Source organism: Rattus rattus, chromosome 16, assembly GCF_011064425.1.
Source record: "Rattus rattus isolate New Zealand chromosome 16, Rrattus_CSIRO_v1, whole genome shotgun sequence".
Lineage (NCBI taxonomy): Eukaryota > Metazoa > Chordata > Mammalia > Rodentia > Muridae > Rattus > Rattus rattus.
Window position 1 is genome coordinate 12,663,299 of NC_046169.1, and position 142,768 is coordinate 12,806,066.

At 49.6% G+C, this 142,768-nt stretch overlaps 3 protein-coding genes across 3 annotated transcripts; all 3 read right to left on the minus strand.

Moving 5' to 3' along the window:
• Positions 1-8,288: 8,288 nt before the first annotated feature.
• On the minus strand, positions 8,289-26,949 carry Chst12 (carbohydrate sulfotransferase 12). The gene is made up of 2 exons (XM_032886996.1): positions 26,867-26,949; positions 8,289-9,939 (listed from the first exon to the last, which is right to left on the minus strand). The coding sequence occupies exon 2, from the start codon at positions 9,860-9,862 to the stop codon at positions 8,603-8,605; it is 1,260 nt and encodes a 419-aa protein (XP_032742887.1). The 5' UTR covers positions 9,863-9,939; positions 26,867-26,949; the 3' UTR covers positions 8,289-8,602.
• A 15,869-nt stretch (positions 26,950-42,818) lies between these two features.
• Positions 42,819-89,550, minus strand: LOC116885492 (kinesin-like protein KIF19). The gene is made up of 20 exons (XM_032886782.1): positions 89,385-89,550; positions 88,627-88,707; positions 79,965-80,075; positions 76,111-76,198; positions 74,976-75,112; positions 74,120-74,245; positions 71,498-71,692; positions 69,447-69,599; positions 68,806-68,928; positions 66,227-66,377; positions 63,357-63,531; positions 62,081-62,255; positions 58,071-58,341; positions 55,504-55,625; positions 51,275-51,402; positions 48,888-48,996; positions 48,441-48,773; positions 46,672-46,828; positions 45,164-45,271; positions 42,819-43,217 (listed from the first exon to the last, which is right to left on the minus strand). The coding sequence occupies exons 1-20, from the start codon at positions 89,469-89,471 to the stop codon at positions 43,117-43,119; spliced, it is 2,931 nt and encodes a 976-aa protein (XP_032742673.1). The 5' UTR covers positions 89,472-89,550; the 3' UTR covers positions 42,819-43,116.
• A 2,890-nt stretch (positions 89,551-92,440) lies between these two features.
• On the minus strand, positions 92,441-115,753 carry Eif3b (eukaryotic translation initiation factor 3 subunit B). Its single transcript, XM_032886693.1, has 19 exons — positions 115,243-115,753; positions 109,785-109,977; positions 108,207-108,326; positions 107,909-107,966; positions 107,614-107,742; positions 107,226-107,383; positions 104,708-104,839; positions 104,562-104,628; positions 103,774-103,820; positions 101,561-101,771; positions 99,255-99,327; positions 98,205-98,327; positions 96,829-96,907; positions 96,109-96,247; positions 95,070-95,195; positions 94,446-94,523; positions 93,648-93,756; positions 93,424-93,540; positions 92,441-92,928 (listed from the first exon to the last, which is right to left on the minus strand). The coding sequence occupies exons 1-18, from the start codon at positions 115,688-115,690 to the stop codon at positions 93,437-93,439; spliced, it is 2,394 nt and encodes a 797-aa protein (XP_032742584.1). The 5' UTR covers positions 115,691-115,753; the 3' UTR covers positions 92,441-92,928; positions 93,424-93,436.
• Positions 115,754-142,768: the final 27,015 nt, after the last annotated feature.

Here is a 142,768-nt window from a genome sequence, read left to right on the forward strand (position 1 = left end):
AAATGAGGGGACCTCACTTGTGAAAATGTTTCCATAGTTAGTATCTGGCTATAGGGGATTTTCTTAACTAGTGATTTATGGGGGAGGGACTAGTCCATCGTAGACGGTGCCATTCCTGAGCTGGTGGTCCTGGGTTCTATAAGAAGCAGGCTGAGCAAGCCATGAGGAGCAAGCCAGTAAGCAGCACTCCTCCATGGCCTCTGCATCGGCTCCTGCCTCCAGGTTCCTGCCCGGCGTGAGGTCCTGTCCTCAATCCCTTCAATGATGAACAGTGAGTGCTGAGGAAGTGTAAGCCAAATAAACCCTTTCCCCTCCAACCTGCTTTTTGATAATGGTGTTTCGTCACAGCAATAGAAACCCTGACATTCTACAAGCACAAGGACGTAAGTTCGAATCCCCAGTGCCCATATAGAAAGCCAAGGTCTTGGTGGGGTTGAGGAGGCACAGGAGGCCAAGGGTTCCGAGTGAGGCTGGACAGAGAGATAAGTGAGAGCAGACTTCATGACTGGAGGAAGATGGTAGAGTTGTGTGTGTCCTAGCACTTATAGCCAGGGCCATCACTGCCCTTGAGACTGGATCCACATTAGGGCCAGATGTGAACTGGAAGACAGCATGGACTCAGCTAGGCACCAGGAAGGAGAAGCCCAGGGCACTTCTGAGAAGAGATGGGGTCTACCAAGAAAGGGCTGGCTAGAAATGGTAGTGTTTATACCTACGTGTGTGAACTAAGATTTCCTTCCAGTCTGCACGGGATGGTGGCTTTAGGGGAAGCATGGTCAGCTGCTGGTGCAGAAGAATCTGTGGCTCATGCATATCTGGATCACGTCACGTCTGGCTGTATTTCTCATCCTGAGGGGTAGCACATCCCTACCACAGCCCAGCAAAGGACTCACCCCTGCCTGACTGGAAGTCATGACAGCCAAGACACATGCATCCCTCGGCCCGTCAGAGGACATCCCTCTTCTCTAGACCTCCCTTCCCAGACAGGCGCAGGAGTCCAGCGCACGCAAAAGTTCAGGGGGTGCAGGCACAGAGCCCTAGGATCCAGCCCCATCACTACATAAGCCTGGCATGGTGGTACATGTTTACAGTCAGGAGATCGAGTCCATCCTCTGCCATACAGTGAGTTTGAGGCCAGCCTAGGCTACGTGAGACTTTTTCTTCCAAACAGAGGGGAAAGATAGCTCGATGGGTAAAAGTGCTTACTGTGCCAGCTTCAGGACCTGTGTTCAAGTCCCAGGACCCACATAAAAAGCCAGGCACGGTGCAGCTGTAACCCTCCCATTTTAAGCCCAACTCCAGGGATCTGATGCTTCTGGCCTCTTCCAGCAGTGGCAGTTATGGTACAAGCAGACATTCTCACACACCTACCCGTAACTCAAAATAAAAAAAAGAAGGGTCTTGGATCAACTCTATCATCCTGGCAAGCTCTGTCCCCCAAAGTGAGGGGTCCTAGGCTGTTGAGGTGGCCAGCTTAGATAGCTCTGGGGTCTGGTAGGCAACAGGAGGGAGGCTGGCTGGCTGGGCTCCAGGGACCGCAGCAGTTCACAGCCTAGTGGGTGTGCACCCACCTTCTACCCACATCCAGCTCCATGGGAAAGTCCATACATGTGCATGTGTGCGTGTGAGTGTGCACGAGTGTTTGTGTACCTGTGCCCAGGTGTACAGGAGCGGTTACCTCCACGACTATGCCCCAGGTTGTGAGGCTTGGCAGCAAGTGTTTTTACCCACTGAGCCATGTCTGTCACTGACCCTAACTTTTTTTTTTTTAAGACAGGATTTCATTATGTAACCCTAGCTGGCCTGGAACTCACTATGTAGAACAGGCTGCCCTCAAATTCATAGAGCTCCATTTGCCTCTGCCTCTGCCTCTGCCCCTCCGCCCCTCTACCCCTCTGCCCCTCCGCCCCTCTGCCCCTCTGGCTCTCTGGCTCTCTGGCTCTCTGGCTCTCTGCCTCTGCCTCTACCTCTGCCTCTGCCCCTCTGCCCTTCTGCCCCTCCCTCTTCTACACCTCTAGATGTGTATAAGAGACAGCCCTCTGCCTCTGCCCCTGCCTCTGCCTCTGCCTCCTGCCTCTGCCTCTGCCTCTGCCCCCTCTGCCTCTGCCTCTGCCTCTGCCTCTGCCTCTCCAGTGCTGGGATTAAAGGCATACACCACCACGCCTGGATCCTTGCCTTATTTTTAATGCAGGGTCTCTTACTGAACCTGGAGCTCACAAGCTGACTATCAAGTCTCAGGGATCTGCTGGGGTTATAAAAGCATGCCCTCTATATCTGGTCTTTACTTGGGTGCTGGGGATCTGAACTCAGGTCCTCAAGCTTACGAAGCAAGTATTTTACCCATTCCTAGGCATCTCCCCAGCCTAATTCTTAGCTTTTTCTTAACCTTTTCCCAGCACTAACGCTGCATTTCCTGAGTTACTGCGAGGGGAGGCTCAGCCCTGCAGGACCTAAGTCCTACCAGCAGGGGGCGATGGAGACACCGCTCCAGAGCTGCTCTGTAGACTCCTGGACTCCATCCAATTTCTCACATAGGTAAGATGAGAAGATGAATTATTACGGCCCCCACCTCCTCACCGCGCAACGTTGTTTCAGGACCTTCCTTTGGTTGTGCCTGGGGGAGGTCTGTCCCTGGGAAGTGCGTTAGAAACTATGTCCACGGTTCTGAGAAACGACTGTCCTCAGGGAACGAAGGGCAGGGCCCCAGGCATTTTAGCAGACAAGGGCTGGCAACCCAGATGCAGGCACCTCCAGATCTCCCTCACAGTCCCCACTCCAGGCTGTGTAAGGAATGCTTCAGGAAGTGTTTCTTCCACAATTTCAAGAGCCCTGCTTGCTGCCGAGGGTGGGACTGTGCCCTGTGCTAGGCTGAGGTCAAAGCCAGGGACACTCCCTGAGCTGGGGATGTTTTTCCTAAGCGGCTAGTGTTTTCCTGTTCTCCTCCCTCTGGCTCCGAGCCTCTCTACCAAGCTGGCCAACACCATGGGGCCCATTACCTCCTCCCAAGCACGAGGCCACTTTCAACTACTTGGCCTCCCTACCAGCTCCTGACTGAGCCACCCGGGGGCCTAAGGCTCAGCCTGTGTGCAGCCTCTTTGCCCTGCCGTATCCCATCCTGGCTCTTCCAAAGGTGGGGCTGCGACATGGAGCCCAGAGCCTGCTGGGAACAGGCTGGTCAGTAGTCTGGTTGGATGCCTGGTGGTGGGTGGGGCTCCTGGTACTATGTCTTCAGAACTTCTCGGTTCAGAGCAACAGGGTGGACTCTGTAGGTCATCCCAGCCAGACCCTCGATACCCCGGCTGGAACACAAGGCAGAAATCCACAGAATTCCTTCTGACTTGTCCAGAATTTTCAATAAGCAACAACAATAAACGACCTTCAATAAGCCCTGGTGTCTCCAATCAAACACTATCTTGTGTGGTCCTGTATATGGTCAGCTTCCTTTTGGGGGGAACAATGTCCATTGATAAGGTCACATAAAGGGGGCATCCTTCTTTGGAATGGGGGGACAGTGAGCACACAAATGTTTCTCTCTCTCTCTCTCTGTGCGTGTGTGTGTGTGTGTGCACATGTGTGTGTGTGTGTGTGTGTGTGTGTGTGTGTGTGTGTGTGAGAGAGAGAGAGAGAGAGAGAGAGAGAGAGAGAGAAAGAGAGGACAGTTTTGGTTTTTTTTTTTTTCTTTTTTTTCGGAGCTGGGACCGAACCCAGGGCCTTGTGCTTGCTAGGCAAGTGCTCTAGTGAGCTAAATCCCCAACCCCGAGAGGACAGTTTTTTTTTTTTTTTTTCGGAGCTGGGGACTGAACCCAAGGCCTTGCGTTTGCTAGGCAAGCGCTCTACCACTGAGCTAAATCCCCAACCCCGAGAGGACAGTTTTTAGAAATGATTTTTCTCCTACTATGTGGATCCCAGGGCCTGATTCAGGTAATCTGCCTTGGCCACAAATGCCTTCACTTACTGAACCCTTTTGGGAACATCTGTCTGTCTGTCTGTCTGTCTGTCTGTCTTTCCTTTTGTTTTGAGAGAGAGAGAGAGGGTTTCTGTATAACCCTGGCTGTCCAGGAACTCACTCTGGAGACCAGGCTACACTCAACTGACAGAGCTCTGCCTCCCTCTGCTTCCCAAGTACCGGGACCACTGGGTGGGAACATGTTTCTAAAGACACACCAAGCAGGGCAAACCAAGCCTCTTGCCACCGAACACACTCTATGGAGCCACTGTGTTCCTTCCCCCGTCAAGTGTAACTGCCAGCCTCCCTCCCTCAATTGATGTTGGAGCTCTAGGCTCTGGAAGACGTTTCCAGAACATGTTAGAACCAAAACACATTTTTGGCCCCCAAACACATCTTTTAAGGACTCAGGTTGTTTTCAAAGGTGGCCCAGACTGGAACCTGACACTTCAAAAGTCAAACTTTGCAATTCTTTACCCCAAGGTTTAAAACCCTGAACAGGCAAGGTGCTGTGGAAGGAGAGCAAGTGAGATGGCAGGGGCTTCCATTTCGGGATGGCTTCTCAAACCTCACGCCTGCCCCACGTTTGCACACCACTCTGAAAAGGGTGTGCTTTAATCCAAGCCAAGTTCCCATGGCTGAAGCGGGCTTGACCAAGTGCTGGCACCATGAGGATGCTCACAGATCTATCAGAATCTGGAAACCCTGGCATTTGTGCCACATGAACGTCTCCTACAGACTGTCCCTTCAGCCACCTGTCCCCAGGTGTGCCGTCGAAGGCAGAAGAATCCATTCTAAAACCCGACACAACAGAGTTGGAGAGCCAGCCTGGGAATATGAGGACCCACATCTGATCCCCTGAACACATGGATGAATGCTGGAGCTAACTGGCCAGCCAGCCTCATTAGAGAGTCCAAGGCTAGGGAAGACAACCTCTGTCTTGTTAAATGAGGTGGGATTGGAGAGATGGCTCAGAAGATACTCTGGTGATGCTCAGAACCCATGGGACTCCAGCCTTGGAAGATAAGAGACTGTGGTTCCTCAGAGAAAGCTGGCTAGTGGGACAGACAGACTAACCGGAGCTGAGAGATTGGTCCTTAACTGAGAGACTCTGCAGCAATGAATACAACAGAACAGTGATGCAGGGTGATTCTCCAAATACACAGTGATGCAGGGTGATTCTCCATTCTTGGACATCCAAATACACACACCCATTCACATGTACACATGTGCGTGCACACACAAGTCTGCAAAAATATGCATGCACACGTACATGCACACACCACACACACAAGTAAAAATGGGGGGAAAAGTATGCAAAAGACCCCTTCATTTTCAACAGAGCCTCGTGTATTCCAGGGTAGCTTCAAGCTTAATAGAAGCTAAGGGTGACCCCAAATTCCCGATCCTTCGGCCTCCACTACTGGAGTTCTAGGATTACAGACATGTACTGACATGTTGGTTTATGCAATGCTGGGGGTGAAGACTGGGCTTCCTGTTATGTCAGTCAAGAGCTCTATTGACTGAGCCACATCCCAGTCCTGATGCTGTGTTTCGGTGGTGCCTTTCATGTGAGCATCAAGCCCTGTGTTTCAGGAGAAGGCTGCGGTGCTAGGCGCCCTGGCCCAGAACCACCATTACCCACTGTGAGACACCATGCAGAGGATTTTTCAGGGGTGGTTTCTTTCCAATCAGGAACAGACGTGTCATTTCCCGTCGAGGAGACCCACAGCCGGTGACTAGCACCGAGCCGGTGCCCTCCTGGTGAGCCTTGTACTGAGAGAGCAAGGTCTTGGGTAAGGTGCTGCACCCATTAGCCATCTACCCGCCACACAAGCTCTAGGGTCCAAGCCGGCCGGAGGACGTGAGAGCAGCCATTCAGCTGGGAAGCTGCAGACATACTTCATTCCAGGTCTCTGTGTTAACGAAGAGTCAGTTGAGCAGAGCAGAGCAGTGGCTCAATGTATGCGGTGTTTGCTGTGCGAAAATAAGGACCAGAGTTCAGATCCCCAGAGCCACGTAAACAAACAAACAGGTTTGGCAGTGCGCACCTGCGCACCTGTCATCTCACCACTAGGGGGCAGAGATGAGCGCACCAGCCCCACGTTCTTATGAATTCCACCGACTATCTTACCACAGTGGACAGTCTCAGCCGTGAGTCAAAACAAATCCTCCCCTCTGGGCTGACAAGATGGCTCAGCAGGTAAAGTGCTTGCTAAGTCTGACATGAGCCCGCTGGAGCTCACATGGTGGAAGCAGAGAATCAACTCCTGCTGAATCCGCATGCGGGTGTCTGAATCCACATGCGGGTTCCGGTATGCATACGTGTGCACATACACGCACAGATAAGTAAATGTAATTTAAACCTAAATCTTTGCTTCAGGAGTTTGACCACAACGATGTATGGATAACTGATTATCTCTCTGGGGGGTTTGAATTAAGACTCTCCAGTAGAAATCCTAGGGGTTGGGGATTTAGCTCAGTGGTAAAGCGCTTGCCCAGCAAGCGCAAGGTCCTGGGTTCGGTCCCCAGCTCCAGAAAAAAAAAATCCAGTAGAAATCCTTGATCTCAATGACGGAGTGTTGGCAGAGGAAGGAAATGTCCTGAATATTCATTATTCTTCACGAATATTAATGCTGTTGTTAATATTTTATAACGCTGATAAATAACCGTGCCTGCCTACATAAACACCATCTCAGAAGGTCCTGTGGCATCTCTTTTTCTTAATAGGCCATCTTCAATTAAAGTTTGTCAAATACCAACATATTCATTCAATAGCATAGTCAGGACCCTGTGTGTTAAACACCATATATCCAAATTTTCACTGGAGGACTGTATACAGGTGCTCTACCCCAGCCCCTCACTGGGGGATTCTAGGCAGGGGCTCTGCCACTGAGCCACGCCCCAGCCCCTCACTGGGGGATTCTAGGCAGGGGCTCTACCACTGAGCCACACCCCAGCCCCTCACTGGGGGATTCTAGGCAGGGGCCCTACCACTGAGCCACGCCCCCAGCTCCTCACTGGGGGATTCTAGGCAGGTGCTCTACCACTGAGCCACACCCCAGCCCTTCATTGGAAGCAAGAACTCTACCACTAAGCCGTCTTTTAAGTTCTGAGATAGGATCTCACGCTGTAGTCCCGGCAGGCCTTAAACTTTGATCCTTCTGCCTCAGCATCCCAAGCAACAGGGATAAGAGGCCGATATCGCTAGCTTGGACACTGGGTTAAAGGAAGAGCTAGGGTCGAGAGTTGGCTTTGCTCTACGGTTCTGACCTGAAAGCAATCCCAGCACCCGTTATTAGCAGCTCACAAGAGTTCGACACTCTCTTCTGGTCTCCTCAGCCGACATACGGGCTTTCTCACTCAGAGGATGCATCTGCCTCTCCTTCAAAACAGGCATTCGATCCCCAGCCCCGAAAAAAAGAGGCAAAGGGCCTGAGAGAGCGATGTCTCAGTGGTAAAAAGCACTGCCTGCTCTCCCACAGGACCTGACACTCACGTGGTAGCTCTCAACCCTCGGAAACTCAGTCCTCGGGGATCCAGCGCCCTCTTCTGGCCTCTATGGGTATTCCATACCTGTGGTGCACAGCCATACATGCAAGCCAAACACCCGTACATAGAAACATATTTTTAAAAAATAAATATTTAAAAACAAGTAAATGTTTAAAATAAATAATTATTTAAAAAATAACTTTTAAAAAGCTTGTGATGGCTGGGCTGGAGAGTTTGGGTACGTCCTCTAGGGGTCTAGGTGTTGGCACTTGTTCTCGGGGGACTAGGGAAGTTTGAAGCTGAAGGAGCCCATGCTCTGAGAAGAAGGTGCAGTGTGTGAGACTCAGTCGCACTGGTTCCTGCACGGCGAGATCTCTCCTTGCACACATTCCGGCTGCTGCCACCAGTCTGACGGCCTCACAGAAGCTGATGTTAGCACCAGACCCTTAAAAATGACTGAGTCTCGGGGGCTTTGTTACAGTAACCACCACCTCCTCGACCACGCGCCGCCCGCCCGCCGCCCGCCGCCACCGCCACCGCCACCATCACCACCACCACCTCCATCCCCCCGCCCGCCGCCTTGCCCGCCGCCGCCCGCCGCCACCGCCACACCACCACCACCGCCGCCGCCACCTCCATCACTACCACCACCTCCACCACCATCACCACCTCCACCACCACCTAAAACACCTAAAAATACCACCATCTAAAACAGCCAGCTTCAAACTTAGCCTCTTCTCTAGTTGAAGACACCTTTGAAGATTCCACCTCCAGGGGATATCCCATTAGCCCCCGGCCCCTCTTCCTGTGTGTGCTTTCTGTGACTCAAAGAACCACAGGAGTACAAGGGTGCGGGCTCCACGCTTTACTCCAGCTTCCTCCCACTTTCTTATTAAATATATCTGAAATATATTAATCGTAGAAAACAGTATTAACACAGTGTCCCATGAGTACAGGCTGTGGAGTAAACAAACCCAGATTGCAAAAGGGTGGGGGTGGGGGTGGGGCGCGAAACTCTGGGGAGTGAGGTGCTTGGGTTGTGTCATCCTCTGCCTGTCTACACCAGGGAAGGTACAGGAAGCCAGGAGAGAACCAGGAGGCCACGGGTCCCATTCTCAAAGGACCGTCTCAGTTGCTTGCGGCAGCGTGAGGGCTTATGGGAGCTCAGTCCCTGAGCAGGTTTTCTGGCTTGGGGTAGCCAAAGAGAACAAAGTCGGCCTCGTAGAGTTTATAGAGCTGTTGCCTCCAGGCCAGGGGGATGTTGGCAAACCAGTCTTCCTCCCAGCTGCTGGCGGTCCTGTTCCGGTAACTGGGAGGGAAGTGGAGTTGGGAGTCTACCTTGAGGGACCTCAGGAGCTGGGCAGCATCCTCATCCAGGGTCTCCAGCTTCCCCACGAAGTCGTAGTCTATCTGGCACGGGTGGCAGAGGCGGTACACCTGTCGCCAGTGCTCGTTGAAGGGCGCCAGCTTCTCCGTGTGTGGGTCCAGGAGGTACTGGATGAAGTTGGCGAAGGAGACCTTGAGGCCTGCGCTGAAAGCCTCGCTCACCGAGGCGGGCAGGCTGGTGTGGTTGGCGTACAGTCGGAGCATGGGCACCGCGAACTTGCGGTAAAACTCCTCGTTTTCCAGCTCGAACTTGCTGCGGAAGGCTGAGATAAGGCGCACGAAGGGGTCGCGCACGAACAGGAACTTGGTGTACTTCTTCAGCTTGACCTTCATGAGGTGACGGGAGAACTTCCCGTAGCGGCGCCAGAACTTGTTGAAGGTCAGGTGCGTGCTGGTGTTGTGCACGTGCTCCCGGGGGATGTCCAGGGGGTCTCGGTAGGGGCTGCCCCGGTCCAGCAGGCTCTCGCTCAGCACGATCATCACTCGCTTCCAGTTGGTGCAGGCCACCTTGGGCACGTAGCAGTAGATGACCCCGTGGCGGTCGTCCACGATCAGGTGGTTCAGTTCGTAGTTGGGGATGTCGTCAAAAGAGCGGTCCTTGGTGGGGAATGCCAGGCTGGCGTTGGCACAGAAATCCCTCAGCAGGCTCCTCCTCTCGGCCTGCTGCCTGTCCCGGTCTGGGTTCTGCTGGGCATCATGGGTGGACCAGTCGTAACCTCTCACGTTCTCCTCCATGTGGCTCAAGACTGGCTTGCTGGGGGTGATCACCGGGGGCTGCTCAGTTTTTCTTCTGGAAAGGTCGTTGTGCTTCGCGTCAGAACTAAGGAGCGTGTCCAAAAACTCGTCCACATCGGAAGCGAACACGTTCTCCTCCGCCAGCCCCTGGGTGGGAAGGGGTTCTAGGATGTGTGGCCTGGATAGGGACGTGTGCAGATAGAAGTGGGCAGTGCCCACGTTGTCCCAATATACAATGATCAAAAGAATCATGAGGGCCGACCCTAGTGCCAGCCACAGCCGGAAGAGCCGAGGCTTGGTCATGCTGCCCTGGGCAGGGCCACACCTGGCCCTTCACTTCAGCCTTGTGTACCGCTGGGACATGGTGCTGGAAGAGGGACCTGGAGAGGCCAGAACACACCAGGTTAGAGGTTCAGAACAACACGGACTTTTCTCCCACATGCAGGGCCTTGGGTGGTCCGGTCCCCCTCCTCCACTTCCCTCCAACCAACCCATTTGCATGTCCAGCCTCTAGCCTTCGTGTGTAAATTCTGGTTGGGGCTTCAGTTACTCCACCATGGGGTATCACCAAGGTAAGTAGAGACCTTTTTGTCCCTGCACTGAAAAAGGTTAAGGGGCTAGGCAGATGTCCCAGGGGATAGAGAGCTTCTTGTGCAAACATGAGAACCCAAGCTAGATCCTTAGAATCTGGCTCATCCAGGTGTGGCCAGGCACATTGGTGACAGCCTTAATCCCAACACCAGGGAGGCAGAGGCAGGCAGATCTCTATGAATTGGAGGCCAGCCTGGTCTACATAGTAAGTTCCAAGACGGCCAGGACTATGTAGAGAGAGACCCTGTCCCAAGAAACAGAAAATATGCCTGGTGTGGGTACCCTTTTAATCCCAGCACTTAGGAGGGAGAAGCAGGAGGGCCTCTGACTTTGAGGCCAGCCTGGTCTCTACAGTAAGTTTCAGGACAGCCAGGGCTACACAGAGGAACCCTGTCTACAAACCATTCCCCACCTCACCCCCATGCAAACAAACAAATGGATAGCTAGTTCTTATAATCTCAGCAAAGTGATAGACAGGAGGCTTCCTGGGTTATGCTGGCTAGCCTGGCTAACCTAGTGGGCAAGCCTCATGTCCTAGAGAGACAGTTTCAAAAGAGAGGGCACACGGCCCCAAGGGAATGACGCCTGCGGTTGACCTCTTACCTGCACATACCCTACACACATGTACACCTGTACATATACACACCCACCTACAAAGACTAAGACAGATGGTTCTGAGGACGAAGACTGAGGTTGACCTATGGCTTTGTACACTCCCGCACAGACACACGGACACGTAAAATAAATCTTAAAATAAAAAAATAGAAAGGAAAGGAAAGGGTTTCCTAGAAACTAACCATGTGAGGAGGTGCCAAGGAGGAAGGAGAGGAAGTTGTTATGAAATGTCCCTCACCAGGAGGCTGAAGCTGCCCGAGCCACCCATGTCCTAAGACCCTTCCACTGTGCAGTCTCGGGCTGAGCAAGTGCGGCTGAGTCAGGCCCTACCCAGCATGCAGCGGGACATCAGTCAAGCGACCTGCCTCTGGCACACGCTGGGCCCCATCAGAGTGCCCAGATGGCATGAGCCTAAACCACGGCATGGGTGAGTGATCTGGTTGCCAGGTTCCAAAGCAGGACCAGTGGTCCCCGAAGAACTGCAGCTGTCCCATCAGGGACCAGGGTCGTGCTCACAGTGGCTTAGTGACAGGTCTAGTAACACCCATTCCACTTAAGCTCAGCACCAAAGGGAAAGCACATCAGGGTCTCCTGGGAGATCGTCCCTCACAACAAGCAGCAGGGTCTCCTGGGAGATCACCCCCTCACAGCGCAAAGCAGATGCTACCATTGGCACCCAAGTGCTACCACGGGGTCAAAGCAGGAAGTTGATCTGGAACCCCATCTACTGGTGTGGTAGCCTGGGCCTTGATCCTACCTGGTGTCAACCGCTAGGAGGAGCTGGTTAGACGGTGTGGAGTGGGATAGACAAACTGACTCCCTGCCGCTCTCCCAGCAAGACCCAGAGGGGCCTGGGTACCACCTTTACTCCCAGAGCTGGTTGTCATTCCGCTGTCTTCATTCCTTTCCAACGGGACAGAGGCTATCAGTCAGACAAACACTAGCCAAAAGCAAGCAGAAGCAGTTACACTAAGAGCAGATGAGGAAAACTTCAGAAGAACTCGAGAGAAGGAGAGATGTTGCACCATCACAGAAAATTCAACCCACGAAGAAAACAGAAAGAACCACAGACACATACGTATCACACAATAAAGCGTCAAAATTCAAAAAAATTCAAAGCAAAAAGCGAAACTTCAGACCGGGGTGGGGTAGCTCAGTTAGCAGATACGGAGGCCTGGATTCTATCACCAGAACTGCAAAAAACTCGTTGTGGTGGTAATCCCTGCAACCTGACTACCCGGGAGGTGGTGGCAGGAGGGTCAAGAATTTGGGGTCAGGGGTTGGGGAATTCAGCTCAGTGGTAGAGCGCTTGCCTAGCAAGCGCAAGGCCCTGGGTTTGGTCCCCAGCTCCGAAAAAGAAGAAAAGAAAAAAAAAAAAGATTTTGGGGTCATCCTGGGCTACGTAGTGAGTTCAAGGCTAACCTGGGCTACATAAGACCTTCTCTCCAAAAGAAGTTGGGGTGTCGGGGGGGCTGCACATGTCAGAACACACAGGTGGAGGTTGAAGGACATCTCTGAAGTGGCCCTCCCCTCCTACCATGTTTAGAGGCAGCATCTCCTACTCCAGCCATAGCGCTTATTACCAACACTTCCGGCCAACTCTTCCCTCTCGGCCCCCTGCTTAGGCTTAGGAGCGCTGTATTAGATACACTGTATCTGGCTCTCTATGTGGGTTCCAGAGGGGGGATCCAACTCAGTCATCACCCCTACACAGCAAACACTTTACTACAGAGCCACCTCAGCCCCTTGAAGGAAAGACGTAAAAAGACATGGACTGAATGAACACCGAGAACACAATGCACTGAAACCCACAGACTCCGGGCTAGCAGGGCTCCAGAAAGGAGGAGATCACAGACCAATGGTCTAAACTCGGCCATGTGTGCTGGTGCATGCCTGCCATTCCAGCAGAAGCGAGAGGATCTCCACGAGTTCAAGTCCGGGCTGATGCATACAGTGAGGCCTGAACTAATAAACAAGCAAACCACAACAAGTACTGACCTATTTATACAGATAAACAGATGATATCTGCCATAATATCTATTATCCACTTATATGTTATATATATAAATAGATAATATTTATAGATAATAAATATCTATATAGATTAAAAACTCCCACCTCTCACAACTGGGGAAAGAGTGAGATAAACCAAACCTTTGCAGGGAGAAACAAGAAGGGCTAGCACAGAAACCGCTAAAACAAAATACAGGTAAAATAGAGAAACCAATGAGACAAAAACCTAGTTTTCAGGCAAGAACGGCAATGCCCCGTGTACATCCCACTGTGGTGACTGAGATAAAAGGACTATGAGCTCAGGCTAGACCCGACTCCACAGTCACACCCTGTCTATAAATACTTCAAGTATCAGGCCAGCTACAGAGGCCCATGGAAGAGGGAATTGAGTGGACTGTGGAAGCCACAGCTCCTCTCTCACTGGGACGTCCCATAGGGTCCCAGTGCTGACTGAGTCTGCTTAGTTGAAATGGGGGATGGTGGGCTGGGGGTGTGGCTCAGTGGTTAAGAACATTTGCTGCTCTTGCACAGGACCAGAGTTTGTTTCCCAGCATCTGCAGGACAGCTCACGACTGCCTCGGAACTCCAGTCCCAGGGGATCTGACGCCACCTTCTGGCCTCCATGGGCACCAGGCATATATATGGTGCCCAGATGCACAAGCACACAAAATTCTCATATATGTAAATTGAGTGTTTAAAACAAGCAAACAAAATGTGGAATGAAGGTGTGTATAAAAATAGGTCTGTCGGGGGGTTGGGGATTTAGCTCAGCGGTAGAGTGCTTGCCTAGCGAGCGCAAGGCTCTGGGTTCCGTCCCCAGCTCTGGGGGGAAAAAAATAGGTCTGTCAATAAGTCACATCTGGGTTCTTCTAGGAAGTAAGACATGGTACTAAATCCCAGAGTTTTCCTCTAATGCCACAGTGTAGATGAAACTGGGAGTTTCATAAACAACAGGCAAGCACTCTCTGTCTGAGTCACACCCCAGCCCCTCACTGGGGGATTCTAGGCAGGGGCTCTACCACTGAGCCACACCCCAGCCCCTCACTGGGGGGATTCTAGGCAGGGGATCTACCACTGAGCCATGCCCTCAGTACCCCCCTGGGGAATTCTAGGCAGGGGCTCTACCACTGAGCCACACCCCAGCCCCTCACTGGGGGATTTTAGGCAGGGGCTCTACCACTGAGCCACACCCCAGCCCCTCACTGGGGGATTTTAGGCAGGGGCTCTACCACTGAGCTACCTTCCCTATCTAAAGATTCCCTTTGGACAGTCAAACTCCATCCAGTTTTGGAGTTGTCCTGGTGGAACAAGTCCACACACAGCCAGACCTGGGCCAGTTGCAGTTCCTCTCAAAGGTGACAAACCTGTGGGCTCTGTCCACTGAGACACACTCACCTTCCAGTCCGAGAGGCCAGGGTTCATTTTCAACATCAAGGAGGCCTCTCTTAGCCTGTCTGACCTCAGACAAACCACATAAACAGCAGTTCCAGAACTGAGTCAGCTGCATACAGGAAAGGGTTCTGTGTCAGCGGCCCTTTGAAGGGGCCCACTCTACCACTTAAAAGTCACAACTCCCAGGACTGCAGGGACGGGAGCAAAGGAGAGAAAAGGCCTGTCATGTCGGTACCACCAACAACCAGTTTTATTTTGTTTTTAAGGAGTTTGTGATCTAGGGATGTCTAGCCTTGTTTCCAGACATGTGGGGGTATGTTATGCTGCCTTCTGTGAGGGTTGGGGAGTCAGCAGACAGCAGTGAGGCAGTGAACCACAGCCATGGGCCCTGCCAGCCTCAGAAACAGTCAGGGACCACAAATGACCTCAGAGAGTAATTTTCCATTTAAAAATTAAGTCCAGAATCTCCAACTCTTTCAAAACAGCAGTCAACACAAGGCCCGCTGCTCTGAAGCAATGGGAACAGGGGTAGGGCGGGCTCAGCAAAAGGACTCCGTCAGGTAGACTTGCAACAGCTGTGGGACCAGGGCTCTGCAGTCAGCAGGACACCTCAGACGCTGGGTCTCACCCACATGCTCAACCTGGAGACCTTCCCAGGACTGGGGCCCATGTGCTCCCAAGTGTTCTGATAACCAGGGAAGGTTCAACACCAAACACAACTGCCAGGCAGGAGCAGTTGCCTGCAACACGGCTACCAGACACGTCTCTCACCCACCACATACATAACACAATGCCACAGGCAAGCCAGGCAGCCAGAAGGCAGATGCCATGTTGGGGCCCGATTGTTTCAAATCAGCCTCACATCAACATGAGAAGCTGGGGCCACCTTGGCACGTGCATCCTGTGACCTGGGCCACATTCTGTGTAGTCACCGTAGCCGGGAGTGAGGGCGCGAGGCAGAGCCACACTCCTATAGAGGGTGGGATCTGTTTTTCAGACTCAGGACCATCAGGCAGGAAAGTCAAATAACGCTCGAGGGTTTCTTTTGAGTGTCAACAGGACAAGGCCACTGGAAGCCCAGACGTTTAGCCAAAGGTTATTCTGGGGCTGCGGAGATGGCTCGGTGGGTAAAGTGTGTCAACTCAAAAACACAACTGCCTCTCACAGGGGACAAGATAGTTTATTCTGGGCCTAAATGAGTGACCAGGCCGGGCACGGACTTAGGTTACCCCAGATTCCATCTTCTTTTTTTTTTTTTTTTTTTCTTTTTTTCGGAGCTGGGGACCGAACCCAGGGCCTTGCGCTCGCTAGGCAAGTGCTCTACCGCTGAGCCAAATCCCCAACCCCCAGATTCCATGTTCTAATGCAGTAACAGTTCAAAGTCATTAATAGTAATGGAGCGAAGAAAGGCATGAAGCAGGGTGCTCTTCAAATACAGCGGCAGACACCAGTGTCATGGAGGCGGTCACAGCAAACTGAAGATCTCTGCCCTCGGCCTCAGAGGCTGAGGACAGTCTCAGCTTTTCGGTTGGGGGGAGCTAGACGGCTGTTTGTACACGCCCAAAGGTTTGCCTGCTAGCCCAGAGGATGCCGGGCCAGACAGAGATGGGCAACAAATGGCTATTAAGGCAGTCAAAGACTCTTCAAGATAAACTGTAATTAGGCTGTGGACCTGCAACATCCCAACCTCCCCCGTCACTAACATACAGTTAACACACACACATATATACACAGACATGACACACGTAGTTATTCTGAGTGTGTGTGTGTGTGAAGGTGGGTGACGTGAGTCAAACGGGGAAACTAAGACTGCAGCTGGGGCTGATGGGACACACCTGTTACCCCAGCAGTGACATGAGGAGGAGGCAGGAGTTGGAAGGGTAGCAGGGCATCGCACTGCACGCTTTAATCCCAGTACTCGAGAGGCAGGGGGATCTCAGTGAGTTCTGGGCTAGGCAAAAATCTGTCTTAAAAAAAAAAAAAAGCAGAGTGCTCTGACCAGTGCAGTAGTCCTCTTCCAGCCATCCCACGCCAGAACAGAACAGAAATCTCAACCAAAATCCCAAAGGCTTGCTATAAAATTGACATATTTGTAAAAAAAAAAAAAGTCATTATGAAAGAACTTACAGAGGTCAAAGCAAGAAGACTTGTCCTCCGTGTGGCTGTCTTTAAGCTGGGACACTGTTGTCTGGGCCTGCACTTCTTGGCCTTCATAATCACTGAGGCAATCTCAATCTCCCCTCACCCTTCCCAATCCCCCCACCCCTGCTTCTCTCATTCTCTCTCCTTTTCTCTTTGTTCCAGCCTTTTTTGGAGCATTGGGGACAGAACCCATAGAAAAGCACCCTACCACTGAGCCACGCCCCCAGCCCCTCACTGGGGGGATTCTAGGCAGGGGCTCTACCACTGAGCCACGCCCCTAGCCCCTCACTGAGGGATTCTAGGCAGGGGCTCTACCACTGAGCCACACCCCCAGCCCCTCACTGGGGGATTCCAGGCAGGGGCTCTACCACTGAGTCAGGCCCAGCCTCTCACTGGGGGATTCTAGGCAAAGACTCTACTAAGCTACATTTCCTATTTTGGAGACATGGACTTACTGGGTAACATTTTCGTCCTGGAACTGGCTATGTAGACCAAGCTGTCCTTGAATTTGTAGAGATCATTCTGCCTCTGCTGACATTAAACGTACGTACCACTATGCCCTGGCTCCCAGTGCCCTTTTAGCTTTTTATTCTGAGACAAAATATAAACTTGGCTGAGTTACTCAGGCTGTTCTTGAACTCATTCTTTCCCAGGCAGACTTTATACTTTTGATTCTGTTGCCTCAGCCTCCTAAAACTAGCTGGGGTGACAGGCTTGTGTCAGGCCTGGCCCTGAACAGATCCGGAACTGATCCTGGTAACATATCAGGTAGTGACAGAAAGTACCTTTGACGTGTATTGAATGGACTTAGCTCGTGTAAACGAGTTATCCTTAGATCAGGGAACACAAACTTGAGTATTATACGGAGTGTTGAAGATACATTAGGTATGGTCCTTGTCTTTGGAGAACTCCCAATCTGGTTGGCCTTGTAGTCTGTACTATTTGAAAGCTGCAGACTGAGGACTCAGAGACTGGGGGGTGGGAGGAGTGGGAGGGGGATCTAAGGGCTCATAGCCCGTGCACCTGAGACCCAGCTCTGCAGAAGCAATTTGAGGTCAAAGACCAGATTTAAGCTTGATGTCATGCTCCCCCATGTGTGTGCATGCATGCAATGTATGTGTGTGCACATGCGTGCGTGTGCGTGCATGCATGTGTGTGTGTGCACACTCAGGGAAAATGAGTCGACAGTCTCAGATATCCCTCCACTGGCACCGTCTACCTTGTTTTTGCTACAGGTGATTTTTCTTCATCACTTGCCCAAGGTCGAGGGTTCACATAGGCTAGGCTGCCAAAGCGCTCCCGGTCCTCCTGGCTCAGCTCTCCCAGCTGGGATTACAAAACGTCACCACCGCACCTCTCGGCTTTGCGCATCAATGTTGAGGCTCAAACTGGGGTCCGTGTGCATGCTTCAATTAAGGCTTTTTCTTAGCTCACCCCATCGCTTTTGATGTGGAATCTCAACTCTGTAACCCAGGAGGCTGCCTTTGGATTCCTCATGCCCCTGCCTCAGCCTTAGTGCTGTGAATGCAGGTGTCCCTGCCACACCCTCCACTTTGTTCTCGATTTGCATAAATTAATATCAGCGTGAATGTTTGTTGCACAATTTTACTCGCGCACGCCGTCTGCCTTAATGTGGGGGATTAGCTGGAAAGGAAGGGTTTGGGTATGTGTTCATGTGGATTCGAGTGAACATGGGTTTGCATGCCACAGCACTTATGTCAACATTAGAAGGTAAAGTTAGTGTTGGATGTCGCCTTTTTCCTTATACTTAAAAAAAAATGTGTATGTGTGTTTTGCCTGCGTGCATGGCTAGGCACCATGTGTGCGTGGTGACCAGGGAGGCCAGAAGAGAATGTGGGGCCCCCAGATCCTGGAGTTCCAGATGGTTATGAGTTGCCATGTGGCCTCTGGGGACTGAACCTGGGTCCTCTGAAGAAGCAGCCAATGCTCCACTGAGCACCTCTCTAGACCCAGCATTCTGCCGGTTTTAAACAGGGTGCCATCTGGCTGCATACAGGAAGGTAGCTGACCTTTAACCTTCGGCTGACTCCTGTCCTCACCTCCCAGGAGTGCTTGTGCTACTGTACCTGGCATTACATGGGTTCTTGTCAGTCCTCGGGCTTCTGTGACAAGTCCTTGGTCCCCTGGCTGTCTCCCGTCATCCTAAATGAAGGATTTTGCTAAGCCAGTGAGCCCAAGCCCTGCTGGTCCCAGATGGCTCGCCTCATGGTGGGACTGGTAGTGCAGCCTTGGTATTAGCTGCAGAGGTCTAGTGCCAACGCCAGTCGTAAAAGTTTCCCAAGGCGCTGGAGAGATGGCTCAGCTCTTCCAGAAGACCCGGGTTCGATTCCCAGCACCCACATGGTGGCTCACAGCTGTAACTCCAGGATCTGACACCCTCACACAGACATACATGATATTCAGGCAGGCAGAGCTTCAATGCACATAGAAACCAATCAACCAACCTCAGAACCAGCATACTGAGACAAGCCTACAAACAAGGCCTCTGTACCTATGACTCCATCTACCATGTAGAAAGCAGTGCGGATCACTGTGGCTGAGCGTCAGCGTGTGAGCGTTGGAAGCATCTTACTATTCTTAAGGCTGGGTCTCATGTAACACAAGGTCCTCCTCCTGCTGCCCTCAGCTTCCCAGTGCGGGGAGGACAGACATGTAGCACCACACCCAGCTGGAAATGTTAATTGTAGTATTCATATGCCAAACCTCATCCAGTTACATATTACATTAAATACATTAAACAAGAAGAGGGTGTTTCATTTGCGTGTCAGTCATTTCTCAAGAAGCCTGTTAAGAAAGCTCAGAGGAGCCCGAGTGACTCAACTGGGAAGAAATGCCTTCCCACCGGGGTTCTGGAGCTCCAGAGGAGGTGCAAGAGAGGGTTGTCTTCTGACATACCTGTGTCAGACAGTGGCTGGCTTGGCCTCCGTCCTTCTGTCCTTCATCCCCTCCCAGCAGAGCACATTGCTGTCTGTCCCTTCACACTTTCCTATGAAGCTTCTGACTGTGTGATTAGACAAGGGAACAAACCCCCAGCCCGCATGGTAAATGTCGGTAGTTAGGTAGCATTCTGCAGAGGAACAGCTAACACAGGGAGCGTGTGTGCACAAGGAGGATGAGCACACAGACCTGGCTGAGGTAAGTCCAGCTTGGTGGCTCATGCCAGTAATTCTCAGCTACTTGAGAGACTGAGGCTGGAGGATGGCACATTCCAGCACTGCCTGGCTACATAGCTAGTCCAAAGCCAGTACTGGCAATTTAGAAGACTTTGTATCAAAATGAAAAGGAGAAAGAGGGAGAGCTCAGTGGTGGAGCCCCTGCCTAGAATCCCCCAGTGAGGGGCTGGGGGCGTGGCTCAGTGGTAGAGCCCCTGCCTAGAATCCCCCAGTGAGGGCTGGGGGCGTGGCTCAGTGGTAGAGCCCCTGCCTAGAATCCCCCAGTGAGGGGCTGGGGGCGTGGCTCAGTGGTAGAGCCCCTGCCTAGAGTCCCCCAGTGAGGGGCTGGGGTGTGGCTCAGTGGTAGAGCCCAGGCCTAGAATCCCCCAGTGAGGGGCTGGGGGTATGGCTCAGTGGTAGAGCCCCTGCCTAGAGTCCCCCAGTGAGGGGCTGGGGTGTGGCTCAGTGGTAGAGCCCAGGCCTAGAATCCCCCAGTGAGGGGCTGGGGTGTGGCTCAGTGGTAGAGCCCTGCCTAGAATGCCCCAGTGAGGGGCTGGGGCATGGCTCAGTGGTAGAGCTCCTGCCTAGAATCCCCCAGTGAGAGGCTGGGGGCGTGGCTCAGTGGTAGAGCCCTGCCTAGAATCCCCCAGTGAGGGGCTGGGGTGTGGTTCAGTGGTGGAATATATGTGAGAGCCAAGGTTCTATCTCTAGAACAGAAAACAGCAGTAGACCATAGCCAACTTTATTTGCAGAGTCTGCCCATATCCCCTGTCCCAGACTCCTCTACCCACCCAGGCCTCTCTCAGCTCTCACTGTATTGCTCAATGCCCCAATCCCTCTCCCTGTTTCTACCCTCCTACCTTCTTGCCACATTGCTGTGGTGAAAGCCAATTAGGACACATCTCTGTCCCTAGTCCTCTGATTCATGGTGTCCCCTGGCTTCTGATTCTAACCCTTTCTGTGGTGGCGAACAGACCATCTGTCCTCTTGGTCACTGCAGTATAGCCAAAGAGATTCCCTGTCGTTCATTAGTGGCCCTGGAGGGCAGGTTCTTGCTGCACCGATGTAGGTCCCTCTTGGGCCACTCTCAGGGGCCCTCCTTCCTGATCAGGCCTCAGAGAGTAGGTCCTAGGACCCACAATCCCTCAGCCGCGCAGGCCCCCAACTCTGCCGCTGCTCACCACATAGCCACGGGTGTATTCCATTTCTTTTCTACAGGACCTGTCATATCTCAAACCCATCACTGTGTGAGACTGTCAGAACTCGCACTAAGCAACTCTGGGAGGGAGGACCCATCTTGTTTGCCCAGCAAATCCTCAAGGCTCTGAGTATTGGGCCCACGTGAGGTAGGCATCAGGAAGACTGACACCATTCTCTGCCATCTGAAGGTGGAGAAGGGTCACTGGTATTCTCTCCACTTGTAACCACGTTTAAAAATCCCTTGGGGGGTTGGGGATTTAGCTCAGTGGTAGAGCGCTTGCCTAGCAAGCGCAAGGCCCTGGGTTCGATCCCCAGCTCCGAAAAAAAGAAAAAAGAAGAAGAAAAAAAAAATCCCTTTGCAGGAACCGAGATGGTTCAGTGAGTAAGAGTGCTTCCTGAATAAGCGTGAGGGTGTGAATTTGAATCCTCTCACCCATGTAAAGACCTGGACGTGTGTACACAGGCGCCTGTAATCTCAGGTGACTGGGGGTGAGTGGGAGACAAGTGAGTCCTGAGGCCTTGCTGGCCAGCCAGGCCAGAACAGTAAACGCCAGCAAGACTCTGTCTCAGAAAGAAGGGTGGTGATGGCTGAAGAGTTAAGAGGACCTGGGTTCGATACTCAGCACAAACACACACCAAGCAGCTCACAACCGCCTGTCGCTCCAGGCCCAGGCCTTCCAACACCTCCTTCGGGCTTCTGTGAGCACTTGGACACAAGTGGGTGCACACACACACACACACACACACACACACACACACACACACAGGAATAAAAAAGAAACAAAGACAAAGCTAGGGGCAGCATGAAGTCTTTGACGAATGGCCAAGTGACTTAGCTAAGACCGGATATGGATACCAGCGGATACCAGCGAGAACAATAAGTAAATGCCTTCAGGAAACCCAAGCCAGCCAAGTAGGGGAAGTCTCTTGCCTAAGACATCAATGCCAACGGAGACTGTTTCTGTCTATAATGAGAACAGAGGCCACCAAGTTCCTTAACCAACAGTATTCCTTCCCTCTTTCCCATCCTCATAGCTGCTTCTGCCTCAGTCCCCCCACCCCCACCCCCAGAGATAGGGTCTCACTATGTAGCCCAGGCTGGCCTTGAACTCAGAAATCCACTCACCTCCTGAGTGTTGGTGCCTATGGGACTTTGACTGCCAGCGATCTATCTGCTGCACCTGCTAGCGCTCGCTCGCTCGCCTGGTAGCTGCCCCTTGGCTCTAGCTCTGACTTCCCATCTCAGCAGGTGACATCACAGTGTGTCCCCTCCCCTGCCAGCCCTCTCAGGCATGTCACGACTCCAATTAGAGCAGCAGCCCGTGTTTACATACACTGCCACGCTATGGAGCGACTGTTCGCAGCTGGGACTACCAGGACGCCGTAATTATTTTTTTTCTCTTTCCTCCCGCACAACAGTTTATTTTCCCGGGAACTAATAACGGTCTCGTGTTTTCGTTTGCTTTGTTTGCTGTGTGCTTAGGACTAATCCAGCCTCCACTCTGCCAACTGTGTCAAGTCCCCTGCAGCTGTTCCAGTGCAGAGAGTCTCCTCCAAGCCCGTCTCCTCCCATAGCCCCATGCGCTGCTGGGGTCAGGAGCACCTGTGGCCATGGTACCCTGCCGGTCCCCTCTGCCTGCAAGGCTCTTCTCACCCTTCTCCAGGGCACACCCTGTGCTGTCCCCTTCCCCTCCAACTGTCTTTCTCTTTTTAGGCTCAACATCTTAAAAGGGATACAAGCTGGCCGGTTACCCTCAAGTCCGGGAGGGATAAATCTGGACAGTTTATTAAGCGTCTAGCCTATGCTCTCTTGCCTGAGGATGGAGTTCAAGGGGGACAAGGCTTTCCCTCAGGAATCCTCTACTTACGTATTTATTTGCGTGCCTGGGCACGTGCACGTGACGGCCAGCAGATGAAGGGAGGTGTCTTCCTCGATCCCTCTCTGGTTTATTTTTTGAGACGGAATTTCTCACTGAGCCCGGAATTCACTGATCTTGTCAGAAGGGTTGGCCAGTGAGCCCCAGGGTCCTCCTGTCCCTACTCCCTCTTTCCCGCCAGCGCTGAGCCCGCAGGTAGATGTGGCCACACTTGGCTTTATGTGGATGCGGGGGGATGCAAACTCAGGTCCCTGTGCTTGCCCATCGGGCTATCTACTAAATCTTTTGTTAAGTTTTTGAGACAGGTTCTCACGTAGCTCAGGCTAACCCCAAGCAGCAGATGACTCTGAACTTCTGACCCTCCTATATTCATACTCACCTCCGCCAATCAGCTGTGAGCTACCGGGCCCTTTCTAACCTGCGTTCTTTTTTGAGACAGGGTATCACTACGTAGCAGAGGCTGGCTCTCACCCCCTGCCTCAGCCTCAGAAGCCAGCACGTGCCACCATGCCCCCACCTCGTCCTGTAAAGGATTATTAGTTACTTATGAGGTTTGGTTTTTGTTTGTTTGTTTTTGTTTTTTTTTTCAAGACAGGGTTTCTGTGTGTAGCCCAGGCTCTCTTGGAACTCACTCTGCAGACCAGACTGGCCTCAAACTCAGAGAGATCCACCTGCCTCTGCCTCCAGGGTGTCTCCACTGCCTGGCTCGTTTATGAGTTTCTTTAGAAACTAGCAATTGGGTGTTCCAACTGGAGGCTGGCCACGTTGACTGGTGAGTCCTTTCTCTCTGGCTACTCCAGTTCTGAGAAGATCAGCCATCCTTTTGGCCAATGGGAAAGGCGGGCAGTATGGGTGGGCTGGTCAGGCTTGGGATCTAAAGGCTCCAGGACAGCCCTTCCCTGCCCCCACCGGCAACTGAGTCTGCTGTTTCCCATTTGGAAAGTTTCAGAGTTTCTAAATAGTTTAGCAACCTCGGTGGCTAACAGCAGGAAGTATTAAGTGAGAGGGCGGGCTATTTCCAGCCACATCTGTGGGCCAGTCACAGCCATCAGTGGGGGCTGCACACACTAAAGGGGTGTGAAACTCACAGCTAGGCCTTCTGGCTCCAGCTCCTTCTCCTCCAGATCCTCCGTCTCCTCCTCCTCCTCCCATTCCTCCTCCCACTCCTCCTCCTCCTCCTTTTTCTTCTCTCTCCTCCTCCTCCCCTTCCTCCTCCTCCCCTTCTTCCTCCTCCCCTTCCTCCTCCTCCCCCCCCCCCCCCTCCCTCCATCCCCCTCCCCCCCCCCCTCCCCTCCTCCTCCCCTCCTCCATCTCCACCTCTTTCTCCTGCCTCCACCTCTCCAGGACAGGGTTACAGGCACACCACTTCCTGGCTACTTTTAATAACTGGACAGTGAAGACATACACTGTTTAAAATGGTAGTCCAGGGCGGAGGGTGCGGTTCAGCTGGTAAGGTACCTAGCACGTACAAAGTCTTGGGTTCCACCTCTACCACACATAACCCAGGCATAGTGGCCCATGCCAGGAACCCCAGGACTTGGGGAGTGGAGGCAGTCGATCAGGAAGGAGTGCAGGGTCAGCCTGAGCTACAGAGGTAAATGAGACCAGCCTGGGTTACATGAGACTCTGTTTTAAAAAACTACACAGTGAGCGGGGCATGGTAGCACAGGCTTTTAATCCCAGCCCAGCGCTTGGGAAACAGGCACGTGGATCTTTGAGTTTTCAAAGCCATCCTGGTGTACAGAACAAGCTCCTAGACAGCCAATCAAAAATGTGTGTGTGTGTGTGTATATGTGAATTTGTGTGTATGTGAGTGTGTGTGTGAGTGTGTGTGTGTAAATGTGTGTATATGTGTGTATATATGTGAATGTGTGTGTGCGTGTGTGCATGTGTGTGTATGTGTAAATGTGTGTATATATATATGTGAATGTGTGTGTATGTGAGTGTGTGTGTATGTGCGTGTGTGTGTGCGTGCGTGTGAGTGTGTGTGGTGTTTTCCCACCTGATTTATTTCAGTCCTATGAGTAACCAGGCTGTTTTCACTCACAGTACTTTCTGGCCTGGCCTTCCTAGAGCAGAATCACCGCCCCACCCAGCCCTGGTGATCATGTGGTAATGACCATGAGCTGTCAGTCCACAGTCAGCTAAGTGTTAGCACTTACAAATCACACTTTCCCACGCCTCCCCCAGTACCCAGCATGGTGGGGACCGGCAGGACTTGTATTGCTTCTTTCTTCTGCCCAGTTCTTATAGAGATCCTCACTGCCCAGAGAAGCCCCGGGGGACTTCAGGCTCTGCACCCCCTCCCCCAGCCACTGTACCACACCCACAATGACACCACTGCATCTCCCTAAACCCCAAATTTACCTGCCCTTCCCTCTAGGATCATGGGTTTACCTCTAACAGACCTGGTCTTGGCTCAAACCTCAACTGCAATTTCCAGCCACGGAGCCTGGGTATCCAGGCTCTTCTCAAGCAGAAATACGTTCTCCCAGAGCTGGGAGGATGGCTGAGTTAGTACAGCGCTCGTCACGCAAGCACGGGGAATCCAGATCCGCAGAACCTGCGGTGTAAAAATGTCTCACACAGTACTGTGTGCCTGAAAGCCCGGGGCAGCCAGCCTTGCCAAATTGGTGAGCTCTAGTCCAGTCTGTCTCAGAGGAGGGTATGGCCGCCCTGAGGACGACACCCAAAGAGGTCCTCTGGCCTCCAAGGCACCTGCACACACACATGGACTCCCATACAACCCCCTGCCCGCCCACCAGAAACTAGTCTTTTCTCCCCACAGGCCCCTGGTGAGCACAGCCACTCAGTGTCTCCTGAATTGGCTGCTTCTAGTCTTCATGCTTAGTGTTTCTTTTGCTTGGTTAGCTTCTTTGAGACAGGGTTTTTATGTAGCCCAGGCTAGCCTTCAACTGTATTCCCTCGTGCCTCCACCTCGAGTGCCAGGAGTACAGGTATGTGCCGCCTTTCCTGGTGTCCTCTTTGCACACTGCGAATGTCTTTCGTACAGTGGCACTCCAACCGTACGATATATCACCAAACCAAATGGACCCGAAGCACGCCGACCTGAGCTACCCAGGGTCCATGGTTTCCAGCATGCCACCTAATTTGGTGGTTTGCCCATATAACAGGAACTGAAGATGCAGACCCACAAATACAAGATGGCAATAAACAGTCACCACCTGCATGCAAGCAAGCTCAGCCCCAAATCCTAGCGGCTCATCTGCAAGGAAATTAAACATGAAGATGCAGGCAGGCCCTTTTGTGATTTTTGTTTTAAGTCAGAATCTTACCCTGTAACCCAGGCGGGCCGAACCTCGCTATGCAGCCCAGGCTGCCCTCAAACTCACAGCAATCCTCTTGCCTCACAAGAGGATTGCTCACAAGAACTGGCACCACACTCTGCCTCAGGCAACTCCCGAAGTTGCAGTATCATACCGTGCACACAGCAGTTTCCCAACAACATTTTTCCTCTCCTTCACACCCAGAAACAGGACCCTAACTCATGTCACCAAGCCTGGAGTCACACTGTGCGGGGTCCCAGCAATCGAAGGCTCACAGCACCGTTCTACCCCAAGGGTCACATTCCCATTCAACTCCGGGGCTCCCAGCGCAGCGTGGGATTATAAAATAAATAATTTAAGAAGGGTGCAAACATTACAGCTCTCTGTGCGACAGCCAGGCGGATGCGCGGTGCCCAGGGTCTGCCAGCGATGTCTTCGTGGCCAGAAGCCCAAATAGAAGATAGGTCCTACTGTTAGCCACTAATGCTCCGCTTCCTGTGGCCCACCAGGCATGAGGCTGCTGCTGGGGTTACCCGCAGCAACGCACAGGAGAGGAGGATGCTCAGTTGACTGGGGTGAGACCTGGGGCCAGTGCTTGCTCTGTGCAAAAACTGGCTTCAGAGACAGCCTCCTGCAAGGTCTTGCTGGGACACTGCAGCACAACAGTCTCTGAACAATTGCTTTCTCGCCTGGACACCCAAATAGCTAGAGGCAAAACTGAGGTGTCCCCTTCCAAGCCAGGCGCTACTACTGCAAAGGAGATCGGCCAAGTGGCCACACCTTCTTCCACGCATTCTGCAGGGCTGCACAAGAAGATGGCTCAGAGAAGACACGCGCTTGGCTAAGGTCACACAGCCAGCTGGATAGAAATGGGATTCGAACCCGGGACCACGTGAGAGCTGCATAGCCAGGCAGAATGAGGTACGAATCTGCATCGCCAAACCGTGGATGATCGCCCCACCCTAGGACCCGGGACTCCCACGCACCCCTCACTCCGCTCCAGCCTGCGATTCTCACCTAGCGCCCGCTACAGTCACCACCGCTGCTGCTGCTGCTGTTGCTGAGGCTGCTGATTCTGCAGCCGAAGTCGCCTCCCCCGCTACAGCCCGCCCGAGGCGCGGCCCCGCCCCCAGCCAGACCCCCCCTTCATCTTCTCGCGAGAGCTAGCAAGCGAGACTACGCCCGTCCTTGATGCGCCTGCGCACTTCTCCCCGTTCCTGCCCTCGCAAGCCAGTGCCATGTGGCATCTTATTTACGGCCAGAGATTGGTCCCACCCTGAGCAGCCCACCCCTTCTGCAGCAACCAATCCGAAGTGGGGGCGTGGCTGATCTCAAGGGGGCGTTGCCTGCCTCGCAGTTTGAACTTGCAGCGTGGGCCATGCAGGCTGCCAATCCTGTCAGATTTTATGGGGCTTAAGAGAGACCATGCAGGTAAAGCTCTTAGTGAGAGCCAGGCACGGTGCAGGCCACTCACCCCAGCTGCTTGGCAGTGGGAAAGGGAAGAAGGGAAAGGACTGAGGCGGTAGGATGGCAAGTTCCAGGTTAGCCTTACTTAATGAGATCCTGTCTCGAAACAAAAACAAATAAGGTATGGGGAGAGGACGGAGTAGGTAAATAGAGGTGCTTGCCCACGAATGTCAGAACCTGTGATCAGATCCCTACAGCCCACGCGCAGGAGCCAGACTCCGTGGTGCCTCCCTGTAATGCCAGGTGTGACAAGATGGGAAGCAGAGATAGAACCAGCCCTGGAGTTTGCCGCCTCCCTAGCCACTCTATATGGTGAAGTTTCAGACCAATGAGAGGCTCTGTCTCAAACAGAAGTTGGAAGATGCCTGGGTTGTCCTCGGAGCTCCACACATCACACATGAGGTGCACCCATGTGCCTGCAACAGAAAGCTAGCAAGGTGACACTTAGAATCCCAGCACGGGGCTGCGTTCTCAAAGCAGGGACTCGTTCCGTGCCAGTGCCAGTGGGCTCTCCCATACCCTAGGGTTAGAAGCTTCTTTCTATAGCAACATGACGCAGGAGGGCAGAGGGCAGAACCTTGGAAGACTTATTATATTTCTGTGGCAGACGATCCATCTTACATTAGGACTCGAAGCTTACAGCTGAATCCCTGGGTTGCTATGTGTGCGCAGGACCTGCCCAGGCTGCTGCGACTGTAACACAGACCGAGCCTCGACTACAGATAGCTCTTTTCCTAGGGTTCTGCAGGCCAGATGCCGGGAATTGGGTAGCAAGCAGGTTGGTTCTAGCAGAGAGCTCTGCAGGAGCGTCTTCCAGCCCTTCTTTTTATGTGTGCTGCAGCCTGGATTTCCATTTTCATAAGGGCACAGGCAGGCAGGATCAGCAGTATCCCATGACCTCATTTTGTCATCACTCGACGGACTCTGTCTCCAAATAAGGTCACTTCCAAGGCACTGGGAGCCTCTCTTTCCTTTTGGGGTTGAAAGATAGAACACAGTTCAACCTACAACTGTAACTTCAGGGCTCGGGTGTGGCTTCACTGGGTAGAAGGCTTGCTTAGCCCTGGGCTCCATCCCTATCAACTAATAAACAAGGCATGATGGCACACATCTGCAAGCCCAGCATTCAGGAATTGGAGGCAGGAGGGTCAGGCGTTCAAAATCATCTTAGGATATGCAGTGAGCTTGAAGGTAGCCTGGGCTATAAGACACAGTGTCTCCTCCTCCTCCTCCACCACCACCACCACCACCACCAAAAACTCACACAAACATCCAAAGCATACATATCATATACTAAGGTTTTTGAGTCAGGGTCTCTCTATATAGCTGGGGCTGTCCTGGAACCAAGCTGGCCTAGAATTTACAGAGATCCACTTGCCTGTGTTTCTCTGCCTCTCCTCTGCCTCTCTGCCTCTCTGCCTCTCTGCCCCTCTGCCCCTCTGCCCCTCTGCCCCTCTGCCCCTCTGCCCCTCTGCCCCTCTGCCCCTCTGCCCCTCTGCCCCTCTGCCCCTCTCCCCTCCCCCTCTGCCCCTCTGCCCCTCTGCCCCTCTGCCCCTCTGCCCCTCTGCCCCTCTGCCCCTCTGCCCCCTGCCCCTCTGCCCCTCTGCCCCCTCTGCCTCTCTGCCTCTCTGCCTCTCTGCCTCTCTGCCCCTCTGCCTCTCTGCCCCTCTGCCCCTCTGCCTCTACCTCTGCTTCTGCCTCTGTGCCCCTCAGCTTCTCTCTCTGCCTCTCTCTGCCTCTCTGCCCCTCTCCTCTGCCTCTGTCTCTGCCTCTGCCTCTGCCTGTCTCTCTGCCTCTGCCTCTGCCTCTCTCTGCCTCTGTCTCTGTCTCTCTCTCTCTTCTCTGTCTCTGTCTCTCTCTCTCTCCCTCTCCCTCTGCCTCTGCCTCTGCCTCTCTGCCTCCTAAGTGTTGGAGTTAAAGAGGTGCACAATATGACTGGCCAGTAAACCCTATTGCATTTGATTTAAGCAGGTATTGTGGTACTCGGCTGTAACGCCAACACTTGGGCAGTGGAGACAGGATTGCAAGTCTGAGGCCAGCCTGGGCTACCTAGATGTTATTTTCTATTACATATCTGCTGGAATGGCTCAGGTCAACGTAAATACCGACAACTCCAAATTCAACTGAAGTTTCAGAGCAACTGCAGGTGGAACGGCAGTGTTGTGCTGCCTCTTTAAGAAGCCACCTGACATGCAATATAGAAAGTGCCCTTTTCTGGACTGGGCAGAGGGCCCAGTGGGGAAGAATGCTTGCTGAGAAAGCATCAGGACCTGAGATCAAACCCCCAATAACCATGGAAAAGGCTGCACTTAGCCCATGCATGCCTGTGTCATCAGCGCTGGGGAGGGAAGAGGAGTGACACAGGAAGCCTGATGTAGCTCCCTGGCTACCGGCCTGGCTCCAGATTCAGATGGAGACACCTTTCTGAAGGGACTAAGATAGAGTGTGACCCAGCCTGTGGCACACAAAAGGTGCTGTTCTAGCTTGCTTCCTGTTGCTGGGATAAACAACGGCCAAAGCAATCTGGAAAACGAGGAGGAGAGTGTTTCAGCGTACGGGTTACAGTCCATCACCCAGGGAGATCAAGGCAGCAGCTTGAAGGCAGGAACTCGAGCAGAACAAAAGAGGAACTCGCTGGCTGGGCCAGCATTGACACGGCCCACATCAGCGGCAATGTCACCACAGATAGTCTCTGGCCAGTCTAATGGAGGTATCTCTCAATTGAGGTTTCCTCTTCCCAAGTGTGTCTAGGGGTGTGTCAGTTGACAGTAACTATGACAGGCACACGCATACACACACACACACACACACACACATACACACACACACACACACCCCTTCTTAGTGACCCTACAAATCTTCTCCTGCCTAAAGAAAGTCTGTAAATTAGCACCCTCATGCTTTTCTTCCTGGGATGCCCAAAGCCAGTCTCCATAGTCTAGTGATCATACTTGTCTAACACATAGGTGACTCGTGTGGAAATCAACCAGAATTATCTGCTCCTTTGAAATTGGTTATTGCATTTATTTGTATGTGTGTGTGTGTGTGTGTGTGTGTGTGTGTGTGTGCGCACACTCAAGTGTATTGTGCATATGAAGACAACGGACAATTTGTTGGTTTCCCCACAATGTGGGTTCTGAACATCAAACTAAGGTCCTCAGGTTTTGCCAGCAAGTGCCCTGAACTGCAAGCCATCTCTGTGACTCCTGAAATAGTTAATCTATATTCTGTTCATTTCTCCTCTATTTCCCAACCCACTTCCTATAGTAACACCATGCAGAAACATTCTTACTCTACGAAACAGCTTCCTGGTATCAAGCCATTTACAGATAAAGAAACAGTGGTTAGGGGCCAGTAAATATCTTCAACGACCTTATAGAAGAAAACTTCTCTAACCTAAAAAAAGAGATGCCCATAAAAATACAAGAAGCCTACAGAACTCCAAATAGATTGGACCAGAAAAGAAATTCCTCCCATCACATAATAACAAATGCACAAAACAAAGAAGGAGTATTAAAAGTGGTAAGGGGGGTTGGGATTTAGCTCAGTGGTAGAGCGCTTGCCTAGCAAGCACAAGGCCCTGGGTTCGGTCCCCAGCTCGAAAAAAAAAAAAAAGCAGTAAGGGAAAAAGGTCAAGTAACATATAAAGGAAGACCTATCAGAATTACACCAGACTTCTCACCAGAGACTATGAAATCTAGAAGATCCTGGACAGATGTCATACAGACCCTAAGAGAACACAAATGCCAGCCCTGGCTACCATATCCAGCAAAACTCTTAACATAGATGGAGAAACCAAGATATTCCATGACAAAACCAAATTTACACAATATCTTTCCACGAATCCAGCCCTACGAAGGATAGTAGAAAACTCTAACACAAGAGGGAAACTAAACCCTAGAAAAAGCAAGAAAACAATCTTCTTTCAACCAACCCAAAAGTAGAAAAGTTAAGCCACAAACATAATTACACATTGAACAACAAAATAACAGGAAACAACAATAATTGGTTCTCAATATCTCTCAATATCAAGGGACTCAATTCACCAATAAAAAGACATAGACTAACAGACTGGATATGTAAACAGGACCCAGCATTTTGCTGCACACAGAAAACATACCTGCATGACAAGGACAGACACTACCTCAGAGTAAAAGGCTGGAAAAAAATTACCAAGTAAATGGTCACAAGAAACAAGCTGGAATTAGCCATTCTAATATCAAATAAAATCAACTTTCAACCAAAAGTTATCAAAAAAGATAAGGAAGGATACTTCATCCTTGTCAAAGAAAAAATCCATCAAGATGAACTCTCAATTCTGAATATCTACGCTCCAAATACAAGGGCACATACATACATAAAATAAACTTTACTGAAGCTCAAAATACACATCGCACCTCACACAATAATAGTGGGAGATTTCAACACCCCACTCTCATCAATGGACAGATCATGAAAACAGAAATTAAACAGAGACGTAGAGAAACTAACAGAAGTTATGAACCAAATGGATTTAACAGATATCTGTAGAACATTTCATCCTAAAACAAAAAAATATACCTTCTTCTCAGCACCTCATGGTACCTTCTCCAAAACTGAATCGGTCACAAAGCAGGCCTCAACAGATACAGAAAGATAGAAATAATCCCATGCATCCTACCAGATCACCATGCACTAAGGCTGGTCTTCAGTAACAAAAAGGAGAGAAAGCCCATATATACATGGAAGCTGAACAATGCTCTACTCAATGACAACTTGGTCAAGGAAGAATAAAGAAAGAAATTAAAGACTTCTTAGAATTTAATGAAAATGAAGACACACAATGAAAACAGTGTTAGGAGGAAAACTCATAGCTCTGAGTGCCTCCAAAAAGAAACTGGAGAGAGCATACACTAGCAGCTTGACAGCACACCTAAAAGCTCAAGAACAAGAAGAAGAAAATACACCCAAGAGGAGTAGAAGGCAGGAAATAATCAAACTCAGGGCTGAAATCAACCAAGTAGAAACAAAAAGAACTATACAAAGAATCAACAAAACCAGGAGGTAGTTCTTGAGGAAATCAACAAAATAGATAAACCTTAGCCAGAGTAACCAGAGGGCACAGAGAGTGTGTACAAATTAATAAAATTAGAAATGAAAAGGGAGATATAACAAGAGAAACTGAGGAAATTAAAAAAAAATCATCAGATCCTACTACAAAAGCCTATACTCAACAAAACTGGAGGAAATGGACAATTTTCTAGACAGATACCAGGTACCAAAGTTAAATCAGGCTCAGATAAACCATCTAAACAGTCCCATAACCCCTAAGAAATAGAAGCAGTCATTAAAGGTCTCCCAACCAAAAAGAGCCCAGGACCAGATGGGTTCAGTGCAGAATTTTATCAGACATTCATAGAAGACCTAATACCAATACTTTCCAAACTATTCCACAAAATAGAAACAGAAGGAACACTACTCAATTCGTCTTATGAAGTCACAATTATGATTATACCTACACCACACAAAGATTCAACAAAGAAAGAGAACTTCAGACCAATTTCCCTTATGAATATCAATGCCAAAATACTCAATAAGATTCTTGCAAATCTAATCCAAGAACACATCAAAACGATCACTCATCATGATCAAGTAGGCTTCATCCCAGAGATGCAGGGATGGTTTAATATATGGAAAACCATCAATGTAATCCACTATATAAACAAATTCAAAGAAAAAAACCCACATGCTCATTTCATTAGATGCCGAGAAAGCATTTGACAAAATTCAAAACCCCTTCATACTAAAAGTCTTGGAAAGATCAGGAATTCAAAGAATAGTAAAAGCTATATACAGCAAACTAGTAGCCAACATCAAACTAAATGGAGAGAAACTTGAAGCAATCTCACTAAAATCAGGGACTAGATAAGGTTGCCCACTCTCTCCCTACCTATTCAATAAAGTACTTGAAGTCCTAGCCAGAGCAATTAGACAACAAAAGGAGGTCAAAGTTATACAAATTGTAAAGAAAGAAGTCAAAAATATCACTACTTGCAGATGATATGATAGTATGCTTAAGTGCTCCTAAAAAATTCCACCAGAGAACTCCTAAACCTGATAAACAACTTCAGCAAAGTGGATGGATATAAAATTAACTCAAACAAATCAGTAGCCTTCCTCTACTCAAAGGAGAAACAGGCTGAGAAAGAAATTAGGAAAACAACACCCTTGACAATAGCCACAAATAATATAAAATACCTTGGTGTGACTCTAACCAAGCAAGTGAGATCTGTATGACAAGAACTTCAAGTCTCTGAAGAAGAAATTGAGTAAGATCTCAGAAGATGGAAAGATTTCCCATGCTCATTGATTGGCAGGATTAATATAATAAAATGGCCATCTTACCAAAAGCAATCTACAGATTCAATGCAATTCCCATCAAAATTCCAACTCAATTCTTCATAGAGTTAGAAAGAGCAATTTGTAAATACACTAGGAATAACAAAAAACCCAGGATAGCGAAAACTATTCTCAACAATAAAAGAACTTCTGGGGGAATCACCATCCCTTACCTCCAGGTGTATTACAGAGCAATAGTGATAAAAACTGTATGGTATTGGTACAGAGACAGGCAGGTAGATCAATGGAATAGAATTGAAGACCCAGAAATGAACCCACACACTTGTGGTCACTTGATCTTTGACAAAAGAACTAAATCCATCAAGTGGAAAAAAAGACAGCATTTTCAACAAATGGTACTGGTTCAACTGGAGGTCAGCATGTAGAAGAATGCATATTGATCCATTCTTATCACCCTGTACAAAGCTCAAGTCCAAGTGGATCAAGGACCTCCACATCAAACCAGATAGACTCAAACTAATAGAAGAAAAAGTGGGGAAGATTCTGGAACATATGGGCACTGGAGAAAATTTCCCGAACAAAACACCAATGGCTTATGCTCTAAGATCAAGAATCGCCAAATGGAACTTCATAAAATTGCAAAGCTTCTGTAAGGCAAAGGACACTGTCATTTTGTCATTAGGACAAAACAGCAACCAACCGATTAGGAAAAGATCTTTACCAATCCTACATCCGGTAGAGGGCTAATATCCAATATATACAAAGCACTCAAGAAGTTAGACTTCAGAGAATCAAATAACCCTGTTTAAAATGGGGTACAGAGCTAAAAAACAAAAGAAGAAGAAAAAGAATTCTCAACTGAGGAATATTGAATGGCTGAGAAGTGCATAAAGAAATGTTTAACATCCTTAGTCATCAGGGAAATGCCAATCAAAACAACTCTGAAATTCCACCTCACACCAGTCAGAATGGCTAAGATCAAAAACTCAAGTGACGGCAGATCCTGGCGAGGATGTGGAATAAGAGGAACACTCATCCATTGTCGGTGGGATTGCAAGCTGGTACAACCACTGTGAAAATCAGTTTGGCAGTTCATCATAAAACTAGACAGAATACTACCTGAGGACCCAGCTATACCACTCCCAGACACACACCCAAAAGATGCTCCAACATAGAACAAAGACACATGCTCCACTATGTTCATAGCAGCCTTACTTATAATAGCCAGAAGCTGGAAAGAACCCAGATGTCCTTCAACAGAAGAATGGATACATAAAATGTGGTACATTTACTCAATGGAGTACTACTCAGCTATTAAAAATAATCACTTCATGAAATTCTTAGGCAAATGGATGGAACTAGAAAATATCATCCTGAGTGAGGTAACCCAATCACAAAAGAACACACATGGTATGCACTCACTGATAAGTGGATATTAGCCGAAAAGCTCAGAATACCTAAGATATAATTCACAGACCACATGATGTTCAAGAAGAAGGAAGACCAAAGTGTGGATGCTTCAGTCCTTCTTAGAAGGGGGAACAAAAATATTCATAGGAGGAAATACGGAAAAAAGTATGGAGCGAAGACTGAAGGAAAGGCCATCCAGAGACTGTCCCTCCTGGGGGATCCATCCCATACACAGACACCAAACCCAGACAATATGGCAGATGCCAAGAAGTGCTTGCTCACAAGAACTTGATATAGCTGTCTCCTCAGAGGCTCTGCCAGAGCCTGACAAATACAGAGGAAAATGCTCTCAGCCAACCATTGAACTGAGAACAGGGTCCCCAATGGAGGAGTTAGAGAAAAGACTGAAGGAGCTGAAGGGTTTGCAACCCCATAAGAAGAACAACAATATCAACCAACCAGACTCTCCAGAGCTCCCAGGGACTAAACCACCATCCAAAGAGTACACGGGAGTGGACCTATGGCTCCAGCTGCATATGTAGCAGAGGATGGTCTCGTCGGGTATCAATGGGAGGGGAGGCCCTTGGTCCTGTCAAGGCTGGACCCCCCATTGTAGGGGAATGTTGGGCACGGAGGCGGTAGGGAGTAGGTGGGTGGGTGGGTGAGGGAGCACCCTCATAGAAGCAGGGGGAGGGGGGATGAGATAGCGGGTTTCTGGAAGGGAAACCAGGAAAGGGGATAACATTTGAAATGTAAATTAAAAAATAGCCAATAAAAGAAAGAGAAAAAAGTAAACAGCAGAGAGAAGAACCTGTCTAGCTAATGGAAGGCACATAGTCCTGCAAGTGTCAGAATTTTATCCCAATCCAAATTTTGGGCCCCAGAGCATGAGCTACACAACTGTCCAGTGGTTTCTACAAAGGCAATGAGCCAGCCAGTAGAGGTTACTAGGGGCTAGCTGTGTCCTGGATCATGAAAACATGATACAGACTGCCTTTTTATATGGTGTGTGTGTGTGTGTGTGTGTGTGTGTGTGTGTGTTGGGTGGGAGGTATTTAGTTTCAGTGATATGGATGAATGGCTCTGGGCTGGAACATAGCTACCACTGAGCCACACCCCAGCCCCTCACTGGGGGATTCTAGGCAGGGGCTCTACCACTGAGCCACACCCCAGCCCCTCACTGGGGGATTCTAGGCAGGGGCTCTACCACTGAGCCACACCCCAGCCCCTCACTGGGGGATTCTAGGCAGAGGCTCTACCACTGAGCCACGCCCCCAGCCCCTCACTGGGGGATTCTAGGCAGGGGCTCTACCACTGAGCCATGCTCCAGCCCCTCACTGGGGGATTCTAGGCAGGGGCTCTACCACTGAGTCATAACCCAGCCCCTCACTGGGGGATTCTAGGCAGGGCTCTACCACTGAGTCACAACCCAGCCCCTCACTGGGGGATTCTAGGCAGGGGCTCTACCACTGAGTCACGCCCCAGCCCCTCACTGGGGGATTCTAGGCAGGGGCTCTACCACTGAGTCACAGCGCAGCCCCTCACTGGGGGATTCTAGGCAGGGGCTCTACCACTGAGCCACGCCCCCAGCCCCTTACTGGGGGATTCTAGGCAGGGGCTTTACCACTGAGCCACGCCCCAGCCCCTCACTGGGGGATTCTAGGCAGGGGCTCTACCACTGAGTCATAACCCAGCCCCTCACTGGGGGATTCTAGGCAGGGGCTCTACCACTGAGCCATACTCCAGCCCCTCACTGGGGGATTCTAGGCAGGGGCTCTACCACTGAGCCACGCCCCAGCCCCTCACTGGGGGATTCCCGACAGGCATCTCTTACCAGGTCACATGCCCAGCCCCATGTCATGTTATTTTCCTAGACTCTAAGTTCCTTCACAGAGGTGGACCTCCCAGCCTCTTCTTCTGCAGGCCTCATTCAAGGGCTTTGCGTTCTCTAGGACCCAGAGTGTGTCTTAGACAGAGGATGTGTCCCCCTACTGGTTTCATAATCAGGGTTGCAACAGAGGATAGACGTAAGTAACTGTGAGTCTTGCAAGAATGAAGCAGATAATGTCAGTTGGCAGCAAAGGGGCCACCAGGAGGCTCTGGGTGCTATGAGGATCCAGAGAACAAGAACTAAACCATTAGGCTGTTCAGTGGTGGCTCACACATTTAACTCCGGCACTTGGAAGTCAAAGGCAGGCAGATGGTTGTAAGTTCAAGGACAGCCTGGTCTACAGAGTGAGTTCCATTCAAGGATACACAGAAAAACCCTGTCTTGATAGGAAAAAAAAAAAAGATAAATCAATAAGTATTTTTTAAAAAGGAAAGGAAAGGGGTTGGGGATTTAGCTCAGTGGTAGAGCACTTGCCTAGCAAGCAAAAAGGCCCTAAGGTTCAGTCCCCAGCTCGAAAAAAAAAAAAAAAAAAAAAAAAAAAAGGAGAAAAAAGAAAGGAACTATCAATAGATGGGGTCATGTGACATTATTGTTTCCTCACAACTAAAGAAACTGTAGAACACATAAATACCCATGCAATGGGAAGTCTGCGGCTGTGCCTCATACAGAGACTAATAACTAGAAGTTACACAGACCTGCAGAAATAAGTAGTAGGGAAATACAACTGCCTATTAAAACATGGCTAATGAATAGGAAGTGCTCAATAGAAAAACATAACTATTTTTAAAATGGCCTAACATGCCGAGTCATCGTGAAACTGCTAATTGACAGGACTCTGAGATGCTGTCTCACCCTAGTCGGAATGGCTGTCATTAAGAAATCTGAACTGGGGATTGGAGAGATGGCTCAGTGGTAAGAGTATTGGTTGCTCTTCCAGAGGTCCTGAGTTCAATTCCCAGCAACCTCATGGTGGCTCACAGCCATCAGTAATAGGATCTGATGCCCTCTTCCGGTGAGTCTGAAGAGAGTGACAGTGTATTCATATAAATAAAGTAAATCTTTAAAAATAAAATAAAGAAAAAAAAAAGAAATCTGAACTGGGACCAGGTAGAATGGCACAAATCTTTTTTTTTTTTTCTTTTTTTCCGGAGCTGGGAACCGAACCCATGGCACAAATCTTTAATCCCAGCACTCGGGACGCAGAGGCAGGTGAATCTCTGTGAGTTCAAGGCCAGTCTGGTCTACAAAGCAAGTTCCAGGACAGTCGGGGGTACACAGAACACCTCCACCCCCCACATCTGAAAAAGGAGAAGTAGGAAAGAGAAGAGGATGAGGAAGAGGAAGAAAGGGCTGGAGAGATGGCTCAGCGGTTAAGAGCACCCAACTGCTCTTCCAGAGGTCCTGAGTTCAATTCCCAGCAACCACATGGTGGCTCACAACCATCTGTAATGGGATCTGATGCCCTCTTCTGGTGTGTCTGAAGACAGCGACAATGTACTTATATATAGTAAATAAATAAATCTTTAAAAAAATAAAAGAAAGGGCTGGAGAGATGGCTCAGCGGTTAAGAGCACCCGACTGCTCCTCCAGAGGTCCTGAGTTCAAATCCCAGCAACCACATGGTGGCTCACAACCATCTTAATGGGATCTGATGCCCTCTTCTGGTGTGTCTGAAGACAGCTACAGTGTACTTATATATAATAAATAAATAAATCTTTAAAAAAAATAAAAGAAAGGAGGAGGAAGAGGAGGAGAAGGAAAAGAAAAAAGGATGAGGAAGAAGAGGAGGAGGAAAAGGAGGAGGAGAAATCTGATAACATGGGCCTAGAAGGATGGCTCAGCAGTTGCGAGCACTGGCTGCTCTTGCAGAAGACCCAGGCTTGTTCCGGGAACTTACACAGCAGCGTACACCCTCAGTTCCGTGGGATCTGAGCCTCCATCTGGCCTCCGTTGGCACCACACACTCACAAGCACGCATGCAGGAAAATGCTCAAATTTGTTCTGGTAATTTTATTTTCTTTTTAATTTTATGTGGTTGGGTGTTTTGCCTGTGTGTATGGCTGTGTACCAGGTACACGCAGAGAGAACCTTTGGAGGCCAGAAGAGGGCACTGGATCCCCTAGGACTGGAGGTACAGATGGTTGTGAGCGACCATGTGGTTGCTAGGAATTGGTCCCAGGTCCTCTGGAAGAGCAAACAGTGCTCTTAACCGATTCTTCAGCCCAATGCCCACAAATTTTAAAAATCTCAAAATATTAAATCTTAAGGAAAGAACTGGCAACAAAATGCTGGGGAGGATTGGGGAAAAGGGGACTGGCGAGTTTTGGTCTGTTGCTCCATGCTGGAATGCTAAATCCTGTACCCAAAGGTCTAACCCTGTGAGTGAATTCTCACCATTACATGCTTTTGTTGTGCAAACCTTGTTCCTTGATTTAAAACTATCGGTGAAGGGCTGGAGAGATGGCTTAGCAGTTAAGAGCACTGATTGCTCTTCCAGAGATCCTGAGTTCAATTCCCAGCAACCACAATCCTACCCCTAACCCACCACCATTTGTAATGGGTCCCAATGCCCTCTCTGGTGTGTCTGAAAACAGTGGGGGTGTGCTCTCATACATAAATAAGTATCTTTTTTAAAAAAAGCATTGGTTAAATAAAATCGGCTACAGCCAAGTATTGGAAGGATTAGAGGTAGGTAGGATTTGAGTTAGCTGGTTAGGGGAGGAGGAGAGGCAAAGGCGCCCATCTTCAGGTTTGAACTACAGCTGCCGATTTGTGCCTGGTGTCTGTCTACAGAAAGGATTGGTCTGCAGCTGACAGTTCTTGTGGTATTTCCCTGCCTAGAGGACTGGACTGCAGCTGCCGAGTGGTCTTTGGTGTTTGCTATGGGACTGAACTGGTGCTAAAGAAGATGAGCTCACCTTCAAAGAACTATTGCTGAACAGGTCCACTTCCCCAATATCCTGATATCTTTTCTCTTCCACTACCTCTGCTGGGTGGTGGGCTAGGGAAGAGGTTATTCAAGGTGGATTACAAAAACAATTATGCCTACAATGTGGGTTCTGGGAACTGAACCTCGGTCCTCTGGAAGAGCAGTCCATGCTCTGCACCACCCAGGCATCTCTTCAGCCCACTATTGTTATTCTTATTTGGAGATGCTGGGGTCAACCTAGAGCCTCATGTGTGCACGACATCAACTGAGCCAGCACTCCCACACCTATCATCGCCATCGTCATCATCATCACCATCAATCATCATCAATCATCATTGTCAATCATCACCATCATCACCATCATCATCAATCATCATCAACAACATTATCATCAATCTTCATCATCATCATCAATCTTCTTCACCATCATCAGTCATTGTCAATCATCATCGTCATTGTTATCATCATCATCAATCATCATGGTCAATCATCATCATCAACAACATTATCATCAATCTTCATCATCATCAATCTTCTTCACCATCATCGTCGTCAATCATCATCATTGTCATCGTTATCATCATTCATCATCAATCATTATCAATCATCATCATCTTTATTATTATTTTGTTTTTTTGAGACAGCGTTTCTCTGTGTAGCCCTGGCTGTCCTGGAACTCACTCCGTAGACCAGGCCGGCCTCCAACTCAGGGATCCCCCTGCCTCTGCCTCCAGAATAGAAGGATTAAAGGTGTGCACTACCATGCTGACCATTTATTATTTTTTTTTACTTCATGAGTGTCTACTGTAGACACGCATGTGCTACAGCAGGTGTATGGGTCAGAGGTCAAGCTCCAGTGTCAGGTCCTTGCCTTTCCCTTGGAGGCAGGGTTTCCCATTCACTTCTGTATATGCCAGCCAACTGGCCTACACTTTTCCAGAAATTCTGTGTCCACCTCGTAGCCCCTGTTGGAGCACTGAGATCATGGACACACATTGTGTCATGTTGCCAGCTTTTACATGTGCTCTGGGGATTTGAACTCAGGACCTCACCATTGAACAGCGAGCACTTTATACACTGAGCTGTATCTCCGCCCCATGGTCTTTTTGAGGTCAGCCATGACTGATGAACCCAAGCCTCTAATGTGCTAGTGACATGTTTCCTAATATACATTAGGAAAGATCTTCACAATCAAAACGTTTGCCAGAACCAGGCAGTGGTGGGCACACCTTTTTTTTTTTTTTGGTTCTTTTTTTCGGAGCTGGGGTCCGAACCCAGGGCCTTGTGCTTCCTAGGCAAGTGCTCTACCACTGAGCTAAATCCCCAGCCCCGGTGGGCACACCTTTAATCCCAGCACTCGGGAGGCAGAGTCAGGTGAATCTCTGAGTTCAAGGCCAGCCTGGTCTACAGAATGAGTTCCAGGAAGTCAGGTGTACACAGAGAACCCTGTCTCAAAAACAAAACAAAACAAACAAAAATGGTTTTCCCATGACCGTACAGTTATAAAGTCATCTTATACCCTATGTAAAGAGTTCTTAGTGTGATGTTGGGCCCAAGGGCATACAGTGCCTGAGACTCCAGCTGGCTTCAAAGTCAAAGACTACAGACTTCCAACCACCTCACCACAGTCGAGGTAGATATCAACAGGGCTCACAGAAGTCACAGCAAAGTCCCTGGATATAGAAACCACCACCCAAGCACCGAATGGGCAATGGCTTTGAGGAAGCCCTGAGCTGGCTTCCCAGGCGGCATGTGTCACCAGGGGAATGACCTCAGCATCCATCCGATTGCAACTTCTGCCCAACATTCCTGGGCTGGGTGTGCACTGAGACCTACTTCCTAGTCAGTTAAGGAAGGGGATGCCACCCACCTCCCCCTCTCCATCCTAAGGCGGCAAAGCCCCAATCCACCCAGTCTCCCTGAAAGTCCCCAACCCAACACATAAAGGGAGATGCCCTATTCTGCTTTCCAGTGCTGGGATAGACACTGTGGTGAAAGCAATTTGCAGAGAGAGGGTTCACTTCAGAGCCCGGCTGTCAGTCCATCGCTGAGGGAAGCCAGGGCAGGAGCTCAATGAGAAGTAAAGGCAGGAAGCACTGAGGAAAGCCACTCACTGCCCTGCCTCCTGGCTTGTTCAGCTTGATCGCCTCGCCTCAGCCCCTTACCCCCATGCCCATATCTCAGAAACCAAACACAGAGCCACACAAGGCAATGTCTTGCCGAGCATGGAACTCAATTTGTGTCCTCTTCCTCCCCCTTGCCCCTCAGTTAAAAAAAAAAAAAAAAAAAAAAAAAAGACAGAGTCCAGGTAATGGTGGGGCACGCCTTTAATGACAGCACTCAGGAGGCAGAAGCAGGCAGATCTCTGTGAATTTGAAGCCAGCCTGGTCTACAGAGTGAGATTCAAGATAGGCAGAGCTACACAGAGAAACCCTGTCTTGAGAAAACAGGAAAAGGGGGGGGTGGGCGCAGACAGAAGCCTTTGGGAGTGTGGCAGGTGTTAGGGCGCTGGCCTAGCAAGCCCCAGGTCCTGGGTTCCATCCCCAGCACCACATGACAGGTGTGGTGGCCCATGCCTGTAATCTCAGAAGGTAAGAGAGGAAGGCAGTAGGATCAAGAGTTTAAGGTCATCCTCAGCCACATTGCAAGTTCAAGGCCAGCCTGAGCTACATGAGACCCTGTGTCAAACGAACAAACAAGTCCAAATTCCTAAGCCCCTAAGTCGTCCCCATGCAGGCTCCAGTAAAAGCACAGCACACATTTCTCACTGGCCTGGCTGTTCCCTCTCGCCTCTCATCATTGGCTCCCATATCAGCATGGCTGGAGGCCCGGGAAGCTTGTAGGAGCTCGTAGGGAGAGACGGGCAGCAGGGAAAAGCAACCTTGCCTTCCCCAGTGCTGGCTTCCCCAGATGACCACTTGCAGACTGTTCAGAGGTTGGGGACACACTCTGCCATCCTTTCTAAGGCTGCTCAGACCTCCCCCAGGGACCTCCACAGCCTGAGTGTGAGCCATGGGCTGTCAATCATTGGAAAACAGGGAAGTGGAGTGGTCCCAGGAGCATCCTCAGCAACTGTAATGACCCAGGAGAGGCCCAAAGTCAACACGGAGTCTTGGACAGGTCCTTAGTCATGTAAGGTAACCCCAAGTCCTGAACGACTTCTCCATCTCCAGTCAGGTGTTGGGGTCCACCAGACTCTCGGCCTTCCAGGTGGCTGCCTCCTGCTGCCATCTACTTAGGACGCCTTGGCCTCTTGGCACTGCCACCTTGGAGCTTGGAAGGATTGTTGGGGGGCAGTGGGCTTTGACGTCGGCCTCTGCTGTCTGTAGACCCTGGGGTGGATGGGAGACTTTAGTTTGTTAACTGAAGAAGAGTCAGCACTCACCAGACATTGTGACTTTAGCTTCATCTGTGGCCACATGCAACTCAACACTCACAGAGCCTGAACTCGCCCTGTACACACACGCACGTGCACACACACACACATACACGTGCATACACACACACACACACACGCACACGCACACGCACACACACATACACACATGCAACTCAACACTCACAGAGCCTGAACCCCCCTGTACACTGCCTTGCCAGCACACACACACACACACACACACACACACACACACACACACGATACAGACACATACAGACACACACACACATGCACACACACATGCAACTCAACACTCACAGAGCCTGAACTTGCCCTGTGCACACACATGTGCACACACACATACACGCATACGCACACACACACACACACACACATATGCAACTCAACACTCAGAGCCTGAACTCGCCCTGTACACACACACACACACACACACACACACACACACACACACACACACACACACACACACACACACACACACACATTTGAGACAGGCAGTTTACTTCACCAACACCAACATCCTTCTCCAGCTATCACGTGTGACCAGAGAAGCTAGACTTCATGCAATGCCTTTCCTCCTCAATCTTCAGGCTGATTTGGCCTTCCATGCTCCCAAGTCTCTCAGGACCCTGTGTTTGATAACATGTCCAGCAGCTCTGGCCAAATGCAACAAAGATGGGCGCCTGTATGGACCCTTTCCTATCCCTCACACTCAAAGATACCGTATTAAACAGGCTGCCATTCAGCATGCTTGGCTACCCAATCAGATTCTTTCCCCCAGAGCCCTTTCATCCTTTTCCTCCAAACAGCAGCATGGCGGAGGGTAAGATGCAGCACCAGGAACTGAGGTCAGACAACAGGAAGGACTTCCCACTTGCATCCTACCCCTCAAAATCTTGGTAGTTGGATAGCCCAGGGATGCTTGACTTCGATGGCTTGGTTGTCAAGTGGTACAGTGGGTGACAAGATCGTACTAAGGACACCGAGGAAGCTTGCTGTCCCCAGGAGGGGGGTTGGGGAAGTTCTGGTTTCTCTATGTGAGATGAAGATGCTCACCAGCATGGCCGACCCCATGGCTGGGGTTTAGTAATGCACAGGACACCACACTGAGCTTTTTACACTGGATTCCAGGGATGTATGTCAGGTGCAGGGCAAGCGTGCACTGAGCTAACTATATGCCCAGCCCCAGTAAGAGAATTCTTTAAAAAGACTTTGGGAGATCATATGCAGAGGGTCGGAAATGGACTCACCTAGGTGCCCACCTGTCCACCAGACACCTAATCCCTGTTGTAACCCCCTGGTGCCACCTCCCCAGGACAGAGCCCGGAGACTCCATTCTCATCCAGAGCGCCCCCTGCGCCTTTCCACACACGGACTCCACTGAGCAGGGTGCCCCTCCATCTGTGTCCCATTCCCAGTTACAGCTCCTACAACCTTGAAGCCTGCTGACCTTCCTCCTCCTGGCCTTATCCAGCCCTCTCCTCTCCTGCCTGCCTTGACCTTTGACCTTCAGCTCCCTGCCAGCCACTCTGGACCAGACATCTCATTCAAAATTAAGGGATTAGGAATGTCAGGGAGCTTCTGCTGGGACAAGGACAGCTTGGGAAGCCACCGATCCCTAATGTCTCCCCCCAACCAGCAGAACAAGGAAGAAAGGGGGCTCAATGTCTGGCTTCCACTCACTACCCAGCTCTTCCCCCAACCCCCAACTTCCAAGAGCATTGCTGTCCCCCAAATGGGCGAAGGGCGTAGTTCACAAGCGGCAGAGGCCTGGAGAGTGGGAGGCTGCTGGCCCTCCATTGAGTCTCCCACAGAGAGGATGTGAGTGTCCAAGATGTCAGTGGGGTGGGGACAGGAAGACTGAGGTCAGACACTGACCTCGGATGTCACGTGGCAGGAGGGGAGGCCGGCTTGAGGCTGTGTTGCTCTGCCACATGGCGCTGGGGAAGGTGAAGCTGACCTCTGGCACTTGGAGCACGCTTTCCTCTGAAGGAGACAGCAGCAATGGGAAGTGTTATTTGTAGGAACTAGCTACTAGGCTGAGAGCAGAAACAAAGGTGTGGGGAAGAGACAGGCTCCTTCCTCAGTACCTCCCTGTGACTCCACAGGAGGCTGAGACACAGTGTAGGGGGAGTAGGGGAGATGGGAGGGGGAAGGGATGAGGGAAGGGGGAGGAGAGAGAGGGGGAGGGGAGAGAGAGGAACAGGGAGTGATGAAGATCACAGAGGAGGGAGGAGGAGGAAGAGGTAGATTTAGAGAAAGTATTTTGCTAAGTAGCCTGTATTGGCTTCAAACTCTCCATCCTCCTACCTCAGCCTTCCAAGAGTTGGTAGTACAGACAGGCAGCGGTTGCTGGCTGTGGAGACAGGGTGTCAGTATGTAGCCCAGGATGGCCTGCTACCCCTGATCCTAATATATGAGCCTCCTGAGTGCTGGGATCACAGGCTTAGAGTTTAATCCTTGAAGGACCACCTGGCGCTAATGTGCTCCATCATGTGTGTACATGCACATGCGGGTTTACATGGGTGCAGCGATCAGAGGTTGATACTGGATGCCACTTTCAGGTCATGGCTGGCTTTGGCTAGCTTTGTGCCTCTGCCCCCGCCCATTACTGGGGCTGCAGATGCACACTACAGCGCTGGGCTTTTCCGTGGTTGCTCAAGGCTGTGTGGCACTTTACAGACTAATGGTAGAAACCCACGTCTGTAAACAGAACAGTGCTGCCTGTGATCCCAGACCTCAGAAAGCTGAGGCAGGAGGATGGCAATCTGAAGAACGGTCTGGGCTACATAGCAAAATGTTTGTCAAAACAAATTAAGAAGAAAAAAAAGGAAAAGGGTTTCGGTTAGGCACGGTGGTCCATGCTTTAGTCCCAGCACTCAGGAGGCAGAGGCTACTGGATCTCTGTGAGTTCAAGGTCAGCCTGGAATACAAAGCAAGTGCCAGGGTAGCTAGGGTTACACAGTGTCTCACAGCTAGGTTATACCTGTCTCAAAAAAAGTTTCTATGTTTTATTTAAGTCGGGGTCTCACAGAGCCCAGGCTAGCCTCAAATCCACATATAACTGAGGAAAACCTTGAGCCTCTGATGAGCCTCCTCCACTTCCCGAGTGCTGGGCTCAAAAGTGTGTACCTCCACACACATCTGTGGTGCTGGAATGGAAACTAGGGCTCCACACATGCTAGGCAGACTCTACCAGTTCGACTCCATCTCAGCAGGTTGTAGGAGACGATCAGAGGGACCTTAACTTTCCAGCTTACCCAACAATTAAGGAAACTAGGAAAAACTAAAGCCAGAACTCAAACCAGAAGCCATACTGTTCACAGACTTTGGCCTTTATGGCTTGAGACAAGGGAAATATCATCTCTCTTTCTCTGATCCTATACCCGTGTGAAAACTGAGGCTGGGTTTCGTCTTGGAGGCCACAGGGACAGGGACGGCAGGGAAAAAGCTCCTCCCTGCTGGCTTCAGTGGCTGGAGGTGCGCTGGGGACAGCTGGCTCTCGGATGGATGTTCCATAGAGGGTTGATGTTTCTCCAGCGTCTGCAACTGGGAAAGGTACACAGAAAAGCAGAGTGTGAAGACGCCGAGATCATTGTCACTAAACACCTACTGTGTGCCAGGGTAACAGAATCACTGAACCAGCCTGAGTAAATGAGCAAATGGCTGAAGAGTCCGACTCCTCCCCTTTTCCCTTATGGAGGGCGTGATGGCTTAAATAGGCGGGGCTTCCATAGACTCATGGGTCTGAATGCTTGGCTCATGGGGAGTGGCCTTGTTGGAGGAAGTGTGCCAGTGTGGAGGAAGGCTTTGAGGTCTGCTGTGCTCCAGCTAGGCCTAATGTGGCACAGTCTCCTGCTGCTGCCTGTGGATCAAGATGTAGACCTCTCAGCAGCTTCTGCTGTACCACAGCTACCTGCGTGCCGCCATGTTTCCCACCATGCCGGAAATCGCCTAAACCTCAGACCTGTAAGCCAGCCCAACTAAACGCTTTCCTTTATAAGAGTTGTCTCTTCACAGCAATAAAACCCTAAAGCAGAGAGCTTTCTGGGGAATATGATACATGGGTTAGTGTATGGAATACAGCCCTCTCTTACATGAGTAGGCTTCAACCAATCAGTGAAGGCCCGAGTGGGACCGTAAAGCAAGCATTCCCCAGGTGAGAAAACCCTCCTGTCTTCCGACTAGAACACTAGGCTTTCCCTGCCCTCATAACTAAAAGGAGGAGCTTGTTTCTCCTCCCCTCCCCACTCCATTCCCCCTCCCAGCTCTCCAACCCCCACCAACTTCAGCTACTTCCTTTCCTTTATGTTGAACAAATCAGCTGATTGCTTACTTTTTTCTTTCTTGGTTTTTAGTGATTTGGATACAGGATCCCAGGCTGGCCTCGAACTCATGATCCTCCAGCCACAATTTTGTAAATTCTGGCATTAGAAGCCTGCATTATAATGTCCAGGCTTCATATTACCCTCAGGCCAGTAAATACCCTGTGTTCAGCAGAGGTTGGGACTTTGGCCACCAGAGTCAGAATATAGGCTGGCCAGGCCCTCCATTCCTAGCTAACTCCAAACTCTGGAAGCATTGGTAGTGGTAGACACAATGAATTAACTCTCACATGCTACTTAGAGTACTTGCTCTGAAGTTAACCAGTGACCCTCTCTGTAGGTTAAAATATAAGTACTGACTGGGAACATGGCTTAGTAGTAGATCATCTGCCTAGAATCTCCCAGTGAGGGGCTGGGGGCGTGGCTCAGTGGTAGAGCCCCTGCCTAGAATCCCCCAGTGAGGGGCTGGGGGCGTGGCTCAGTGGTAGAGTTCTTGCCTAATTTATGCAAGGCCCTGGGTTCTATCACTAGTACCACAAAAAGAAAAAAGGAGAAAGGAAGGGAGATATGATTGGCACATGAAAACTCTCAGGTCCCAGAGCTGCACTTCTCTCAGCACAGAGCTGCACAAAAACAAGTGGACACTGTAGGTCTGGGTCATGTAATGGGCTCAGGCACTGTGAAGGACTGGTTTGGGGGGGACATACTTTTCTTCTATCTCAACTGCAGGGGTCCCGAGCATGTGTGGCAGTATGAGTGGCCATCTGTCCTCCCTGCCTTCCTCTGCTGCTGACCTAGCCTACCCCAGCCATCGGCCACCAGTTGCGTACTTGTTGCAGGCTCCAGGTGAATGAGGGTGACCGCTTCCTCCCTGCCTTCCTATCCAGGGAGAGGTCCCTGCTGGGGCTGGCATGAGGCCATCTCCAGTCTGCAGGGCTGGGGTCCCTGGAGTCCAGGCAGCCGCCCTCCCTGTCATACACCTTGCAGCGCCGACTGGCTGCTATGAGAGCGATGCTCTTGGTGCCCAGGGCCATCTCCTTGAGGGCCTGGGCGCTCAGAGGTGGGCTGTTCATCTCCCCTGCTGGCTGTGGGGTCCTCAGCTCCAAGCCAGCCGTGGCCTGCAGCCTGGAGACCAGGCTCTTGGCACCTAGAGCACTCGGCTTCTGTGAAAGAGGAGCACAGGCCACCGTCAGCCACTGGAACCCCAGAAGCAGTCCCTCCCCATGCAGGTTGGCTGGGAAGGGGCCTCCCGTGCAGCTAGCACCCTGAATACCAACCTCAAGCATGGGGGGTGTCAGCAAGATGCGGAGGGCTGGCGGAGGGAGAAGAGAGTCTTGCTTTCCAAGCCTCCGCAAGGGAGTGCTTTTTGAGGACCTGTTCCCGTCACTGTGGATGAAGCAGGAGACAGTCGAGAACCCCTGGCTGCTGGAACATAGCCTGGGCAGCTAGGACCCAGCCTCAGCTGGTGTTGCAGCCCAGAGCACTGTGGTCCATGCATTATTGGGCAAGATGCTACGTTGCTATGGCTGGGGCCATACTGGCTCATCCATGCTGGTCACCTAAGCAGGTGACAACCAGCTAACCAGGGGAACAGCATAGGGTGATAGTGTGCCAGGCTCTGCAGCTAAGCTATTCAGTCTTGGATGTCAAGATGACAGGACACAGACTGACCACGTAAATGAAACTCTAGGCATGTCTATAAAGCGTCATCTAGACTGGGTTAACTGAGGTAGGGAGAGCCCTCCTCAGTCTAAGAGATACCATTCCATGGGGTCCTGGACTGAATTAAAAAGGAGAACCTGAGGTAACTATCAGCATCCATGCTTCTCTGCTGCTTAGCGGAGGCAGTCATGCCTTCTCCGTCATGAGGGAGTGTACCCTCAAACTGTGGCTTGGCAGGGACACCTGCCTAGAACCCCCAGTGAGGGACTAGGTCAGTGCATGGCTCTTGTCTGGAGTCCTCCTGTGTAACACTAGGGCCCGGCTGGGTTCAGGCCCTAATTACTGCAGGAAAGAAAAGGCAGGGGCCGCAGCCCACCTAGCACAGTGCTTGCCCAGTGTGCACGAAGCCCCAGGCTCCATCACATAAGTTGGACATGGAGGTGCACGCCTGTAATCCTAGCACTGGGGAGGTGGAGGCAGGAGGACTTCAAGTTCAAGATCATCCTCAGACACAGTGAGCTTAAGGCCAGCCAAGGCTACTTGAGACCCTGTCTCAAAAATTAGTCAACAAACAGAAACAAATGCAAAAAGAAGTTGAAGGGCAGGCAAGGTAGCACACACCTTTAATCCCTGCACTCAGGAGGCAGGGGCAGGAGGATCTCTGTGAGTTTGAGGCCAGCCTGGTCTACAGAGTGAGTTCCAGGACAGCCAGGGATAGATATATAGAGAAACGAAGTCTCAAAAAGAAAAGAAAAGAAAGAAAAGGATCTCGATGATGACCCTGCTCTGTCTTCCTCCCTCCCTTTCCTGCCCAGCACTGAAGGACACAGCAAGAAGGCAGCCATCTTCAGGCCAGGCAGGAGCCCCCCAGCCCCCCCCCACACAACTCCAGCAGGCTGACCTTGGACCCCTAGCCTCCACAACTGTGAAACAGTTCATGTTGTGTTTAACCCAGAATATGCCGTTTATTATGGCTATCTGAGCGACAAGGAAGTCATGTGGATTGGTCAGATGTGACCTATTAGAATTTACACACAGCCTATGGACATTTAAGTTGCCAGTGTGAGATTTTGTCTGTTGGAAAGTGCTATAGAAAAGAACAGAGGAAGGGGGGGAGAAAAAGAGGAGGGGGAGGAAGAGGAAGGGGAGGAGGGGAGGGAGGGGAGGAGAGGAAGAAGGGAAGTAGGGGAGGAAGGGAAGAAAGGGGAGGAGTGAGAGGAGGGGGAGGGAGGGGAGGAGAGGAAGAAGGGAAGTAGGGGAGGAAGGGAAGAAAGGGGAGGAGTGAGAGGAGGGGGAGGGAGGGGAGGAGAGGAAGAAGGGAAGTAGGGGAGGAAGGGAAGAAAAGGGAGGAGGGAGAGGAGGGGGAAGAAGGAAAGAAAGAAAGGGGAGGAGGGGGAGGAGGGCAGGGAAAAGTGGCACTGAACAGGACGGAAAGCACCAGGAAGTGAAAAAGCCAATTCCAGCCTCAGACTCTTCAAACTCCTGAGCCTCACCTCTGTCCCATGCAGCTGGGACCTCCTGTGGTGAGTTTATTACCCTTTAACTATGTATGTCTGTGCACATGCATAGAGCTGAGGCACATGTGTGTCCTCTGGCGTGTGCAGGTCAGGACAAGCTCAACTGTCCTTCTCCATGCACTGTGTACCTCACTATTTTGAAATGGAACCTGGAACTCGCCAGCCTGGTGAGGCTGTGTGGGCCAGTGAGCCCCAAGGTGCACACGCTATCCGGCCTGCTTCTCTCATGCAGGCTCTACGGATTGACTCAGGCCACGGTAATCGCCGTAATTGCGAGGCAAGCCCTTTCGCTGTCGAGTTATCGAGTTATCTCCTTAGCATGTCTACTTAAGACAAGCTCGGGAGGAGAACATGAGTCAGGGCCTGGAGGAGGGAGCTGGGCTCTGAGGTCAGCCCCTGGCTGTGGGCCAGCAGGTTACCTGAAAACCACAGCATCAGCCCCGCCTGGGTCGCTTTCGGTGCTCTAGCACGGGAGCCATGCCCACCTGTCTCTCTCCAGGAGCATCTGAGGCAGCTCAAATGTGGCCCCCCACGGGAGATCCCTCCTGTCACCCAGAGGCTCCCCGCTGGTCTCCTCAGTCGGTGGGGGTGACACGTTCATAATGGGGCCATCCTGGAAGAGAAGGAGCAGAGTTAGGACCTGAGAGCACAGGAGACTGTCACCAGACTGAAAGTCTCTGAGGTACCATGGAAAAGCTGGTGCACTCTCTCCGTCAAGGCTCAGAGGAAGCCGTGAGCCAGGGAGTACCAGCTGGGACTACTTGACCTCATTCACAGGAAGTTTCTAGAACCATCCAGCTGCAGTCCACTGTATGACAATGTTGCAGGGGCTGTCCACTGTATGACAATGTAGCAGGGGCTGGGGAGGAAAGAAGAGCTGGTGTTCGGTAAGTGGCAAGTTTTGATTTGGGAGGAAAAGAAGGTTCTAGAAGATGGGAGTGGCCTCACAGTGCTGTAATCATATTTGTTGAGTGGCAATGGAAGTCCTAGTGGCACACACCTTTTCTCCCAGCCCTTGAGAGGCAGAGGCAGTCAGATCTCTGTGACCTTGAGGCCAGCCTGGTCTACAGAGTGAGTTCTAGGATAGCCAGGGCTACATAGTGACACTCTGGCTAAAAACAGACAAAAGTGCATAAAATAAGAATAGTCAGAAAGGCGATAGAGCACTTGACAAGACTGTGCAAGACCCTGAGTTCACCCCTCAGGACCGCCCTGTCCCGAAAACAATGATAAAATTTAGGCACGATTTTCCACGCAAAAAAGAAGAGAGAGACTGTGGTGGTTGCTTTGAATTGTCACAATTCAATTTGTGACACAGTTTAGAGTCCCCTAGGCAGAGAGTATCAACGAGGGACCGGGCATGTGAGAGGGGGCCTGTGGGAATGTCTGTGGGGTTTTCCTAATTACAATTCATTGATGGGGGAAGACCCAGCCTGGAGCGGGCAGCACTCTTGGTTTGGGTCCTGCACTGTGAAAAGGGACTACGTGAGCTGAGTGCCAGGAAGCACACATGCGCTCCTCCTCTGCCCGTGACTATATATGTGGTAGTCAGGACCTAAGGAGCCATGCCCAGGAGGTTGGCTCTAGTATCTGCATTCCACAACCAAAAAAGGGAGAACTGCAGGTGGGCTTGCCCAAGAGCCTTGAGCAATCCAGGAGACATGACATCAGCACTCCCAGACACTGAGCCATCTTCAACACACCGGTCACCAGAAAGTCAGAGTGTGTGACGTCACCGTAGAGAGTAGGACTAAAGGCTCACTCTGGCAAGGGTGCCAATCGGTCTCCTGCCACGGGCCCACTTAGCCACACTGGGAAGAACTGCAGAGGCTGCCCCTGAGAGCTGGGCATCTGCTTGAAGAAGTAGACACTAGAGATGCCCATGGGTGTGTGAGGGGACCCTGTGCTGAGAACCAGAGCCCAGACCCCAGTGTGCTGGGCAGATTTTCACAGAAGCCAAATGCTTGTGTGGGCTCCATGTGCCAAAGATGGTTCTTTCAAAGGAACAGCAGGGCCGAGGGTGGGGCTCAATGGCCGAGCCACCCACAAGGCTCAGAGTTTCATCCTCAGTCAGACACGCATGCAGGCACGCACACGCATGCACGCACGCATGCACGCACTCACAGACTTACAGAGAGAGCATCAGGCACGCCGTAAACTGTGTTCTATCTGCCCATCATGTGTAATCCTGACAAGCAGCTCATTGAGCTCATCATGAGGAGCTGCCAATCTAGCCCCAAGTAGAGTAGCACCCTCAAGTGTTTGGCTGGGACACTGAGAAGTTACAGACCCTTCCAGACTGAGAAGATTAAGGAGATGTGATGGCTAAAGAAACATAGATCCCACGCTGGACTGCAAACTGGAAAAAGGCATGGGTACAAAAACCAGATATGTGGGCCAGGAGGGTTGGGGCCGGAGAGATGGCTTATAGGTCGAGAGCACTTGTTGCTCTTACAGAGGACCGAGTCTGGTTCACAGCAGCCATGTCTGACAGGTCACAATCTCCTGTAACTCCAGTGCTAGGGACACACACACACACACACACACACACACACACACACACACACACACAATCTAAACAACAACCATGAAAACCACTGGGCATTAGTTCCATGACAATGTACCTGCCTAGAATCCCCCAGTGAGGGGCTGGGGTATGGTTCAGTGGTAGAGCCCCTGCCTAGAATCCCCCAGTGAGGGGCTGGGGTGTGGCTCAGGGGTAGAGCCCCTGCCTAGAATCCCCCAGTGAGGGGCTGGGGTGTGGCTCAGTGGTAGAGCCCCTGCCTAGAATCCCCCAGTGAGGGGCTGGGGGCGTGGCTCAGTGGTAGAGCCCCTGCCTAGAATCCCCCAGTGAGGGGCTGGGGGTGTGGCTCAGTGGTAGAGCCCCTGCCCAGAATCCCCCAGTGAGGGGCTGGGTTATGACTCAGTGGTAGAACCCCTGCCTAGAATCCCCCAGTGAGGGGCTGGGGGCGTGGCTCAGTGGTAGAGCCCCTGCCTAGAATCCCCCAGTGAGGGGCTGGGGCGTGGCTCAGTGGTAGAGCCCCTGCCTAGAATCCCCAGTGAGGGGCTGGGGCTGTGGCTCAGTGGTAGAGCACCTGCCTAGAATTTCCCAGTGAGGGGCTGGGGGCGTGGCTCAGTGGTAGAACCCCTGCCTAGAATCCCCCAGTGAGGGGCTGGGGCATGGCTCAGTTGTAGCGTGCTTATCTAGCATCCACAAGGCCTTGGGTTTCATTTCCAACATCACAAAGGAAAAACAACAACAAATGATGCCTGGGTGCTAGGGACCAAAGGAGTGGGAAGGAAAACCAGCAGCAGAGCATCGGGATGCTTGGGGCAGGTAAGCTGCCTAGTGTGGTCCTACCGTGGTGAATGCTTGTCTTACCTGTTGGTACAAACCCACAGAATTAGGAATCAAGGTGAAGTGAAATGTAAACTGTGTCCTGAGGGGGCAGGATGGGCTGACACAGGTTCACGGATGGCAGCAAACAGATGCTGTCTGGAGGGGATGTTGACAATGGAGGAGTGGCAGACTGGGGTGGGGGGTCATTGGGAACTCTGATATGGCATGAGTTCAAAACTGCTGTAAAACCTCAGAGCCAGGCATCATGGCTCACACATGCAAACCCCAGCACCTGGGAGACTGAGGCAGGAGGATTTCAAGTTCTAGGGCAGCCTGTGTCAATGCCTCTCCAGGAAATATTCTACTTAAAGAGAGAGAGAGAGAGAGAGAGAGAGAGAGAGAGAGAGAGAGAGAGAGAGAGAGAGAGAGAGAGAGAGAGAGAGAGAACTGGAAACCATTTCCTCCCAACAGGAACCACAAGAACCTGGAGGGAGCACCTTAATTTCTGAGTTCCCTGAAGGATACATCCCAGAGCCTCTGAGACAGTAAGGCTTCCACCTGCCATGCTCAGGATTCCCTCGCACCAGCTTTGACCCACCTCAGATTCTTCAAGAGTATCCAAGGACTAGAGACACAACAGGAGAAAGTGGTGACCTCACCTAAAGGAGCAGCACCCTCACCCACCCAGATTCCAGTGGACACTGCTCTGCTATCTCCCTGGACAGGCTGTGGTCTTTAGTGTGTGCGTGTGCGTATCCATGTGTGCAGTGTGGATTTTGTTCATGTATGCATGCACATGTGGGAGAAGAGTCCATGTTGAGAGTAGACATAGACTTTGGGTGTTTTGTTTTGAGACAGGGTCCCTCACTGAACCTGGAACTCATCAGTTCAGCAAGAATGGCTGCTCTCGGGTTTGGGATTTAGCTCAGTGGTAGAGCGCTTGCCTAGGAAGCGCAAGGCCCTGGGTTCGATCCCCAGCTCCAAAAAAAAAAAAGAACCAAAAAAAAAAAAAAAAAAGAATGGCTGCTCTCTAAGCCCCAGGCATCTGCCTATTTCTGCCTCTCCAGCCCCAGGAGGGCAGACACATCCTGCCCTGCTCAGCTTTTTTTAGTGCGTCCGGTGCCTGGGTTCTTAGGCTTGCACAGTGAGCACTTTACCGACTGAGCTTACCCCCTGGTCCTGGACCCGGTCTGTCTGTGCAGCCTGGAGCTCAGCACGTGCTCCACATGCAACTGACCCGATACGTGGATGTCTTAGTTTCCTTCTCCACTCCCTTGGTGCCCTGCGCAGCCCAGCACAGGCTGGCCCTGAGCAGAGCATGATGGGATGTTGTTGACCATGGCATCAGCCAGAGGTGGGGGAAGTAAGACTCACTTGGAGCGAGCTGGACATTACTGAGAGCTGCAGCAGCAGTCGGTCCAATGTGCCCTCGCCCAGCTCCCGGGAGTAGAGTCGGTATTGCTGCTCCAGAGGCTCCGGGACTGAGAGGCCTTTGTCTGAGAAAGCAGGGAGCAGTCATCAGAATCCGCTAGAACACATCAGCTCAGGCACATGAAAACCGCTACCGTGTGCCAAAAAGGCAACGCCCAGCCTGAAACGTTTAAAGGGGAGAAGCTTCCTGGGCAGAGCTCTTCTTCTGCGGGATACTGTCTTTTAAACGTGCACACATCTTAAATTATTTTTTGAGTCAGGGTCTCATGTTGTTCAGCTGGCCTTGAACTCACTACGTAGCTGAGGATAACCTTGAACTCTCTGATCTTCCTATGTGTACCTGCCGAGTGCTGGGATTACAGATGAGAGCCACCATACTTGGCTTATACAGTGCTGGGAACAGAATCCACAGTCTCATGAACGCTAGTCAAGCATTGTACAAACCGGGCATCCCCAGCTCTATTACATATATATGTGTGTGTGTGTGTATTACATATATATATGTATATGTGTGTGTGAATAGTATATATGTGTGTGAATATATGTATTATGTATATGGTTTTTTGAGACAGGGTTTCTCTGTGTATCTGAGGCTGTCATGGAACTCCCAAGCCCTGTTTTAATTTATTGTGATATTTTTGTGTGTGTAATATTAAAGATAGAGTTCAGGGTCTTTGGGGGAATGGGTGAGTAGAGTCTCACTGTGCCACCCTGACTGGTTCAGAACTCGCTATGTAGATCAGGGTGGCCTTGGTCCGTGGGCCTCTGCCTCCTGACTACTGGGATCAAGTGCATGCTCCATTACACCTGGAAAGTCCAGAACATCAAACATGCTAAGCAAACACTCTACCGCCCAGCCAGCCACACCTCAGCTGAAGTTTAAAATTGTTCTCTATTGTGCTGAAAACATAGGGCATGACAAAATAGGATTGGGCTATGCATGGAGAGCACTCAAGTGGCACGGGAAATGCCCTGGCACAGGTGTGATGCCCTGGCACAGGTGATGCCCCCTGGCACAGGTGTGATGCCCTGGCACAAGAGATGCCTCCTGGCTCAGGTGTGATGCCCTGACACAGGTGATGCCCTGGCACAGGTGACGCCCTGGCACAGGCGATGCCCCTTGGCACAGGTGTGATGCCCTGGCACAGGTGATGCCGCCTGGCACAGTGATGCCCTGGCACAGGTGACGCCCTGGTTTCTATTTCTAGCATCACCAAAATAGGAAAGGAAGGAGGGGGCAGAAAAGACTGATAATGATTCTAAAGTATAAATAAAATTTCAGCTAAAAATAAAAGGCCAACTTCTGGACCTATACCCAAAAGAACTGCAAAACGGTGTAGTGTGCAAGACTCAATATGGCCAGGCGCTGGTGATGCACAGCTTTAATCCCGACTCAGGAGGAGAGGCAGGGGGATCTCTGAGTTGGAGGCCAGCCTGGTCTACAGAGTGAGTTCCAGACAGCCAGGGATATACAAAGAAATAGAAAGAAAGAAAGAAAAGAGAGAGAGAGAGAGAGAGAGAGGGGGAGGGAGGGGAGGGAGGGAGGGAGGGGGCGCTGGAGAGATGGTTCAGCGGTTAAGAGCACTGACTGCTCCTCCAGAGGTCCTGAGTTCAATTCCCAGCAACCACATGGTGGCTCACAACCATCTGTAATGAGATATGATGCCTTCTTCTGGTGTGTCTGAAGACAGCGACAGTGTACTCACATACATAAAATAAAAATAGTATATGTGAGTCCCAGGCAGCCTGGTCTACATGGTGTGACTCTGTCTCAAAACGAATAAAGAGATACATAAAAAGTCCAGGGCTGGACCCTGAGGAGGCTGAAGTTGGAGAGTCTGGAGACAGCCTGAGTTAAGTAAGGCGGGTCCTGGGAAGGAAGGGAAGATTAAAGAAGAGGTGGGGCGGGATTGAGTGGGTGCAGGGAGCCGGCTACAATAAGCAGCCTGGTGGCAGCTGGGCTTTATGCTTGGGGACTTAGGGACTGCCCTATGTTTTCAGACAGATTCTGGTTCATCTGTTGTGCTGGGAATTGAACTCTGAGCTCTAAGGTCGCTATGTATGCTCTCTAACAAGGAGTTATGTCCCCAACCCTTCCATCTCCTGTGTGTGTGTGTGTGTGTGTGTGTGTGTGTGTGTGTGTGTGTGTGCATGCCTACATGTGTGTAGTGGTCAGACGACAACCTCAGGCATCATTCTTCAGGCACCATCCACCTTTTGTTTAAGACAAGGGCTCCCCTTAGCCTGGAACTTTGCCAAGTAGGCTAAGCTAGACAGCCATGTTGCTCTAAGGATCCACCTGTCCCCACGGCCCACCTGCCATCAATGCAGCTACATGCGTGTGCCACCACGTTCAACTTTTTAATGAATTCTGGGGCTCGAACTCTGGTCCCCACACTTGTATGATAAACGCTTTGCTGTCTGAGCCATTTCCCCAGCCCTCGTCCTGTGGTTTCTCTCTCTAGACCGTAGAATCGCTTGATCCTCCCTACACGCCAAGCTGGCCTCACCCTGCATCAGCTGTCGCTGCCCCTGGATGACCTCTTCACACAGCAGCCGGTGCTGGTGATAGCGCTGGATCACGAAATCCTTCTGGCATAGCAGGTTCTTACGGCAAAGGTTGTCCGCCTGAAGCTCCGTGTTCTCCACCTCCAGCTCGTGGGCCCTGCACAGCAGCTGCAGGACCTCCCGCTGGTCCTCACTGGTCACCTGCCTGGGCAGCAGCTTCTCCATCTGTGAGGCCTTCTGCTTGGCATGGGCCAGGCGCTGCTCTAGCCCAGCCTGGGGAAGATAAGGAGAGCTCAGGGCCATCACTGACACCAGTTAGTCATCCTCATGAGACACTGATGAGGTCTGTTTGACAGGACCTAGAATTACCTAGAAGGCAAGCGTGAGCATCAACACAAACTAGGTAGCCTCTGGCCATGCTCATGAGGGATTATGTTGATTAGGTTATTTGGGGGCGGGAAAACCCACCTTACAAGGGGTTCTGTACGGAATGACAAAGAGAAAGTGAGCTGAGTCCCAAGCATTCATCTCTCTCTGCTTCCTGACTGTGGATACAATGTAACCGGCTGTCTCACCCACCTTCTACCATGCCTTCCTCACCATGATGGACTGTGAACCCTTAGACTGTGAGCAAAGAGAAAACCCTTAAGTTGCGCGGTCAGGCATTCTAATCCAGCAACAAGAAAAGTGTCTTAGCTCCATCCCCAGAACTAACCACATTTTCTATCTTCAAAATCCTGATGTTTTAACCTACCTATGTATGGAGCCTTGCTGATCCTGGAGGGACCAAGCCAGCTTCTGGATGCAGTGAACAGCTCACCGAGAGCTTGTTCTTCAAGTGCAAACCCATCTGTGCAGAGCTCAGTCCTTAGGGGTAGAGCCTCTCAGCTACCACTCAGCGCCCTAATTGCCCTGAAATAGTGTCAGGCCTCCCGGGGCAGCACTGGAGCACCAGAGCTCACAGTGCCAAACAGAACAATGAATGCACTCTGAATCCTAGCCTGAGTAGCTCCATCGTGCAGCAAGCAGATGTCTAGCTGTTCTGTGTGCCAACCTGCAGCGAGATAAGCCATGCTTCCTGTGGCTGGCCAGTGTTTTCCTTAGACCAGCAGAATCCTGGGGAAGGGCAAAGACAGAGTACATATAAGCATAGAACCTTCCAGAGCTGGCTTGCTGTGCAGTGTGCTGTCTGAACCTATAGACTGGACAGATGGGCCAGCAGGTATAAGAGCACATACTGCCCTTACAGATGTGAGTTCTATCTTCTGTACCCATACCAGCTGACTCACTGCTGCCTGCAACTCTAGCCCTAGGGGATCTGACGCCCCCTTCTGGCCTCCTCAGAAACTGGCACTTAACGTGCATATGTACCCCCCGCCCAAATACACATACATACATCCAAACGTATAAATAAAAATTTAAACAAATAAGTATTTTCTAGAGAAAATAAAATAGGAGCTTGGTAGGCAGGGTGCTGGCAACTTTATAGAAAATGTGGCCATCTGAGAGCACACCACGCCCTGAGGAACCCTGAATAAACTCGTTTCACTCCTCGAACTGAACTCGGATGAGTCTTTCTCCTTGCCACCCCTTCCTTTTTAGCCGGAGTCTCACATAGCCTAGGCTGGCCTTAAACTCAGTATGTAACTGGGGATGGCCTTGAACCTCTGGTTCTCATGAGTGCTGGAATTATAGGCGTGCACCACCAAAAGTGTAGTTTACACACTGCTGGAGATGGAACCTGGGGCACGGTGCTGACTACACCAGAGCTCTCCCAACTGAGCCTCATCGGCAGCCTCTGAGTGAGTCACGAGCTGTTAGGGCTGCTCCGGTTTGGGGCCAACTGTTCACTTCGTATCTCCTCAGAAATGCAGCTAATGATAAGCTTGTCTACACAGCCCATCTGCTCCTTCCCGCAGAAACCACAGTGGGGCTCTTGGCCACCTTTTCTACTCGCTTCTCCTAGCTCCCGAACCACCCTAGTACTCCTGCGTGGGGCCGTGTGAGCTGTGGAATGGCAGATTCCTCCTACTGGGAACTGTTAAGTGGCAAACCGCCTTTCCAACTGCAGGAAACAGAGCCACCCACCTCACACTGGGACATGCCTCCAGAGTGTCCCATATCACAAAGCTGTGGGCCACACTCCACATCCTGATCCTCTCAAGCAGGGAATTAGGGAGAGCTCAGGCTCAGCTTGTCCACCACAGGCCTCCTGACCTGACCCTGGAGAAAATGAACTGGAAGCCCTTGAGACTTGCCCATGGCCTGTCTACCCACCAGGCGAGGCCCCGGCTCTCTGTATATAGCTGTGGATGTACGCTTGTTTCTGTATGTGTCTGTACACACAAGGGTGTGTGCGTGTGTGTGTGTGTGTGTGTGTGTGTGCGTGTCCTTGATGTAGATGCTGACCGTGCCGATAAGACACCTTCCCAGCAACCTTTATCTCTTCATCCTGGAGTCTGCTTGGGTGACTCAGCAAAGAAACTATCGCACCACTCAACTTACTCCACAGGGGTCCCAGACAGTCACATGGGGCTCAGCCTGCCTTGCACGTCCAGAGTCTTGGTTCCCAAGGAATGGGCGGATAACAACTGAGACAGATGTGTTCTGCCACTGTTCTTTTTTTTTTTTTTTTTTTTGTTTGGGGCTGGGGATCAAACCCAGGGCCTTGCGCTTCCTAGGCAAGTGCTCTACCACTGAGCTAAATCCCCACCCCCTTCCTCCCAACTCCTCTCCAAGCATCCTCCCTAAAGTCCTCTCCAACTCCCTTCCATCAGGCCTCCCTCTGGCCCTCCCTGCTCCCCTGACATCTAGCAACTCCTGAGGTCCTCCCTAACTGCCCTCCATCCAGCCTCCCCTCAGTCCTCCCCAACTATCTGGACTCCTCTTAAGCCCTCTTCCGGTCCCCTCTCCACGGCCTCCTGAGTCTCCCCTCCTCTGCCCACTTACACCTGTTCTGGTGACTGTCGCTCCCCTGATGATGTCTCTTCTCCTCAGATCATGAGTTCAGGGCCCAGGACACAGCAGTTCTCATTGAAGTCCCAGGGCCCGGACTCAAGATAGACACTTAGAGCCTTGTTTTTGCTTATCCGATCGTTTGCTTTGTTGAATGACAGGCTACCTATGCAGGCTCTGGAGAGCCACGACTGCCACCGCAGGCTCCTTCGCGAGTTGATATCTGAATTTCCCCTGGAGGGTCATGTCGTCCATTTGATAGACTTCAGACTCAGACAGGAGACATCTCCCTTGTTCTTAAAAGGTATAGTCACGACACTCAGGAGGCAGAGGCAGGTGGATCTCTGTGAGTTGGAGGCCAGCCTGGTCTACAGAGTGAGTCCCAGGACAGCCAGGGCTACACAGAGAAACCCTGTCTCAAAAAAAAAAAAATGTCTGAAATCTAATCACTAATTAGAAGTGAGGTGACACGAGCCTGACTGCTGTGGGAAGGTATGACAACATGAAGGGCCACTGCTTTGGTGGCATAGCCTTTAGGAGAACTAAATACCTCCAGCTTTTTAACAATCTGACATGGCTGGACACTTCCGCCGCTTTCTGAGGACACGCCCATTTCTGAGGACACGCCCACCAGCATTTAGCTAAGGAGCCGCCCAGTTCCTGCCACCACTGCTCTTCCCCCAAAGCTTCCTCAAGAGAGAGTTTTGTAAGTTTCCTAAGCTGAGTTGAAGCGCTAGCCAGCTAGGGGATAAACGGCTCTTGTAAAGAACCAGCTCTCGCCCACCCAGACAGTGCCTCATGCATCCAGGCTGACCAGGGATGACCTTGGACGTCTGATCCTCCCGTCTCTGCTTCCGAGTGCTGGGATTACAGGTGTCTGGCGTCACACCTGCTGCCAGGGATGGAACCCTGGACCTTGTGCTTGCTGAGCAAACCTCTACCATCTGAGCTTCGTCTCAGCGCTGGGCGAGGTCTCCGGGTCCAGGTACTCTCAAAGAGTTGCCTGGCTCAGATACGCACCGTTCCCGTGACTGAGCGCTGCGTCCTTCTTCCTCACCTTGAGGGCTGCTGTTTTCTGCTGTTCGGCCAAGAGCAAATTCACCTCCTCTCTGGCCAGAGCCACCTCTGGGGGCTCAGAAGCCTCGACTTCCTCTCCGTCAGCATCCACCGGCTCCTTGTCCTTCTCACTCTTGTCCATGTTTGTGTGGTGGTGGGTTTTCTCCCGCTCCCAGCTGCAGCCAGGACACAGGTTTCGGGGGTCAATTGTGCTGGAGCCGAGAGTTCTACATCTCACGTCCAGAGCGCTCCAGACTTACTAGCCTTCTCACAGACACAAAATAACGAAAGAGAGGAATTGGTTTCCTTATATTTTTCCCACATATATTTCCCTGCCAGAGTCAACCATGGCAAAACACGTCTCTCGGATCCTTGCTGTCCTCAGGGCACAGCTGTGTGACCAGGGACACTAGGAGGAGAGTAGCTAGGCTCCGCTAGCAAGGGTACCACACTGAGCCTAAACAGAATCCCCAGAAAATGGGCAGGAAAGGAAGATTAAGGAAGCCTCAGCCAGAGATGCCTGACCAGAAAGGGACAAGACACTGTGATTGCATTGTTGAAGTTTAGAATCGTTCTGGTGTAAGGACTGTGCTGTCTGTGTAGTTGAAAGGAGAGAAGAAAGATGAGGAGGAGGAGGATAAAGTGTGGTGATGAACACTTGTCATCCCAGCGCTCAGGAGGCCGAAGCAGAAAGATCACAAGTTCGAGGCTGGCTAGCCTAAGTTATATAGCAAGACCTTGCTCCAAGCAAAGAGGGTGAAGGGAAGGAGAAAGGAAGAGGAAGGGAAGAGAGAAGAGGAGGGGAGAAAGGGAAGAAGGGAATTGTGGGAGAAGCAAGAGAAAGGGTGAAGGAAAGCCAGGGTTTGAGTGACAGTGCTATCTGAAGTCACCCATAAGTAAATGGCCTGTGTCCAGGTTTTTTCAGGACTTTGGAGGAACACCCACTGCCCCAAGTTAATAACTGCTGGTGCCCCTTTTACCTCCAGGTGCACCCCAGCTATTCCCTGCATGGAGTCACGCTGTCTTCAGAGCAGAATGCATGTGGGTAAGTGGACAGTGGAAAAGAGAGCGTGTTAATAATTACTGAGCCCCTCGGCTGGCTCCAGATTCCAGCCATAAGAGGTCCAAGGGAGCGAGAAGTGTCTCATGCTTGGCTCATGACAAGAGAGGAATAGACAGGGGACCTGTCTTCTTGGGGACCTGCAGATGGTAGCAACCAGTGCCCACTTTGTTCCTTGGCTTCCCTTCTGGGATGTGCTATGCAGCAGGATACTCACTCTGCGATGGTCAGGAGGTGGCGAGACATGTCTATGTGCAGCTCAATGTTGGTATTTTCCAGCTCCACCAGGCTGCGCCGCATCTCCATCTGCTCCTTGAAAGCCCCAATAAGCTGCGCCCGGATCTTGTTCATCTGTAGGCGACTGTCCTCCTCTGCATCCTGGGGGACTGTGACTGCAGGTGGGGAGAGGCATGGCTCTACTAGGAGCACTGCCAGTCATGTAAGCATGAACTCCATGCTCACCCACCAAAATGGGCCATGCGGCCATGGGCATGGTGGATGGATGGAGGATGGGAAGGGTTGGTGTCTTGGTGAGAGGATGTAGAGATGGGTGGATGGATAGATAGGTGAGTAATTGTTGGTGTATAGATGGATGAATGGATGGACTTTTGTGAGGACAGATGGATGGGTAGATGGATGGATGGGTAGATGGATGGATGGATGCATTGATGGATGGATGGTTAAGTGGGCAGAGGGATGAATGAATAGGGAGATGGGTAGGTAGATGATGGACGATGGACAGATGGATGGACAGATGGACGGATGAATGGATGGATGACAGATGGACAGAAGGATAGATGGATGGACAGATGGATGGATAGATGGCTAAGTCGGCAGAGGGATGAATGAATGGGGAGATGGGTGAGTAGATGATGGATGGGTGGGTAGATGGATGGATGGACAGATGGATGGACATATGGACAGATGGATGGATGGGTAGATGGCTAAGTGGGCAGAGGGATGAATGAATGGGAAGCTGGGTGAGTAGATGAATGTATATTTGGGCAGATGGATGGATGTGGAGATAGCTAGGGGGATAAATGTTTGTATGAGTAGATGAATAGATGATGGATGTATATGATGGTTAATGTATGGATGGATAGGTATGGGTAGGTGGATGGATACACTGATGGAGAAAGGCATGTAGATGAGTAGTTAAATGGATGATACACAGATAAGTAAGTGGAATACAGTCAATGGGTGTATGTAATGGTCTCACTTCTTCTTGAAAAGCCTTCATTTTGTCCAACTGATATATTACCCACTTGATGCACATCTCAAATCCCCCAGCATTAGCCTTTTGGTTAGTCCAAGAAGTGAAAACTATTTCGGCTTACATCCGAGTTTCCTGAAGTATTAGAGATTCCCCATCTACTTAGAATTCTGTACGACTGACAAGATGGCTCAGTGGGTAGAGGTGCCTGCAGCCAAGCCTCCCAACCTGAGTTCAATTCCCAGAAGCCACATGGTGGAAGGAATGAACTGATTCCTGAACTTGTCCTGTGACTTACACACACACACACACACACACGTAACGACTAAAATGAAAACGGAACTAATTCCTCTGCTTGTTTATTTTTATTGATGTTAGAAGTCCTTTATAAATTATGGCAAAACTTATCTTCATAAACCAAAGAACGTGTACGTGGTGTGTGTGCTATGCCTAAGGACTTGACTTTGGTACCTTTGTCCTTTGGGGGTGGAGGGTTACGGCTGTCTAGTCTGTGTACATGTCGATGTGGGTCTGTGTGTGCATGCATGCAGTCATATGTGCCTATGTTGTGGAGGCCAGAGGTCAGTGCTGGTGTCTTTGCTAGTCTCTCCCCACCTTGATTTGAGACAGTCTCTCTCACTAATCCTGCAGCTTATCAGCTGGAGACCAGATGGCTGTCAAGCTCAGGAATCCTCCAGACTTTTCCTTACCCAGAGCTGGGGTTAGAGACACCCAGTGTTTTGTTTTATTTTGTTTTATGAAACAAGGTTTCTCAGTGTGGCTCTGGCTGTCCTGGAACTCACTGTATAGACCAGGCTCACCCCAAACACACAGAAGTCTGCATGCCTCTGCCTCTCAAGTGCTGGAATTAAAGTTGTGGCCATGACCGGTTTGCTGTGCCTGGCTTTTATGTGAGGGTTGAGGGTCCTAAGAGGACTGGGTCACCTCTCAGCTCCACATAGAGGTACCCAGAGTCTGCAAGTTTTATCTTTTTCCTTTTTTCTTTCTGAGATATATATATATAGAGTGTGTGTGTGTCAATCCTTCCCGGCTGGTTTCAAGCTCTCTATAACCTGAATTCAGTTCCTAGAACCCACATAAAGCCAGGTAGTTCCTTTCTATAATCCTAGCGCTGGAACACAGGCGAGGCAAGGATAGGTGGATCTCTAAGGCACACTGGCCAGCCAGCATAGCCCAGGTGCTAAGTTCCAAGTCTAGAATGAGACCCTGTCTCAAAAGAGTAGTCTGAGGACAGGAGAGAGGTCTCAATATTTAAGATCGCCAGCTGTTCTTCAGAGGAACCAGGTTTGACTTCCAGCGCTGGCATGGTGGCTTACAACTGCAGTCCTAGGGATCTGTCTCCCCCTGCTGGCCACCTCAGGTATTGCATACACATGGGCACAGACATACATGCCAACAGAATACCCATACACATAAAATAAATTTTAAAAAATTAAACTCAATTAAAAAATAAGAGCCAGATGTAGAGGGCACACTTTTAATTCCAGCACTTAGGAAGCAGAAGCAGGAGGATGTCTGTGGATTCAAAGCCAGCCTGGTCTGCCCAGTGAATTCTGGACCATCCAAGATTACACAGTGAAGCCCTGCCTCAATAACAACAAATAGTTTAGTTTCCATATCTTGTAGCCAAGTAACTAGAGCCAGCTTGAGGATCCTAGGGAGATAAGAACAAAGTCCTTGGCAAGGCCACTCGGTCGCCATGAACGTAGATAATCAGAGTGACCAAGGCCAGGCCCCTAGGCCAAGAGAAGCAATGGGCTCTTGGAACCTGGATGCTGGGCATAGAGCTCTAGGGAGGAGAGGTACTGAACCATGGGGGCCTGCTAGGGTTACAGGCCTGGGCCTGCATTTACCTTGGATATCCAGAACGCTGGGGTCACTTTTCTTCTCCTTATCCTGCTTCTCGATCTTTGATTTGAGGTGCTCGATTTCCCTGCGCAGGTCAGAAATGACATCAGTGTACTGCGCGATGCGGTAGGAGACGTTCAGTAGGTTGCGCTTGACCTGATGGTGAGGACAAGTGCCCAAGGTCAGGCATGGCAAGAGGTGTCCTGAAGGACAGACTTGAGAGATGACGTGGTACTTTAAGACTACCAGGGGTCATTAGGCTTTGTCAACTGGGAAGAGAGTCTCAAAGAGGGATTATGTACACTGGACTGGGCTGTGGGCATGTCTGTGGGGGACTGTCTTAATTAAGTTAATTGATGGTATCCAGAGTGGGCGGCACCATTCCCTAGGCTGGGAAGGGGTGGTCCTGAACTGTATAAGAATGGAGAAACTGAGCTGAGCATAGCAAGCGAGCGAGGATGCATGCATTTATTTTTCTCTTTGCCTTGATTTTCCCATAACAACGGGCTATAACTTGGAATTCTGAGTCAAAATGAGCCCCCTTTTACTCTAAATTGCTTGTATCAGGGCATTGTATCACAGCAACAGAAATGAAATGAGAACACAGGAATGGGGGATCCAGTGTCCTGGGATGTGTACTGGGCTATGGTGGGGAAGGGGCAGGATAGACACATGTCAGTACTTATTCATCCTCAGAAAGGAAGGTATTTTTTTTTTTCTTTTTTTTTTTTTTTTTTTTCAGAGCTGGGGACTGAACCTTGTGCTTACAGGTGGGGTGCTCTACCACTGAGCTAAATCCCCAACCCCAGGGAAGGGTATTCTTGATACCTGCTACGGCACAGGGGAGCTTTGAGAACATGAGGCTTAGTGCACCCAACCAGACACAAAAGAAATCTGGTTGGTCTCTACGCAGCCTCCAGAGGTGTCAGATTCTTAGAAGGGAAAAAAAAAGACCCAAAGTGGTAGAGGCACAGCCTGGTGAGAGGCGGGGAGTCGGTATTTAATGGAGGCGGGGTTTATGTTTGATGAGCTGTGTAAGTTCTACTGGGGAGCAAGGGCTCTGATAGGCACACACTATGGTTACACCAAGGCAACTATGCTGCGGACTTGCAGTGGTTAAAATGGAATTTGGGTGGCCCCGGGGATGGCTCGGTGAGTAAAGGTGATTGCCACCAAGCCTGTTGACCCAGAACTGCTGGTAAAGAAGAGCTGACTCCCTCCTGCTGTTCTCTGACTTCCACATGCTTGCTGTGACACGCTTACTTACACATACGTGTATACACTAAATGAAAAGGAATCAAGGATTTGCTAAGTGGAAAGTTTTATTCCACGTATATCTTTTTAAAGATGTGTTTATTTATGTATATGCGCACTCTATTTGCATATATGCCTGCCTGACAGAAGAAAGCATCAGACAGATGGTTGTGAGCCACAACGTGGGTGCTGGGAATTAAACTCAGGCCCTCTGGATGAACAGCCAGTGTGCTTAGCCACTGAGTCATCTCTCCAGCCCCATTCCACGTACATCTTTGTCTCAGTTAGGGGTTTACTGCTGTGAACAGACACCATGACCAAGGCAAGTCTTAGAAGGACAACATTTCATTGGGCCTGGCTTACAGGTTCAGAGGGTCAGTCCGTTATCATCAAGGTGGGAACATGGCAGCATCTAGGCAGGCATGGTGCAGGAGAGAGTTCTACATCTTCATCTGAAGGCTGCTAGCAGAATAGTGCCTTCCTGGCAGCTAGGATGAGGGTCTTAAAGCTCACACCCACAGAGACACACCTACTCCAACAAGGTCACACCTACTCCAACAAGGTCATGCCTCAAACAGGGCCACACCTTCTAATAGTGCCACTCCCTGGGCCAAGCATATACAAGCCATCATAATCTTTTTTTTTTTTTATAAATCTTTTTTTAAATTTATTTATTTATCATGTATACATCATACAGCTTTCTGCCTGCATGTATACAACTACAGGCCAGAAGAGGGCACCAGACCTGATTATAGGTGGTTGTGAGCCACCATGTGGTTGCTGGGAATTGAACTCAGGACCTCTGGAAGAGCAGTCAGTGCTCTTAACCTCTGAGCCATCTCTCCAGCCCCAAGCCATCATAATCTTGACATAATAAAAGATTTCAAAATAATTTATCAGTTTTTTTTAAAAGAAATATTCCCAGCGGTAACCATTACTCTCACTGATTGTATATGAGGGAGAGATCCATGATCACATGAGTATACATATATGTTCTCATGCATATCGAGATCAGAAACCAACTTCTGGTGCCATTCTTCAGGCTCCATCTACCTCGTTTTTACATTTTAATTGGTTCATTAATTAATTAGTTTTGAGGCAGGGTGTCACCAGGTATCCCTGGCTGGCCTGAATCTCCTTAATGAATCTAGCCTTGAACTCACAGTGATCCACTTGCCTCTGCCTCCACGAGGCCCAGCTCATGCCCTTCTTCTGAGGTTGGGTTTCTCAATGTCTCAGTTGGCTGAGCAGCACAAGTGTCAGAGACGCATGTCGCCCGCCACACCTCTCTTTCTTAACGCATGTGGGAGCACCCCTCCCACTCACTTACCCTTGTTTTGATGTTCTTTGCCCTGTAGGCATAGAGCAGCGTGGTTCTTGACTCCTCAAAGCTGGTGCTGGCCGGGCTGATGTGGGCGATCATCACTGTGCGACTGTTGCCTCCCAGGGCATCCTGCTCAGCGAGGACCACAGAATGGGGTTGATGGGAGCCACGTGGCCCCAGTCCTCCCCCCAGCACCACCAGAGATCCCGGAAGGGCAGCTGATACTGGGAACCAGAATGGGGTTAGTGCCTGGGAAGGAGACTCTCAGGATAAAGTGACATCTATTCCAGCCTCCCCCTAATTGCTGTTTGGATGAGAACAGGTTAGACCGAGAGAGCAGATGTGAGGGCATCTGCTCACTGCTTGGTTTATTGCAGCAGCAGCCAGCTTGGCGTAAAGAACCTTCTCACAGGTCACAGCTACTCATGGCAGGATTGGCAGCCTTGAGACGTAGCGATCTCCCCGTTATAGGGACATGAGGGGAGGATGGACTGTACCCAGAAGGGTCACAGGGCGTCTGGCAGTGGCCACATACAGCTTCTACAGACTAATGCCTTCAGGGCCCCGAGCCTCCGTGCTGACCGTTAATTCCTGGAAGATACTGTCGGCTGTGGCAGCCCTTCCCAACCCCCAGTTGGGGGTCTTACCTTCAGCAGGCGTGTGAGCTTGCTGTCACGGAAGTTCACGTATTGAGCACGGCTCCCACCCTTGTCGCTGAGCGCGTTGATGCAGTTGCCCAGGGCCAGCAGCGAGCGGTTGATGTGTGCACCCTCCTTCATCCTCTTGCCCCGGTTCTGAGTCTGAGCAGGGAGAGGCCAGGCTGAGCAGGGACTGAGCTCCTTCCCAGGGAGAGGACTGACATCCGGAGTGGTGGGAAAGGGCCCTGCCTACCCTGAGACTGAGCTCCTAAGTCCTAAGAACCAAGAGAAGACTCCCTGACAGAACAACGCTAGTACAGGGTTAAGCGACCGTTCTTGGGGGCTATAGAGCTGATCGAACAACTGGAATAAACAGATCGCACTGCTTATAACAAGTGCGAGTGGGCTTTGTCTAGGAAGTACCTTGCCTCCAACCCTGACACTTACCATATACCCTACGGGTCGCCCTGACGGCTCTCTCAGAGTCCACAGCCCTGGCACCTGCTCATCCCAATGCCGCCACAAGTATTTCCTCTAATTCACAGGTAGTCACCTGCCTCTGCACATGACCAGGCTTGTTTGGTTGCTGCCCCATGGGATGGAGGCAAGCTCTGGAACATCACCGCTGTCACGGCGAGCCGTGTGCCTGGACACCTGCAGGCAGCTGGCCCCAGTGAGTGCTCAATGGCAGGAGCTAAATGAGCCGGTGGAAAAATGTGTGCAGGAGCCAGCAAACATGTCTAAGCCCAGCGTCCACGCAGTGGCTCAAAACCATCTGCAACTCTAGTTCCAGAGCACAGACGGCCTCAGGCTGCCACAGCGCAGGCGTGCTACTGGTGCAAGAACACAGATGCAGGTAAAACATGAAATAAGTAGAACGGTCTAACGGGCTACGCTGGCTTTAGCAGTTCGTGCTCCAAGGGCAGGCCTGGGCCCAGAGGGATAAGGAAATGAACAAGAGACGTGATTACTAGGCAAACCAGAAGACAGACCACAAGGCAGGGAGAAGGCAGCTAGACCTCCCCCCGGTTTAAAGTTCAGATTGGATCTCATATTGATGGCTCAATGTAGTTGAGGATGGTCTTGAACTTCTGATTCTCCTGCTTCCGCCTCTGGAGTGCTGGGATCATATACATGCACTACCATTCTTGTTCTATACAGTGTTGAAGGCGGAACCCAAGGCTTTGTGTGTGCTAGGTAAGTGTTCTAACCAACTGAGCTATATCCCTAGCTCGCCTCTCCATTTTCAAATGGAGTCTTGCTATGTCACCTAGGCCAGCTTGAAACTCACAGCCCTCCTACCTCTCAAATGCTGGGACGACAGACGCACGCCACCGCACCAGAATCCAAGTAAAGCAAACACAGTACCAAGCTGTAATGGCAGTGAAGGGCTATGAGCTATGGAGACTACACACCTCGCTGCCTGGTGTGTGTACTAGGTGGGGCAGGGGGCAATGTCACTGGGTCTGAAAAGGTCTAAATCAACTCTGTCTATAGCCCAACCCTGTGCTGGGTCCCTGGTCTGAAGGAATACCTGGGCCACAGGGGAGCATCCCAAAAGCATAGCAGCAAAAACAAGGGACCCACAAGTGGGAAGGGACCCTAGCAATGCCACCTTTCCGCTATGGTCCCTGGGTACCCACCTACCTGCCCACAGTAGGTTGGTTATCCGCAGTCTTGGCTGAGCCCCAAGAGTCCTGCCACAGCCTCTGCAGACTCTGAAAGCATCGGCCTCCCTGCATGGCTGTCTGATTACATATGTCATCTCAACATGTGGGGCCACCCAAGGCCCAGGATGAGCCCATGCAGGAAGTGGGACACCTTCAGTAGCTACAGAATGAGCTCCTGACACAAGGGGAGACCTCTGACGGTGCTGGTTCCCTGCCCTCCTTACTAAATGCTTGCAGGGTTTCCTCAGTGCTCAGCCACCTCTTCTGGGTGCTGAAGCACGGCTGGGCTGAACGAGGACAGACAAGGCCCCACTCAGACTGAGGATGACAGACCCCAAGTGAACGGTAGTAACGGCGACTGAAACGGAGTGCGCTTCAGGGAGGCTATACCTGGGCGGCGCGCTCCGAGCCTGCCAGGTCCACCATGAAGAGCCTCCCGAGACGCACCTCCTCTGCCAGGTCTCCGCCTCGGCTTCTCTGGTGCACGGTGACCTGCAGCACGGCATGGGAGCGGGACGAAGTCTTGTTGGTAGCTGTGGGCTCCTGTGTGCGCTGCCGGTTGCCTTTGGTGAGCAGCTGCATGATCTGAGGACAGAGGGAGAAGAAGGCAAGTCACAGACCAGAGTAGCCACACGCTTATTCCGGAAAGACCCCAAGAAAAGGGAAGGGAACTCTTGCCCTCTCGCTCCTTTGTCTCTTCTCTCCCCATTCCCTCCCCGCCCCTCCATGTGCTCTACTCTTCTACTCCTCTTCTCAACACCCCTCCTACTCCCCTCTTAACTCCCCTCCGATGCCCTGAATAAACTCTATTCTATACAGAAAGAAAGAAAGAGAGAGAGAGAGGGAGAGAGAGAGAGAGAGAGGGAGGGAGGGAGGGAGGGAGGGAGGGAGGGAGGGAGGGAAGGGAGGCTCTGGGGCTGGGACTCACAGAACCAATTTCCAATTTTTGGTTAATCAATTAGTGGAATTGAAGATTCCCTACCGATGACGACATGATGAACCAATTACCTATTTCTTTTTTCCTTTTTTTTCTCTTCTTTCTTTCTTTCCTTTTTTTTTTAAAGACAAGGTTTGCTTGTGCAGTCCTGCCTGTCCCAGAACTCACTTTTTAGACCAGGCTGCCCTTGAACTCAGAGAATGGCCTGCCTCTGCCTCCTGGGTGCTAGGATTAAAGGCGTGCTCCATACCTGCCCCCACCCCTTTTAAAGATAAACTCTTACATCATCCAGGCTAACTCAAACTCACTATGTAACTGGGGATGACCTTGAATTTCTGATACTCCTGCTTCCCATTCCTAAATGCTGGGGTTTTAAATGTGTGCCACGATTCCCAGTTCATGCAGTACTGGGGACTGGAACCCACGGACTTATGCATGCTAGACAAGCTCCAACTCACCCCTTTCCACAGAGCCTAGAGTAGCCCCTGATCCTTTTTAGGTCCAGCTCCAGGCAGTTGTAAATGCACTGGGGTTAGCAGTGAGCATGAACCCCTCTGCCAGGGGAGCAGCCACAGATCTGGAGCAGTGAGCCTCTGTTGAGCACCTGCTGTGTAGGAACCCAGGCCAGGATGCACAGTGTGCATGAGGCAGGAGATTGGGAGGCTGACGCTCACTCTCATCCAGGCTATGGCAGTAGTGTTTGTCTGTCATCCTAACATAGAGAGGCTGAGGCAGGAGGATTGCTCTAAGTATAAGCCCAGCCTGGGCTACACAGTGAATGTCAGGCTGACGTAGGCTACAGTGTGAGATCTTATCACAAACACAAAATCCAGGGCTGGAGAAACAGCTCAGCCAGTACAGGGCTGAATATGGACCCCCAGAATCTATGCTGCACAGAGAGGTGTGTGTTTGCAATCCCAGTGCTGGGAACTGAGACAGCTCACAACTGTCATAGCCCCAGTTACAGGAGATCCAGTGGTCTCTTCTGGCCTCTGTAGGTAGGCCGTGCACATGGCACATAGACATACATGCAGGGAAAACACCCATACACATAAAATAAAAATGTATCTTTTTAAAGAAATTGTCTTCTAGGGTTGGGGATTTAGCTCAGGGGTAGGGCGCTTGCCTAGCAAGCACAAGGCCCTGGGTTCGGTCCCCAGCTCAAAAAAAAAAAAAAAGAAAAAAGAAAAAAAAGAAATTGTCTTCTGACCACCATGTGTGCTGATGCATACACACATGCACACACACACACACACACACACACACACACACACACACACACACTATAAATAGATAAAAAAAAATTTAAAAGAGGAAGCTAGACACAGTGGTGTACAGCTTAAATCTCAGCATTAGAGAGGCACAGGCAGGCACAGCTCTGTAACTTTAAAACCAGCCTGCTCTACATACTGAATTCTAGTCTAGACGGGGCTACACAATGAGACCCTGTCTTTAAAAAGGAAGAAAGTACCTGGTGGCGGTGCACCCCTTTAATTCCAGCACTCGGGAGGCAGAGGCAGGTGGATCTCTGTGAGTTCAAAGCCAGCCTGGTCTACAGAGTGAGTTCCAGGACAGAGAAACCCTTGTCTCAAAACAAAACCGTGTGATGGCAAACTCCATTAATCCCTCTGGAGGCAGAGGAGAGTTCGAGGCCAGCCTGTTCTAATAGCAAGTTCCAAGCCAGCCAGGACTACATAAAAGGACCCTGTCCCCCCCCCCAAAAAAAAGACAGAGAAGGACAGGGAGAAGGGACGGAGGGAGGGGAAGGGGAAGGAGAGGCAAGGGAGGAGACAAGGCTGGGAAGTTTGCTGCCCACCCTTGTAAAGGAACAATCATCAGGTGGGCCAGTGGGTGTAAAGCCAACCAGCTTAGGTGGGCTATGCTTGCCTAGAGACCTGTGCTGAGAAGGAGGCTGAGGGCATTGATAGGTGATGTCTGCCTGGCTCATTAGCAAGGAGGCATAGTTGTCAGATCACTCCCAGATGCTGATACACAGCTCAGCTTGGACCCACCTGCTGCTCTCTGTTCAGTACACTTGACCAAGGAGGCTTTGTGGGCTGGGCTGGGGTCCTCACCTCTTGAGCATTTGAGGTGGATACTTCTGTGATGCCTGCAATCTGGATGCTTCCTCTAGAATCCTCCCTTAGCTCCAGAAACCCAGAGGACGGATTCAGGAGGTCCCGGATCACTTCATTATAAATCTGAGCAGAAGAGAAGAGTTAGGATGAAGTAGCAAAGAATCATAAAGAAAGGGCTGGAGAGACGGCTCAGGGCCAAAGACAGGGGTTTAATTCCTCACCCACATAGTATATTGTAACAATCTGTAACACCGTTCCAAAGGACCCAACACCCTCTTCTTGCCTCTGTGGGTATCTGTCATACATACAGTGCACAGACACAAGTGTAGGGCAAAATGCACCCTCACACATACCTTTTTTTTGAGACATGGTTTTTCTGTGCAGCCCTGGCCATCCTGGAACTCACCCTGTAGACCAGGCTGGCCTTGGGCTCAGAGATCCTCCTGCCTCTGCCTCCTGAGAGCTAGGACTAAAGGCATGCAACATTATACCTGGCTTAAATAGTTTAAAAAATATTTTATTAGTATGGGTGTTTTGCCAGCATCTACATGTGTGCACCATTTGCATGCAGTACCGTCAGAGGCCAGAAGAGGGTGGCAGATCCCCTAGGATTGGGGTTACAGCTGGTTGTGAGCTGCCATGTGGGTGCTGGGAATTGAACCTAGGTCCTTTGGAAAAGCAGCCAAAGCTCTTAACTGCTAAGGTATCTCTCCATCCCTCTAAAATATACTTAAAAGAACCAACTGGGAGCCTGAGCTGCCTGAGCTCACACCCTGAGAATAAGTTCTGCACAGGCAATCGATGTTGTACCCATTCTGCAGCTGATGCAACTGAGGCAGGAGAGCTGGCTCACCTCCAGGTAAGACATAGACACACTATATTCCATGTTGTCCTGGGTCTCCTCGATGGCCTGAAAGAGGTCCGTGAGGGTCTGTAGATAGATGCCTGGCTCTGCATCCATGCCCAGCATGGTGTGAGTCTTCCCAGCACCTGCGGGAGGGCGGGGCTCAAATGTGCTGTGCAATTTGAGGCACGGCACATTGCATGGTTCTGAGGGGTGCTCTCTATAAGGTGATCTCATGTGTCCATCCCTGTTTGCCTCCAAGGGGAGCTTGGGCTCATCCTTTCTCTTAAGCCTAGCACATCACTGACAGGTGACACACAGACAGGGCTCCTGTCCCCAGCCAAGGAGAAGAGAACTGGCTTCACTCTGTAGACCAGAGACGAGGCAAGCGCTTATTTCTCAGCCATATCCCTCCCACCCCCACTTTCCTTTCCTTTCTTCTTTATTTTGAGACAAAGCCTCATTATATAGCCCAGGCTGGCCTAGAACTCGTGAGCTTCCTGCCTTAGTTTCTCAAAGAATTAGGGTGAGAGACAAGCCTGTGCCAGGCCACCTGTTTGCAAACACTGATTGAGTTTTACTCACAATCTCTAGAAAGGAGTTCATGGCCGCCCTGAGCAGAAAAACACAGGCGGGGTTGAATCACCCCGATGGCTCTGTGGTCTGAGGCAGCTATCTCATTTCTGGGACTCTTTTCTGTGACCAGGAACCTTTCAGAGCTGTGGGTGACAAAGCCCAGTGAATAGGTCCCTGGTGCCCCTAAGGAGGCTGGGGATGTAGCTCAGTGCTAGAGTGCATGAGGCCTTGGGTTCGATCCCCGGTGCTACCAAAAATATATAAATATATAAATGTATATGTTTGTGGGATGGAATGCAAACAGGTTGGTAGAATGCTTGCCTAGCATACACAAATCCCTGGGCTCCATCTCCATCATGGCACAGATTAGGCATGGTGGCACACACTTAGCATAATCCTGGCACGTGGGAGGTGGAGGCAGAAGCATCAGGAGTTCAAGGTCATCCTTGACTACATAGTGAGTTTAAGGCCAGCCTGGGGTACCCGAGACCTTATCTCTAAAAGGGGGCAGGGGACCTCCGTTGACACCTTGCACATACCCTCCCGGAGACAATGCCCAACCCAGTACCTGAGGGGCCATAGGCAAAAACTGTTGCATTGTATCCAGAGATGACGCCTTCCACTAAATGCTGGATGGTCGCACGGTATACGGTTTCCTGCAGACGGACAGGAGGACAGATAGTTAGAAGACAGCCCAGCCTGGATCAGGGGACCTGTTGCTTAGTAATGACTCAGGGGTCAGAGGCAGTCGGAGCTCTTGTGAGTTCAAAGCCAACTTGGTTACATAGTGAGTTCCTGGTCAGCCAGCGCTACACCAGAGGAACCCTTTCTTGACAAAAACAATGAACCAGCAAAACAGAGAAGACAGGGAGCAGCCCTTGGGAGGCAGAGGCAGGGGGATCTCTGAGTGTTTGATCAGGTTGGTCTACACAGCGAGTTCCAGGACAGCGGGGGGCTATACAGTGAGAGTATATAACAAAATTAAACAAGAATTTGGGGATTTCCTGAGGGGGGACCTAGCCATTCCCGAGGCTTCTGCGAGAACTGAGAGATTGAGTATGGGGCTTAGAATCCCACGATATCATCAGGACCCTTTTTCATGGCATGAAGCTGGACAGGGGGCAGAGCCTTGTGAAAGCAAGGCCGAAATGCCCAGCAAGGGATGTTCAGCGAGTGAGCTCCGCCCACAGGAGAGTCCAAGGAGAACACCTGGGGCTGGTGAGCAAGGCACAGGCTCGTCTGTCTGGACCACCAGCAGCCTCATCTGCTGCATCCACTGGGTATCCACTCGGGTGCAGCCCTGACCTCCCATGGCTTCCCCAAGCTGGGCTGAAAGCCACCAAACCCAACCTGTCTTTTCTCTGTGGCTCCAGACAGGCACAGGCTAGTCTGAATGTGGACTCTTCTGTATGTTATATGACCTCAGACAAATGCCCCACATGTAGAACAAGGAAGTGCGTGTGTGTGTGTGTGTGTGTGTGTTTGTGTGTGTGTGTTTGTGTGTGTGTGGTGTGTGTGTTTGTAAACAGGGTCCCATGTAGTCCAGGCTAGCCACAACTTGCTATGTAGCTGAGGATGACCTTAAACTCCTTATCCTCTTGCCTCTACTTCCCGATGGCTGGGGTCACAGGTACACATATCCACATCCAAGTAGGGGGAAGGAATATTCCTGAACATTTTGTTAAGGATGCCATGAGGCCTGCAAGGGACACTGGAGTCTTGAGTGTGGACCTCAGCATGAAGTAGCTTGCTGATGACGGTCAGTGACCAGGTCCCTCTGGGGAATGCCATCATGGCCTCTGCTCAGGGTGCCTGGGAAGCCACTCTGCTTTACAATGATGGCTTGGTCCTGAACGGAGGGTGACAGTGGTACTGTCAAATGTGACCAGATGGGCCTGGTGGCATAGGCCTTTAATCCCAGCACTTGGGGGGCAGGCAGATCTCTGTGAATTCAAGGCTAGCTGGGTCTACCTATAAAGTTCCAGGACAGACAAGAATGCATAGTAAGACCCTGTCTACAAGAATAAAAATAAAAAATTAATTAATTAATTAATTAATTAACCAGTGCCCCCAGCAGGCCATTCTGTGTTAAGCAGCCTTACTGCAATGCTGTCCCCATTGTAGGAAGCAGCCTAGCATGAGTATAGATAGCATTTGGAGAATGGCCCTGGACACTTAGCTACTTAACTGAGCTGCTGAATTTATTCCCTACCCCTAACATGAATCACCCTTAGGGTCTGGTTTAAGCAGCCAGCATAGAAACATGAGGCTGTGCCGTTTGCCAGGGTCTGGAAGCCCAAGGGGCTCCCACTGACCCTGCTGAAGCTCTGAAGACCATGCTGAATGAAGCCAGTGTCCTAGGGAGAAGGCCCAGCTGGGTGCTCCAGTAGAACCCAATGGGAACCAGGTGAGACCAGAGGGTACAAACAGGGACATGCAGCTCAACTTGAGCGTCTCTCACAGAGCCATGGAGTGTGGCATGGAGCGGCATGTCCCGGAGCAGCCAGTAGCTAGGAGGTAGTACACATGTCTGCGGACAGGCCTCTTAGAAGCAAACGGACTTCTAGGCAGGACGGTGCACATCCACAATGGCACACCTGTAATCAGCCCGTGGGATGTTAAAGCAGACAGGATGGGAGTTTAAGGCCACTCTAAGCTATAAAATAAGCTTGTGCCAAACTGGTCTACACAGTGAATTCAAAGCCAACCTGGGCTACATAATGAAACTCTGTTGGAGAAAAAGAAAGAAGGAAGGAGACAGAGACGAGAGAGAGAGAGAGAGAGAGAGAGAGAGAGAGAAAGAGAGAGAGAAAGAGAGAGAGAGAGGTGAGGAACAGGGTGGCTCAATGGTTAAGAACGTTGGCTGCTCCTACAGAGGATCTGAGTTCAGTACTCAGCACCTACATGGTCACTCACGACTGTCTGTGACTCCGGTTCCCGGGAAGCTGACACCCTTTCTAGCCTCTGTAAGTACCAGGGCATGAACATAGTACATGTGTATATACACAGGCGAACACTCATACACACAAAACAATTTTAATCTTAAAAAAAAAAAGGGCAGGTGCATCTCTGAGTTCGAGGCCAGCCTGGGCGATAGAGTTCCAAGACGGCCAGTTCTCAGCTGCAGAGAAGCCCGGTCTCAAAAAGTAAATCAGTAAAGGTGAAGAGCACGTGGACAAATCTTGTGGCATAGCGGTGCACGCCTTTAGTCCCAGAACTTGGGAGGCAGAGGCAGGCAGATCTCTGAGTTGGAGGCCAGCCTGATCTACAGAGTGAGTTCCAAGACAACCAGACCAACACAGAGAAATCTTGTCTTTAAAAACCTAAATAAATAAACAAACGAATGAATGAATACATACATACATACACACACACATACATACATACATACACACACATACATACATACACACATGCAACATACGTACATACACACATACATATATACACACATACATATATACATGCATGCATACACACATACATACACACATACACACATACATATACATATACACATACAGACATACATACACATGCATACATACACACATACATACACACATACATACATACACATATACATATACACATACAGACATACACATATACATACATACACACATACATTTTTAAATCTTAAAGTAAAGATGTGAGAACGCTGGTATTGAATACAGGCAGCTGACCTTCCCTCTCACAGTAGGACAGTCTCATAGTAGGGCAGGAGTGCACGGCTTCCCACCTTGTCCTGTTTTACTTGGATCCAAAATCTCCCCCAGATGCTGCTAGCCTGGTGCCCTGACATTCCATTTCCAGATCATTTCTTCAAATCCCACCTTCATTGCTACTTCCAATGAGCCCCAGCTTCCCTCTGTGTGGTTAGGTTGCATATGGTACCACCTTCTGATCTTACAGACGGTGGCAGTGACATACGTGATGTATGAGAAAGAAGAGACCAACGCCTGGTCCAGACACAGCCCTGGGCCTTGCTGCGTGAGCTCCTTGACACTCCCTGTCTGTGAGATGCACATGCTACGGGCTCCTCTTGCTAGACCCCTGCCTGTTCTCATGACAGGTCTCAGTCTAGATGTCCCTCCTTGGAGAGGCCCTTGCTGGCCACCCATGTTACAATGAGGAGCACATGTGTGCTCAGTTTTCCCCTGCCCTACAGCCCGTGGGTCCCTAAAGCATGTGCAGTGAGGGAACAGGTGAACAACTCAAGAGAAGCCCCCAGAGCAGGCGGCAGGACCCGACGAGCCCTGGGCCCACAGGAAGACCACATCCACTTGATCCCTGGGATGGGTTTTCTCCCCACGACCTTCTTTGCTTCCCAGGGAGAGCCTGAGGAGGACAGACATGAGACATCCCAGCACCTGGGTCCAGGGCGCTCCTGGAATTCCAGGCAGAGGGGGTGGTAAGCACCTGAGAGGCTTGCTGGTCGAATACAGTGTCAAATATAAAGGTACGTTCCCGGGACCGGTGTGCTCGTAGCGTGTCCTCTGGGTCTTCGCCTGGGTCCATGAGCACAACCACCTGGACACGGTAAGACAGAGGGGTTAGGGGAGGGCCAATCAGACCCTAGCAAGCACCCCAGAACTGTGGCCTTATCCAGAAATATGGTCAGGGCCAGAAATGGCTGTAAGTTTGTATGTTCTTTCTCTCTCTCCCTCTCTGTGTTCATATGCAGAAGCTAAGGTCAGAATGTCTTTTTTTTTTTTTTTCCTTAGACAGGGTCTTACTCTATAGCTTTAACTGACCTGGAACTCACTCTGTAGACCACGTTGGCCTCAAACTCAGAGATCTGCCTGCCTCTGCCTTCTGAGTGCTGGGTTTAAGATGTTCACCACCACTGCCGCCTTGAGATGTCGTTCTCAGTCATAACTCCAGTCCCTGAGACAGCCTCTCACTGAGGCTGGAGCTCACGGCTTCCGCTAGCCCTGCTGGCACCTTCCTGTTACTGCTCTCTAGTCTGGAGTTACAGGCTCACACGGCTGCATCTGGCTTTTGTGTGGGCTCTGGGGATCCAACCTCAGGTCCTTATGCCTCCTTAGTGAACACTTTACCCTGTCTCTCACTCACTCACGGGGGGGGGGGGGCAGTGTCACCTGATGTCCCTCACCCAAGGCATGACCATACACCCCCTCCCCCAGCCAGTAGGCTCCATATTCACGTAAATGGCCCCAGACAACCCCAAGGCAAGGGAAAGCCATCTGCCATGCTTCAACAGCCCTACCCAGCACTCCACCCCACCGCTCACACACTCTGCCCCATACTGACAGATGGTCCTATGAACTAATGCTGTCAGAGAAGGCTGTGGAAACTATAAGGTGTTGGACGGGTCACTTTCTCACAGGACAGGGGAGGTAAAGAGTCTGTCCCAAAGCCTCCACTACATGCTCCACTCTCTGAGAGCCTGGCAGTCCCCAGGGCCCCTCAGTCCCCATAAACATTATTATCAGGCAAACCAGTTAAGATCCTCCGAGGCAAAGGGATTCAAGGAGTCTGCCCCAGGGACAACAGGGGGCAGGGAAATGGGTAGAGGCCAATTGTAACCTGGCTGATGGAGACATGGGGCTGAGCACGGGAGAGAAACCAAGGAAGTGGAGACAGATCTGGGTGGTTCAAGGGGTCCTGTCACATGACCACTACTTGCCCCTCCTGTGTTCTTAGCTTTGGAAACTGCAGTTCTGAGAGGCTGGGCTCTGGCAGGGCTTCTCCTGGCTTCTGGCCAGGACTTGCTGGTGACATAAGCCGATTCTCTTTGCTTTTTTTCCTCCTGGGGATGTATTGTGCCACAGTGGCCAAGACAGGGCTGAAGGAGGACTTACATGGGTTTTCAGTCGGGATCCTCTGAACAGCAGGGCATGAGATGGGATGTTAGAGTTGTGAGTCACTGATGTGCAAGGGTAGGGACCTGCATGCCATAGTAGGAGGGACTTTTGGGAGTTGGGGCCCTCCTACTCTTCTGTGGGAGTTCAGGATTTGAACTCAGATCATCAGGCTTGCCCACAAGCACCTTTCCTTGCAGAGCTATCTTGTTGGCCCCAGAAAAATATTTTTGTCGGTATAATGAACATTAGCGAACATTATCCTTATTTTCAGATTCTTTTTTTTTTCTTTTTTTTCGGAGCTGAGAACCGAACCCAGGGCCTTGTGTTTACTAGGCAAGCGCTCTACCACTGAGCTAAATCCCCAACCCCTTATTTTCAGATTCTATACAAAAGAGACCTTAACCATCGAGAAGAATCTTAGAATGAATAGGTATGAAGTTAAATAAATGTATGTATGCATGTATGCATGCATGTATGCATGCATGCATGTATGTATGTATGTATGTAGCTGGGGCACTGAAATGGCTCAGCAGGTAAAGGAGCTGACCAGGCAAGTTTGCCGGCCTGAGTGCCATGCCCAGGGCCCATGGGTTGCAGTTTGAGTAAAGTGTCCTGCATAGGTGCAGCTATTTGAATACTTGGCCCCCGGTTGGTGCTGCTGTTTGGGAAGAATTAGGAGGAGTGGCCTTGCTGGGGGTCGTGGCCTTGTTGGAGGCATGGCCTTGCTAGAGGTGTGGCCTTCCTGGAGGAAGTATGTCGCTTGGGGCTGACCTGGAGGTTTCAAAGCCATGCACCCTCACCAACGTGTTCTCTCTGCTTCCTGCTTGCAGTTCAAGCTCCGAGTTCTCAGCTTCCAGCTCCAGTTGCCATGACTCCGCTGTGTCACACGGACTAGTTTTATGTCAACTTGACTCAAGCTAAAGTCATCTAAGAGGAGGGAACCTCAATTGAAGAAAAGAAATGTCTCCACACAATCAGACTATAGGAAAGCCAGTAGGGCATTTCTGTAATTAGTGATTGAGTGAGGAGGGCCCAGTCCACTGTGGGTAGTGCCACCCCCTGGGTTAGTGGCCCTGGGTGCTATAAGAAAGCAGGCTGAGGGGGTTGGGGATTTAGCTCAGTGGTAGAGCACTTGCCTAGCCCTGGGTTCGGTCCTCAGCTCCAAAAAAAAAAAAAAAAAAGAAAGAAAGGAAGAAAGCAGGCTGAGCAAAACAGTAAGCAGCACCCTCCATGGCCTCTGCATCAGCTCCTGCCTTCAGCTTCTGCCTCCAGGTTCCTGTCCTGACTTCCTTTAATGATAAATAGTGCTGTGGGAGTGTAAGCAAAATAAGCCCTTTCCTCCCCAACTTGCTTTTGATCATGTTTTATCACAGCAATAGTAACGCTGACCCGACAGACTCTAATCTCTTTGGAATTATAAGGTCAAGTAAACTTTTCCAGTTGCCTTGGTCATGGTGCTTTATCCCAGCACCAGACGAGTGAGTGATGCTACTTATAAAGATGGAAGGAGAGAACTGAGTCCAAAGAGCTGTCTATGTCTATGCTGTGATATGCAAGCCTGTATCCATCACATACACGTATGCACACGCACAAGCACACAAACCACCACCACCAATAATAATAATAATAATAATAATAATAATAATAATAATAATAATAATAATGTCTCTCTGCCATCTTGGTGCCTGTGGAGGCCTGCTAGGAACAGGACTTCTAAAAACCCAAGTATTTCTGGAAGGCTGTGGTGCAAAGCTAGTTTTGAAGGCATCCGGAACCAAAGAGAGTATACAGCTCTTCTTCTTTTTTAAAAAAAAGATTTATTTATTTATTTAATATCAGTACGCTGTAGCAGTCAGACACACCAGAAGAGGGCATCGGATCTCATTACAGATGGTTGTGAGCCACCATGTGGTTGCTGGGATTTGAACTCAGGACCTCTGGAAGAGCAGTCAGTGCTCTTAACCGCTGAGCCATCTCTCCAGCCCTCATTCATTCATTTTTGAGACAGTGTTTCTCTGTATAACCCTATTATGAAACTCACTCTGTAGACCAGGCTGGCCTTGAACTCAGAGATCTGCCTGCTTCTGCCTCCTGAGTGCTGGGATTAAAGGTGTATGCCATCACTGGTATTTATTCACTTGATTTTTTTTAAAAACAAGACAGAGAAAGACAGATGGCTCAGCCATTAAGAACACTAGTTACTCTTGCAAAAGACCTGTATCTGGTCCCCAACATCTGTGTTGGGTGGTTCAAAACCACTTGTGACTTCAGTTCTAGGGGATTCAACGCCATCTTCTGGCCTCTACGGGCAGCTGGCACGAATGTGATGCACCGACATACGTGCAGGCAAAAAACTCCTACATGTTTGTTAAAAAGTGTTCAACATCCTTAGCCATGGTAGAAATGCCAATTAAATCTCTTTTAAGATTCCATCTCACCTCTGTCAAAATGGCTACCATGAACAAACATTAATGTCTATTCACGGTTGGTAGGGACACATACTGGTTGGGACATTCTGGAAACCAGTGTGGAGGTTTCTCAAGAAGCTAAAAGCAGGGCTGGAGAGATGGCTCTCAGTGATTGAGAACACTGGCTGCTCTTCCAGATGCCAGAATGTGCAGGGGTCAAAGTGAAGTCCTGAGTAAATTGTCTTGTTGACTTGGGCACTGCTGGATCAAGGACCCCAGCAAGTCCTTGGGAGTGGCAAAGCCTTCCCAGAGTGAAGCTCAGAGTCATTATAAAGCCGTCCTCTGGTCCATGTGTGCAGACTGCCTGTCATAGGCGTCTTCGATAGATACCTACGCCTGAAGACTTCTCCCTACACTGTTCCTCCTGCTTCCCTGTTTATTGCAATGCAATGACCCCACCTCCCTGTTCGACTGCACTGAGCCTGAGCTCTGGGACCCGCAAGCTCCTGGATCCAAGAGTTTTTCTGTGTTCGTCTTTTCTTCATCCCCTCAATATCCTAGTCAGGTCGATTCCTGGAGTGTCCACGGATGTGGCAAGAACGGTTTTGGCTTTTGTTTCTTAAGACAGGGTTTCTCTGTGCAGCCCTAGCTGTCTTGGAACTCTGTAGACCAGGCTGGCCTGGAACTTACAGATCTGCCTGCCTTTGCTTCCTAGGTGGGATTAAAGGTCCTGGCCACCATCACCTGCCTTTTTTTTTTTTCTTTCTTTTAATGTGTAGGCTGCCTTATTCCCTTGAGACAGGGTCTCTCACTAATGTCAGAGTCACCAGCAAGCCACAGCAAACCTGTTCCCTACAACATGTGGATTACAGATGTGTCAGTATGGCTGTGCCCCGGATTTTACATGGGTGCTGGGTGTTCTAACCAAGACCCTCTGACAGTCTCCGTAGCCCTTGTTTTTTTGTTTGAGAAAGGGTCTAGCTATGCAGTCCAGGCTAGCTGCCGTTGAATTCATGATCTTCCTGCCTTAACCAGCTAGTGACAGAATTACAGGCGTGAGTCGCCACACCCCCGATGAGAATGCCTTTTGTTTTAAAGAGGCACATGATGGAATGTTTGGGTGGAGAGGGGAGTTGTGTCCTGAACTGACTCCAGGAGTCAGAGCTTGGGCGAGAGGGCACTGAGGCACCTATGTGAGGCTGGGGGAACCCTGGGTTCCCAAAGAACAGTAACTGGGTTTGGTGGTGCACACCTTTAATCCCAGCACTTGGGAACAAGTGGATTGCTATGGGTTTGAGGCCTGCCTGGTCTACATAGACTGAAGCACAAGAGGAGGAAGAGGAGGAGGAGGGGGAAGGAAGAGGAAGGAGAAGGAAGAGAATTGAACTTATCACAGCACAGATGAATCTCAAAACCATTGAGCCACACACAGAAGGTCACATAGGAAATGTCCAGAAAACCAGAGTCAAAAGTGGGGTAGCAGCTGACAGGTGTGGGATAGATAATGCTGACTGCGTAGCTGTAAAAGATCAATTGTTTGCTTGAAGAGGAGGGGTTAGGGACACGACAAGGTCGAGAGAAGGAATGGGAAGGGGAAAGTAATGTAATTATCTTTTAATCTTAAAAAAAAGGTGGGTTGGGGATTCAGCTCAGTGGTAGAGCGCTTGCCTAGCAAGCGTGAGGCCCTAGGTTCGGTCCCTGGCTTCGGAAAAAAAAAAAAAAAGAAAGAAAAGGTGAGTCTCAAGTTGGGCCCCTTACTCATTGGCCCATGTCCCTGCATTTCTTATAGACAGGATGAATTTTAGGTCAAAAGTTTTGTGGGTGGGTTGGTGTCCCTGTTGTTCCATTGGGGTTCCTGCCTGGTTACAGGAGGTGGCCTCTTCAGGTTCCATATCCCGGATGCTGCGTGTCACAGTTAAGGACACCCCCATTGATTCTTTGGTGCCTCCCTTATACCTGGTCTCTATTTTCCTGGAGATGCTCCCCCTCCCCCCACCCATTAGTTGCAGATTTCTATTCATTCTCATAGCTATCCCATGGGCAAGCATTATTAATGATACTCTGTTATGCTTGCAGACAGGAGTCTAGCATGGCTGTCCTCTGAGAGGCCCCATGCAGCTGCTGACTCAGACAGACTGATGCAGACAGACACCCACAGCCAAACACTGGATGGAGCTTGGGGACTGTTATGGGAGAGTAAGAGGAAGGATTGCAGCCCCTAAGGGGATAGGAACTCCACAGGGACCAACAGAGCCAACTAGCCTAGACCCATGGGGCTCTCAGAGACTGAACCTCCAACCAAAGAACATACACGGGCTGGACCTAGGCCTCTCTGCTCATATGTAGCAGATGTGCAGCTCGGTCTTCATGTGGGTCCTGAACAACTGGAGGGGTGCTGTCCCAAAAGCTGTTGCCGGTACAAGGGATATGTTCTTCTAGCTGGGCTGCCTTGTCTGGCCTCGGTGGGAGAGGATGTGCCTAGCCTCATAGAGACCTGATGTGCGGGGTGGGGAGACCGAGGAGGTCCCCACCTGCTCAGAGGAGAAGGGGAGATGGGGAAAAGGATTGTGGGAGGGGGTGACTGAGAGGGGGCCACGAGTGCGATATAAAGTGATAAGTAAAGTAGTAATAAACCCACGCACAGGAAAACAGGAAATTTGAACCAGGTAGTGGTGCGCCTCTGTCACTGAAGCATTCAGAAGCTGAGGCGGGAGTTCAAGGCTAGCCTCAGTTACATGGGAAGTCACTGGGAGGAGGAGGAGGGGGGGAGGGAGGAGGGGGGAGGGGGGGGAGAGAAGGAGGTGGTGGAGGAGGAGGAGGAGGTGGTGGAGGAGGAGGAGGAGGAGGGAAGAGGAGGAGGAGGAGGAGGAAGGGAAGAGGAGGAGGAGGAGGAAGACAAAAAGAATTTCTGTGGTGTTAATTTCACCTTAATTTTGTGTGTGTGTGCATGCTTGTGTATGCACTCAAGGTCAGAGGTTGGCATCTTCCCAACTGTTCTCCATCTTTTGTTATTGTTCTTTGCTTTCTTGAGACAGGGCTACCCTGTATAGCCCTGGCTATCCTGGAACTCTATTCTCTAGATCCAGGTTGGCCTCAAAGTCTCAAACAGAGATCTGCCTGTCTCTGCCTCCTAAGTGCTGAGATTTAAGATGTGCGCAGGCACACCCAGACCCTCCACTCTCTTTTTTCTTTTTAAAAACATGTTCTCTCACTGATTCCTGGGCTCATGAGAATTGGCTAGCTTAACTAACCATGGGACCTCAAGGGCCCTCCTGTCTCCACTGCCCCAGTGCTAAGATTGTTGCCACTACCCCCAGCTTTTCCTGTGAGCTGGGCTTACAATTCAGGTCTTCATTGCATGCACAGCAAATACTTAATGGAGCTGTCCCTAGAGCCCTTTGCCTTGATGTTTGAAGATTTTTATGTGTATGAGTCTTTTGCCTGCATGTATGTGTGCACGCCACATGCATGCCTAGTGCCTACAGAAGCTATGAGGGTGTCCAATCGCCTGCCTGGTACTCAAGTTTACAGACGGCTGTGACACCACATGGGTGCTTCTCTGGAAGAGCAGCTGGCGCTCTTAATTCCTGACCTGTCCCTCCACCTCCTCACACTGCCTTCTCTACTGCTCAGTCAGGCATCCACACATAGGAAGCACTGGCCCTGCCTTCGCTACTCAGCCCTCGTTCTCAGCTGACTTGTGTCTTTATTGTTGTGCCTAGGACCGGGTGTGCACTGTTTAGCAGTCGGTGACCTCAGTGCTGACTCACCCCAATGGTAGCTCTGCCAATGGGCCCCTCCCCTGGGCACTCTGAGCCCCAGTGGGCAGCCTTTGGCAGGGATCTTTATCTATTCACCGCTTGGGTTGTCAGCTCAAGTATAAACACCTAGCCTGAGCCTCCTCTTACAGAGCACCGCACTAACCTCCCTAGTGACTGACAGGGACGGACATTCTGTATGTCTTACAAAGCCTGGCTTGAGAGTCTAAGTGACAGCCAAACAAAGGCTTCTGAGGTGTGGACAGGTGAGCACTGAGTCTTCCTTTGAGAGAGTCCTTGGCATTGGCAGCCTGAGCCCCAGCCTGCAGCCAGCAGTCCTCTAGTTTCTGAAATCAGGCCTGGCATGCTAATTCTGCTGCCAAGTCTCCTACCACTGCCCTGTGTCCTCGCTCCCAAAGAATTCGCTCTCATGCATTGTCTGTTAAAAAGTTGGGAGGCTGAGGCAGGAGGATTGCTGTAAGTGCAAGACTAGCTAGCCTGGGATACATAGTAAAGTATTATGTGAACCTGGGCTGTATACAGTGATACAGTGAGACGCAAAAGAAAAACTGAAAGAAGATATATATATATATATATATATGTGTGTGTGTGTGTGTGTGTGTGTGTGTATATGTATATATGTATATATATACACACATATATATATATATAAAATAATATGTATATATAGAAGATATACACATATACACGGGGGGGGACAGGGAGAGGGGAGAGAAGCAGAAGCCGAGTTAGTAAAGTGCTTGCCATGCAAGATTGAGGACAGGGGTTTGAACCCACACAAAGAGCTGGGCATGGTGGCACGTGGTTGTAGGCCCACTGCTTAGGCGGGCAGAAGCAAGAACATACCTGCGATTCACTGTCTATCCTGCCTAACATCACCAATGAGTCCCAGGTCCCCAGGAAGTCATTCAAACACCAAACAGGACTGGTGGGAAGGCTTAGCAGTGGGTAAAATTACCTGCTGTCAAACCCAAGGAACACACACACACACACACACACACACACACACACACACACACAGCCTGGCCACCAGGTGCCTCTGTTAAGAGTATGCCTCTAGCCTCACCTGGTCCCCAACTTTGTGTGCGATGACAGTGGCTCCTTCCTCCAGTTCTGTACTGTTGAGTGGGCGGATCCGAAGCGCCACCTGTGGACAGGGCACGGGCAGCACCAAGACCCTCAGCTAGACTCCCACTTCCCATTTGCCTGTGCTCAGTGAGCATCTCCCATTCATTCACCCCCTAGACTCGACTTGCACGGAGCTGTTCCTGCCTCCTAGAGAGGCTCTGAGGACTTAGTGGTGACATCACTCCCATGGAACACAGAGGAACAACTTGCCCAAGGTCACATAGATGCCCATGTTAGCTGTGATCAGAAAGGAAACACCTCTATGAGCATTCAGGAAGGGAGCCTGTGTTTTGCATGTCCCTCAGTTCTGCCAGCCTCTGTGTAACAGTATCCTTTGATGATACCATAGAAGACACAAGGCCAGTTTTCTCTTAACCAGTCACAGGTGGCCGGCTGGGGTCTATGAGCCGAGGGTCCAAGGAGCCTGAATGAGGCCTGCCCCATGGCTGGGGTTGTAGTTCAGACCCTGGGCTGAAGGCAGAGGTTCAGAAATGGGGGTACAGGTGTCTAGAGTCCCACAGTGAGAAAGTAGGATAGTATCTCTGGGTTCCAGGAAAGGAAAAGGTGAACCAGAAGTGGAACACTGCTCCTTAAAGGCTAGGAAGACGGATCTGAGCATGGGTTTGGGGTTTCTCCTCAGGGGTGGAGAGGTTGGGAGAGGCTGGAATTAGCAGGGCCATGAGAAAGGGGACTCACCATGAGCTGCTGGTCCTTGGGTTCCATCTCCCTCAGGGCTGGGCTGCCCCGAGCAGGAGAGGGGTCTGTGGTCTGTTGGGAGGGCATCCTGCAAGTCAGAACTAGAGGGCACCCAGCTAACCAAGCTGAATCGGAGGCAAGGAGAGCCTGCCAGCTCAGCCCTGCCCTGCTCCCCAGGCTCACTCTGATGACATCAGCTGGGTCCCCAGAGGTGGGGCTGGGCCAGCATTCAGCTCATCTATTAACCTGGAGTCACCCCTTCCTGTCTCTGGCCTGGGCAGCCCTTGTGGTTTGAGTACTCCGAAAGCAGCCAGGCAGACCTCAGAGAGGCCATGATAGGGACCTAACAAGAACTCTGTTCAGCCTGTCTCTAAGCTCCCTTATGCCACAGGAGCTAGAGCAGAGCCCACCCTACAGAACCTGTAGTGTGGAGCCCAAGAGCACTGGTCACCTACAGGGGCCACCTGAGAACAGCAGGTCAGTGCGTTTGTCTCGTCACTTGAGCAGACTAAACAGCTGAAGCCAAACATGACCATTTCAGCTGGCAGCAACCTTGCCAGGGTCTTTCATAGATAACCAAGTTCCTGGTGACACGTCCAGCCTTTGGTGTCCATTTGCACACCCAGTGTGGGCTTTGGGATGATCTGGTGGACTTACTGCTTTACTTCCTCCACAGGATCCCTGGGGGACAGTCCTGCCCTGTGAACGTGCCAGCCCAGCGAAGACTGCACAAGCAATGTCGTGCAGGTAATCTGGGGTGGCAAGAGCTATTAAGAACCAGGCTTGGGGAATGGTAGGATGGCTCAGCAGGTAAAGGTACCTGCCCTGAAGCCAGATGTTGAGTTCCAGCCCTGGGATCCACAGTGGAAGGAGAACCAACGCCTGCAAGTTGACCTCTGGCCTCCAAATGCATATAGCACACATACAAAATATGTAAAAAAAAAAAAAAAAAAAAAAAAAAATAAAAAAACAAAGAGCCAGGCTCAGGAGCTGGTTCAGCGGGGGAAGACACTTTGCTTACAAGTCTAGTCATCTAAGTTCAACTTCCAGGTGCACACCAAGCAGAAAAACCTTCCTACAGGTTTCCCTGACCTCTACAAGCATGCATAGCATGCAAATAAAACACACACAAAATTAAATTAAAAACTACTTTTTAAAGAGTCATGTTTAGCTGGGTAGTGGTGATGTGCACCTTTAAGCCCAGCATTCAGGAAGTCTGTGAGACCAGCCTAGACCCAACATATTAAAAAACAAACAAACAGGGGGCTGGGGAGATGGCTCAGCGGTTAAGAGCACCCGACTGCTCTTCCAGAGGTCATGAGTTCAATTCCCAGCAACCACATGGTGGCTCACAACCGTCAGTAAAGAGATCTGATGCCCTCTTCTGGTGTATCTGAAGACAGCTACAGTGTACTTATATATATAATAAATAAAATAAATCTTAAAAAAAAAACAAAAAAAAAAACTGTTTGGCATTCTAAACATTGTCCTGCCTTTTGGCAGAAATCACAAAAAGGGGCTGGAGAGAGGGCTCAGCAGGTAAAAAGGTACTGACTGCTCTTCCATAGGACCCAGGTTCGATTCCTAGCACCCAGGTAACAAGTGTCTGTTAACTCTAGTTCCAGGGAATTCTGGCCTATAGACCACTGTACATGTAGTGTAGTACACAGACATATAAGTATAAGACACACATTAGAAAAAAAAAAAGTTGCTGGGTAGTAGTGACCACACCTTATCTTCTCAGACATGGTTTCCCTGTGTAGCCCTTGCTGTCCTGGAACGCACTGTAGAGCAGGCTGGCCTCACACTGAGAAACCCACTTGCCTCCTGAGTACTGGAATAAAGGCCTGCATGCCAGTGCCTGGCTGTGGCACATACCTTTAATCCCAGAGGATCTCCCGAGTTCAAGGCCTGGTCTACAAAGCAAGCTCAGGACAGTCAAGCCTACATAAGAGAAACTCCAATCTTGACAAAAACGAAAGTAAGCTATAGACTGATGCTATGAGGACTTGGGCTGAGAGGACTGTGCCTAGAGCTCAGGCTAACGACACTTGGGTCATGGGAAATGGAAGTTCCAGGCTCCCCTGAAGCAAGCCACCCCTCTCTCAGAAATCAAACTGATCAGCTGTGGGAGGCCGGAGTGACCTCTCCTTAGATTACATTCCTCCTTGGTCAACCTTGGAAGCCAGGAAATGCCTGACGACACAGGGCAAGAAAGATTGGCTGGGACTAGGGCCCAAAGGTACATCCCCACCCATCCTGGAGCCAAGGCGGAGTTTAAGTCTGTAGCTCTCCTAAACCCTCCCAAGCACTGAGCAGTTGTCCTGGGGCAGGAGCTCTCCCTAAGTTCCAGCTGCACCACACAACTGCTTTTACTTACAAATCACAGAAACAAATTACAAAAACAAATCACAATCAAGTTTCAAAGTGAAGAGCCTGTGCCTTTTTCTCACTGCTATGAAACTAAAAAAAAAAAAAAAAAAAACCAACAAGTGTTTAAAGAACACGGGGTGGCCAACGCTGTGGGGTAAACTGAAGAGGACTGCAACCATGATCTAACTGCAGAGAGGTCAAAGGAATAAAGAACCCAAGACACGGGAGGAATGGCGAGCCACCTCCCAGTGAAGCGTGAAACTACTGATCTTGTCGTCTGCTCCATATGCTGAACAGCCTGTCCTCTGCTAGACGTACATGCTCTACAGACATGGGATGGCTGCAGGCCCTGCGGGGTGGCTCTCTGGTCACCAGAGGTGCAGAGGCAGGTGGGAGCCGCCTGTGAAATGCAGGATGAGCAGCACACACACAGCTCATGCTGGGTGAAGCTCACCTACGCCTGTCTGCTGTCTTCTCTGCTGGACACTAGACAACCTCACAGGTACATGTCAAGTGGCTGGCCCCCTCTACCCGCTTTCCAACCTGGCCAATGTATCCTGAGAGGTTCCGACAGGCAGGCTCTCAACAACAACCCAGGAGCAGTGCGCACATGCCCCCACCTCACCCTAGGGAGAGGGAAGGGGCAGGCCTCCAGGCCACTTTGCTACAGAGAGATCAGGACAGTGTTTCACACAGGGTTGCTTTTATTTCCACATCCAACTTGAGCAGAGGCCCTGCCACAACCTGAACAGCTGTGAGGTGCTGGGTGCCTCCAGAGTTTCTGGCACAGTAAGTGTTGGGTGTGCAGACTTCCTGATGGCCACACGACACTGGCCCACACAGGAACAGCAAGTCCATGAATGGAAATCCCACTGAGCTGGAAGTGGAGGCTCTGGAAACCCCATGGGCAGCAGCAGGAGTTAAAGGAGCCACCAGGAACACTGCAGTGAGGCTCCAATGCAGACACGGCTGATAAAAACCCAAACAGGGCATTGTGAGAGCAGAGGCTCGTGTCCCCGCTGAGGACCCGGGGCTGAAGGCACAGAGCTGTGTCGGGATGGAAGAGCCCTGGGTGCACTCGCAGTCCAGAGCAGGAAAGCACAGGTGAGAACCCAGCCCGAGGCTCTCTGTGAAGAGTGTGGCCTTGGACCTTGGGCACGGCACAGTGACACTGCAACAGATGAACCACCATTTAGTCAGACACAGAGCAAGGGACCACAGCTGGATTTTTTTTTTTTTTTTTTTTTTTTTTTTTTGGTTCTTTTTTTTGGAGCTGGGGACCGAACCCAGGGCCTTGCGCTTCCCTAGGCAAGAGCTCTACCACTGAGCTAAATCCCCAACCCCCACAGCTGGATTCTTTACTGAGCACACTCCAGGCCTTGAGAGGCTTCATTCTCTCTCATGGTTCCTGAAGGAGCCCAGCACTAAGTACACATGCAGGCAGACAGACACTCACTCCTGTACTGTAGCCTGTACCAACAATATCAACATGGGTGACAGGGCTGTGCCTGATCTGGAGATGGTCATGCCCGCCTCTGCTTCACCCCAAGCTCCTACCAACCACTAGCGGCAGCACTGCCATCTTCCTGGGGTGTCTTCTCTGTTGTGGTCTGACAAGCAGCCAGAGACTCATCAGCAAACCCATCTTCATGTTCCCAAGTCTTACCACAGTGCTGAGGTCACTCCTGACTTCCCAGAGGAATGACCTCTTCAGTGACAAAAAACTCAATGGTCTCTTCCTCCCAGTCATCCACGTTGCTGTCCAGCTCGTCAGTGTCCACCCCTGAGAGAACAGACAACAGACTGACCCCTGGGACCTGGCTGCAAAGCCAGTTGCAGGGCCCTCGGGGGGACCACCCCACTTGCAGACAAGCCCAGAAGCTTGGTTACCTCCCCGTAGCTCTAGACGCTCACTCTTCTGCTTCATATAGAGTTCCTGGGCCATTTTTCGGTATTGCCGGAAGTCCTCCATCATGGTCCGCCTTCTTTCCACCAGTTCCTGTCAGGTAGGGAAAGTTGTAGGGCTAATATTCTTAGGGTTTTTTTTTTGTTTGTTTTTGCTTTTGTTTTGTTTTGTTTTCGGAGCTGGGAACCGAACCCAGGGCCTTGCGCTTGCTAGGCAAGCACTCTACCACTGAGCTAAATCCCCAACACCGCCCCCCCCTTTTTAAAAAAGGTTGTGTACATAGTGTTCTACCTGCATATATGTCTACACACCAGAAGAGGGCAGGAGATTACATTACAGATGGTTGTGAGCCACCATGTGGTTGCTGGGAGTTGAACTCAGAACTTCTGGAAGAGCAGCCAGTGCTCTTAACCACGAGTCATCTCTCCAGCCCCCATCCAGGACATTCTTGCTCAATGACAATGGTCCTGCCCTATGTAGCACCCATTGGTGAATGCAGAAGATGTCAGTGCCTTGTGTGCCAGACAACCCTTCTGGAGAGCCTCCCTTAAGTGGGACCTTCTCTTCCTAATCATATCCCTCCTTGCTGCTAGTGAGGAAAAGCCAGCCTTTACTCGGTGTTAGTGGGTGCTGGTTCCAAGGACCAGTGATGGCCTCTGCTCCCCATTGCTAGTTACCCTTCACAGCGGGAGAACAAGCCAGACCAGGCTCCTGGCACTCCTTCTGACTAGTGTCCAGGGTAAGATAGAGATGGGCTCCTATGGGCATCCCCTTAGGCTCACCTTTGAAGCTTTGGACTGGCTCAAGCGATCCTTCTGCTCAAAGATCTTAGAGTACTTCTTCAGATCCTTTTTAATTTGCTGAAACCAAGACAAGTCTCTCAGGATTGAGCCTTCAAAGCAATATCCACAACTGCTGTCACAAAGATGCCAGTGTGCAGTGACGACAGCCTTCAGGACCAGCCCCAGGGCACCAGCATGCCCAGATCACTCATGGAGAGGATTCCTAGGGTGAGTCACTCCCAGCTCTGACCTAGCACAACAAGCCTATCCCATTATATAACCCCTTCTGAGCTCTCCCAATCCCACTGGAACTTGTGCACAGCCTGTCTGGCTTAGACTGACTGTCATGGGTTTTCTGAAGAAGTGGGGAGGGGGAAGGGAAGGAAGACATGATAAGGTCATCTTGTCACTATACCTCAGAGTCTGAAAAGAACTCGCCATCCTCCTGCCTCAGCTTCCTGGGATTATAAGCACTGCCTAGCCTGACACGGCTTCAGGTCAGGTCTCATTGGCCCTCATCTCAGAGCCCTCTCCATGCCTACCTCCTCCACTCCCCACTGACTGCCCTGTGCAGTCATAGATGGACAACCGCTCCCTTACCCCAACTAGGCAGGGAACACAGACCTTTATCTGATCCTGACTGAGGAGTGTTGGGGGTCTTGGTCTCCAGAGCAGCTGACAGAAGCGGTCCTTGTTGTTCTTCTGGAGAAGGCGACCTTGGAAGGTCCACAGCCAATAAGCATTGTCCACCTAGAGGGCAGTGGGGGCCCATCATGTAAAATGTGCAAGGCCACCCTGGGACCTTTACTCTTGGCGGTACAGCACCAACCTGTGCTCTAGTTGCCCAAGACACAGCACATTGGAGACAGAACCAACCCCTGCCCCTCCTGCAGGGGCCTGCTGATCACTGGTCTATGACCAGAACCTTCTACAGCAGTGCCAATCAGAACAGCAGCAACTACAGCTTAGCTTTCCCGGCAGGACTCTTGACTGAGCTCTGACTCACTCAAACGCTGGGCTCCCTGCTGCCAACCCGCTCTTTAGGAGTTCTGTGAACTAAATGGCCGAGTCCCACATGGGCTTGGAAGACTCTCACTTCCTTCCTTCCTCTTTTATGGAGGTGGGAGATGCTGGGGTAGAACCCAGGCAGCTGCTATGCACTGACATTCCCAGTCCTACAAGATGCTAAATTAAACAAGTGTTGGGATGGGCTGTGCTGCACTGGCACTTGGGATGAGTTCTAGACAGCACACCCTGGAATGAACGAACACAGAGAGTGCTATGCCAGATACTACTCAAAGCCATCTGGGAAGCAAGAGGTCATCTCATCAGCTGGAGCCCTCTGAGCTCACAGGTTTTGTTTGCATGGACTGGCTCAATTGTCCACCCAATAGTAAACACAGGAGGCAGTCTGCCCTCAGGAGGCAGTGACCCATGCTCCAGCAGGCCCTGCCAAGCAGACATGCCCAATGCTCTGGCAGCTGGCCTCTCAGCAGTGAGTTTGAGAAACAGTGGACCAAACTGTCTCCCTAAGCCACAAAGGTTCGTGAGCAATGCTCTCTCACCCTGGGGTCCTGGATACAACAATCCTACAGAAAACAGTTTCTGTTGCTGGCCCTGAGAGATTTCATTCCCCAAGGGCCCAGCACCTGCCATCGTCTACCTTATGGCTCCACCATGACACAGAGGTAACCACATAGCGGCCAGTTGGGTCCCATTCGACGTCGGAGGCCATGTAGTGCTCTGCAATGTTCATGACGGTGCAGTCTGAAGTGTCGACAAACGCCAAGGCGCCATTCATGCTGTGGGATGACAGGGCAGCTGTATTTCACAATCCCCTTGCACCCTACTGAGAGGTCCAATGCCCCTCACTCCAACTGAGTTACAAGGGTGAGAAAGGACCAAGGGCTCTGCTGGGCTGAAGTTAGTTCCCTGGGCCTCGGCCCTATCGCCCTCACAGTGACAAATTTCCTAAGGACATGAATGGTGTACACAGTGCTCTGTGGCGTCTAGAGAAGATGTTGTGTGTGGAAGCTTCCATGGTGGGAGCAAGCCACAGTAGTCCTTCCCAGCAGAGGGCAGGGCTGGACTTGCTCACTACTCCTATGTGCTCGGCTGGAATGCAGGGGAACAAGTGAAAGGCACCCCAACCAGAGGGCAGGACAGCCTCCAGCTACGCATCTGTCCCACTGGAAGACGTGGCATTCACAGGAGGGGTGCAAGGCTATGATCACAGAGCACATGTCATCTGCAAGTCACTACTTCAATCAGCCTGGCTTGGCCAGAGGCTTGGCTGTGATAAATATCTTGTGAGATGATGCACTCCACCAACATAAACCCTCAGGAGCAGGACGCTGCCTTAGCGGGCAGGGCCCCAACCCACCTCCTCAGCCCGGCCAGTACCACGAACTGCCCCTGGGGACTCCAGAAGATGGTATTGGCTTGCTGCTTGTCAAACATCTCTGCAAGGAAAACAAGTTCCTGTGAGGGACTGTGCCGGCGCCTCTCCAGCTAAGACACAATGCCACACTGGTGAGGAGAGCTGACAGAAACAGAGTGCACATATGACTCCAACACAAACCCACTGGTCACTTTGGGAGAACTATTTCAAAACCATACCCCCGCCCCCGTTCAGTTATGCCTAAAGTCATGATGCATGCTTCTGGCTGGTGGCTGCTGGCTATTACAGAAGTCTGGTGGATACTATTTTCAACTTCACAGGCAAAGACTGCACTGACAGCAAATACAGTGACTCATCTCGGGAGCCCTTAGGGTCCACCAACAGCACCATGGGTCAAGCTACCAAAGTCACCATCTTTCAGTGTGCTTACGGAACATCAAGTAAACCATCTTCCCAGTCACCCTGACCCTGGGTGAAACTGACAAAGCAAATGTGGCAATAACCCAGGTCACCCAAAGACTCTCTCAGTCTTGGCAAAACAGCCATCTTCCCATATGGGGGGTGGGGAGGGGAGAGTCACAGAGAGCTGCAGGACAAATGTCCCATCTGGCCCCAAAGCACAGAGGAGCATTGACTGACCCTGGTGAGAGCTGAATCACAGACATCTGGAGAATAAATGACACGTCTCCTGGTGTCTGTTATAGTGGGACAGAAACCTTTTGATTGTCTGCAATTGTCCACCTCTTACATATCCAAGAGAACCAACACCAGGGTGGACTTTACAACACACTAGCTGATTCTGTCACAAATGGTTAGACCCAGGTGAGGGAAAGCACACTGTTCACAGAAGTCCAAGGAAACCATGGTATGACTGCTACAGCAGAGGGAACAGGGTAGCTGGTGTCCTATAAAGAACTTATGAAATACAGCCTGGGGCCACCCTGCAGATCATCCCAGTGGGGGCCACACTGTGGGTTTAGGTTCAGCTTGCCCTGAGCCCTAACCCTGCTGTGGGGCTGTCACGACAAAGACAAGAGTAGGCAGCAGCCCTTTGGGAGTCTAAGCAAGGCCACACTCGGCCCCCATGCCAAAGGGGAGCGTCTTTTAGGTGAGCCCTGCTGCAGGAACGGGAATGAGAACAGAGGAGAACAGAGGAGCCGAGCAGAGGACTCGAGGGCTAAGCCAGGCTGAAGGGCAGGGGCAGTAAGGGCCAACTTACTGACTCACTCGGACAAGGCTCGGTGGATATGAAGTATGTGCCCCTGTCCTGAGTCATCCCAACCCCGCTATCATCTCCCGCACAGCTAGAATCCCGGCCCCTGAGCTCTGCAGAGAGAGGCCAAGGGCAGACTACTCACTGATGAGTTCAATCTTCCCATTGCTCTTCACGTGGTAGAAGGAGACAGATATCCGAGGGGCCTCACCATGAAGCACAGCAAACTTACTGCCATTGGGTTCCCAGGCAAAGGCTATGATGGTCTCTACAACCAGCAGGAAAGAGGAGTCAGTTGTCCTAATCTTTCATAACAAAATCTCCATTTTCAAAGATCTTCATTCAACTGGAGAAAAGCACTCCTAATCCACTAGCAGGACCACAGATCAAAAGACAGCAAAAGCAAAGAGAAGTCAGCAGAGTTCAAAAGCAGTTCGTTTATCGATTGGGACGTTGTTTTAATAACAAGTCCAAGCTAGCCTAGAACTTGGACTGTTCCAGCCCTGGCTTCCTGCAAGCTACGATCACAGGCAGGTGCCACCAAACTGTCTTTTCCTTAACTGACTTAAGGACTTAACAACTTAGCTGTGGTCTTCTATAGTGAAACAAACTGAAAGCCAATGAGAGGCACAGGCACTAAGACTAAGGCTGGAACTAACACATGAGTAAAGTACATCAACCTTTATGTTGCTGGGCGGTGGTGGTGCTCGCCTTTAATCCCAACACTTGGGAGGTAGAGGCAGGTGGATCTCTATGAATTCCAGGTACCAAAGAATACATAGTGAGATCCTGTCTCAAAATACCCCACTTAAAAAAGAAATACTTTTTTTTTCCAGAGAGAAAAAGGAAAGGGAAGGGAAGGCAGGCCAAGCCTGGTGGCACAGGCTTACAATTCCAAACTCGAGAGGCCAAGGCAGAAAGATTGGTGTTCAAGAGCAGATGGGCTACAGAACGAATATATTTCAGACACAAACAAAATCAGTCAAAAATACAACCAGCAAGAAGCTCTTCAAGGTAACTCCAGGCATGGTGTGCCCCTGTGGCTAGCCAACCTAACCTACATGCAGGTCTAACCTAGGTCAGGCTGATCTGGGGTAGCTGCTCTTGCTGAGATCCCACTTCAGTACGCCGCTCTGAACACCCATCTCACGTAGAAGCTGTACAAGACAAGGGCACGACGGCCCTTCCTGCTTACCTTTCATCTCAACGACGTCAACAGGTACCTGTTTCTCCCTCATTCGGAAGATTTCAAAATTTGTGACAACTCCCTGTTGACAAAAGCAAAACAGGAAGGATAATGCTCTGGAAGGCATGAAAATATGGGGGTACAAATGATGATCAGACAGAAGACAGCACTCACTCACCAGCACACCCACAACCCTGATGTGGTGCCAAGGCTGGTATGACAGCATAGCCCAAGCACACTCTGCAGCACATCTAGGGGAGTTTACCAGAGGGAACGATGGATTTGCACACTGTAGAGCAACCTGCACCATGACCTTCAATGCACTATACCCAGCAGCAGACTCAGTAACTACTCGCCCACCTTAATGCCAGCCCACTAACATGTAGATGCATGTGTGTGCTGGAATACCAGTCAACTATGAAAAAGAGTAGAATGAAATGCTGATGCATGCTACAATATAAAAAAGGGTGAGGTCAGAGAGGCTGGACACGAAGGGCCACAGACTGCAGGGGAATGTTCCTAACAAAGACACCCAGAGAAAGCAGACCAGAGGCTGTCAAGAAGTGAGGAGAGGAGAGGGATGGAGGCATAGCTCAATAGAACATTTGACCAGCAATCAGGGGGTTGCCTGAATGACACCGGCATAGGGACACAAAATAGAAGGGCGGACCAAGGAGCAGTGTGGAAAGGAGAGGCAGCTTAGCATGCCCATGTGACCTGCTGAACACACCCAAAGCCAGGGAGCCGGCTCGCCACTTAAAAGCATTTTGGTATATGAATTACATCTTGAGAACAATTAGTTGGGACAGGCTTGGTGGTGCATGCCTGTGATACAGCACTCGAGGTTAAAGCAAGAGAATCACTGAGTTCAAGAATACCCAGAACCAAAAAATATGGGAGACATGGCTCAGGGGTTAAGAGTGCTGACTACTGGGTTGGGGATTTAGCTCAGTGGTAGAGCGCTTGCCCACACTGAGGCACCATGAACTTCCCAGCAGCTGTGGTCTAGAGTGCCGTCAGGCTGAGGCTGCCTCAAGCTCAGATTCACACTGTTACAAGTCACAACTGTGTTGTCTCTACTGTACTTAAATTTATTTCTTACCAAACAAAACAAAACAAAAAAAAACAATCCTTAATGGTTTAACTATTATTTTTCATCATTCTTCAGCATGTATTAAATTAGTAGGGTCTCTGAATTATATTGTTAAGAGTATTTGTTTTGAAATATTATTCTGTTTGAGTTGCTGACTTGAGTTTTATTAAAAAAAAAAAAAAAGTCCGCTTAATTCTACAAAATTTGGAAACTGCTCTAAACACTACATCTGCCCTTTGCTATATACTGATTTAGGTGACATATTCTCAGCACTGACAATTAAATGTTCAAAAACATCCATCAACTCTGAAAAACATTGCACAGAACCAAAAATCAGGCCAAGGTTTAACTTGCACAGGGCTGGATAGAGAGGAACACTGGCTGCTCTAGAAAACCTGGGCTCAATTCCCAGCACTCACATGGCAGCCCACCACTGTCTGTAACTCCAGGTCCAAGGGATCTAATGCCTTTTTCTGGCCCCCTAGAGCACTGCACAAACAGACATACATGCAATTATGATGATCAGTTTATGCTGGGTTTTTAAACCCACCCTGTGCTTATAAAACTGGGGACAAAAATTTCTCGGGTGGAAAGCAATTACGAAAGTCAGAGTTTAAGAAGCCATTAACCCTTAGGGTGGGGGATTTTAGCTCAGTGGTAGAGCACTTGCCTAGCGAGCGCAAGGCCCTGGGTTCGGTCCCCAGCTGGGGGGGTGGGGGGGTGGTGCCATTAACCCAGCCTGGCAGTAATCCCAGCACTCAGGAGGCAGAGGCAGGAAGATTTCTAGTGTGAGGACATCCTGATTTAAAGTATGGGTTCTATGACAGGCAGGGCTACCCAGAGAAATCTTGTCATGAAAAACAAAAGATAACATGACAAACAAACAAAAGAAGCTTTCAGCCAGAGTATCTTGAGACAGCTAACAGTTTTAGGTCAGGCAACGAGTACCTACCCTACAGTCTACACAACAAGCCACCCACTAACACCTCCCAACAGACAACTGCACAGGCTGGAGAGGCTGCAGGAGCTCAGATTAGGTCACTTGCACTCCCCCAAGCAGCTCACAACTGTAACTGCAACTCTAGGAAGTATGAAGCTCTCTCCGGCCTCCCCAGACACTGCACACACGTGGCTTTTGCGCACATACATACAAACAAAAATCAGAAACAAATCTTCAGAAGCAGCAGCTCATTTAGAAGTGGCTCCCACGGCAAGCACTCACCTGTGTGCCTTTCGGAGTCCTGTCCACTTTTACACACAGGTAATCTCCATTTTTCTGCCAGTGCAGCTTGCAATCAACCACATTGAACAAATTCCTCACTCGGATCTCCTGTCTGGTGGGGAGCTGCATCAGGGTCACCCTGGCTGGAATATCTTTGTCTTCTGGCACCCAAAAGGCAATGATGTTACCACCCGGAGACCAAGAAAAGTCTCTGTAGGACAAAGAGATAAAGTTTATGGGAAGAACAGATAAGGTCATATTTCTGAGCAGCAGACGGATGACCAATTTACTCTATGCTGGCGTCCTGCCCTACCTGCTGTGCTCTGAGCCTGGTGCACATCAGCTGTGTGCTAGGTACTGTACAACACAGCCTGCTCACAGCCCTGGGGCACAGTCACACTGCTGTGACACAAGGATGCTGCTCACTGTACCCACCCACAGCCGCCAGCCTTGCTCTTTACAAATGGACTTCAGGCTGGTGGCTCTAGCTGCAGGGTGTCTAAAGGTCAGCCAAGGTGCCAAAGGGGGGTGGGAGGCGGGAACCTGCAAGTCAGAAGGTACAGGATAGGACAGGTGAACAATCTGTTCTCTATTTTTTTTTTTTTTTTTTTGGTTCTTTTTTTCGGAGCTGGGGACCAAACCCAGAGCCTTGCGCTTCCTAGGCAAGCGCTCTACCACTGAGCTAAATCCCCAACCCCCAATCTGTTCTCTATTAACTGCTCTGCAGGACAGACATGGGAGCCATGTGGAAAGCCTCTATAAACACATTCTTGTCTTCTATTTGGCTGCAGTTGAGATGCCCTGTTGCCTAGACTGGTCTCAAACTTGTAGACTCAAACAACTCTTCCTGACCAGCTAGAAGTGCGGATGCTCACCACCACATCCAAATCTGGTTCTGAATTTGTCAGATCAGTGCCCTGATTTTAGTTTTGTTAAAAGTCCAAATAACATCGAGAAATGAAAAAGAAGACATGCCAATGTCCTCTGGGCCGATAAGCCTTCGCCACCGCAGGAGTGACCAACTCTAAATGACTTCAGATAAACAAATGTGTGCCCACTCACCTAAGACAGAATGAGCTGCAGTTCCTCGCCACACACCTAAGCCTTAGCCCAAGAACACCACCCACCAGGGAGCTTTCTGAAGAGGATAAGGCACTGTGTCAAATCCCCACACAGTCCCTACTCTAGCTGGGCAAGACTCTTTGACCTCAGTATTATTTCTGTGATCTATGAGCAGGAGCCACTGTAGTACCCCAATGTTTGCAGAAACAAGAAGCAAAGAACTGCTTAAGAACTGAGTGCTATGAGCTGGAAGGATGGCTCAGTGGTTAAGAGCACTGACTGCTCTTCCAGAGGTCCTGAGTTCAAATCCTAGCAACCACATGGTGGCTCACAAACCATTTGTAATGGGATCCGATGCCTTCTACTGGTGTGTCTGAAGACAGCGACAGTGTGCTCAGGTACATAAAACAAATAATTCTTTAAAAAAGAACTGAGTGCTAGCTAGATGTGGTTGTATATGCCTGTAGTACCGAACTGTGGGAGAATAGGGAGTTCAAGACTGTACTCTGCTACTGAGCAAATTCCAGGCCAGCTTGAGCTAAAGTTGACTCTTTTCTTTAAAAAAAAAAAAAAAAAATCAAAACCCTGGCCAGGTGGTGGCAGTACAGGACTTTAATCCTAGCACTCAGGAGGCAGAGGCAGGTGGGCCTTTATACTTTTGAGGCCAGTTTGGTCTACAGAGTGAGTTCCAGGACAGCCAAGGCTATACAGAGAAACCCTGTGCTCCTAAAATGCACTGTGCGGTGGTGGCCATAGGTGAGGCCCTTGTGAGGCATATCGGTCTTAAGGAAGGGAAGGTGGGGACCTAGTAAATGCCTTTTGGGTTTTTTTTGGAGACAGAACTCCTCTGTGTAACAGCCTTGGAACTTTCTCGGTAGACATTGACAGACTCTGTCTCCCAATGCTGGGATTAAAGGCCTGTACTACCATGCCCTGCAAACAAAGTAAGGACCTTAAAAGTAAGGTCCTTAGAGCTGTTCCTTCTAACTAGCGACCATCTACTCAAGAGAAAGCTCCCAGCAGACAGAAGGCACCAGCTATCTTGGACTTCTGGTTTTAAGAGGCAAAGACTGAGATTTCTGCTGTTTGAAGGTAATCATCCTATAGCAACCAGAGAACATTGGCAGTGACTTTCCAGAAACAGTACTTACTTTATTCCAGAGATCTTCAAGCTCTTCTTGTCCAAAAGGCCCATGGACTGCCCATGAGAGAAAGAAAAGAAGGAAAAATAAAATAAAAATTACGGCTCAGAAAGGTCAGGCAGCATCAACTGTAGGCACCTCTTTTTTAAATTTATCCTGGAGAGGGGAGGACATGTCACAGTACACATGTACAGGTCAGAAGTTAGTGTGCACAAGCAAGTTCTGGCCTCCACAGTGCAGCGGAAGAACTGAATTCTGGTTGTCAGACTTGGCAGTAAGTATCTTCACCCACTGAGCCATCTTGCCAGCTCCCCTTCCCCCTTTTAACACAAGATTCTGCTCTATCTAGGGAGCACTCCAAGCTCTATCTAGGGAGCACTCCAAGCTCTATCTAGGGAGCACTCCAAGCTCTATCTAGGGAGCACTCCAAGCTCTATCTAGGAGCACTCCAAGCATGGAGGACAGATGAGCAGGAGTCAAATGCCAGCAGCAACACAGACTTCCAATACAACTTCAGTCAGCCTGGGCAGGAGAGTCCCCACCTCCACCCAGCATAGCGTGGGCTGGCCTTTGTCACTAGTCTACAAAGCCTCACCTCCCTTACTACAGCACTGACTGTCCACACTCGCACCTCAACACTGTGCAGCTGCCACGCATGCACTCAACAGTCTGCTTAGCCTTCTGGAACACTAAAATAACCATGGGAGCCAGGCCACAGCTCACTGATAGAGCAGCTGCCTAGCATGCAGGTCTAGCTCAATGCCCAGACCTCCAGAAAGACGAAAAACAGAACTCACAGGTGTTTCATAGATGCTAAGGGTATCCAGGGTCATTCTTGCAAAGAATTTGCCATCATGGCTCCACCTGAGGAGAAAAGAAGTGTCAGGCCACAGCGATAGGACAGGAACAGGCCACAGGCAGACCAGGGTTTTGTTCTACTCACTTGAAGATGGGCCAGTGGGCTGAGCTTTCACAGTGAAAACCTCTCTTCTTATGCCCTGTGAGGATGTCCCAGATAATGATGGCCTGAGGGTCATCCTGAGTGTCCATCAGTGGGCTGAAAGTCACCAGGTATCTGCAAGGGAAGGTCACTTAGTACAGCACTTCCTTGGTGTGAGAATCCCATTTCCAGTAGGATGAGCCTAGCCAGGTACAAAGTTTGTCAAAGACACTACACAAGTTACCTAGAATGGTGTTCCCACAAGTGGCCCCAAGTAAATCAAACAGCCTGACAAGTCTGCTAGAGTGGGTTGGTGTAGAGGGAGGAGCATTGGTGTAATTAAGATGAATGAGATAAAGAGAACAAATGGTCACATACAGTTCTAAAGTGAGTGTACTTCAGGGAAACGGGAAATTAGCCTATCTGACTGCGGTTAACTCTCATTGTAGAAGAAATCTGTATTTGTTCTCATAAAGTAGATGTGTCCTAAGGATACAACCCTCATAGCAAGGGGCAGCGGGAGAGGCCCAGCAAGCCAGAGAACACCAGCAAGAAGCCCTCCTGCTGCAGCATCAGGCTGGTGAGACTGAAACCCTCATCAGCAACGTTACATCACACCAACTGCTGAAGCCTATAATGAGTGAGTCCCAACCCTGCAACCTACAGAACCAGAGCACAGAGCACTAACAAACAGGACAGCCTCATTTGTTCAAGAGGACAGACGTGTGAACAGACAGATCATGCCAGGTGTGGTGGTGCACAGCCCAAACAAATCCCAGCACTTGGGGAGTAAAGGCAGGATAATCAGGGGTTCAATGCCAGCATCAGCTATAGTGACTTGGGGCCAAGCCATGTATCAAAACAGAGAAAGCCACATCCTAACCATGTACCAATTGTTCTCCCAGAACATGGGTGAACTATTGTGGGAACTGCACTGGCTTCCAAGAGGTGGAGGGACACTGAGAGTCACCCAGGCAAAAGGCAGTTATCTCACACATCCACTTCTTTTTTTTAAAAGATTTATTTATTTCATATGTATGAGTGTTTTGCTTGCATGCATGGCTGGTGCCCTCCGAAGTTAGAAGAGGGAGTTAGGATGGTTGTGAGCCACTATGTAGGTGCTGGGAATAAACCTGCGTCCTCTGCAAGAACAAGTGCTCTTACCACTGAGCCAGCTCTCCAGCCCCTCACACTCACTTTTCACACTGCTGCTAGAGTGAACTCTGAAACTCTGAGAGCAGCACACAGGGAGGGAGGGATGTGCCAGGTTAAGGGATGAGAGTTAAGGACACTGAGACTGGGGCCAATCACACACCCACAGTACAACAACCTTTGTGTACAGGTAACCAGTGTATGTTTTTGTTGTTTTCTGGAGGCAGGATCTCATGCAGACCAAATTGGACTTTAACGTCCCATCCTCTTGCCTCTATTTCCCAAATGCTGGTGGGGTTCAAGGTGCTTCTGCAATAGTCAGTTCACCCGTGTTCTGGGAACACAGTTGGTACATGGTTAGGATGTGGCTTTCTCTGTTTTGATACAAGTGTAGGTAGCTTCCTCTGGCTTCACTTTTTACAAGTCTCTGCTCCATGATTAATTCAGACATGGGAAAGAAACCCTCAAAAAAAAAAAAAAAAAAAAAAAAAAACCCTGTGCAGTCCCTGAATTAGAAGAGGAAGTGAATTACGGCACCAAGCATCAGTGCTGGCATAGAGTAGTACCCCTGGAAGCAGAGTACCAGCACATGGTGGCTGCTAGGCTGAGAGGTGAGCACACGTCCAGGGTCCACCCTATCGAGGGTATGTTCTAAAACCTCACAGTACCCAGCCCAGTGCATGTTTTTTCCTACATGGACATAAACACATACACCCGTGAGAAGTATACGTTGGGGTTGGGGATTTAGCTCAGTGGTAGAGCGCTTGCCTAGCAAGCGTAAGGCCCTGGGTTCGGTCCCCAGCTCCAGGAAAAAAAAAAAAAAAAAAGAAGTATACGTTAAGCACAGTTAAGAGATTAAAGTCAACAGAACACAAACATGTAAACCCACACTACAGTCCATGTGGTCTCTTTCCTGAAAAAGCCAAAGCACAAAAGCAATGTTCCTTCTGTGGGCTGTGTCACTGCGGCCCAGGAAAGTGAAGGCACAGCAAGGGAGTTATTGCTCCTCCAGATGCTCCAGTGTGGGACTGGGGAGGATGCAGCTCAACAGCAGAGACCCTGGGTCACAGCAAAAATAAAAGAAAAACTTGAATGCTCACCCACCCACCCACCGCACAGCTCTGGCAGTTTGCACACTATTTGAGGAGGGAAAGGAACAGGACCAAGTACTGGCAGGAGAATCTTGGAAAACCATCTCTCTTCTCTCTCTCCTTTTGTTTTGAGGCTTTTTTAAGATCAGCTCTCATGGAGCTTAACCTGGCCCCAAACTCACTATGTGGTCCAGGCTGGCTCTCAGGCCTCCTGGGGTTTTTCTACCAAGTCTGAAAGTCCTACAGATCACCTGAGGCGGCGAGATGGAGTCACGCACCTTTCACATGGTGAGAAATCGATGAGCTGCACGCCTTGGTGGCTGAACCTCTGGATCTGCTTGAACTTGTCCCCTCCCCAGAGGGCGATACCCCGCTGATGGAACGTGGCCAGGTAGGTGCCCTTAGGGGACCAGCGCACATATGTCTCTGTCCATCTCTGTAAGAAGGCAGCAGCAGTGTGAAAACGACAAAGCATCAAGCACAGCGGCCCTTCCTTCTACACTGCATCTTCTCTTCTCAGAACCCATCGCCAAGCAGGGAAAGGAGTGACAGTTGTTCTCAGAGAATGCCTCAGAGAACAAGAGCCTTCACCTGCTCCTGGGGCAGAAACCAGCCCTTCTGTAAGGAGACGGGAGGTCATGGCCAGGGCCAGCTGCTGGTACACACCGCTCTTTCTTCGATTGAGACTGGGTCCTTGACGTCATTCCAGAAGATGGATGTCCGGTCTCCGCTCTCAAAAATCACACTGTACTGATCTCTACACTCTGCCTCTTCCAGCCAATAGCGCAGATTGCCCTGAAACAACCAACACTGAGGGACTGAGCACACTGCGTTAGTGTTAATAGAAGAAAATCAATAACTGTCATACTCGACAACAAATGAGGAGAGTTCAACGGATACCCTTTCACCTCAGTTACAAAATGTCTTTTGACTACAAAGGCAGACGTTTTGTAAAACATACCAGGTCTTTGAAAGGCTGCTTCTCTGGAATGTCCCACTCATCACTGATGGTCATGTACCTGGAACAGAATGGGCACTGCTGAGTTCCACGGGCTGGATGGGGGTTGGGGGGGAGGGGTTGCACAGCCAGGCTGCTCCACACCCTCTCCACCCACCCAAGTTCAAAGCAAAAACATAACATGACATAAAATGTTCTTGCCTGGCCAACAGAAACCAATCACCTGAAAGGCCACCAGCACCCACTGAGGAACGCCCCATCACCCACTGGCAACAACCACAGATCTCAGGCTCCAACTCACTTATCAAAATCAGTGAAGAGGTTGACCCGGAACGTGTGCTGCTTGTCCAGCTTGTATCCATCTGCATTTTTCACAGCATCCACAGCATGGGCGGGAGAAGCGTATTCCAGAAAGATGTACCTGAGTGAGAAGGTGAGCGGCTTGCACATATGCATCCTTAAGGTACACACTGAGACCATTCTACATGAACACAGGTAGGTCCTGTCTGTCCTGCAGCACCCCCAAGGCAGTCACACTGAGGACCAAGCAGTTTCCTAAGAAATCTTAATAGATCAAGACTGTGACTTCATGGTTATAAATGACAGAAGTTTAACAGAAATGGTTATTTCCTTGTGACAGTCCAGTGATGTGCATGTCAAAACCTAGGATATATGAAGCATTTCTAGTTAGTAATGACCTCATTAAGAGTCACCATTACCCAGCCTGGTTTACAGAGCTAGTTCCAGGACAGCCAGGGCTATACAGAGAAACCCTGTCTCAAGAAAACAAACAAATAACAACAAAACCAAAAGTCACCAATACACACTTCCACGTCATAGGAAATTTGCATCTAACAAAGCAAGTGAATGTCCCTTCAACCACGTGACTAAGCAGCAATTAAGAACACTGAAGCCAGCTAGCCCACCCCTTTAATCCCAGAGCTAGCAACGAGACAGGAAGAACTCTGTAAGTTCCAGGCCAGCCAAGGCTACACAGACTGCCACAGCAACAACAGCAACAGCAACAGCAACAACAACAACCAGACCACTGGCTGCTCTTGCAGAGGACCCAGGTTCAATCCCCAGTACCTACCCACAAGGTAGTTCACAAGTGTCTATAATTCCAGTTAAGGGATCACATCCCTCCTGGCTTCCAAGAGGACCAGGCACACATGTGGTGCACATTCATACACAAAGGTAAAACATTCATACACATAAAAAAACAATTAAAAACCAAACAACAAAATATAAAACAGGGCAGTACTGCCTAGAGTCAACGATTCTTCCAAAATTAACTTTATAGTTTTTAAAACTCTTAAAGACAAGGTGACATTTAAAGGAGGTCTGTCAGCAGTGGCAAGAGGCAAATAAACCCCATACAACAGCTATTGTGGATTATTCTGCCCCGTCCAGTTCACTGAGGGCAGCCATTCTATTGCTCAAGAACCTTGGTCCTGGCAGACAGAGAAGTCCCAGGCCTTCAGAGAGTCTAAACCTACAGTAGTGCCAAGCACACAATGGAGGACTAGACTCAAGCATGGAAGTGAACTGCAGGTCACACCTTAGGCTGCACCCATGCCTTAGGTGACAGTAGGAAATCGCTAACTAGGAGGTTTCACCTCTACTTCAGAGAAATTAAAATGTTTTCAAAAGCACTTCCAGAGAAACCCTGCAGGCAGGTTTGTCCACTTTCAGGCCAGTGCTATCTTTATCTAGGACCTATCTTGGATAGCCTGCTTCTTCTGTGGGCCCTCAGGCTACAGTCACTCACTGCTGGGGACCCGGGAACCAAAACTTCACTGGCGCACTCCCCTCTGGGGTGGCCTGAACACACAAACCCCAAGCCCCCAACTGCTGCTTCAGCAACCATCACACTCACCCTTTCGTCTTTCCATCCTCTTCAGGGTAATAGTCATTTATGATTTTCCCAAACTTGGAGAAGATCTTGTGGATGACATTTTTGAGCTTCTCAAGCCGGTCGGGTCCCACCTGAGGAACGTTGTCTACAACAATCACCGAGTCAATCCCATCCGCTTCCTGAGGCCGATCTTTGAGTACATCACCAAGTAGTTCTGAAGGAGTGAAGGAAATGTCAAGTGGTTTCTAGTTCAGCCAAGCAGCACTCATTCATTACCAGCAGGCTGCTCATGTCTAAGAGGCATCTATCCCAAGTGCTTTCACGGTGAACAAAGACACCAGGACTTGGCTTCTAAGGAAGCAGATGCTCACCCTCCTTTAGATGGGAATATTCTCTAAATGGATCCAACTGCTGCTACAGGGGGTGCAAGCATGTAATCCCATCACTTTGAAGGTGGACGATGCCTGTGGATCGGAGTTCAAGGCCAGCTTGACCCTGACTTAACCAGATGGGAAGAACCCATTCCTCAAAGTTACCCTCTGACCCCCACAGCCATGTTCATACTCCACACAAAAACAATAACTGTAAAAATTACAAAATACAAAGGGCCACAGATAGAACAACAGTAGCACCCCAACCTAACCCAGTAGTAGCCCTGGGTTCAATCTCTAATACTGCTCAAAAGACAAACTTAAATGGCCTACTGCATGAATTTCTAGCTACTATCACTGTTCTTTTTTATTCAATCTTTGCAGGGGTGGCTGCACATGCCTGCAACCCCAGCAAAATGTAGGAGGACCTAGAGCTCAAGGTCATCCTCAAGGCAAGGACAGCCTCCTAAGATCCCCAGATCTTAGCTAAGAACAGTAAGAGACAGCTCAGCATTAAGAGCAGGTACCATGGTTGGTGGTGGTGCCTTTAATCCCAGCACTTGGTAGGCAGAAGCAGGTGATATGAGTTTGAGACCATAGCCTGGTCTACACAGAGAAGCCATGTCTGGAAAAACCAACTGTCTCTCCTGCAGAGTACCTGAGTTCTGTTCCCAGTACCCATGTTGGACAGTTCACTCAACAGTCTGTTCAAGGGGACTGGACACCTCTGGCCTACAAGGGTACCTGTGCACACATACACAAATCCTTTAAAAACAGAAAAGAAACTCCAGCATGCTAAATCCCCTAAATGTCAACACACATCCTTTGGGGCATTTCAGAAGTGAAAGGTGGGGCTGGACAGAGGGTCTAAGTCAGGGGAAAGTGCTTGCTGCCCACAAGCTGATTTATTTGCATTGTGACCTCCAATCACAGGACTTGGGCAGGCAGACCTCTGTGAATTCAAGGGCAGCCTGGTCTACAAAGTGAATTCTAGGACAGCCACAACTACACAGTTAATACTCTGTCTCAAAAAAAAGCCACATCTATAATCCCGGCGCTATGTAGACAGAGCCTGGAGGATCTCAGGGGCTTTCTGCCTAACCAGTCTAGCTGCAATGGTGAGCTCCAGGTTCAATTTGAAACCCTACCTTAGGGGCTGGAGAGATGGCTCACTGGTTAAAGGCAATGACTGCTCTTCTAGAGGACCTGGGTTCAATTTCCAGCACCCACATGGCAGCTCACACAGGGGTTGTAACTCCAGGATCTAACAACCTCACACATATATACAGATACTAAAAACATTTTTTAAAGGGGGAGCTGGGAAGTCATGGTGCCCACCTTTAATCCCTGTACTAGAGGGAGAGGCAGGTTAATCTCTGAGTTGGAGGCCAGCCTGATCTACAGAATTCTATAGAGTCAATTCCAAAAAGAGTAGTGAAGATCAAAAGAACACTCCTGACACAATCCTTAGGCCTACACATGTCACCTTCACAAATACAGTAAACGTACACAAGGAGAAAGGCGTGCTAAACGGAAGGATGCTTCCATGCTCCCAGATCCAGGTCTACACAAGATCTGTTTAAAATACACAAGTCTGGCCCAGCTAATGCCCTTCATCCCAACTCAGAAGGCAGAGGTCAGCAAATAAGTTCAAGAGCAGCCTAGTAGTTCCAGAAGAATCAGAGTCAGAGTCACAGTAAGACCTTGTCTCAGATAGAAAACATGGAAGCGGGGAGAGAGTGGGGAGATGGCTCGGCAGTTGAGATCACTTGTTATTCTTCCAGGACCAGAGTTCAGTTCCCAGCACCCACATGGTGGGTCACAACCAGCTACAACCCCAGTTCCAGAGAACCTAATGCCCTCTTCTGGCCTCCACAAATACCAGTCACACATGTGCATAAACATGAATGCAGGTAAACATACATACGAAATAAAATGTAAAAAAAAGATACAAATAAATAAGTAATATATGTTTAAACATAAAAGGCAATTCTGGGCCTGCAGGAAGGCTCAGTGTGTCACACACTAGTCACACAAGGCTGATGACCTGAGTGCAATCCCTGGAACCCATTGTGGAAGGAGAAAACCAACTCCTCAACACTGTCCTGACTGCTACACGAATGTCCAGCACCAGCTCACCAAATGACTTTTTTTTAAGGGTCACTGTGGGTGGGCTGGGAGTATGGCTTGGTAGAACACTTGCTTAGCATGCACCAGGTCCTGGGTGCTACATGGGGGAAAGCAATGCGACAGACAGTCCTCTGCATTCTGTGCTGGCTAATTTTATGTCACCTTGACACAACTAGAGTTATCTGGGAGCAGTAAACCTCACTTGAGAAAATGTCCCCACCAGACTCCCCTGCAGGCAAGTTTGTAGGTTGGTTTTTGACTGCACATTGGTATGAGAGAACAAAACTCACTGTGGGCAGGGCCGTCCAGGCTGTCCCTGGATGGTCTAAGAGAGCAGGCTGAGCCAGCCATAAGGAGCAGGCCAGCAGCAGCAGTCCTCATGGCCTGCCTCTACATCTGCTCCTGCCCTCACTTCCTTGGATGATGGACCTTGGATAAATTGCTTTTGTCACAGCAAAAGAAACCTAATTAAGCAAGACACATTGCAAAGATGCCAAAATCAATGACAGGCAAGGCATGAGGAGGCAAGAGGCAGATTTTCAACATGGCAATGTCACACACCTTCACTACAGAAACTCTGGGTTCCTTTAAAAGCCTGCTCACCGTACAATTAAACAGCCTGCTAAGCTGGATCTGAACTTAACAAGATGTAATAAAAAAGCCCAGCTTCCATACAAACTAGCCTCCTTCCCAGGGCTCAAAGCTCTACCATCTCCCTACCCTGTAACAAGCTGCTTCTCCTGAGAAGGGCAGAGCCCAGTATCCTCATAATGAAACACACCGTTTCTTTTCATCTGTTTGGGGTTTTGCATTTTATTGTAAAATGTATGAATGTTTTGCTTTTGTGTATGTTTGTGCACCACATGCAGGCCTGGTACATGATCATCAGGTCCCTGAACTGGAGTTACAAAGACTTGTGAGCCATCATGTGGGAGCTGGGAATCAACCCAGGTTCTCTGGAAGAACAGCAAGTGCTGAGCCATCTCTTAGACCCCCTTCTATCTGTTTTTTGACATAGGTCCCATGTACCTCAGGCTGGCTTTGCGCGCCCCATGTAGCGACTGGCACGCACACCACACTAGAGGAAACAACTTGCTCATGATCAGTGACAGACAGGAGACATACACTAACATGAAACGGGCCAAGGAGGCAAGACAAATCCCACACTACGCCCGGTTAAAAACCAAAAGCTGTTTGTCTTCCCACCCTTGTGACAGACACCCTGATGCCCAAAGCCAGACGGCTGTAAGAGTTCCAGATCCTCCTCACTGCTCTCCCCTTCCCTGCACACACTGGGGTGGACACTCTGGGCTCCTAGCCGACTCGATGGAGGCAGGCTGGCCTTGCAGCCATGCTAGCCAACATCCCTTCACTCCTATAATCCCCAGTTCTGGAAAATAACTACATACTAAATGGGCTCAAATAATCCTTTAAATACTCATCTTGCAGTATTCCCAGTACCTACAACCAATTCTAATTCTAACTTCAGTTCTAGGAGATCCAATGGCCTCCACAGGCACCAGACACACATATGATATGCAGACATGTGGCCAAAATGATCCTGTGCATAATTTTAATTAGACAAACAAACAAAACAGATCTTTGAAAAAGGGAAAAGATGGTGCTATGTGCGTAGTTCAAAGGATGCTTACTGGGCATTTAGGGTACAGTGTGGGGGTCCTGTCTGAAACCATGAAGTGACAGGGAAAGGGTCCAGACCCAAAGTAAGCAAAGGAGTCAAGGGCTCAAAAGAGCAACAAGTCAAAACTTAGGCTCTAACATGGGGGAAGCAGGCACATTAGAGATCACTGGAGTCTGGCGAGAGGAGAACCCAGAAACCTACTCTATCCAGAGAAACTTCCTCAAGGCTGAAGCCTATAGAACCTGCTTCTCATGCTAATACATCTTTTACCTTAAGAAATACAGTAAAACAAGCCAGGCCTGGTGACTCATACCTCAAATCCTGGCAATCTTAAAGTGAAGGCAGGAGGATCTGTTTAAAGACAGCTTCGGCTTCATAAAGCGCTGGCCAGCCCGGGCTAGGCCAGACCCTGTTTTACAACGAGATAAAAACAACCTCCACAAACAAAAAAATGGTGACATCAAGTGGCAACCCCTTGAAATATTTTAAGCTCTAAGTTCACAACTATATCGAGGCACTACATTTTCATGGAATATCACTGGTAGTTCAAAAGCAATTGATTGGGGGTACATGTCTTTAGGGCCAGCACCACGAAAACTGGGACAGAAGAACCAAGAGTTAAATTTCAGCCTGATCTGAGTGAGGCCCTGTCTCATATTTAAAAAAAAAAAAAAAAAAAAGAGTGGTGTTCTTAGGCCTTCGCCTCTTGGTTATTTGCCACAACAACACATGAATGAACTGGTTCGTACGCTTTCAGCATGAAATTGAAACAGCAGAGGAACACATGCTATCAACTTGTCAGAAAACATTTTAAGAATCTAGCTCCTGAGAAGGTAGGCAGAAACAATGCCTTAAAAAAACCGCCAGTCACCATAGAAGAAAACAAAGTAAGTTGCAAAACCAACAATATGAAAAGCAATGTACAACACAAGAATGGTCCGGGGTACCGACCTAAGAAAGAGATGAGCAGGCGGTAATGTGGTTGGGTCCGAAGTCAATGCCTTACTATGGAAACCATTGGGAATGCACTTCTAACAAGGGGGAAGGCACCAGGCTCTGCACACGACCTGTCCCCTCCTGTTCGGCCCTCTGAAGAGTCCAGCTGACCAACACTGGAAATCTTGGCCGGGAAAATGGAATAACCCCCAGATATTCCAGGTCGTTCTGCCCTTCCACTAACCCCGAGACGCCAGGTCTTCCCGGAGAAACGGACTCCCCAAATGATCCCCCTTACAGTAGAGGAAACAGAGGGTCGTTGCAGCCGGGAGACCTCGCGCTCTCGACGACTTAAGTGGATACCCTCACCATGGACATAATCACGACTCACAGCCCTTACCTTCCTCGCTCACGTCGTCTACGAAATCCTCGGGGTCGCTGAAGGAGGGCTCATCTGCCTCTCCGTTCTCCAGAGCCCGCGGCTCCGCCTCAGCCGCGCTCCCATCGGACCCGCCCTCCTCCTCCGCTCTAGCCGAGGGGTGCCTGGCCTGCTCTCCGCCGGCCTCCGCCTTCCCGGGAGCAGAGGGCTCCTGCGCCGACTGCGGCGTGGGCGAGGCGGCCGGACTCGCCGCCGTTTCCTCTTCGGATTGGGCCGCCGGCTTGGCCCTCACCTCGGGCTCCGGTCTGGCCTCGGCGTCTTCCTCGGCGTCTTCCGTCCGCCCCACTTCGGACCCGCCAGACCCTGCCGCCTCGTCCGTCGGCGGTGACTCGGAGACCGGCTGCTGCCTCGCGGGCTCGGCCCGCTCCTCGGCCGCCTCGGGCGCCGCCACGTTCTCAGCGTCCTGCATGGGCCCGCGCTGCTTCTCACCCGGCTCGGCCGCCCTGCTTCCGACTCCCAGAAATCACCGCGCGCCGCTAGCGCGGAGCCACGTGCGTGCAGCGAGTGGGTCATACCAAGATGTAGCTCGGGGTAGACACCCACGCCCTCATTCCTCACGACCAGCCCGAGAAAACTCAGATATGCATAAAAACATTTCAAAACAACTGTAATATTTATTTTCAAGACATACGAGTTTACGTGTAGCCCAAAAGAGTTTTTAAGGTAGCAAATAAATTCAAAAGGATATGTGGCTCCCCCATTCTGGGTAAGAAATAGTTGCGGCCAAGATGGCAGACGTCCCTCTGCCTCTCCCGGCGGGCGCTACGGGGAAGGACTGAACTATCTGGGGGAGCACCAAGTAGATTTTCAAGTGATTTTTAACACGCGGAACTGTATGAAAACAAAATATGTGACCATAAAATAATGCCAAGATAGCTGAAAGTTCCACACATGATTCTTTGTAAGTTTTGCTCTTAGTCAGACAGACTGCTTGACTGACATGACTGGCTTCCCTCCCCTGCAAGGGCTTTATTTTAAACCCGTCCACTGACGGGGCAAAAGAACGAAAGGTTCCAAAATTACACGAGGAGCTCGCCGACAGCCAGAGGCCGCCAACACACAGAAAAATGAGTGCCTGTACAATGCAGAGTCGTGTGACGAGTGGCTTTAATCTCAATGGCCATCCTCACCGTAGCGGCTCGCACGTTAGCCCGCGAGATGAAAGTCACTGTGGTTCAGTCCGCCGGTGACTGCTGTCTTCACACGCGGGAGAACGCGATCACGTGGGCCAGCGTGGGGTGGGCGGAGCGGAGCCTTCGTGGAGCCACCTGGGGGACCCCAGGAGTGGTTGCTCGGAAACATAGTCAAAATTTTTGAAACCTCCAGCCCAAAGCTGTCCCTTACGGGACGTTTCGAAAAGCTTAATAAGGACTAGTTGAGGGACTAAGAGCTTAAGAACACTTTTGCTGACGATCAAGTTTGGCTGTCAGTACCCATATGGTGGCTTACAATCATCTCTTAACTCGAAAACTTTATTTTTATGCGTATGAGTGCTCTGCCTTATAAGTCTGTGCACCGTGTGTGCAGGCGGAGGCCGAAAGAGGGCATCGTATCACGCACAGGACTGGAGTTACAGACACGTAGAACCTGCATGTGGATGCTGGAAATAGAACCCAGGCCCCTGTAGAAGAGTAGGCAGTGCTCTTAACAGTTGAACTCTCTCTCCAGTCCCAGATCATTAATAAAAGCAAAACAAAGACGAGAAAAGAAATTTTTTTAAAGGACCAGTTAGTTGGCCCTGAAAACAGACTTGGAATCCTGGCACTGGGAAGATTGAGGCAGAAAGATGAGTTCCTGTTAGCCTGTGCGATATAAAGACTAAACCAACAAAAACGGGGCCACAGGCTGGTGAGTAAGTTAGTAATGGGCTGGCTGAGTATTTATGCTCTACTCGAGAAATGAGTTACACAGCCCGCTCTTGCTGTTAATCCTGACAATTGAGTTCCATCCTGGAAGCCTGTTTGTTTGTTTGTTTGTTTGTTTTAATTAGCATCTGTTCTAGCGCCGGCAGGCCCAGACCTTTGAGAACCCAAAGCCCCAGTGCCTGGACTCACAATCCAAATCTTGAGAAAGGCTTATGGCTCTGGATTCTAGAAGGCAGATACTCTAAGTGCTTCAGAAACAGACTTTCTTCTCTGGAGTTAGGTAGGTTGCCAGGAGCCCCACACAAACCATTCCCTTCCACCAAGTACTTTTATGGCTCTCAAACCTTGAGTGTTGAGACCCATGGAGCTTGTTCCCCCATCCCCACCCCTCCAATTTCTTTGTGTAGCCATGGCTGTCTTAGAACTCATTCTGTAGTCTAGCTGACCTCAGATCCCCCTATCTCAACCCCAGTGCTGAATTAAAGGCATGTGCCACTGTCCCCTGTCAAGGATCAATCTCAAGCCGCAAGTAAGCCTCTGCTCAGAGTCACAGCTCTTGAAAATCGGTATTCACAGCCCTGCAAGCCTGTCCTGGCCCAAGGATAGTCCAAACACATGGACTTAACTCAAAACATAGTTTTGCATTTTTTTTTTTTAATTCAGTTGCTTGAACTCTGGACGACAGTTTCATGAAGCAATGCCAAAAGGTTGGACACACCTCAGAGCTTCGAAGCTCCTTGGAACTCTTCCAGTAACCCATTCATGGCTTTCGTCTTCAGTTCTTCAAAGCCTTGTCTATAAGGTCTCCATGGTTTTTCCGCTATACCTCTGCTTCCTAAGAACTGCTCCTGCAGCTCTTCGCCTGACAAGTTTCCACTGTCCTGTCCGAGCTCCACTCTGTCTTCTTGTATTACTGGTTGGGCCACTGAGGAAGGTGTTCCTGCTCTGTACTTGATGAAATGGCCTCACGGTCTCCTAGAGTACAAAATGGTATGACAGTGAGGAGAGATGTTAAGACAAGCGGCTTGAAACAGTCCTAGCTGAATGAAACCAGAGTTGTGCTGGCAGCCTGTTACGCTCTGCTAAAATCTATTAAGGTCTATATAGAGAACTCGGCGGTAAAGAACACTTGGTGTTGAACTGTGAGAACTAGAATTCAGACCCCAGTGGCCACACAGAGGCTAACACACACCTGTAACTTCATCTCCACAGGATCCCTCCTCTGGCCTCTGAGACCACCCACAGATACCACAGCCACATAAATCAATGGTTTTTGTTTGGGTGTTTAGTTTGTTTTTTTTGTTTTTTTGTTTTTTATCTTGTTCTGTTTTGCTTTTGTGTTGGTTTATTTGTTTGGGGTTGGGTTGGGTTAGTTTTATAGCCCAGGCTGTCCTGTAGCTTGCTCTGTAAACCAAGCTGGAATTCACAGAGATCCACCTTCCTCTGCCCACCAAGTGTTAGGATTGAAGGCCTGCACCGCCACCGCCCAGCCTATAAATAAATATTTGTAAAACCACATTAAAATCACTACTAGAGTTAGCAGTCAGCTTGGGGGAGGTATGAAGCCATGAAAGGGTGTTCATGTATGAGTTGATGTGGAGGCTCGGGTGGGATACTTGTACACATGCACCTGTGTGCACACGTATGTAGAGATCAGAGGACAACCTCAGGTGTTGTTCCTTGGCAACCTTCCCCTTTTTTTGTGTTTGAGACGGTCTCCCCTGGTGTGGAAATGTATAAGTCAGGCTAACTGTCTGTCAAGTGAGCTTCTAGGGATTAACTTTCCATCGTCTCTGGCACCACAGGCTCATGCCATGATGTCCAGCTCTTTGAGTGGATTCCAGGAGACTTGTGCAAGGTCACTATTTTACCAACCGAGCCATACTCCAGCCCTTACTTGGTGTTGGTTTTCTGGTTGGTTGGTTTTTATTATTTTGAGAAAGGGTCTCCTGTAGCCTAGGCTGGATTGGAATTTACAGTATAACTGAACATAACCTTAAGCTCTTGATCCTCCTGCTTCCACCTCTCCGGTGCTAGGATTGTAGGGAGGACCAGCTGACAGTAAGTTCTTTGGCCTTGTGTCCTAAGGGTTAAGGGTTCCTGCTCATTCTCCTGTGAATAAACAAAGACATTGGGATACAGGGCGATCTGACTTCCTAATTGGCAGTAGTTGGGCTCCCTTTTGCTGCATGGCCCACTTAAACAAATAGATCGTCAGTCACAAAGAGCCAGACGGACTTAAACCAATACAGGTCATTTTGAACACACATGACCACAGCTGATCTCCATCTCAGTCTCTCTCTCTCTCTCTCTCTCTCTCTCTCTCTCTCTCTCTCTCTGTGTGTGTCTCTGTCTCTCTCCGTCTCTCTGTCTCTCTGTCTCTCTGTCTCTCTCTCTCTCTCTCTCTCTCTCTCACACACACACACACACACACACACACACACACACACACACACCCCTTTCTGAAGACCCAGCGGCTATAACCAGAACTGTTTCAAGCATTCTGCATTAGATTTTTTTGCTATCACCAGCTTCAGGGAACTGGAAAGACCCTGTAACCATTTCCACCAAGGCCAGAGGGGGCACTCTTCCCCCAGAGAATATAACAAAGATTGCTGATACAGATACTAAGGAGGTAAGGCTGTGATTGGTGAAAACACAAGCCCTCATTTGCATAAGAACTTTGCTATGTATGGGAAATGCAGATAACTCCTCTCTAGTTATAGAGCAGACTGTTAGGATCACTTGGGGAGTCAGCAAAGGGTCTGTGGATGCTTGGGATTGTGGCTTTAGTCCCAATAAAAGTCTTTTTTTTTCCCCCCTGGAGCTGAGGACCGAACCCAGGGCCTTGCACTTGGTAGGCAAGCGCTCTACCACTGAGCTAAATCCCCAACCCCCAAAAGTCTTTCTCTTGAGTGATGACTTACAAGATGAAATGGGGCCTGCATGGTGGCTTCCTTCCTATGAACTTGTAACTTCCTTCATTGTGAAGAACTGTTTCTTTCCTCCTTCATTGCTCAATGAGCTGGTAACGGGAATGGCAGAACAAGGGGCTGAAGGGATAGCTCAGTGGTTAAGAGTGGGCTCTACTCTCCCAGAGGACCACCCTCTTCTGACTTCCCTGGCACCAGGCACACACATGGTGCACAGACATTCATGCAGGCTAAACCTTTGATAGCCATAAAATAAAATAAATATCAAAAATTTTTTTAAATTATGTATGTCAGGTGGTTCTTTGTGAGTTTTCTGTCTCCCGTCTCTTTGGTAGAGTAGAATTCTAAGTCTAGAAAAAAGATTTCATAAGACCACTGTTGTGAAGTACCTAAATAAAACACTTGTGTAATCTACTGCCACCGTACCTCTGTTGTCCTCGGAGGCCTTGGAAGCAGCTTGGCCAACACCATCCTTCTGAGTCCTTTTCCTTGCTTTCCGTCCTCAGCGCTGCTTCTCTCCCTCTTCCCTGCCTGTGCTTCAGGTAAGCTCGATGTTTCAACCTCATCCCGCTTTCTTCTTTTCCTTCGCAGGTTGCTTTGGAGCTTCCGGGGGTTTCTACTCCAACTATAAGTAACATTTTTGGGGAGCAGCTCCTGTAATAAATCAGACGTGGTATGAAGTTCCTACATTTTACCAATAAAATGGAAACTAGAATTAAACAAAAACAAAACCAAAATGTGGATATGTGCACATGAATGCAGGTGCCCAGTAATCTAGAGGGGCAGATCCTGGGGGCTGGAGTCACGGGTGGTTGTGAGTCATCCAACATGGCTACGGAGAACCAAACCTCGACGACTTAAGTGGATACCCTCACCATGGACACAATCACGACTACAGCCCTGACCTTCCTCGCTCACATCATTTATGAAATCCTCGGGGTTGTTGAAGGAGGGCTCATCTGCTTCTCTGTTCTCTAGAGCCTGCGGCTCGCTCCCATCGGACCCGCCCTCCTCCTCTGCTCCAGCCGAGAGGTGTCCCCCCACCCCCGCCTGCTCTCCGCCGGCCTCCACCTTCCCAGAAAGTAATATATGCTCTTAACCATTGCTCCCCTTTCAAGATTTTATTTTATTTTTTGTTGTATGTGTCTGGGTCTCTATGTGTGTATGTCACATGTGTGCAGATGCCCAAGGAGATGCCAGGAGAAAGCGTTGGATCTCCTGGTGCTGGGGTAACAAGTGGTTGTAAGTCATGTGACCTGGGTGCTGGGAACTGAATCCGATTCTCCGGAAGAGCAGCCAGTGCTCTCAACTGCTGAGCCATCTCTCCAGCCCCTCTTTATTTATATTCATTTTAGTTGTGTGTGTGTGTGTGTGTGTGTGTGTGTGTGTGTGTGTGTGTGTGTGTGTGTGTGTGTGTGTACATGTACACCCAGGAGTTGTCAGAGTCCATTTATTTATATTAAGTTCAGTTGTATATGTGTAGGCACAACTCTGAGTCCAGGACTCCAGAGTGCATTAGATCCTCTGGAGCTGGGATTCAAGGCAGTTGCGAGCCATCCAATGTGCGTGTAGGAACCACACCTAGATCCTGCACGACAGCAGTATGCTCTCTAAGCTACTGAGCTAGCCTTAGCCCCTAAAATTAAAAAAAAAAAAAAAAAAAAGTCTTTTTTTAATGTCGGTACTTTGTCTTCGTGTACCCTTTCTGCCAGAAGAGGGCATCAGATCTCTTCACTAGCCAGTGTTTTTAGCCGCTGTACCACCTCGACAGTCCTCTGGAGAAACAGTCCTAAAGAGACCCTTGTAGCACCCTCTGAATATCAGTCTGCTGAAATAATGGATGGCAAAAGAAAAGTTGCCCATCGATCCCAATGTGGGAGAAGGCACAGGCTGCCGCCTGGTGCCAGACGGCAGAGGAACTTTTTTTTTTTTTAAAGATTTATTATGTATAAGTACACTGTAGCTGTCTTCAGACACACCAGAAGAGGGCATCAGATCCCATTACACATGGTTGTGAGCCACCATGTGGTTGCTGGGAATTGAACTCAGGACCTCTGGAAGAGCAGTCATTGTTCTTAACTACTGAGCCATCTCTCCAGCCCGGCAGAGGAACTCTTACAGCCTGGTTTACATGGTGAGTTCTAAAAGCCAGGGAGGAAAACAACAACAAAAAGCCTGTTGTGGTGGCCCTCTTCTTTAGTCCTAGCACTTCGGTGGCAGAAGCAGGCAGATCTCTGACTTCGAGGCCAGCCTGGTCTACAGACTGTTTCAGGACAGACAGGGCCACACAGAGAAACCCTGTCTCGAACAAACAAACAAAAACAAAAAGTAAAAAAGGCTGCTGTTGTAGTGCATTGCACTCCAGTGACTCCAATGAAGGGGGAGGGCAAGTAGGGCCCTCGCTGGTCAGCTGGATTAGTTAAAACAGGGAGCCCAGGCTCACTTGACGCTTTCTCAAAAAGTGAGGAGAAAGGCAATGAAGAAAGACACCTGATATCAGCCTGTCAGCTTCTAGTTTCTACAGGCCAACCCCCCGCCCCCCCTCCCCGAACACACACACACACACAAACCACCAGGAATTCAAACACTGCCCAAGGCCAGTACTGGAGGAACTTTTCCAGATTTGCTCTGAGGGGTCTGAAGCTAATGGGTAGTTTCAGGAAGGCAGTGTAGCCAGAAGTCAAAGAAGGGTCATATGACTGACAGACTTGGTATTCATTGCAGCCGGCACCAGAGGTGATAAAAGTTAGAAAATGATGCCAGGACTTAGCTCTGTAGATAAAGATGCTTGTCAGTAAGCTCAATGGCTTGAGTTTAACTCCCAGGTCCCATTTGGTGGATTTTAAAAATGGACTCCTGTATTTTGTCCTCTGACCTCCACAAAGGCACTGTGGCACATACATACCCAAAAGCTTATGGGAAAAAAGTTTAAAGAATTACTATTTGAAATATGTAGGGGCTGGGTGTGTGTGTGTGTGTGTGTCTGCGCGAGCACGTGTGTGGGGGTCAGCAGTTTGAGGGCACTGTCTGATGTTCTGTAAGACCCAGGTTCAATTCCCAGCACCTACATGCAGCTCATGCCTGTCTGTGGCTCCAGTTTCAGGATATCTGGTGCCCTCGCACAAACATGCATGTGGCTGAACACCAATGCACATGTAACAAAAATTAACCTGAAAAAAAATTTTTTTTCTTTTTCTTTTTTCGGAGCTGGGGACCGAACCCAGGGCCTTGCGCTCGCTAGGCAAGCGCTCTACCGCTGAGCTAAATCCCCAACCCCCTGAAAAAATTTTAAAAGAAAGTATTATGTGGACAAGTAGAGAGACAAGTTTCACTCAACATCTTAGTGTTTTTATTATTTGTGTGTGTGAGAGAGAGAGACAGACAGACAGACAGAACAAGAGAGATCGAATATGAGTGTTTTGCCTACATATAGGAATGTGCATCATTTAAGTGCTATACCCCTAGGAGCCAGAAGAGGGCACTAGCCTTATTGGAACTGGAGTTGCATAATTTGTTAGGAATTGTACCTGGGTCCTCTGTGAGAGCAGCCAGTGCTCTTAACAATTGAGCTATCTCTTCAGCCTCTCTGTTATTAGAATCTTTTTTTTTTTAAAGATTTTTTTCATTTATTATATATAAGTACACTGTAGCTGTCTTCAGATACACCAGAAGAGGGCATCGGATCTCTTTACAGATGGTTGTGAGCCACCATGTGGTTGCTGGGAATTGAACTCAGGACCTCTGGAAGAGCAGTCGGTGCTCTTAACCTCTGAGCCATCTCTCCAGCCCCCTGTTATTAGCTTCTTTAAAGGCAAGAATAAACAATAAAAGAGGTCCTGATCATAAAGACCTACTGTTGACAGTATTGTAACCTGGAAATGATCAGTTCCCTCTGGTCGGCCTCAGGTGGAGTTAGTAACTATAAGGGGCAGAGTTGCTGCCTGGGAAATGTAAAACAGTAAAACAGAAAACAATAACTTTTGCTTAAAAGTAGTTAAAATATGGTCATGGTTCAGTGGCAGAGCAATTGTCTGGAATCCCTCAGTGGGGGACTGGGGTTGTTACTTAGTCTCAATAATGGATTAGCTACACTGGGTTGCCCTATAGTGTACTGCCTAAATTAAATTCATTAATGTGAGAAGGCCCAGTCCACTGTGGGTGGCACCATTCCCTAGTCAGCGCCTAGTCGTGAACTGTGGAGAAATCCAGTGAGGCACGAACAAGTATGTAATCATTCATTTATTCTCCTGACTGGGGATGCTATAAGAATAGCTGTTTAAATTTTTGGTTACTTCGATTTTCCTGCTATATCATGGGCTAGAACCTGGAACTGTGAGCTAAACCAAACCCTCTTTTCCCTAAGTTGCGTGTGGTGGTTTGAATGAGATGTCCCTCAATAGGCTCAAATGTTTAAATACTTGGTCCCCAGTTAGAAGAATTATTTGGGAAGGTTTAGGAGGCGTGGTGGAGATGGGCTTTAAGGTTTCAAAAGCCTACACCAATCCCAGTTAGCTCTCTGCCTCATACAATCAAGATGTAAGCTCGGCTTACATCTACTGCTCCATTGCCCTGTGCCCCAACCACGATGGACACAGACTCTAACCCTGTAAAACTGTAAGCCAAAAATAAACTTCCTTCTAGAAGTTGCCTTGGTCATAGTGTATCATCCCAGCAATAGAAAAATAATTAAGGCAGTTGCTTTTAGTTGGGGTATTTTATTGGAAGAACAAAAATGAAACTAAAAGAGATCAATTGTTTTGTTTTTGTTTGATTTGTTTGTCTTGTTTTTGAGACAGGGTTTCCTCTGTGTAGCCCCAGCTGAAGAGGATCTCTATGTAGCCGAGGCTAGCTTCAAAGTAGCCAAGGCTAGCTTCAAATTCAGAGATCCACCTGCCTTTGCCTCTGAAGCACTGGGATTAAAGGCCAGAACCACCACACCTGGCTTCCCATACCAATTTTTAAAAATTAATTTATTTTAATATTCTCTTATGTGTTTGGGAGTCTTCGGTGCATCTTTGTCTGAGCGCGATGTGTGTGCAGTGCCCATAGAGGCCAGCAGAGGGTGTCGGGTCCCCTGGAACTGAAGTTCCAGACAGTCCTGAGGCATCGTGTAGGTGCAGGGAATCAAGCTCAGATCCTCTTGGAAGAGCAGCCAGTGCCCCTTGTTGCTAAGCCAGCCCCATATACCAAATCAGTATTCATTGGCAGTCAGATCTGTCCCTGCGGCTGGTGTGGTAGAGGGAAAAACCTCTGTCCTCTCAGAGTTTACTCTTCAGGCTGTAGTCTCTGAAACAAACTGACAACTGGCAGGATTAAAAGTAGGTAGACAGGGGCTGGAGAGATGGCTCAGTGGTTAAGAGCACTGACTGCTCTTCCAGAGGTCCTGAGTTCAAATCCCAGCAACCACATGGTGGCTCACAACCATCTGTAATGGGATCTGATGCCCTCTTCTGGCGTGTCTGAAGACAGCTACAGTGTACTTATATATAATAAATAAATAAATCTTAAAAAAAAAAAGTAGGTAGACGGGGCTGGGGATTTAGCTGTGGTAGAGCGCTTGCCTAGCAAGCACAAGGCCCTGGATTTGGTCCCCAGCTCCAAAAAAAAAAAAAAAAAAAAAAAAAAAAAAAAATAGCCAGGGTTACACAGAGAGACCCTGACTCATAAAAGTAGGTAGACTTTCCGTGTGGCATCCGTGTGTGTGACCCAAGAAAGCAGAGGAAATTTCAGAAACAGCCAACAAGCTCCTGTAGCCCTTTCCAGCGATAGGGGCCAATGCAGTCAGCTTGACTTTGGAGAAATGGGCTGTTAGAGACAGTGTGCCTGGCTGCGGGGCTGTCCCCTGGCTTCATTTCCAGTCAATTAGTTGATTTTCCTGGAGGTCATGGAGAGGCATAAAGATCCTATGTCTTTTGGCTGGTAATGAAAAGTCACAGAGTATTTTTTCTTGCATTTCCTGTTTTTCAGATATGGGTGGGCTCAGCAGCTCCCCGCCCCCACCTAGGGAGGACCACTGAGGTCGAGCTGAACCCTTGACCTGGCCGCAGAAAGTCAGAGAAAGGAGAGAGAGAAGGAATGGTCTCCACCTAAGATCAGGCTTACGGTAGGAGATGGTTCAAGAAGGGAGCGTACACACCCACGAAATGAGTGCAAGCATTCCCAGAAAGCAGCTCCCTTGATTCTCTTTACCATGATTACATAGGGGTTTGTGGCTTTCTAAGTTACCTTCCTCCTAGGATGCCTGTGGTTTACAAGGTTTAAAGGTTAACTAAAGTTGGGAGGCTGGGAAAAGAGCTCAGGTGGTAGACTGGCTTGCCCTGTGTGCCGTTAAGGGCCTGGGGTTCATCTCCAGAGCCCCCAGAAACTGTGTGGTGATACAGACCTGTAATTCCAGCACTCAGGAGGTAGGAGCAGGAAAATTCAGGAGTTCAAGGTCATTCCTGGTGTGGGGTATTTGCCAGAGTAGACAGTTCAGACATGTTTTAATCCAATAGAAAGTCTTTATTAGCCTGCTGGTGACTATACTGGGCGTTCGGGATCCCTGTTTAGACCTAGAGCCTTTCTCAGGATGAGCTTGTAAGCAGAAAAACCATGTTCTGGATTGACATACCTCAGTTAGCAGGAACAGTTAGCCAGAAGCAGAATTACAGAAGGCAAAAAACAAGGTTAGTGCATGAAGAGACTTTCCCAGAGCTATGCACTTTGATGCATGCTGGTTCTATGTGCTGAGAGATTTACAGCCTGAATGGTGCTTCCATCATGGAGCTAGTTGTGCTAAGGTCTGGGGCCTCCTAAGGCCTGGAGCCCTGTTACAATCCTAAGCTAGGGAGGGAGTTTGAGGGTACCTTGGGGTCACATGAATAAAAAATGTTAAGAAAATAAAAGGGCTGGACTTTAATTTTTTTCAATCCTTATTTTTTATAATATTTATTTATTATATATGTACACTGTTGCTGTCTTCAGACACACCAGAAGAGGGCATCAGATCTCATTACAGATGGTTGTGAGTCACCATGTGGTTGCTGGGAATTGAACTCAGGACCTCTGGAAGAGCAGTCAGTGCTCTTAACCACTGAGCCATCTCTCCAGCCCCTCAATCCTCATTTTTTTTTTTTTTTTTGGTTCTTTTTTTCGGAGCTGGGGACCGAACCAGGGCCTGGGCTTCCTAGGGCCTACCACTAGAGCTAAATCCCCAGCCCCTCAATCCTCATTTTTTTTTTTTTTTTTTGGTTCTTTTTTTCGGAGCTGGGGACCGAACCCAGGGCCTTGGGCTTCCTAGGTAAGCGCTCTACCACTGAGCTAAATCCCCAGCCCCTCAATCCTCATTTTTAATGAAGGTTCTTAAATGCTTTAACCTCCCCGTTAGCCCATCACCCACCAGAGGAAGCAGAAAAAGAAAGGACAGGATTGGGAGTGGAAAAAGTGGACCTGTTTAGAAAGGTTCTTGGGAGCAACTCCCGTCTGTTGTCCGGAAATCAGCAGTTCAGTTCCCAGGCTAACAGTGGCAGCTCGATCCACTCACAAACATTTCACAGGTACGCTAGCAGTCCAGTTCGGTAGAGTCAGGTTAGCAAACACGAATCGGCATCAGGCCTCAGCCTCAGCTCCAGTCAGCAGGAGAGACCAAGGCCAGCAGGAACACCAGGAGAAGTCTCGGCTGGGCCTCTCTCAGCAAACAAAGGTCAGCGAACACGCAAGATCAACAATCGTTGCATAGCTAGCTCTGTAAGCAAGCCTAGCTCAGGCCCTGTCACTGTCCATCTGAATCCTTTTTATTCTCCCTCTAAACATCATGTATTCTCCACGGGTCTTGCCTCAGCATGGGTCTTGCCTCAACATGTGTGTCTGTCTCAGCTGGCATCACTCTGCCAATCACCTGAGTCCAAAGAAGCAGCAAGAAACTGCAGGACACCAGCAGAAGTGTTTTGGCGAATTTCTCTATGGAGTCCCAACAAATGTAGCTCCACTGCGCAATGTAAGGCAGACCAATACATGTGCGTCCTTAGTGAAGAATCCTTCATCACGTGTCCTCTCACGTGCTTGCTTTGGCAGAACATCCTTTCCCCGTGTCTGTTTCAGCTACAGGTCCTTCAGGAGTCTGCCTTGGTCTTTCACCTGGGTCCACTTCAGGAAAACACACCTTCATGTGTTTGCCCAGCAAAACACCATCCAACCGACTTTCCAAATTCACCGGAGCAATGTCTTAATGGTTAAGAGTACTTGTCACTCTTACAAAGGACCCAGGTTCGATTTCCAGAACCTTTATGGTGTCTCACAACTGTCTGTAACTCCAGTTCTAGTAGATCTGACACATACATCCATGCAGGCAAAAACACTCATACACATAAAAATAAATAAATGTAAAGTAATTTTTAAATCAATTTATTTTATTTATTTGAGACAATAATAAGTAGTTGTCTTCTGAGACACCAGAAAAGGCTCTCCAGCCCATAAAATACTTTTTAGAAAGATTAATCAAAGTTTAAAATTTTAGGTAAAAGAAATGTGGGGTTGAGGTTGGGGATTTAGCTCAGTGGTAGAGCGCTTGCCTAGCAAGCGCAAGGCCCTGGGTTCGGTCCTCAGCTCTGCCAAAAAAAACCAAAAAACCAAAAAACAAACAAACAAACAAACAAAAAAAAAAGAAATGTGGGGTTGGGGATTTGGCTCAGTGGTAGAGCACTTGCCTAGCAAGCGCAAGGCCCTGGGTTCGATCCCCAGCTCCGAAAAAAAGAATAGAAAAAAAAAAAAGAAAAGAAATGTATGAGTGGGCTGGAGAGATGGCTCAGTGGTTAAGAGCACTGACTGCTCTTCCAGAGGTCCTGAGTTCAATTCCCAGCATCCACATGGTGGCTCACAACCATCTGTAATGGGATCTGATGCCCTCTTCTGGTGTGTCTGAAGACAGCTACAGAACTCAAATACATAAAATAAATAAGTAAATCTTTTTTTAAAAAGAGAAGAAAGGAATGTATGAAGTAGTTTATTTCTCCCCTGAGTATTTGGGTAGAGTGGGGATGTTACTGTGCCTGAATATGGGTGTGTCTGCAAATGGAGACACAGGTTGGCCCAAGGGGTTTCTTTTCTTTTTTAATTGGTTTAACAGCTTGTTTGTTAATGTATGTTTGTTAATGCAGTTATGGACCTGGAGCTACCTGGGGAACCTGTAGGCAGCTGGTAAGTTGGAGAGCTTGTCTCCCAATCAGCTCTCTGCTTATGGAGCTTGAAGCTCAGAGTTTGGGGAAGAGGTAGTCTAATGAGTTTCAGGAACTTCCTAAAGCTAGGGAGCTGTGTTTCTGGAATCTCAAGGAGCATTGCTGCAGGATGAAATACATATTCCGTTCTCCCATTGACACCGAGTCTTGTTTGGTTTTTGAGACAGGGTTTTTCTGTGTATCTGTATCCTTGCTATCTTGGAATTAACTCTCTCTCTCTCTCTCTCTCTCTCTCTCTCTCTCTCTCTCTCTCTCTCTCTCTGTCTGTCACAGAGATCTGTCTCTGCCTCCTGTTAAAGAGGTGCACCACATTGGTGTTTTGCCTGAATGTATTTGTGTGAGGGTGTCAAATGCCCAAGAACTGATAAACTGACATGTGGTTGTTGGGAATTGAACTTGGATCCTCTTGGAAGAGCAACCAGTGCTCTTAACCCCTGAGCCATCTCTCCAGGTCAGAACACAGAGTCTTAAGGAGCTGTTTCTCCACAGTGGTGCCTGTGACCTTTCAGTGTGTTGGTGCTTCCTGGCTCTCAGCAGAATCCTAAACTGAATTTCAGGGTAAGGGATTCCTTTCTCTTCCCGTGTCTCACAATTTTTACTGACTTTTACCTCCCTTGTTCTGTATTAAAGGTATGCTCTTGGTGGAGGAGAAACTGGGATGGATAAACTATTATAAAAGATTTACCAATAAACTTGCTTAGGAAATAAAAAGTTACCCAAAAGTGGAGTTTGGCTAAGGGGTGGGTCTGACAAACATTCCAAAGGCTTACAGTGACCTATTAGACTCTCTGTCACTGATCAAAAACTGCATAATTCATCCAGGCAGGCAGTGTGATCTCAGTTAACAATAACAGCAGTTGACAGTAACTGGGATAATAGCTTTACTACGTAAATCTCTCATTTGTCCAGAATTGGCCAACCTCACAGTTTCTGTCTTGGTGAAACATGTTTTACTGCTCAACAAGTGTGACTTGGCATTGGGACCTAAAAGAAATTCACAGGTGACAGTTTATGTGGAATGTCCTAGCTCAAAATTTATACAAACTGAAAAAAAAAAATTCTGTGCAGGGCTGGCTTCTCTTTGGGTATTAACCAGAACCGGATGTGTGTTATTATGAAAGGGCTTCCCTGGGTTGGGGATTTAGCTCAATGGTAGAGCGCTTGCCTAGCAAGTGCAAGGCCCTGGATTCGGTCCCCAGCTCCGAAGAAAAAGAAAAAAGAAAAGGAAAAAAAAAAAAAAAAAGGGTTTCCCAGGGGCTGAAGAGATGGCTCAGCGGTTAAGAGCACTGACTGCTCTTCGATCGGTCCTGAGTTCAAATCCCAGCAACCACGTGGTGACTCACAACCATCTGTAATGGGGGGCTGATGCCCTCTTCTGGTGTGTCTGAAGGCAGACACAGTAGTTGTATACAGAAAATAAATAAATAAATAAATAAATAAATAAATAAATAAATAAATAAATAAATAAATGAAAGGGTTTCTCTCCATTTTATGGCCCGAATCCTTAGAGAGAATTCTCCCTGGATAGGGTGGGGATTAACCTGCCCCTCCATTCTTGGGAGGTGCCACTCAGGCGGAAGCGACACAGGAAGCAGACGAAACAAGCACTTTCTAGCCATGAGATACTGAACCTGGTAGAGCGCTAAGTGTGCCGGGGAAGGAATCTCCTTTGAGGAGTCACTGCCATCAGATTGGCATGGAGGCATTCTCTTGTTAGCTAATGGATGTAGGAGGGTCCAGCCCACTGTGGGCGGTGCCACTCCTGAGCAGCTGGGCCGGGGCCATAGATGAAAGGTAGCTGAGCAAACTGGGAGGAGCAAGCCAGTGGGCACCATTCCTCCACGGTCTCTGCTTTAGTTCCAGCCTCTGGGTTGCTGGGCTGGCTTCTCTCCGTGATGAACCGAGATCTGTAAGTGAAATAAAGTCTTTCCTTCCTGACTTGCTTTTGGTCCTGATCTTTGACATAGAAAAAGAACTAGGGCAGCCAAGGAATCAGACGTCAACACGTTGGCTCAGAGAGGGGGCTTAGCTCTCACAGAGGAAGACACAAGTTCTCAGAATCCAAACAAAGACAGTTCACACCTACCTGTGGCTCCAGCTGCAGGGGCCTCTGATAACTCTGACCTCTGTGGTCACCTGCACTGGTGCACACACCCAAACCCAGGTGCATAATGAAAATAAACGATTTAAGAAATCATTTTAAAAAAATGGGGACTGGACCTGTATGTGATAGCTGAATGAAAAAAAAAAGATATAAAAGATATAAAGAGAAAGGAAAAGACATGACTGCTCCTAGGTATGGTGGAAGAGAGTTTGTTGTAGATTTGTAGGAGAGCATCGTCAGAGGCAGACACATTTGGGAGAATGCAGAGTGGTCAACCATGTGGGGAGAGAAGGGAGAGAGAGGGGAACCAGATGTACAGCCAGGAATTCAAAGGTAAAAAGGGGGTAACTGTTGGGGATTTAGCTCAGTGGTAGAGCGCTTGCCTAGCAAGCAAAAGGCCCTGGGTTCGGCCCCCAGCTCCGAAAAAAAAAAAGAAAAGAAAAAAAAAGTTTAAAAAAAAAAAAAAAAAGGGGGTAACCAAAAAATGTCTGTAGTACATAGGGAAGAGCTTCTGGGTGAAGGGCAGCCAGCTCCGGGCTAGAAAGTTCAGTGTGGAGGGTGGGGTACACTAGAGGGTGGGGTACACTAGTCACATCTTGTAACGGGAGGGATGCTGGAGACCCTGCAGGCCAGGTCTGCTTTTGGTTAAACAGGCACCTGAGACATTTGTTCCAGGTTTGAAACTGAACACTGACACACGCCTTTAAGCCCAGTAGAGGCAGGAGGATCTCTATTAGTCTGAGGCCAGCCTGGTCTCCATAGAGAGTTCCAGGCCAGTCGAGACTACATAATGAGACCCCAGCCTTTCAGAAAGGGAGGAGAGTTTAGGGTGGAGGAAAACTCAGGAGATGGCTCAGAGATTAAGAGCACTTGCTGTTCTTGGAGAGGACCTGAGTTCAGTTCCCAGCACCCACACAGGGCGCTGACAACAACCTGTAACCCCAGCTCCAGGGGATTTGACACTCCCTGGCCTCTATGGGAACCTGCATGTACTCGGTGCACATAAACTCATGCAGGCATGTGTGCACGCGCGCACACTCACACACACATACACACTCACATGGGCGCGTGCACAGACACACACGCACGTGCATGCACACATGGACACACGTGCACGCGCACGCACACATGGACACACGTGCACGCGCACGCACACACCCGATATAAATAACAAACCTTTGCCCTTTACAGGTTGCTTGGGGATTCGACCAGGCTCTAGGAACAGCCCTCTAGGAGGGTTATGGAAAGCATCCAACTCCTGGGGAAGAGGAAGGAATGTGACAACCATGGGGAAGACAGAAACCCGACTTGCCTTCCTATTGCTGTGACGAAACATTGTGGGGCAAGTGGACCGGGCCACCAGACAGAACTGATAAGGTCGAGCAGGCTCAGGCCACAGGGAATCTCACAACTGAGAGTGACGGGAGCAGAGCCAGCTCCCGTCAAGCTCTACCTGTTTTGGAACACATTAACCATGATGCCCCACTAAGATGACCATAGCAACGAGTTTCTGGGTACCTGCATGAAAGACACACACACACACACACACACACAGCATTTGTATTGTGATAGGCCTAAAACAGCTCTCCATGACTGGGCCACTTCCTAACCTCCACATGGCTAATCCACCACCCTCCGATATTCCCGAGTTATTACTTAACTAAATCCAATATTCCATCGTGGCTGCCCTCCCCTGGCTCCTCTATGGTGGCTATGCTCTCTCTTCTGCACTTTCTCAGGCGTGGAGTCTCTCCTTTCCTTCTCCTTCTCCCAGCGTGGCGAATCTCCTTCTTCTCCTCCTTTCTCTCTGTCCCTAGCCTAGGAATCCTAAAAGCTCCCATCTGTCTGTCCTGCCCAGCCATTGGCTGTCAGCATCTTTATTTACCCATCAGAACCAACTGGGGGCAGAGTCACTGAGTACATTCCGTGGGGACACTCGGGTGAGCAGTTTTAGGAACCCAAATTAACATAAGGACACAAGCAGCTACAGTAACTAGCATAAAAATCCTGAAGTTCTCCATGCAAATGAAGGATCTAGATAGGCAAGTAAGCTTCCTTTCCTGGGCATTCCTTCCTGTAAAAGGTGTTTAGTCCATGGTTCACCCTGAGAAAGGTGTAGGCACTCACATCTGCCATCTAATAAAACAGACAAGCAAGGGCCCTCTTTTCTTTGAGGATCGTGGTGGAAGGAGGCCTTTGTAGTAACAGAAGAGCCTAAATCTCCCAGAGAAGGTCTCATGCAGGAGCTCATGCAGAGGCCATAGAGGGGTGCTGCTTACTGGCTTGCTCCTCGGGGCTTGTTTAGCCTGCTTTCTTATAGAACCCACAACCTCCAGCGCAGGGGATGGAACCGCCCACAATGGGCTTGGCCCTATTACATCATGCCAGTCACTTAGAGAATTCCCTATAGGCTTACCTGCAGTAGAATCTTAGGGAGGCATTTTCTCAGTTGAGGTTTCCTCCTTTCCAGTGACTCTAGCATGTGTCAAATTAACCTAAAAGTAGACAGCACAGCTCCCAGTTGAGGTCCAAGGAAGGAGACAATGGAGGCTTTACTTACTGACCAGAACCTCAAGGCCTGAGGCTGTGTACACCTGGTAAGGTTGTCTCTCAGTGAAAGAACTAAGGGAAAGTCATGGTTATTTTCTTTTTTTTTTTTTTCTTTTCTTTTTTTCGGAGCTGGGGACCGAACCCAGGACCTTGCGCTTGCTAGGCAAGCCCAAAGGCCAAATCCCCAACCCCCGAGACAGAGCCTTTTTTTTTTTTTTTTTTTTTTTTTTTTTTTTTTTTCCTTTTAATTTTTTTTTTTTTTTTTTTTTTTTTTTTTGGCTTTTTTCTGGTAGCCCTGGCTGTCCTGGAATTCACTCTGCAAACCAGGCTGGCCTCAAACTTGCAGAGATCTGCTTACAACTACATGCACCACTGTTGCCTGACTTTTCTTTTCTTTCTTTCTTCCTTCCTACCTTTTCAAATAATTTATTTTATTTTACGTGGATGTATGTCCATGTGAGGGTGTTAGAGTGTTAGATTCCCTGGAACTGGCATTACAGATGGTTGTGAGCTGCTGTGTGAGTGCTAGGAATTGAACCCAGGTCCTCTGAAAGAGCAACCAGTGTTCTTAAGGGCTGAGCCATCTCTACAGCCTCGAATTCTCTTCATGATTGGCAAAAACAATTGAAAAAGAAAAACTCCACAAAATCATGTCAAACCCAATGTTTTCAGTAGTTCTTCCCTTGACTACTCTCCTATTTCCACTCATTTGTTCATTTATTTATATATTTATTTTGTGAGTGCTAGGAATAAAACTCATGCTAGGCAGGGGCTCTACCACTGAGCCATGCCCCCAGCTCCTCAGGGACTCGCAGGGATTCTAAGGCAGGGACTCTACCACTGAGCCACGCCCCCAGCCCCTCACTGGGGGATTCTAGGCAGGGGCTCTACCACTGAGCCACACCCCAGCCCCTCACTGGGGGGATTCTAGGCAGGGGCTCTACCACTGAGCCACGCCCCAGCCCCTCACTGGGGGCCACTCCCCCAGCCCCTCACTGGGGGATTCTAGGCAGGGGCTCTACCACTGAGCCACACCCCAGCCCCTCACTGGGGGATTCTAGGCAGGTGCTCTATTTAAGTTACATTTCCAGTCTTCTTTAATTTTTTTTTTTTTTTTGTTCTTTTTTTCGGAGCTGGGGACCGAACCCAGGGCCTTGCGCTTCCTAGGCAAGCGCTCTACCACTGAGCTAAATCCCCAACCCCAGTCTTCTTTAATTTTATATTGAGAAAGAGTCTTCCCGATATTTGTGGGTATTGTTGCTGAGTGGGAACCTACAGAGAAAGTTCAGGTTCTTGTGTCCTGGAACAGAAAATTGGACAGAGACACATAGGCGTAGGAAGCGAAGTGAGGGAATGTATTAAGGATTACACTTCTCCAGGAGGAAGCAAGCCAGAGTAGTTCAAACAGACCACAATGTATGCCACACGGTGTGACAGGCTCTATGACAGGGACATTCACTAACACGGAGCTTGGCACTTCCACTGGCTGGCTGGTTAGGCATCCTTCATTGTCCCAGCTCTTTAGCATGGGTGCTGGCAATCCCAACATGGTCTTCTGCAGTATAAACTTTATCTGCTGTACATGGCTCTACCTCCAACTTCACACAAGCCATATCTCAGTGGCAGTGTTGTTAACGGTCTGCCCAGGGTGTGTTTTCACACCGAAACATAAACTGGGCGTGGTTATTTGTTTGGTGTTTTAAGACAGGCTTTTTCTGTATAATTCTGACTGTCCTGGAACCTGCTGTGAAAACAAGGCTGGCCTCAAACTCAGAGATCTGCCTGCCTCTACCTCTGAAGAGGTAGATGTACCTGCTTCTACCCATCCCCAACTGGGATTAAACATGAGTGCCATCATACCTGGCTGAGCCCCTGAATTTAAAGATAAAAATAAAAATAAAAATAAAAATAAAAATAAAAATAAAAATAACAAGATGGCTTGTCTCTTAGGAATACCTGATCTTTGATGTCCTTTGTTTTGATGAGGTAGGATCTTACTTTCGAGTCCAGGCTAACTTTGGAATTTTTTTTTCTTTTTTTTGGAGCTGGGGACCTAACCCAGGGCCTTGCGCTTGCTAGGCTAGTGCTCTACCACTGAGCTAAATCCCCAACTCCAGAATTTTAAAAAATATATATAATTTGTTTTTATTTTATATTCATTGGTTTTACCTGCGTGTGGATATCTGAGCCCTTGAAACAGGAGTCACAGACAGATGTGAGCTGCTATGTGGGTGACGGGAATTGAACCAGGGTCCTCTGGAAGAGCAGCCAGTGAGTGCTCTTAACCCCTGAGCCATCTCTCCAGTCCAGCCTTGACCTTTTGATCTTCCTGCCTCAGTCTCTCCAGTGCTAGGATCATAACTGTGGACCATCAAGTCCAGCTCAAAGTAAGGCTTTATTGTTTTGTTTTTTTCCTTTTCTTCTGGTATAAGGTGTTGCAGCCAGGACTTCGCACAAGCTAGGTACCTCCAGTTTACTCCACCAGCCTCATAGAATATGTTAAAGAAATCATCAAGAGCCATTATGTCTGCTGGCACTGCTCTTGCTAGCGTCATAGAAGGTAGAGCTGAGCAAGGCTACCTTCTCCTGCATAGTCTATGGCTGAGAGATTGATGCCCTAATTCTAGGAACCAGTGGGTGCCAAGACCGTGGAAAGAATGTAGGTGAAGACTCAGCCCACCTGCAGGGGGCGATCTCGGCTTACACTTTTTCACTCACAAAGGATGTTCTGTAACACTCGTATGTGTGTGTGTGTGTGTGTGTGTGTGTGTCTGTCTGTCTGTCTGTCTGTCTCTCTTCAGAGTCTCATGTAGTTCAGGTTAGCCTCGAACTTAACATTGTAGCCAAGGATGACCTTGAATTCCTGCTCTCCATGCCTTCCTTCCCCACGTGCTAGGACTACTGTTTGAGCCACCATGCTTGTTTTAGGTGTCACTGGGGATAGAACCCAGAGCTTGTGCTTGCTAGGCAAGCAGTCTGCTAATTGAACCATATCCCTTCCCCATCTTTACTCCTGATGGCTCCCATCACAGGAAGCAGGAGCACTCGGCTCTCAGGGGAGATACTCAGTTATTTGCCTGGAGGATTTTACCAGCATGGGGCTTCACAGAATACGTGGACAAGTGAAGATGCGTGGATGATCCCAGAGGGTCTTGTCCATCATCCCTGCCTAACACTTATTCCCACTCTCTCTCTTTGTCTAAATTACCCTCCTCTTTTCCTTCCTACCTTCCTACTCGCCACGCTGTTTATGCAAAAAATAATTTTTTTGAGACAGCATTTCTCTATGTATCCTTGGCTATTCTAGAACTCGCTCCATAGACCAAGCTGGCTTTGAACTCCGAGGTCCTCCCAATTGCTGGGATTAAAGTTGTCTACCACCGTTGCCTGGCCAGATGCACAAATCTTAAACACAGGAGGTTTGCAGGATCAGTGTTCACACAACAGCATCGGAACTTCAGGCATGAGCCAGTGTGAGGGCTCAGTAGTAAAGTTGCTTGCTGCCAAGCCTGGTGACCGGAGTTTGTTCCCTGCCTTAGTTCAATCTTCAGGATCTCCACAGTGGAAGTAGAGCTCAGCTCCCACCATAAGTCATCTTCTGAGCTCTACATTCAGACCACAGAATGCACACTCACACCCCGCCCACACACACACACACTATAAAATGTAGCTTGAAACATTTTTAAAATGAAATGTCAGCTGTTCCCATTCACAAAACAAAATTCAAGTGAGTTTTTGACTTCTCCAAGCCTTAGCTTCCTCCTTAACATGAAGGAGTGAGCCAGGCATGGTAGCACAGTGGAAGGAGAATCTCTGAGTTTGTAGCTCAATGGTAGAGCCCCTGCCTAGAATCCCCCAGTGAGGGGCTGGGGGCGTGGCTCAGTGGTAGAGCCCCTGCCTAGAATCCCCCAGTGAGGGGCTGGGGTGTGGCTCAGTGGTAGAGCCCCTGCCTAGAATCCTTCAGTGAGGAACTGATGATATGATTCAGTGGTAGAGCACCAGCCTCATATGCAAGAGACTCTTGGTTCGAAAAGCACACCTTTAATCACAGTGCTTAGGAGGCAGAGGAAGGTGGGTTTCTGTAACTTTGAGGCTAGTTGAGTCTAGAAAGTGAGTTCCAGGACAACCAGGGCTGTTACAGAGAAATCCAATGTCAAACAAACAAATCCTACCCCTTCACACACACACACACACACACACACACACACACACACACACACACACACACACACACACACACACACACACACACACACACACACACACACACACACACACACACACACACACACACACACACACACACACACACACACACACACACACACAGCCATAGAGAAAAGACTTGAGATAGCCAAGGTGGCACATACCTGTAATCCCAGCATATTAGAGACTGAAGCCAGAGGACTGCCCTGAGTTTAAGTCCATCTTGGAGCTATACCCAGTGATTCCATGGACAGTCTATGCTACAATCCTAAATTGATCTGTAATGCCATTTAGTATTTAATGAGCAGATGGGTACTGATTACCACTAGACATTGTGTCATCACATAGTTCCGTGTGTAATACATTTTAGGGGCCATTACTGTCTTTATTGAGATGATCATAATTTTTTCTGCTTTCAGAGTTTCTCTCCTGAGTGGCCATCACAGCTCTCACACCCAGAAAAGAGCTTGTGGGTAGGGCGGGACTTCCAGGGTGAGAGGATGAACTACTTGACTCCCAGCACACGGTCAACACCTCAGGACTGTGGTCACTGGTATGGACCGTCTGGGTTTCAATGTTCACATGAGATCTTAGGAGGCAGGACCTAGCTGTCTGTAGGTGGACAGGGAAAAGGGCCCATGGTGGATAGTAGCTATTGTTCATGCATGTTGCAGTGAGAACAGAGGCTGGGGTTAGAGGCAGAGTCAAGCACGGTGTGGTAGTGCATGCCCCCAACACTAGGGAGGATGAATCTCTATGAGTTCTAAGCCAGCCAGAGCTACATAGTGAGACTGTCTCAAACCACCGAGATAACGATTAACACACCAAAGTCTGAGATGCTGAAGAAGATAAATAAGAGAGCTTGTATTTATGTATGGGATAACCAGGCTAAACAGTCAAGACGACCTGCAGGGCTCTGGGCCATTGGTGATAATAGTTCAGCTGGTCTTCTGAAGCCTTTATGGAGCACACATCAGACATAACTGCTTCCCTGTGTCCTTCCTGCTAGCGTAGCTAGGTATAATAAACGGGGTCAAAGGTAAGGATGCTAACAGTAACCAACTAAGTAAAGATGGCTTCTAAGGAAGTCTCCACCTGCTTCAAGACAGAGACCCCGGGGTTGGGGATTTGGCTCAGTGGTAGAGCGTTTGCCTAGCAAGCGAGAGGCCCTGGGTTCGGTCCCCAGCTCCAAAAAAAAAAAAAAAAAAAAGACAGAGACCCCAAAACATCCCGTAGACTAATACCGGTTGGGGGTCACACATCAGGTACCTTGCATATCAGATATTTATTTATATTACATCTCATAACAGTAGCAAAACTATCATTAGGAAGTAGCAACTAAAGTAATTTTATGGTTGGGAGTCACCGCAACACAAGGAACTGTATAAAGGAGTCATGGCATCAGGAAGGTTGAGAAGAACTACTGCCTTACACAAAGAGACCCGTGATCAGGAACACGGCAGGTGGAAAACAAAGAGAGCTTATTTAATTCCTACACTTGGAAGATCTGCAGGGTTAAAAGCAGCAAAACCATCAAAGCCAGCCTCTAGCTGAAGCCTATCTGCTCTCTGTGCTTTTTGTCAACTTGACACAAGCTGGGTTATCTGGGGAGATCCTCCACTGAGAAAATGCCTCCATCAGATTACCTGTGGACAAGTCTAGGAGGCTTAATTTCTTTCTTTTTTTCTCTCTCTATTTATTTATTTATTAATTCTTTTCTTTCTTTTCTCATACAAGATCTTTCTATTTAGCCCTGGCTGCCTTCCAACTCACAGAGATCTGCCTGCCTCTGCCTCCTGGGGGCTAGGAGAGGTTCCCACTGTAACCAGAGACCCTTCTTTTTATGGGATGGTAGAGGAGAGTCTTAGGTAGCCCAGGCTGTCCTCGAACTGGTTATGCCGTGGTGGATGGACTTGGATTCCTGATCTTAAGTTCCAGAATTCCAGGTATTTGGCATTGTGCTTGGCAAGTGCTTCTTTTAATGTTTGTTTTTCCTTTCCCAAAGCTAAGATTTAGGGGGGCTCAGTTGATTTGATGTCTAAATTGACAGCTGTTAGACATTTTCCTGGCTTTTGACTGGATCCTTTGAGAGACAGAGCCACAGATACAGGTAACAGAATGCTTGTCTGGTATACACAAAGCCCTGGATTCCATCCCCAACACCATCATGTGAGCCAGACATGGTGGTGCGTGCCTACACACCAGTCTTTGGGGAGGTAGAAGCAGAAGGATCATACATTCAAGGTTATCTTCTGCTACACAGGGAGTTTAAAGGTCAACTGGAGATACATGGGACCTTGTTTTATAAGATCCAAACCAAAAATATTACCATCTTCAGGAGACAAGGATACGTGCCAAAAGCCAGGAAATGAGCTCTGTGTGTGTGTGTGTGTGTGTGTGTGTGTGTGTGTGTGTGTGTGTGTGTGTGTGTGTGTGTATATATATATGTGTATATATATATATATATATAGAGAGAGAGAGAGAGAGAGAAGAGAGAGAGAGAAAGAGAGAGAAGAGAGAGAGAGAGAGAGAGAGAGAGGGGAGAGAGAGAGAGAGAGAGAGAGAGAGAGAGAGAGAGAGAGAGAGAGAGAGAGAGGGAGAGAGAGAGAGAGAGAGAGAGAGAGAGAGAGAGAGAGAGAGAGAGAGAGAGAGAGAGAGAATATGTAGTCAGGGAAAGTGCTGAGTGTCATTCGAGAGCAACAGCAGCTGAAAGGAAGCCAGTTTGACGGAAGGAAGTAGCCATCAGACGGGAACACTAAGAGTCACAGGATCTTGTGATCTCAATTGTGGCTTGAGAAAACTGCTGGCTGTCCATCTGCAGAACTTTTGTTGATTGTATCTGCTTGCATGGGCGAAAGGGGTCCTGGTTTGCTGGGAGGGTGAGGTGTCCTAAGTTTGGAGCGAGAACACTGACCAACAACACAAACTTGAAAATTATTTTACATTGTCATGAAACCAAAACGAGCTATATGTATTTATAAAATTTTGTGTGTTATATTATGTGTATGGGTGTTTTGTCTGCACGCATGTCTGTGTACTACATATACTCTTGCAGTGTCTTTCGGGGCCAGGAAGAGGGTGTTAGATTTCCATGAATTGGAGTTACATGTGGAGTTACTGTGTGGGTACATTAGAAGAACACCCAGGGCCAACGACTCCTAAATCATCTCTCCAGGCCCCAACTGATGGCAGCTGGGACATGGAGCTCTCTAGCTGCCTGTTAGCTCTTCAGGCCAAGGGCAGGGTCAATACAGGAAGGCAACACCCGAATTCCAAAGAATGATGGACAAAGGCCTCCACTGATGCAGCATGAGACCACACAGCCAAAGTCATCTGACTATGCAGGGAATGAGAGACCTTGGGCACTCAGCCCTAAGAGGGATATTTCCATCACAAGAGATAATATCCTAAGAAGCAAGCATCAACAGCAAATACCAAAAAAGCTTATGAGGGGGCTACATTTGGTGGGATGTCTCGCCAGCACGTATAATCCCTTGCTTCCGTCCATCCAGCTCTCACAAAGCTGTGAGTAGTGGTGCGTGCCTGTACTGTCAGCAGGAAGCAGTTGGAGGCAGGAGAAACAGAACTATTCAAGGAGCTGGACAGAGAGTTCAGCCGGGAAAGTGCTTGCTATGCAGGAATGAGGATCTCAATCTTGCAGGAAAAAGCTAGGTATGGTGGGAGTTCACTTGCAGTTTCAGAGAAGACAGGTCCATTCTTGAAGCTTGCTGGCGGCCAGACAGCCTTCATATCCAAGATGGATGGCTTCTGAGGGGGAGTAACGTTGGAGATTGTCCTCCAAGCTCTAAACACGCACGCACGCATGCACGCACACATGTGCGTGTACACACACACACATACACATCATCATCATCCTCAATTACATGTTACATAGGGAGTTTGAGATCAGCCTGGAGTATGACACATTATTTCCCAAAACATACAAAAAACCTTAATGCTTAAAAAAGTGTTTCTAGGGGTTGGGGATTTAGCTCAGTGGTAGAGCGCTTGCCTAGCAAGCGCAAGGCCCTGGGTTCGGTCCCCAGCTCCGAAAAAAAGAAAAAAAGAAAAGAAAAAAAAAGTGTTTCTACTCAAACTTTTGAACCTCTTTTTGTTGTGGGGTATTTGTCAGAGAAGATTGCTCTGACATAGGTTTAAGCCAGTAGCAAGTATTAGCCCGCTGGGGATTACACTGGATGATGGGATCCCAGTGTAGCACTGAACCTTTCTCAGGGTGAGCCTTTAAGCATGAAAACCCAAAACCGTGTTCTGGGTTGACATACTTCTGTTAACGAGGGCAGTTAGCCAGAAGCAGAACTACAGAAGCTGAAAAGCAAGGTGAGGACACTAAAACACTTTCCCAGAACCCATGGGGTTTGGTGGATTAGGCTTTCATTTTTGGCAGGCGGTGTCATGTGCTGAGTTTTTAGCCTGGATGCCACTTCCATGACGAGCCAGTTGAGCTAAGATGTGGGGCCGTTACACTTCCACACAATAGATTGTAGCCCTGTAAAATAAAAGACAAAATGCAGCTACAGCCCCTCCTAGGGCTTTAAAAGCTGTTAAGGCACTAGCAGGGAGACTGAGATACATTCCTGGGCTCCAACTTCGGAGCCC

Bases quoted from the DNA above. Each gene is read 5' to 3' on its own strand.
- Eif3b (XM_032886693.1), bottom strand. From the start codon at position 115,690: ATGCAGGACGCTGAGAACGTGGCGGCGCCCGAGGCGGCCGAGGAGCGG. The intron at 98,328-99,254 runs GTAAGCAGGAAG...TGCTGGTTGTAG, and splicing joins TGACGTCGTTGAGATGAAAG to AGACCATCATAGCCTTTGCC. The intron at 96,908-98,204 runs GTGAGTAGTCTG...TTTTCCTTGCAG, and splicing joins TGGGAAGATTGAACTCATCA to AGATGTTTGACAAGCAGCAA.
- Chst12 (XM_032886996.1), bottom strand. From the start codon at position 9,862: ATGACCAAGCCTCGGCTCTTCCGGCTGTGGCTGGCACTAGGGTCGGCC.
- LOC116885492 (XM_032886782.1), bottom strand. From the start codon at position 89,471: ATGCCCTCCCAACAGACCACAGACCCCTCTCCTGCTCGGGGCAGCCCA. The intron at 76,199-79,964 runs GTGCTTACCACC...GTCCGTCTGCAG, and splicing joins TCGACCAGCAAGCCTCTCAG to GAAACCGTATACCGTGCGAC. The intron at 63,532-66,226 runs GTAAATGCAGGC...CCCCACCTGCAG, and splicing joins CAGCGTTCTGGATATCCAAG to TCACAGTCCCCCAGGATGCA.